The sequence below is a fragment of the Sceloporus occidentalis genome, unplaced genomic scaffold (assembly GCF_023333645.1).
Source record: "Sceloporus occidentalis isolate IW3139 unplaced genomic scaffold, rSceOcc1.0.p SCAF_8, whole genome shotgun sequence".
Taxonomy (NCBI): domain Eukaryota; kingdom Metazoa; phylum Chordata; class Lepidosauria; order Squamata; family Phrynosomatidae; genus Sceloporus; species Sceloporus occidentalis.
In genome coordinates this window covers 29,577,919-29,720,208 of record NW_028316988.1, presented here as the reverse complement: position 1 = coordinate 29,720,208, position 142,290 = coordinate 29,577,919, and the positions used below count along the sequence as shown (strand labels likewise).

The following is a 142,290-nucleotide window of genomic DNA, read 5'->3' as shown; positions in this document are numbered from 1 at the left end:
GTTGTCTTCTTCAGTTCCAGTTTTCCTTACGAACCAACAAATTCTCTCCATTAAATCAATACAATACCACCATATCTCCATATATTATGTATACCATGAAACAAAATTACTTTCTGTACAAAAATTCCAGGTTTGTCATCTCTGCATGATCTTTTCTGCATTTCTCCTTATGATCTGAAAGGGATCTAGGAGTCCAAGTAGACCACAAGTTGAACATGAGTCGACAGTGCGATGCAGCAGCTAACAAGGCCAATGCGATTTTAGGCTGCATCAATAGAAGTATAGTGTCTAGATCAAGGGAAGTCATAGTGCCACTCTATTCTGCTCTGGTCAGGCCTCACCTGGAATACTGTGTCCAGTTCTGGGCACCACAATTTTAAAAGGATGTGGAGAAACTGGAAAGTGTCCAAAGTGAGTACTGAGGTGGAAATGATGCTCAGCATTCCCCAGCTTCTTGCAAGCCCTTTTGAGCCAAGCAAATTCCCCCAAGATCTAAAAGAGAAGCCGAAACATTCGGTGGGAATCCCCCAGGCTCCTCCACTTTTAGTCCTCCAGGTGTTTTAGACTTCAGCTCCCAGAAGGCCTAACCAGTTGGGCCAACAACCAGGAATTCTGGTAAACATCTGGAAGACCAAAGTTTGGGAAACGGTGACCTAGGCCATCCGCTTCCAGAGCCATCTCTGGGTTTTGGGAGTCCCAGTGCCTTTCCTGAGTAGTACAGTGTTTAAGAATTAAGTACATTTGTTCAGAGTCAAACTTAGAAGCCAGTGTGGTACAACGGTTAGAGCATTCAACTTGGGAAACAGAAGATGGTTGGTTTGCTTGTTTTCATTTGTATGTCGCCTGTCTCCCAGAAAGGGACCCAAGCCAGATCACACATACATTGCATAAATATAAATTTGAATTGTGCCAGAAGCTGACTCAACAAAGGAATTATAGGCTCCCTATAACTGACCCCAGTCAATATTCCGGCTGCAGCATTCTGAACCCACTGAAGTTTCCAAACAAGTTTACTTACTAAGCCATTCAATTTACTGAGTGAGTAATGACTATTCTTATTCTGATACATATCTCCTCTTCCCACACTTTATCCTCCTAACAATCCCTGAGAAAGGTCAGGCAGAGAGAAAGAATGATTGGGTGAAAGTATAGGACTACAACTCTGGAGACCAGGGTTCAATTCCCTGCTTGGCCATGGAAACCCACTCAGTGATCTTGGCCAAGTCACACTCTCTCAGCCTCGGGAAGGCAATGGCAAACCTTCTCTGAACAAATCTTGCCATGATAGGTTCACCTTTGGATCGTCATAAGTCTGAAACTATTTGAAGCCACACAACTTCTCCCTTGCTTGGTTGCTCCATCTGGCTAGGGTTGCCATAAGTCAGGACCTCCGAACTGGGACAAATGTAGGACAAACGTAGGACAAAATTTTCAAATGGAGGACACATTTTTTAAAAAATGGAGGACACGCAAAAATGATTTTTTTTTTAAAAAAAAATTCATATAAATGCATGATTCTTAGGCATGATAAAAATGGAGGACATTTGGCATTATTCCTAGACAGGTGGCAGAAATGTGCTTCCCTTTCTGGTCAAAACCAGAAGAGGAGGAAGAGTGGAAGAAGCAGAGGAGGAGGAAGAGGAGAAGAAGAAAAGGAGGAAGAAGAGGAGGAGGAAGAGGGGGAAAGGAGGAGGAGGAAGAAGAGGAAGTAGAGAGGAAGAAAAAGGGGAGGAAGAGGGGAAGGATGAGGTGGAAAAGAAGAGGAGGAGGAAGAAGAAGAAGGGGAGGAAGCGGAGGAGGAGGAGCAGAGGAGGAAGAAGAGGAGGAGGAGAGGAGACAGAAGAAGAGGAGGAGGAGAAAGAAGAGGAGCAAGCTGCAAGGCAGGGAGGGAAGGGTCTCCCTTCGAGGAGAGGCCCTTCCTCCCTGCCCTGAAGCCTGCCTGGCCGGCGGGGGAAGCCCCAAGGCAGGGAGGGAAGGGTCTCCCTTCGAGGAGAGGCCCTTCCTCCCTGCCCTGAAGCCTGCCTGGCCGGCGGGGGAAGCCCCAAGGCAGGGAGGGAAGGGTCTCCCTTCGAGGAGAGGCCCTTCCTCCCTGCCCTGAAGCCTGCAGGCGCCCCTCCAGGGCGAGGGCTTGAATGCCGCCCAGGCCTCAGTAGGGGCCAGTGGCAGCGCGCACGCCTGCCCCACTTCCTTCCCCGCGCGCGCACGCCGAGGGAAGTGGGGCAGGCGTGCGCGCTGCCACTGGCCCCTACTGAGGCCTGGGCGGCATTCAAGCCCTCGCCCTGGAGGGGAGGAAGAGGAGGAAGGCGGAGCTGGAGGAGGAGGTGGGTTGGCGCCGCAGCAGTCGCATTAGCGGCAGCGGCAATGGCCAGAGCGGGGCCCCCAAACAGGGGACCAGGCACGGGTGGGGGCCCAAACCGGACCGTGACCGGGAGGGGCCCCCCAAAAGCGTGCTGGTCACGGGGGGCGGGGTGGGTTATGGCAACCCTACATCTGGCTGACCTCCTTTACAGGGTGGTTGGGAGGCTAAAGAGGGAAAGAAGGGCTTCCCTTTTATCTCATTGAAGGAAAGAAAGGATTTCAATTAAATGAATCAATATTTCCTGAGGCTGCCTGATACAACGAGTGAGTCACAACCGCCTCTTTGACTAAGAACACAAAGAAACAAAAGTATTTTGTGAGCAACATACTCTTCAGAATGCGTGCCAGGACGGACGCAATGCTATGTTGTTCATGTGCACTTCCCATGCTGGCTGGGATGGAGGATTTTTAGGGTGCTCTAGCCCTCAAAAGTAATCTCCCCAGACTGCACATAAGAACATCAATGGCCACACTGGCTGAGGGTGTGTACAAGAAAGGCGTATTCCAAAAAAGTAACTTCCCCAAGCTCTGCCTTCTTTTCCCAGAAACAAAGACAAGCTGCATGGTGTCTCCCCCTCCCTCTCTGTGCATTCCCCCAGTAAGATTTATGGCCCTGATTTTTTAACGCAGATGCTGGGAAGCCCCCACCCTGTTTGCCAAAAAGAACCCTGTCCCACTCCCCACCTGCACCCACCATTTGCTGCCCCTCCACGCCTTCCCTCCTCACTTTCCCTTTAATCTCCCTCCCACAGTGGATACCGGCCTTTCGACACCAATGCTCATTACGGTAATTTATGGCCATTCTGCCCCCTTCCAAGTGTGCCGACAGTTTAATGGGGAACACATGAGGGTTAAGAAGAATCCAGACTGATGGAATGGCTGAAGGGGAAACGGGGTGAGTTGGGGGTTTCACTGTTCATATGCAGAGTCTGGGAGAGGTACTTTGTGCGGAATGCAACTCCCAGTATCCTCCAGGTAACATGCCTTGTTCTTTGGAGCAGCACAAAACAAGCTTGCTTCATCTTCCATCTGACAGCTCTTCAGGAATTTAACTGTGACTACCCTTTTCTTTTCTCCAAGCTATATATACACAACTCCACCCTTCCTTGTAGCCACATACTCTGCACCTGCCCTGGTTTGGCAGAGACAATATTGAGGTCCTCCCTCCATTCCAAGTGCCATCACCTTGGCCTCAGAGGGAGAGAAGATCCAGCAGGCCCAGCTCCACGATACCTGGCCCAGAGGATATATTATTATTATTATTATTATTATTATTATTATTATTATATATCTAATTATTACTACATCTGAAGAACTGCAGAGTCGTGATGTGAGTGTGTAATGTGTGACAAGGTCAGGACATCTGGTGACAATGTCCTTGGAAGAAGCCAGATCACCAATGTGTATCAGACTGCATCTGTAACTGTATTGAGTAACGTGCAGCTTCATGATGTAATGCATGAGCAACCCTGGACAGAGGTTGCATCAGCCAAGAGTATAAATGTCACAACTCAGAGTAGTAAGAAAATGTGGTCATTGGGAGTTTTGGGTCATAGTTGTGGAGTTGTTGATGTGGAGAGTCAGTACAGTGAGTTGGTCTGTGTTCATGTATTGCTCTGTGTTGCTGAGAGCTGCATTTGCTTTCATCCTGGAACTCTGCTCTGCATCTGTATATAGTCATCTCAATAAAACCTTCACCTTGAACAGCCCGGTTCTGCTTCCTTCTTTGGAGAGTATCTCGATGTCCTGCTGTGATACTGTTGTAGATACACTGCGCTTCTACCTTGCCTTGGTCAGAGACAGATGAAGGGCCCTCCCTCCATTCCTACTGCCATCGCCTTGGCCTCAGAGGGAGAGAAAAACCGGCAACCAACAAAGAACAAAGAGTAAACCATGCATGAACTTTCCCTAAAAGCCAAGATGACTGTCATACTTTCACCATATAATGAGGACACATGACTCACTGGAAAATACAATTATGTTTGGCAAGTAGTAGTTGGAAAAGAGGAAGACCATATTATAGGTGGATAGGCTACATCAAGGAACCCATGGCCCTGAGTTTGCAAAACCTGAACAGGGCTGTCGGTAACAGGGTGACTTGCAGTTGTTTCACTCATAAGGTCGCCATAAGTATATTCGACTTGACGGCAGTTAACAGCAAGACTAGGGAGTTTATCAGACAAGGTGAATTGGAAGTATAATCCAATGGCAATCTGAAGGCAATCATGGGGTTTAATGTTATTGCGTGATAACCCACTACACACAAATTCGGACAATGGGAAGTCAGTCCGAGCGCCGTCATAGGGTTTCATGTTATTGCATGATAGACTGCCACATGCAAATTCGGGCAACGGCATGCTATTTTTGGGCAATGGAGAGCCAGTTCGAATGCAATATTCACGTAATTGCGCGAAACTAGTGACTAAGTGAATGCGTTCTGGCCCCACTTTCTTTTCATTCAAATTTAAAAGAAATTCCTCCTGTTTGATAAACTCCATACCTAAAAGTTTGCTTTGCATGCCTGTAAATGGTAGGACCAGGATTTATATCTGAGAACACACTTTCCAAAGGAAGCTTTGTCCTGCATGCCTGAAAACTGTGGCACTGGGGCTTAAGTCTAAAGAGGCTTGCTAGGAGCGAGTTGTCCTTTGCATGACTGAAAGTCATTGGACTGGGGCTTATGCCCAAATAGATAGGCATAGACCTGAGCTGTGTTTTGCATGCTAGGTAAAGGGGGGGAAATTCAGATTGGTAACAACTGTGGCCTATTTAATCGCCCCCAGAAGGCTGCTGTGCATGGAGCCAAGCTGTGGCAATTGAGGAAGGGAAGGGGAGAGACCTGCAGATTTACACATGCTGGCAGAAGAATTCTTTGTGTGCACCTGCTGACAATCTGTGAGAGCTTTCATATATGCACCCCTTGACTCCAAAAGCACTAAATCCACTTTGGTTTTAATAGGAAAAACCTTCCTGACAGTGTCTCTTCCTCCCACCTATTCCACACATTCGGCCTGGTTTTTGCTTTTTCTTTTGGGAACGTTCTTTAAGAGGGATGTTCGCTTTTGGTATTTCCCTTGTGCAAATAATTCGGTCTGGATTCTGGAATTCTGAATTAACCCGCTCTTGTTTCCAAAGTGGGGTCCCTGAACTACTTTAATAAAAAAATATCCAAGGATATCCTAAACAAGCAACAGAGAGCACAGAGTGGCAGTTTAAGTGTTGGGAAAGAACCTGGGTTGAAATCTCAACCCTGCCATTGAATTCACTGAATGATCTTGGGCCCTTTGTCCCTCTTTGCTCAACCTGCCTTTCAGGGTAATACCCTCTGAATTGGTTTGGCAGGAACAGCCCCGATTAATCGTCCGCTGTTCCACTTTTGCAGCTGCTTTTAAAATGTCCTGGTGTTTTACTCCTTCTCCCTTATTTTAGCTGATTTCAGTTGCTGCAAACTGAGTTCAAACTGTAAAAGTAATTTGCACTTACTTAACTCAGCAGGCAGAAGAAGAGAGGACAGAGCCAAATCTTGTCCTTCTCAGTAGACTCATAGAATCATAGAATCGTGGAGTTGGAAGAGATCCCAAGGGCCATCCAGTCCAACCCCATTCTGCCATGCAGGAAATCCAAATCAAAGCATCCCCGACAGATAGCCATCCAGCCTCTGTTTAAAGACATCCAAGGAAGGAGACTCCACTACACTCCAAGGAAAGAGTGTGTTCCACTGTCAAATAGCCCTTACTCTCAGGAAGTTCCTCCTAATAATGTTGAGCTGGAATCTCTTTTCCTCACGCTTGCATCCATTGCTCCATTGGGTCCTAGTCTCCAGAGCAGCAGAAAACAAGCTTGCTCCCTCCTCAATATGGCATCCCTTCAAGTATTTAAACAGGGCTATCATCATATCACCTCTAAACCTTCTCTTCTCCAGGCTAAACATCCCCAGATCCCTGAGTCTCTCCTCATAGGGCTTCATGGTTTCCAGACCCTTCACCATTTTAGTTGCTCTCTCCTTTGGACACATGGCTCCAGTTTCTCAATGTCCTTTTTGAAATGTGGTGCCCAGAACTGGACACAATGTTCCAGGTGGGGCCTGACCAGAGCAGAATAGAGTGGCACTATTACTTCCCTTGATCTAGACACTATACTTTTATTGATGCAGCCTAAAATCGCATTGGCCTTGTTAGCTGCCGCATCACACTGTTGACTCGTGTTCAACTTGTGGTCACTTGGACTCCTAGATCCCTTTCATTCAGCCAGGTGTCCCGCATCTTATATCTGTGCATTTCATTTTTCTGCCCTAAGTGCAGTACCTTACATTTCTTCGTGTTGAATTTCATTTTGTTAGCTTTGGCCCAGCTTGGAGGGTTTGCTGAAGTGAGGATAAAGTAGATGAAGGTCATGCATGCAGGTCACTGGAAGGAAGGCAAGCTATAAGTGCAACAAATAACATGAAAATATTGTGATCCCCTCCACATTCACTGGGGTTAAGGGTGAATGTAGCAAAACTGCAAATAAAGAAACACAATTATTTTTACCTAAGAGATCCCCTCTTTAGGAATCCCCAGGTCCTCCAATGCAACTCTATGGTCAACATCTGCCAGAAGTGGATAATATATTCATGCTGGAGGACCTACAAATGCTTAGAGAAGTATTTTCTCTGGGAACGTCTTGGTTCTCCAGCACAAATCTATGTTCAACTTCTGGCAGAGTTGCGTTGGAGGATCTAGAGATTCCTAGAGAGAACATATAGGTCAAAACGAATAGTGGTTTTTTATTTGCGGATTTGCTACATTCACCCTTAACATTATGTGTGAAATGTAACTAGGAGTCCTAGTAGACCACAAGTTGAACATGAGTCAATGGTGTGATGCAACAGCTTAAAAAACCAATGCAATTCTAGGCTGCATCAATAGAAGTATAGTGTCTAGAAGTCATAGTGCTACTCTGTTATGCTTTGGTGAGTATTCCTTACTGGGAATCCTGTGTCCAGTTCCGGGAACCACAATTCAAGAACAATGTGGACAGGCTGGAGCATATCCAGGGGAAGGTGACCAAAGGTGAAGGGTCTGGAAACCATGTCATATGAGGAGAGACATAGGGAGCTGGGTATGTTTAGCCTGGAGAAGAAGCCGTAAAGAGGTGATATAGCCCTGTTTAAGTATTTGAAGGGGGGGGGGTCACATTGAGGATGCAGCAAGCTTGTTTTATGCTGCTCCAGAGAATAGGACATTGAACAATGGATTGAAACTATAGGTAAAGTGACTCCATCTATTCTAAACATTAGGAGGAACCTCCGGATAGTAAGAGCTATTCGACAGTGAGAGATGCTCCCTTGGAGAGTGGTGGAGTCCCCTTCATGGGGGGGGGGCGGGGGCGTTAACTGAGGCTGGATGGCTATCTTTTGGCGGTGCTTTGATTGTGAGTTCCTGCATGGCAGAATGGGGCTGGACTGGATGGCCCTTGAGGTCTCTTCAAACTCTATGGTTCTGTGAAACCCTGCTTCTCTTTCTGGCCACCCTCCAAACCCCAACTGTCTGCACCCCTCAAATGCATGTCGCTTTGGTTGAGGCAAGGCTGGAAAACTGCTTTTGCTGCCAGTTTAAGGAGAAAGATAACAAAGGGCCCGCACAGACAGGCCAAAATAAAGCTGCTTCAGGTCACTTTGGAGGTAAGCTGTTTAAATTATGCATGCGTTCTAAGAGTCCAAAAGCCGCGCCAAAGCCATGCTCCGGTACTAAGGATTGGAGCGTGGCTTTGGCATGGCTTCTGGACTCTTAGGACATATGCATCATTTAAACAGCATACCTCCAAAGTGACCCAAAGCAGTTTTATTTTGGCCTGTCTGTATGGGGCCATAGCTCTTGAAAGGTCTTGAAACCGCGAAGGTATTTCTCTTTCTCCCTCTTTCTCCTTGATGCCTCTGAGCCGAGAAGCCTAGCAAACCAAGGCCACCCTCCCCGCAGGCCAGCCACTGATTTCCTGGGAGGTTTCTTGCTGTAACATGGAAAACTGGCTTTTAATGTTTTAATCCTTTTGCAGGACCAGCAGTGCCTTGAGGAAGAAGTCAGGCAGGTGCCTCAGGCCACAGATTTCGGAGAAGGGCAGCAAAGTGGTTGTTTATTATTATTATTGTTGTTGTTATTGTTATTATTATTATATGTTTACTGCCCAGAATTGCAGTGTGCATGGGGTTGAAAGCTTTTCCTGGTTCAAAAAAAATTTGGCTGATTTTGTGTACTCAGCTGTTTATTCTTTTGCCTTAGAGTTTTGCTTCAGACATACATACTTCTTCTGGTCAGTGATCTTCAGGATAGACTGCTTTTAAAGCAGGAAGTTCCATTTAGCGGAATAGCTACTGACAGATCTGTTCCTCCATGTTGTTGTTGTTGTTGTTGTTTGCCTTGGAAGAGACCACTAGGGCCATCCAGTCCAACCCCCTGCCATGCAGGAAATCCAAATCAAAGCATCCCTGACAGATGGCCATCTAGCCTCCGTTTGAAAACGTAGTTTCATTCAGCCAGGTGTCACCCATCCTATATCTGTGCATTTTATTTTTCCGCCCTAAGTGCAGTACCTTACATTTCTCTGTGTTGAATTTCATTTTGTTAGCTTTGGCCCAGCTTTCTAGTCTATTCAGGTCATTTTGAATCTTGATCCTGTCCTCTGGAGTATTAGCTATTCCTCCTAATTTGGTGTCATCTGCAAATTTGATAAGTATGCTCCCAATTCTGTCATCCAGGTCATTGATAAAGATGTTGAATAACACTGGGCCCAGGACAGAGCCCTGTGGGACCCCACTGGTCACTTCTCTCCAGGATGAAAAAGAGCTATTGTTGAGCACCCTTTGGGTTCGGCCGGTCAACCAGTTACAGATCCATTTAACAGTTACTTTGTCTACTTGTTTGCAAGAATATCATGGCAAACCACTAGACCACACTAGTCGAAAACACACTGCAGAAATTCTTCCATGCAGAGTTTGAGACCGCTTTAACTTTAAATTTGCAACTTAATACAAATTAATTACATGAACCTGGGTTGGATCCAGGTTCAGTAACACTAAGGAGTTTATCACACAGGAGGAATTTTTCTTAATTTCTAATGAAAAGAAAGTGGGGCCAGATGCATTCACGTAAAGTCACTAGTTTAGCGAAATTATGTGAATGCTCATTGCATTCGAACTGGCTTCGCATTGCCCCAAAATAGCTTCCCATTGCCCGAAATTGCATGTGGTAGTCTATCACACAATAACCTGAAACCCCATGATTGCGTTCGGTTTGCCATTGGATTATACTTCCAATTTCCCTTGTCTGATTTCCCTTCCAGGACTAAAATCCTAGGATTCTCTGTTGCATTTTGCATGGAGCCTCTGATTGGAAAGAAAGGAGTTAAAAAAGAAAGAGTGTGGAATGATGAAGGTTAATAAAATACTTATTGAACTGGCCATGTCTGTAAAAAAAAAGAAAGAAGAAGATTAAAATGAAATAAATAAATAAAGAGCCCTGACTTTGGGATTCTTAGCATTTCTAGGCCGTTTTTATTTTCCCCAGCAGTCCTTTTAAAGGAAGGATGCAGACTAGAACAGGGGGAGAGTCACGCCATACTCAGATGCTACTTTCTCTCTTGGAGATGTTTGGATAGCTCAGAAACTGGGGAGTCGAGCAAAGGTTGTGATCTAGCACTTTGCTAACAGGCAGAGAATAGGCCTGGGCTTAAAAGAGGCTTACTTCTGAGTATGGATACATGGAAGAATGCCACATCATGGACTAAGAGAGACAAATCCACCAGGGTTTGAATCTACTCTAGATTTCCCAGGTGCTAACTTTGGCCCTGCAGGAGTTTCCCAGCTGTCTGTTCCATTTTCTCCGTGAATCATAGGATCTTAAAGTTGGAAGGATCCTCAAGATCTTCTTGTCCAGCCCTCCAGCATTTCACTGATGAAAACTGGGACATGTGTGGCCATAGAATATTTCAGTGCGGCCAAGATGGCAAAAGTTATAAATGAGGAAGAACAGCCAGGAGAGACTGCAGCAGTTTGCTGTTCATAGAGTCATAGAGTTGGAAGGGACCTCAAGGGCCATCCAGTCCAACCCCTTGCCATGCAGGATTACACAGTCAAAGTTATTCCAACAGATCATCCAGCTACTCTGAAGATGCCAGCCACAGATGCCGGCGAAACGTCAGGAATAAACTCTTCTAGAACATGGCCACATAGCCCCCCAAACCCACCAAAAACTATGGATGCCGGCCATGAAAGCCTTCGACTTCACATCCAGCTTGTGTTTAAAACCCAGAGGAGACTCCACTGAGGCAACATACTCCACTCTCAAACAGCTCTTATTGTCAGGGATTTTTCATACTGAGGTGGAATCTCTTTTCCCATAGTTTGAATCCATTGACTTAGTCTCTGGAGCATCAGAAGACAAGTTTGCTCCATTCCCAGTATGATGTTGTTGTTGTTGTATGCCTTTAAGTCGAACCTATCACCCAAAGGCAAACTTATCACAGGATTTTCTTGACAAATTTCTTCAGAGGGAGTTTGCCATGGCCATCCTCTGAGGCTGAGAGAGTGTGACTTGCCCAAGGGGGGTTTCCATGGCCAAGCTGGGATTTGAACCCTAGTCTCCAACATTGTAGTCCAATGCTCAAACCATGCCATGACATCCTTTCAAATATTTAAACGTGGAAATGATATCGCCTCTTAACTTTTTCTTCTCTAGGCTAAATATACTCAGCTCTCTAAGCGACTCTTCATAGGGCATGGTTTTCAGACATTTTACCATTTTGGTCTCCCTCTTCTGGACATTTGCCATCTTGTCAATGTCCCTCCTGAACTGTGACATCCAGAACTGGGCACGGTATTCCAGCTGAGATCTGACCAGAGCAGAATTGAGCAATGCTATTGCTTCCTTTGACCTGAGACATTATACACTTGTCCCTCCATATTCACTAGGGTTAGGGGCACAAGACCCCCATGAATCTGGAAAAACTGCACATAACAAAAACACCATGTATTTACATGAGAGGACACCTCTCTAGGAATCTCTAGGTCCTCCAGTGCAACTCTGTGGTCAATGTCCAACAGACTCTGACCATAGAACTGCGTTGGAGGAGCTACAAAGGCCTAGTAGAGCATTCTCTCTAGGAATCTCTAGGACTTTAAGTGCAACTTTTAGTTAAAGTTCACCATAGAGTTGCATTGGGGGACCTAGATATTCCTAGAGAGAACATATATAATCAGATCCATGAATAAAGCCACAAATGTCAAAGCCGCAGATATGGAGGGATGAGTGTCTCCTATTGATGCACCGTAGAATTGCTTAGCTTTTTCACACTGTTGGCTTATGTTCGGTGTATGAACTACGGTGACTCCTACATCACTTTTGCATGTACTCTTGGTCCTGTCTTCACTTGCCAGAATTGTGGCCCAAATTCCTCCCACACCTGCTGCTTTTTTTGCAGTGGGTTTTTGTGATGACTGGTCCTCCAGTCACCTGAGGCTTCTCCTGAACTTCAAATGGTTAATCTGGGAGGAGGTACATACTAATGAGAGCTGACATCACATGCTAATGAGCTGTGGCATCATAGCTGATGTAAGGTCTAACTGACCAATCAGAGAGTAGGACCGCGAGATTCAAGAACTTTCTATGGAAAATCTTTTAAAAGGCTTGTGCAGTCATGCGGGTCTTTGTCTCTCCCTTGATCCTCTCCTGAGGGGGAACCAGATGAGGTCTCTTGGAGTCTGGGGGACACAGACTCAGGAATGCAGGTAGAGTTGGCAAGGAGCCAGCTCCCTGATTCCAAGAACTCAAAAGGACTACAAATCCCATCAATCCGTGAGTAGTTAGGAATGTGTTAGCTAGTGCGTTTAGGCCTTTTGTTATTTTCAACAATGGCTTGTGTGGAATGAACTCTATAACTATGATCTTTGGACCTGCAAGGCAAGGAGGCTTTGCAAGCGTGATATAAATTCTTTCTATCCTATTCTATCCCTTTTTAAAATAAACTTCTTTCTTAAAAAGCATCTGCTATCTCTCTGCTCCTATACATGCGCCTTAACTCGGCTATTGATTGCTCTGGGTTAGCAAGAAAGGAAACTAGATCTCTCTCTCTCTCTATTCCTCACAAGTCCCAGTGTGTGTGAGGAAGGGGTAGCTGTGGAGCTACGTATAATTATAGTTCATTCACTGGGTGGTGGCAGCGAAAAGTTCTTTTTTTTAAAGGGATCCCCTGAGAGTAATAGCCACGCACAGGGCTTTGCCCGCAGGGATCATCACAGTTTTGGATCCCGCAGTGAACGACAGTGGCTGCCTTCCTACACAGTCCCCATTTAGTGCCACTGCTGAGGTACGAAGAAGTTGCCCTGTAGCAAACTGAGGGGTCGCCGAAACCCACAAGCCCTAAGGCTGGTGGCCCGCCGCTGGAAGAAGGAGTCAGGAAACCGAAAATCAAGAGAAACAAAACACCATTTATTACTGCAGGGCTGCAGCACACTCAGAGAGTGTTACCAAGACTGCAGCGCCCCCTATCGGGCTTATCTATCTTTTATACCTTCTCCCTACATCACCCCATGTAATGCAAGCCAATCACAGAAGCCAAAGAACATTTTTACCTTATATGGTAACATCACCTCATGTAATGCAAGCCAATCACAGAAGCCAAAGAACCTTGTTACCTTATATGGTAACATCACCTCATGTAATGCAAGCCAATCGCAGAAGCCAAAGAACCTTATTACCTTATATGGTAACATCTTTCTAAATACCAACTCATCTGATTCTGCTAGCGTCTTGACTGCCCCTATTCACCCAAACTAAACCAGAGCCAGCGCCATTTTTAGGGTGTGGTCCTCTCATTTCCCCCCTTTTTCTTGTTACTGCAAATATCTATTTTGCAGTGACATCATCATACTTCTCACAATCCTCTAAGGAAATTTTCTGATATGCTTGGAGCATCATAACTTTTTCACCCAACATTCCATCTATCATTTTATGCATCATTCTCTGCAAGCATTGCATTATGCAAGGTAAACACATACATAGAACCAATCCTATTATCACAATTAAAAATATTGTATAAACTATGCCTCTCATCCATCCTAAATTTGGTAGCCAAGATGTCAGCCACGACCACCAATCTCCAGTTGGTTGATATGTTTTTTTTACATTCTCAGCTATTTTATGCAATTTCTCCACATTTGTTTCAATTATTCCACTTTCGTTAATATAATGACAGCAGGTAGTATTCAGCCACATACACAATCCTCCCTCTCGGCTTAACAGATAGTCTAATGCGATTTTATGTTGTACTAAAACCTCTGCCAAAGAGTTTACCTCTCTTTGTAGGGTCTCTAACCCCTCTGCCGATTGATTGGCTAAACTTTCCATTTGATATGATAAGATCCTAATCTGTTTTACATTCCATGCCACTCCTGTTCTGGGGCTAAGGATGGTCCAGAATCTCTCTCCTTTTGTCAAATATGTGTTATCAGGGTCATATCCGTATTTTTCATCGTACACTCGTTTTTTTAATCTGTGCCTATGCCAGCCAAATTGCCGATCCCAGGCCGCTGGGGGTTGATCCTGTGGGTGAAATCTTAATTCACCTGCCATAAGAGTCCCAACTGTACAGGTACCATTCCATGCATGAGGTAATATCTTTCCTGCCCATTGTCCACAGATCCAATACATCCCCGGGGGTAACCCTCCTATCCAATTGCCTGGGCCAGCCAACGGTCTTGTCTGTCTATTTAAGGCCCCTAAAAGTGTACGACTTCCTATTTGTCCAAATAAAGTTGGTCTACTTTGGTTATCACAGCCTAAGGGATAGAATAATTCTGAACACTTTTTACTATCGTTCAAATGTACAGTGAAATTGCAATTATTATAATCCCCTACATTCATACACTTTACCATCTCACTGTGACCATATCCCTGGCTTGCATTTCCCTTCCATGCTGTTTTCTCTATCAATTCCAATCTCTGAAAGTAATGAACACATAATACTGCCAGGGGCCTTTTGCTTTGTTCTAATAAAAATTGGGCCTTATCGGGGATTGCAGGGTCTCCCACCCCGAAATATACCCTGGTCATATTCCATCCTGTCAAGCTCAAAGTTGCGGAAACTGTAATTGGCCAACCCTGGCCATGGTGTGAAGGGCCATGGGAGCATATCCAGCAACTGCTTTGATTAAATTCCTTGGAAATATTATTTACCATTTGGTGAAACCTATTTTGTCCCCATTCTCCATCACACCCCATGGGAAATATAAACATCATCACTATACATCCTAACAATAACATGTATCCCATAAGGTTCAATGTAACACCTCGCAAATGCGAGCTAAGAGGGCAAATTGAAGGGTCTAAGGAAAAGGGGTTGTCAGGGATCTCTATTTCCAAACAATCCCTTTCAAATGTCTCTGTGTTTTTATTAACCAAATGTCCCTTCTTTCTTTCAGAACTGCTCTCGGGTAGCAGTCCCTCCTGTTCTTCAGGGTGGAGCTTGGTCTCCTGACCCTGGAGAGGGGGCTCCTGTTGCGACGCTGCCCTCTCCTCCATCTGGAACCCTTTTCCTGGTAAGTTTTACCTTAAGCGGATTATCCTTGTTTGGTTGTGCTATCCACTTGTCAGGGGAGCTGGTGTGGTCTTTCTTTATGCGTGTGTAGTGGATCCAGGACTTCACACCTGCCAATTTCACTGCAGTTGGCGTTGTCAACAATACAATGTACGGTCCTTTCCACTTTGGTCCCAATGGTGTTATTTTCCAATCTTTTAGCCACACCGAATCCCCTGGAGAGAAAGAATGTAGAGCAGTAAAGGGGAACGGATACCTCACAATGCTCACATATTTGTGCAGTTTGTCCAATACTGAGCCAAGAGCTATAACTTCTTTGGCCAATCCTTTTGTTCCCAAAGCTCCTGGATTTTGGGAATTGTAGGTAGTGATTGGACTGACCATAGGTGGTCGTCCAAACACCAACTCGTATGGAGACAATTTTAAATGTTTAATGGGTGTACATCTTATCTTTAACAAAGCCATAGGTAACAATTGGACCCAATTCATTTCCGTTTCTTGATGCAATTTTCCCAAAATGTCTTTCAGAGTTCTATTCATCCTTTCAGTAACTCCTGATGATTGGGGGCGGTATGCACAGTGCAATTTCCATTTTATTCCCAAAAGGTCAGCCAGTGTTTGAATCACTTTGTGTACAAAGGCCGGCCCATTATCACTTCCAATTGTAAAGGGTATCCCTCCTCTAGGGATAACATCCCTCATCAGAATTTTAGATACTTGTTCAGCTTTTTCATTTGCTGTGGGCCATGCATCGACCCAACCAGAATAAGTGCATACAGACACCAGCATGTATTTAAACTTTCCCACCCTTGGCATTTCAGTGAAATCCACCACAATGTTTTCCCAAGGGCTCCTTCCCACATATTGTACTCCTGGGGGTAAGAGGGGTCCAGTACGGGGGTTGTTCATGGCACATACCTGACACTTCATAGTTACTCTCCTAACTATAGCTGTAACCCCATTTATGTAAAACTGTCTATTTAATAATTCTAACATAGCTATGGCACCACTGTGTGTCTGTTCGTGTACCCTCTGTATGAAAGCCTCAGCTAGGAAACTAGGTATAAAGACTCTATTTCCTGGAAATATGAAAAGCCCATTTAATCTTTTTGCTCCCTCTATTCTAGCCCATTGTTTTTCTTCTGGGGTGTAAATAATTTCTTTCGGTAATTCAGTGACTGTATTCAAAGTAAGAATCTGTGTATTTCCATTCCTGGCTGCCTCCTTTGCTGTTTGATCAGCTAAGCGGTTTCCTTTTTCAATTAGTCCATCTCCTGTTTGATGACCTCTGCAATGCATCACAGATACCGTCTTAGGCTTCCACACTGCTTCCAATAGCCTTAAAATTTCTTCCCGATTTCTAATCATTTGTCCTGCGGAATTTAAAAGTCCTCTTTCCTTGTACAATGCTCCATGGGCTTGTAAAGTGAGGAAGGCATATTTTGAATCTGTGTAAATGTTCACCTTCTTTCCCTTTGACAGTTCTAGGGCTCGATATAACGCAATCAATTCTGCCTTCTGGGCTGAAGTCCCTGCTGGTAGAGGTTCAGCTTCCCAAACTTCTCCTTCTTCAGTGACCACAGCGTAGCCTGCATATCGGATCCCATTTTCTACAAAGCTGCTTCCATCTGTGAAGAGGGTTGCGTCTACTTTGGACCTCGGTGTATCACGTAAGTCTGGTCTACTTGAGTAAACTTCTTCCATCACCTGTAAGCAATCATGTTCCTGTTCTTCCTTTGTCTCTATAGGTAGCAAGGTAGCAGGATTTAAAGTGTTGCATGTAGCCAAACTGATACTTGGGTTGTCTACCAAAATGCTTTCGTACTTTAGTAATTTTGCATTTGTCATCCAATGGTGTCCTCTATGTTCCATCAGAGTCACAACAGCATGGGGTGTTTTCAAGGTTGTTGGTTGTCCCAATGTCAATTTATTAGCCTCTTCGGCCATAGTGGCTGCAGCCGCTACTGCTCGCAGGCACGGAGGCCATCCTTTTACTACTGGTCCCATTTGTTTTGAAAAGTATGCCACTGGTCTAGGCCAATTGCCAATGACTTGTGTAAGAACTCCAACTGCAATACCTTCCCTTTCTCCTACATATAGAGTAAAGGGCTTAGTCAGATCGGGTAGTCCCAAGGCAGGGGCTTCCATAAGGGCCCTTTTTAATTTCACAAAGGCCTGTTCTCTTTCTTCTGTCCATTCGAAGGGGTCTTCTTTACCTCCTCTGGTGGCTTCATGTAATGGCCTTGACATGACGGCAAAATTAGGAATCCAGAGCCAGCAGAATCCAGCTGCTCCCAGAAACTCTCGCACCTGTTTCCGCGTCCTTGGACTTGGAATAGAACACACAGCCTCCTTCCGCTCGACTCCCAGCCTTCTCATACCATCCTTGAGAATGAAGCCCAAGTATCTGACGTCTTGTTGTATCAATTGTGCTTTCTTCTTAGAAACCTTATATCCTTTGTATTCTAGGTGTAACAAAACCTTTTCTGTGGCCTCTATACATGACTCTCGGGTTGTCGTTGCTATCAAGATGTCATCTACGTATTGGAGGATGCCATATGGGTTTCCTGCTTGGGTGAGTGGAACTAAATCCTGGGCGAGTGCCTGTCCAAAAATAGTCGGGGAATTGCAAAACCCTTGTGGCAAACGAGTCCAACTGACATGCAGTTTCTGGCCTGTATCCGGCTGTTCCCATTGAAATGCAAAAATGGGAATACTCTGGGGGTGTAATCGAATGCAGAAAAAGGCATCCTTTAAATCTAATACTGAAAACCACTTTGCCTCCGGAGATACCAAACTAAGTAGGGTGTAAGGGTTAGGTACCACAGGGTGCAGGGGTTCAACTCTTTTATTAACTGCTCTTGCACAGGCCTGTAACTTCCATCCTCTTTTTCTACTGGCAATAAGGGGGTGTTCCAGGCCGACTGGCATGGCCTAATTATTCCATAATTTTCTAGTCTCTTAAGGTGAATGTGTATGCCGTTTACAGCCTGTCTAGACAAAGGGTACTGTGGTACTATAACAGGAGTTGTTGATGCCCGAAGTTGAATGATTACCGGTGGTACATCTTTGGCCATCCCCGGAGGATTGTCCTCTGCCCAAATACCAGGTATATTAAAGGACATCCAATCTACTCTCTCTGTCAAGGCAGCAAACAACCTCCACTCCTCTTCTTGGGGTAGAATCAACATCAATCTATTCTCAGATTTCTCCTTCGGGCCTCTAAAAGTTACTTCTAATTTTCCATCATCCTCAAACATTAATTGTGCTCTCATTTTGCAAAGTAGGTCTCTTCCCATCAAAGAAACTGGACATTCAGGGATATAAATGAATTTGTGTTTAACCTCATAGGTGGATAAATTACAACTTCTGTCGGTCAGAATAGGGCGTATTTGTCTTCTGCCCATGGCTCCTATTATGGCAGTTGATTCCTTACTAAGAGGGGCATATTGTTTATTTACTACAGATTTAGTTGCTCCCGAATCGATTAAAAATGTTGCTTCCTGGCCACCAATTTTCATCTTGACCAATGGCTCCTGGTGGCCATTTACAATCACCCTACATCCTTGTGGAGCCGGTCTGTCTCAGTCTTCATTTCCATCCATGGCAGCCATCCCATATAGGTCTTGTCCCAAGGCCTGTCCTACCGCCGCTCCCATCCATGGTTCTGCTCGCGGATTCAATCCTCCTTGTCCACATCCTTGTCTTCTACTTCCTTCACCCTTCTGGTTGGTCCCTTTCTTAGGACACTCCCGCTTCCAATGACCTTCTTCTCTACAGATGGCGCACTGGTTACGTCCCAAGGAGGGACCTCCTCTACCTCGACCCCTTGATGCTCCGCGTCCTCGTCTGGCTGTGTTTCCCTGGAACACAGCTGCCACCAAATGGGTCCTCTTATTAAACTTTTCTTCCTCTTTCTTCTGCGCTTCACTTTCTCTTCCCACATATACTCGTGTCGCTATCTCCAAAATCCTTCCCATTGTCATTCCAGGTAACCCTGTATCCTTCTGTAGCCTTCGCCTAATGTCTGGAGCACATTGGGCAATGAAGTTATTTTTCAAAAGTGTTTGGCTCTGTCCGTCCTCTGCCTCATCGTCCATGTTATAGGGGGAATATTTCCTGTAACCTTCCCTCAGTCTTTCCAGAAACTTCGCCGGTGGCTCATCTCTTTCTTGAACAATATCTGCAATCTTCTTCAGGTTTATTGCCTTAGGGGGCCCTTTCTTCAATCCCTTGATTATGTACTGATGATACTGTTGTAACTGAGTTCTACCTTCTGATGTCGTATAGTCCCAGTTAGGGGTTTGTGTGGGCACTTTTAACTCTGTTTCTGCCAATCTCTGTGCCTCCTGTCCTCCTGTGTCCATATAGTCTCTCCCTGCCTCCTCTCGTGCCTGATTGAGAACTATGTTTTTTTCTTCGGGAGACAGGAGTGTGTCCATGAGTTGTTGTACATCTTGCCAGGTAGGCAGATGGGTTCCGAAAACTCCCTCTATCAATAAGGTCATAGACCTAGGGTCCTCCGACCAGGCGGACTTGCTAGCCTTCCAATTCAGCAAATCGCTACTGGTGAAGGGAACATGTTGATATGCTGTAACTGTTGCATAAGCGGGTCGTCCTGTAGCGGGGTCTTCTGTTGGCACAATTTGGGGAACTTGCCGTAAAGGCAATGTCTTTACTGGACTGGTCACTGGCAATCCTATTGGATTCATAACTCCAGTTGTTTCATTGGTCCTTTGTTCTAATGGCTGAGGCACCAATTGGGGTTTTGGAACTTCAGGATATAATGGCACATATGGAGGTGGTTGCACCAGGCCATCTTCCCCTGAGTCAGGTAGAACTTTGAGTTCCTGTATCTTCCCTTCCTCTTTGGGTGCCTCTAACTTTCCTGCATTTTCCCTTTCCTCTTTTGCCTTTAACGTATTTGATTTCATCATGCATAATTTGGAACACTCACATTTTTTGAGCCATTCTGGTTGATCCAAAACTATATCATACCATGCCGAAATGTAATACCATTCATTCGGTTTGTGTCTAGCCACAAATTCTCCTATTCCGGCAACCACATGTAGATCTAAAGACCCTATTGCTGGCCATGGGTTTGGTACTGGGTATGTAGGCCAAGCTGTTTGACACAAGGTCCTAAGGGTACTTGATTTCTTAGTCCCTCCTTTTATGTATTTTTTGAATTCCTTCCAGTTTCCTAACATGCAATCTAAGGGCGTTGCCTGACTTGACTGGCCCTGTCCCATTGCGGATCTAGGTCTTGGGGCACCCTCACTAGTCCGACTTCCTGACAATTGTCTACCTCTTTTATATTCCCTTTAGGTACCTTCTATGTTTCTTATTCTTCGTCTAGACTGTATTCCAACCCACACAACATCACAACATTCATTCAGGGATAACAGGGAAACAATCACTTGTAGAGGATGGGGGAAGTGATTGTTGGGTTTTGAGGCGGCAAAACCTCTGGAACCGATTCACACAATACACACAAAAGCCACCCACAGTTTTCTCCCAAGAATCCCAATCAATACTTGCCTCCTCCTCCTCCGGTGCACCGGTCCCCCCGAGGTGGTTGTTTCTCTCGTTCCCGTAGGGTTTCGGCACTTGCGTCGCAATGTCCTGTCCGAACGACAGAAGCCACGCCAACGGTCTTTAGTAGGGGCCCCTCTTGTCGCACGTCGGTTGCGCCGTCCGGCCAGGAAATGTCAACGAAGTGGGGACAATGGCCCTATCCCAATCCGTCCTCCAAAACGGCAGCGGCGATCCCGGACGAGCCCCCAGAAATATGTAGCAAACTGAGGGGTCGCCGAAACCCACAAGCCCTAAGGCTGGTGGCCCGCCGCTGGAAGAAGGAGTCAGGAAACCGAAAGTCAAGAGAAACAAAACACCATTTATTACTGCGCAGGGCTGCAGCACACTCAGAGAGTGTTACCAAGACTGCAGCGCCCTCTATTGGGCTTATCTATCTTTTATACTTTCTCCCTACATCACCCCATGTAATGCAAACCAATCGCAGAAGCCAAAGAACATTATTACCTTATATGGTAACATCTTCCTAAATACCAACTCATCTGATTCTGCTAGCGTCTTGACTGCCCCTATTCACCCAAACTAAACCAGAGCCAGCGCCATTTTTAGGGTGTGGTCCTCTCAGCCCAGCCTTTGTTATTGACACCGGGCAACTTGCTCTGACCTTAGAGTGACTCATGGCCACTTTTGCGGCGCCAGGCATCTCGCAGGTACTGTAAGTGAATGCAATTGCTGTTGGCACAACCTGTGAAAGGTGAGTTACCAGTATTTAATTGTGGGTTATGGGGAGGAAGCCCTGAATTGGGTGCAGGCATGGTGAAGACGGTCAGACTTAATTTTGGATTTTGGCCCTGCATCATGTAAACACAAGACAGCAAGTCGAAGGCTTTCATTGCTGGAATCCATAGTTTTTTTTGTGGGTTTTTTGGGCTATATGGCCATGTTCTAGAAGAGTTTCTTCTTGTCGTTTCACCAGCATCTAAGCTTTGGCATCTTCAGCAAGTTCAGGGGGAATGTGTGGTAAATTGTGGCAGACAATTCCCAAGTCAAGCCATGTGTCGACTGTACTATATTTGTGCGTTTCATTTTTTTCTGTCCCGTTGTAGTACAGTACCTTGCATTTTTCCTTGCTGAAATTCATTTTGTTAATTGTGGCCCAGCACTTTAATCTGTTAAGAGTTCTGATCTTGTCCTCTGGGGCAGCTTTTAAATAAAACAAACAAAATTGGGGGGTTGTTTAGAGAGGTGAAGAGGTTGAGGGCCACAGAAAGGACCCTGGAAGCTGGAGGATTCTGGAAAGTGTACCACAAAAAAGGAACTTTTCTGAGCTCTGACTTACTGTATATACTCCTGTGTAAGTCTAGAAGTCATAACATTGACCCAAAAAACCTGAGTGGTGTATCCATGGGTTAGTGTACATACTATACTTTAACTCTTATTTAAAAAGGAATCATCCCCTGCTGAAAGGAAAGAGTGTCATCTGTCCTGGAAGCACCGATCCTCCTCTACTTTCTTATCCATCCATGAATTTCTTATCCAACTTTCTAAATTCATTGGCATTGTTTTCCTTTGCTTCACCCTTTAGATCCTTTGCCATGTGCACCTAAGTTTTACCCTCAACTTATCCACAGGTCATATCAAAATCCATAATTTTGACCCCAGAACCTACCCTCAACTTATACATGACGTTGACTTATAGCCGCGTATATACGGGTAATACGAGTTACACTTCAGCTTCTCCCCAGGGTTTCTGACAGGCCATTTACTTAGCCTTACCTGGTTAGTACTTGGATGGGAGACTGCCAACAAATACTGGGCACCTTGACTGATCTATTTCAGAGGAAGGAACTGGCAAAGCCACCTCTGACTATTCCTTGCCTAAGAAAACCCTCTGAAATGTATGGTGTTGCCCTAACAGGCAACTTGATAGCACACAGACACATATCTAGAAATACCAGAGGTTAAACTGGGGCTCTTTTGCATATAGTTTGCATACTGTGCTGCTGAGGCAATGCCTTTCCCACTGATTCTACTCAAGTTCTTGAGAAAAGCAAGCAAACAAACCCTGAATGATGGATGTCAAGAGAATAATTCTGATTTATTTCAAATCCTTTTGGTTCAGAGGACTCTCGCAGAGGCTTGGCTGTACTCCAGCACCATCCTGGTGTCCGGGAGATGATACTTTGCCTTGTGAAGTCGAAGGCTTTCATGGCCGGCATCCATAGCTTTTTGTGGGTTTTTGGGGCTATGTGGCCATGTTCTAGAAGAGTTTCTTCCTGACGTTTCGCCAGCATCTGTGGCTTTGCCTTGTTGACTCAGTGCTGCCCAAGAAAGGGCAGGCTGCCCCATCAATGCCTATTGTCTTTGTTGTTTTCTTATTTTTGCATCCATGTGGGTTGGAGAAGTTGAGTTCACACAGCATTATTATCCCCTCTTGGGTGGAAACTGGTAGGTCTATAGGTCACTGAAAAACAGAGGCCAAAGCCTGGATGAGGTTTTCAGGTCTCAGGACCCAGGCTCTCTTCTCTGGTCTGCAAGCCAAGTTTCCACTACACAATAGTGAGTGCATGTGCTTTAAGTCTCCTATGGTGGCCAACCAACCTATGCCTTCTTCTTCTTATTATTATTATTACAGTTTGTTTTTATTGCGCTGTAAATGTACACAGCGCTGTACATACAAAGGATCAAATCCATAAAAATGACACCTGCCAACTAAGGTTTGTACAATTGTACAATCTACAAAATACGCATAAAACAATAGGTAATGCTATAAGATAGAATTGGTTAAAATAAGCAGGCAACAATTAAAAACATCAGCATCAACTATCCAATCAAATATCAGATAGATCGTCACACTTATCAGATAGATAATCTTCTTAGTCAAGGAATTCCCAGCGATGGTTTTGCCAGTTACCTCATCTGGAATATAGGCTACAGTACAGTATCTGGTATTTGTCGAACGTCTCCCATCCGAGTGCAGTCGGCTCTCCGTATCTGCGGATTCAAGCATCCACAGCTTTAAAATATTAAACATATATATTCCAAAACAAAAAACAAACAAACCTTGATTTTGCCATTTTATCTAAGGGACACCATTTTACTATGCCGTTGTTTTTAATGGGACTAGAGCACCCACAGACTTTGGGATCCATGGGGGGGGGCCCTGGAACCAAACCCCAGCGAATACCAAGGGCCCGCCGTACTAACCTGGGCTGACCTTGCGTAGCTTTGAAGATCAGACCGGATCTTTAGACCTGTCCTTTATAAAGATTACTCACAGTGAATCCAAAACAGTCAGCCAAGAGAGAAGTCTAACTTGTATTGGCCAAAACCTAAGTGTGTGTAACAATACTGGCACCGTCATCAGTGCATGGTCTCCGGGCAAAAAGACTTTGGATAAAATACTTTGCAATCGCATCTTGGAAAAAATAGAGAAACCTTTTTTCTCTATATTTGCAATTGAGTGATGAGACTTTGCAGCATTGCTTTGGGTGCGTTGTTGAAAGCAGGGAAAGGGAGAAAGAAATGGTTCTCTCATACAAAGAGTGGATTAAACAGATTGGCCACTTTCCTTGTCTCGGGAAAGATTTTTCTTTCGTCTTTATGGGTAAATTTACCATTTTGGGAACTTTAAAAACAAACCTACTAAACTCAGAACTGACGTTGCTTTCACCTGATACTGTTTCAGACTTTGGGTCCAAGTCTCCGCACTCTTCCTTTCTTTCCAAGCCAGAGTTCCCCTTAAAGTTAACAAGATTTTGTTTCCTTTTTAAAGAGACTCAGAGATATGATTGATTTTGGTCCAATTCTTGACTTCTCGTAGCCCTAATCTCCGCCACCGCAATCTCTATAATCCTCAAAATCTTCGCTCATTAATTCCTAAATCCTGTGCCAGTCTGAGCATGCTGTGGGAAAGCAATTTTTGCAAGTGCTTTCGGCCCCATGAGACCCAAGGCATTGAGGATGTGCGGTGTAGTGCGCTGAAAGGATTTGGGAGATCTAGTTCTGAGGTGTGCAGGTTTTGGAGCCATCTTTTGGGACTTGGGTTATCAAAGTTCTAGTTCTCACTGAATCTTGGAACTTGATCTTTTAGGCCAGCCTAACCTCCTGTACCTTGCTCTCCCAGCCTGACCTACCTTGCAGGGCTGTTCTGAGAATCAAGTGGCATGGAAGAGAGTCATGTAGCTCAGTGGAGAAAAATGTGGAATAAATTGTCGTATCTCTGAGTAATGTTCTAGATTTCGTCCTCCAATTAGCCTCCATGGGGTGGTGGGTAGTGGTTCCATCACATATTTACACGAGGTGTATAGCTTTATTCTCTGAAGGTTTCAAAGTACAGCGGTCCCTCCACATTCACTGGGGTTTGGGGTGAAGGATTCTCATGAATGTGGGAAGGCCACAAATAAAAAAACCGCTATTTTTTTTATCCAAGAGAACACCTCTTTTGGAATCTCCTGGTCATCCAGCGCAACTCTATGGTCAACATTGGCCTGAAGGTGAACACAGAATCATGCTGGAGGACCTACAAATGCCTAGAGAAGTGTTTTCTCCACTACACTCCGAGGGAGTGTGTTCCACTGTTGGAACAGCCCTTACTGTTAGGAAGTTCTTCCTAATGTGGAGCTGGAATCTCTTTTCCTGGAGCTTCCATCCATTGCTCCATTGGGTCCTAGTCTCTGGAGCAGCAGAAAACAAGCTTGCTCCCTCCTCAATATGGCATCCCTTCAAGTATTTAAACAAGGCTATCATATCACCTCTTAACCTTCTCTTCAAATCTGCAAAAGTCAAAGCCACAGATGTGGAGGGCCAACTGTATTCTCCGATAGAGGAGGTTGCATGGTGTATATCTGTAAGAGCCCCATTGTCACCATTACTCTTCCCAGCCATCTTCTTCTGGGTCAGTGAAGGTCCTGGCTTCCTCTCTGCGTGGGATACAACTAGCCAACTCAATTACTCTTGAGATAGATTTGTGCTACAAAGGAGGCAGCCTTCTCTGTATTGGTTATTGATCTGAATTTAGCTCCTTCTTTTCAGTAGCATCCATTGTTTCTTTAGAGTTGATGTGGTCTGTTATGATTTCTTATTCAAACTCCATGCTGTGCATATAGATAGTGTCATAGGAGAAACTGAATGAAAATAAAATACATAGATATAGGATGGGAAACACCTGGCTTGAAAAGACTTCATGTGAAAGGGATCTAGGAGTCCAAGTAGACCACAAGATGAACATGTGTCAACAGTGCAATGCGGCAGCTAACAAGGCCTATGTGATTCTAGGCTGCATCGATAGAAAGGAAAAGGAGTGTGAAAAACAGGCTGATATGAAAGCTGTTAACACAAAACCCTTTGGCAATTGTCGCAGAACCCAGTGTAACTCCGAAAGTGGCACAGCCGCTAATAAAAAAGGTGTTGAAGTACAGATATGAAACGTTATCAAGTCCATAAAGCATCTTTGAACTGAATTGGTTCGGGAGTGAGGCCTGGTCCAAAGGGGTGGTAATGTGGGGATGGCTAGGATTGCTATATTCTGCTTTATTATTGTTTATAAGAGAATTGTATTGGTACCACTTTTAAAAAGAGCATCGTCCCAACAGTGAGATGGAAAAGAAAGCAAAGTAAAGAAAGAGAGACGGAGAGTAAAAAACAGAAAAGAAGAAAGAAAAGGGGGAAATGTTTAAGGATGGGGAAGAAAGAAAGTACGTTGAAGGAGAAAAGGAAGAAAAAATTTAAAAGTAAAGGAAGAGATGAGAGGGGAAGAGAAGAAAGAAAAATAAGGAATGTTTAAGAATAAGAAAGGAAGGAAGGAAAAGAATGAAAACTGGGAGTGAGAAGAAAAAAAGAAAGAAAGGACTGTTTAAGAATGAAAAGGGTAGGAAGGAAAGAAAGGGAAAGAGACAAAAAAAGAAAGAAATTAAAAAGGAAAAAGCGAAGAGAAGAGAAGAAAGAAAAATAAGGAATGTTAAGAACAAGAAAGAAGGAAGGAAAAGAAACAAAAAGGAGTGGGAAGAAGAAAGAGGAAAAGGAAAGAACTGTTCAAGTATGGAAAAGGAAGGAAGGAAAGAAAGGGAAAGAGAAAGAAAGGAGAGAGAGAGAAAAAATAAAGGGCTATTTACAAGCAGGAAGGAAGCAAACCAAGAAGGAAGGGAAGGGAGGAAAAAAGAAGAAAAATAGAGGATGGGAATAAAAGAAAAGAGAGAAGAAGAAGAAGAAAGGAAAAGTAAAGATTATTTAAGAAGGAGAAAGAAGAGGAGGAAGGAAGAGAGAGAGAGAGAAACAAAGGATGGGATAAGGAAGAAAGAGAAGAAGAAGAAAAGGACCATTTAAGAAGGAGAAAGAAGAAGAGGCAAAGAGAGAGAGAAAGAGAGAAAGGATGGGATAAAGAAGAAAGAGAAGAAGAAGAAAGGAAAAGTAAAGGACTATTTAAGATGGAGAAAGAAGAAGAAGAGGAAGGAAGGGAGAAAGGGAGAATGGGATAAGGAAGAGAGAGAGAGGAAGAAGAAAGGGGAAAAAGAGGAGAAGAAAAAAGGAAAAGTAAAGGACCATTTAAGAAGGAGTAAGAAGAAGAAGAGGAAGAAAGGGAGAGAGAGAAAGGAAGCAAGAAATAAGAAGAAAGGAAAAGTAAAGGGTCATTTAAGAAGTAAGAAGAAGAAGAGAAAGGAAAAGTAAAGATTATTTAAGAAGGAGAAAGAAGAGGAGGAAGGAAGAGAGAGAGAGAGAGAGAAACAAAGGATGGGATAAGGAAGAAAGAGAAGAAGAAGAAAAGAAAATGACCATTTAAGAAGGAAAAAGAAGAAGAGGCAAAGAGAGAGAGAAAGAGAGAGAATGGGATAAGGAAGAGAGAGAGGAAGAAAGGAAAAATAAAGGACTATTTAAGAAGGAGAAAAAGGAAGAAGAGGAAGAAGGAGAGAAAGGAAGAGAGAGAAGAAGAAAGGAAAAGTAAAGGACCATTTAAGGAGGAAGAAGATGAAGAGGGAGAGAGAGAAAAAGGAAGAGAGAAGAAGAAGAAAGTAAAAGTAAAAGATCATTTAAGAAGGAGAAAGAAAAAACAGAAGAAGAAGAAGAGAGAGAGAGAGAAAGGATGGGATAAGGAAGAGAGAAGGAGAAGAAAGGAAAAGTAAAGGAAAACTTAAAAAGAAGATAAAGAGGAAGGAAGAGAGAGAGAGAGAAAGAAAGGATGGGATAAATAAGGAAGAGAGAAGAAGAAGTAAAGGACCATTTAAGAAGGAGAAAGAAGAAGAGAAGGGAGATAGAGACTGGAAAGGAAGAAAGGAAGACATTGGGTGGGTGGAAGGAAAGAGAACTATATAAAGGACCATTGAAGAAAGAGAAGGAAGGAAGAGAGGATAAACCCACAGACAGAGGCACACACACACATAGAATACACAAAAGAGGCCAGAGCCAAGGAGTGGAGTAGGTATTTACTCCAGTGAGTCAGAAGTGATCTTTGCAGCCTGGGAATTGAGTAACAGGCAAAAGGAGGTCAGAAGAAGGAAGAGATGAAAGAAAGAAAGAAAGAAAGAAAGAAAGAAAGAAAGAAAGAAAGAAAGAGTAGAAGGAGGGGTGGGGTGGGGTGGGGGGAGAGCTGCCAAAATTGGTGTGTGTGTCTGTGTGGTTTCCAGCCAGGGCTTGTTAATTCCAACTTCATTTCTCCCTGTTGTAAAAGAGGGGGGCAGAATAGGGGCGGAGAAGGGCGGGGAGTAAAGGCAGATTAAGGGACTTGTCAAGTCTGAGCTGCTCAGACTTGCTTAGGAAATCCCTTGGTTGTCTCTTCCTATTTGGCTAAAGGAGGAGTGCAGAGCAGTGGGAAGGAGGCATAGGGTTGGGGATAGACAGAAGGGGGGATCAAGAAAGGGATCTGTCAATGATCCCCTGTTGGGATCAGCCTGGGAGGAAGGATCCTTGGGGCCGGGGTTAACCTTGGGGTCACAAGGGATCCTTGGAAGAAGAGAAAGTGACCTGTATTGAAAGATAATCCTCTATTTCGGTATTAGATCAGACCCACTTTGGCCCCTTCTTCCTCACTATGATGAAGTTACTGCTTCTCTGGCTCTGTCTTTTCCAGGCGGACTTTCTGATGTGTAAGTAGAATTTTTCCATTTCCATTTTATATCTCGGATTCTCCAAGTTCCTATGAATTAAACAAAAAGTATAAAATTAGTGGAGAAAGGTGGCAGGCAGATGTTGCCTACATTATATATATATATATATATATATATATATATATATATACTATATATATATATATATATATATATATATATAGTGGGATAGGAAGAAATAGCAGACGGAGGGGAGTTTTTATTAGGTGGGAGCTTCATGGGTGCCAAGAAAAGATCCAATTCTGTTGAAATTCCTTTTCTTGCTTTTTTTTTTGGTCCTTTCTCGTTCCTTTCGCTTAAAATTTGGCGGAGGCGCTTGGTTGGTTTTTGGAACTGGGAAAGAACTGGAAAGAGCAATGTAACCCTGGCATATGGAACAGATGATGATGATGATCATGGGATAAAAAAGTATTTCTTGAATGACCATGATGACTGAATGGAAGCATTTCTCCATAGAAAGCCTGAAGCATCATAAAAACCATCCAAGGAATAGAGAGAAAGTTGGAGGGCGGTGGAGGACGGCCCTGTGTTTGGTCTCTTTCAAACACACAAATTGCAATTCTTAAAACTAGAGACCCCAATATATCCTCCAGCTTTAAAACTAGGGGTTTGGCGGTGATGGAGTCAAATGAAATTCAGGCCGAGTTTCTCTGTCCCTTTGCACTTTATATTTGATTTTTCCTCCCTGCCCTCCTTGCATAAAAATGGAATAAAAATTGACATTTGTTACTTCCGCGGGCAAAGTTTCAACCCATTAAGTTCAATCCCAAGACTGGCTGGGGTCCAGTGCTTTTGGACTTGGCATCCAAATTCCTCCACCCATTTCAAGAAAGAAAGAAAGAAAGAAAGAAAGAAAATCTAATTATGGCAAGGGTTGGAAAAAGCAGGCAGCAGAATTTTTGCCTATTGTACCCCCGTCTTTAAGAAATGTGCAGATCGTCTGAACAAAAAGAGGGGGAAACGTTTTCTTAAAACAGCCCGGCATGATGTCTGTGGGTTTTTTGAGAGTGTTTCTTTTCAATCATTTGGGGAAAGGATGAAAGCAGAGAATCCCAAAACGTTACACAGAGAGACAGATGTGTGTGCGATCCTGAAGGGGAAACAGAAGGAACAAAATACAGTGGAGCCTTGTTATCCGCTGGGGTTTGGTTCCAAGATCCCTCCGTGGATCACAAAATCCGTGGATGCTCAATTCTCATTAAATATAATGGCAGAGCAAAATGGTGTCCCTTATAAAAAATGGAAAATCAAGGTTTGATATTTGAAATTTATACTTTTTTGGAACATTTTCAAACCGTGGATGCATGAATCCATGTATAAAAAATCTGTTTATAAAAAGGGCGGCCTGTAGGAGTCCTGAAAGCAATGAAACCCCAGCTGTCCCCCATTAATAGGATATGAAAAAGATGGCACTAACTCCTAAACAAATATGTGTTTTATTTACTGAACAAAGGCATTCACCCTCCTGTACAAATTGTAGATCCGTACCAGTTTTCCTTCTGTAGTTCCTTTTTGAGGGGAGAGGCTGGACTGTCCCAAATACTAAATGCTGTCCCATTGCATTACAATCCAGAAATGTTTCAGTCCACAGAGAGATCTCAAGTGTATCTCAATGGCTGATTTTTAAGCAAGCTCTGTTCCTTTCTGAGTGGTTTTGTTCCAATCCGAACTGATCTGCCCCAGTTTAACCCAATCCATCCTTTTTCCAAATTATAACAGACCCAGAGCTTCCACCAACACAACCCTTTGCAAAATGGATGCCACAAAACTGCCCTTCTGTGTGTATATGAGAGGGAGACTATATGTTAAAATGCAGTATTTCGTTCCTCATATACTGGAGGAATCTTGTAGTGACAAATGAGGAGGTACACCCATTTATAACCTGAATTGTTACGTGTGTGTGTGTGTGTTTGTGTGTGTGTGTGTGTGTGTGTGTGCACATATACATACACACACACCTTTCCTGGGACAGTCACCAGAAATATAACAATTCAGATTATACAGTAAATTATAATAGGAAAACAGCACTATCCCCAAATGAATAGACTAGAATCTTTATTATGGTCCTAGACCAGCACAGATAAAAAGGAATAAAAGAAGGTAGAAACACAGTTTAAAAACAGTATGTAAAGTATTCCCCAATGAATTTCTAGCCATTGATGAATAATGTCCACCTAAGATTGGGAAATTCGCCAAAGCCATTCACCAAAGAAAGAGACGGCAGATCAATTTTTCTATGTGAACCGAGGCAATGCTTGAAAATTGTAATGGTCACCTATAACAGAACAGCATATTAAATCTCTTTCTGCAACAATTTACCTTTTGAATATGATTCTATGATTCTATAAATAGGTTGACGGATTTCCTTGTGCTATTTAAATCTGGAAAAAAAATGCCTTTTTTTCCTCCCAAAACCAGTACTTCTATTCATTGTATGTTTTTTCTGGGGTGTGTTAGAGTAATCCTTGTAGTCCCAGATGGTCGAAGGAGAGAAAAATTGCCCCCCAGATGCCCTGAAGCTGCCCATTTTCATCTTGAAGTGCAGGTTTTAAAGGAAAATAGAGTAATTATCCTCATAGATCTTCGGAGACAAAAAAAGGAGAGTTAAAAAAAAGCAGATGTAGCATTTGTGATTTAAAAAGTAAAAAAGAAAGAAAGTTTAAATCTTGTATATATATCTTTGTATAGAAGAGAATCCACACTGCGTTCCTTTGGATGTACAGTTGCAAAGAATTTTGCTCTTTGAGGGCAATCTTAAGTGGCTTTCAAAATAACAGATCAATAATTGGACTTGGAGATCCTTCCTTTGGATTGAAATGAAATTCTTTATTACGGTCAAAGACCAGCATCAATATAAAATATAGCAAGGAAACAAAATAATACACATAAAAAGATTGCTTCCTTTGGATTAGATTGGATAGCCCTTGGGGTCCCTTCCAGCCCACCAATGCTATGATTCTAATATGTAGGTATGTATGCAGAAAGCAGAGGATTCGCACCCCATCCTTCTCGATAAAAGGCAATACAGATGATCTCCTTGGAGGGCAATAGATAACTTACTCCATTAGGCTTAACAGATAAAAGACAAGAGGGAATCCTAGATAATCTACCCCAAATCCTTGCAGATAGAATATACCAGAGAATCCAACCATTCTTGCCCATAAAAGAGTGCCATCATTTCAAACTGCACATCCTTCATGATTTACAATAAACACTGCGATCCCCTTTCGTCACAAAAGAATTAATTGATTTCATCTTGTAGCCAGCTTTGCTGCAAAGGTTAAAAAACCAGGTTTGTTCACATGGTGTTATCAGTGCGCACTATGTTTTACAGCTGTGAAGTCTCTGCCCCCGAAGAGGTTGCAGTCTATGACTGTGGGGACTGGACTCGGGACTGTGCCCAAAACTGGGCACCGCAGTTCAAAAAGGATTGAAAAGGATGCGATTTTAGACTGCATCAATAGAAGTATAGTGTCTAGATCAAGGGAAGTAATAGTACCACTATATTCTGCTCTGGTCAGGCCCCACCTGGAATATTGTGTCCAGTTCTGGGCGCCACAATTCAAAAAGGACATTGAGAAACTGGAGCGTGTCCAAAGGAGGGCGACTAAAATGGTGAAGGGTCTAGAAACCAAGCCCTATGAGGAACACCTTAGGGAGCTGGGTATGTTTAGCTTGGAGAAGAGAAGGTTAAGAGGTGATATGATAGCCCTGTTTAAGTATTTGAAGGGGGGTCACATTGAGAATGGAGCAAGCTTGTTTTCTGCTGCTCCAGAGAATAGGACCTGGAGCAATGGATTTAATCTACAGGAAAAGAGATTCCAGCTCAACATTAGGCTGGATAGCCTGATAGTAAGGGCTGTTTGACAGTCAGAGAGTGATGGAGTTACCTCCTTTGGAGATCTTTAAACAGAGGCTGGATGGCCATCTGTCAGGATGCTTTGATTGGGATTTCCTGCATGGCAGAATGGGGTTGGACTGGATGGCCCTTGGGGTCTCTTCCAACTCTACAATTCTATTATTGGTCAAGCAACAGGTTAAACTGATTATTGATTACTGATTGATTGGATTGTTTCTGCCATGGGAAAGGAGAAAGATAATGCTTGGCTTTCCTGCCTCAGGTCTCAAAATATCTCTAGGGCACAATAAACTCTGGCTGGGGGGCAAAATTTGTGACAGCAAACCGTCTTGAAGCGGCACTGCAGAGAACACAGACTTTCTTATGGCTGGGAGTGAAGTGTGTGTATGTGTGTGCATGCCTTCAAGTCACCTGTTGACTTATGGCAACCCCGTGAATTTCGTAGTCACATCTAGTGTAAGCGCACTGAATCAATGAGTTGACCTCCATGTTGATTTGCCACTCAACAGTGGTGCAATGCATCTCCGGCACATGAGGCCAAGCAACGTCAGAGTGCGTCCAAGAAGGCAAAAGTTATGAACTACGAAGATCAAAGATGCTAGGAGAGACTGAGCCTTCTGAGAAGGGCAAGATTCCTCCTTCACTCCCCCATTAAACAAACTCCATTTGCATTTTGAACACAGTTTGCAGCAATTGAAGTAATCTGAGCGCCAAAGGGGAAGTTGGGATGAGGAGGATGGAGAAACTGGGACATTTTAAAAGCAGTTGAAGAAGCAGGATGGCAGAGGATTAATCAGGACAGTCCCTGCTAAACTTTTGGGGCTACTCAAAAGTCTCCATGCTTAGTTCTTCCCTTCCTAACATTCTCAAATAATGTTAGAACATGGAGCAAAGAATCAATTCTTTGTATTTCTTCTTCTTCTGAGCTTAGGCCTTTGCCAGGTACTCTTCCACCTCAACATTTTTTTTTTTTAATGTGGGAAATAGTTTTGGTTGAAATAGACAAATAGTTGTCGTTTTTAGCCAGGTCACACGCTTGCATAATTTTTTATCAGACGTCTTGAAAATTTATTTCCTCATTCACCTCAAGTCGCGTTTTGTCTGATTGCGGAAGTGAAGGGCGAACATCTTGAGCTGAAAGTGGACATGCGCCGGCGTGCATTTCTGAACAAGTGAATTTTCCACTTTCCTCCTCCACCCTTCTTTCCTTCAAGTGTTGTAAACACAAAATAAGGCTTCGTTCCTGGAGCGCACTTTGGCCATTCCCTGAAGATGTGAGATGATGGTTGTGAGGGAAAAGCATTGCACACATGCACACACACACACACACACACACACACACACACACACACACACAGAGCTGTTCCACTCCTGGAACAGGAAGTTTACACTTCCTCTTCAGAGTGAGAAATTTGTTCAAGGAGGCGATGTTTTTGGAGAGCGCATGATGCACAGACCGGGCCAAGAACAACTTCGGTAACCATTGGGAGGGCTGCAGACACTCCTAGGCGGAACATTGTGTTCCTGGGATCACTGTTTCCCTTCACACTTCACTGCAGCAATGTGGCGAGAAACCTGATAATGCCCAGAGAGGGTAGGGTCCAGGGCACACTACATCCATGAGGTGCCAAGGGCCACTCTGAGAAATCTTTCCACTGAATTAAACACTTATAGATTCTTCATAAGAGGTGATATGAAAGCCCTGTTTAAGTATTTGAAGGGATGTTCTATTGAGGATGGAGCAAGCTTGTTTTCTGCTACTTCAGGGAATAGGACCTGGAACATTGGATCCAAAGTAGAGGAATAGCGATTTCACCTAAACATTAGGAGGAACTTCTTGACATTAAGGGCTGTTCAACAGTGGAACACACTACCTTGGAGGTCTTTAAACAGAGACGGGATGGCCACCTTTTGGGGCTTCTTTGAATGTGATTTCCTGCATGGCAGAATGGGGTTGGACTGGATGGCCTTTGTGGTCTCTTCCAACTCTACGATTCTATGAGCAAGAGCTATTCGACAGTGGAAGACACTCTCTCAGAGAGTGCTGGAGTCTCCTTCTTTGGCGATTTTTAGACAGAGGTTGGATGGCCATTGATGCTTTGATTGAGAGTTCCTGCATGGCAGAATGGGTTTGGACTGGATGGCCCTTGCGGTCTCTTCCAACTCTATGATTCTATGATTTCTACATGATTTTCAGTTTTTGTTGTTTCTTTCCTTTTAGCAATATCTGCGTCTCCCCAACACCAGTTCCCAAGACTGTTAAGTTTATTCTAACTTAAATAAAACAGACATTTATGTCTAGCAGAAAGTAATCTTGTTGTAGGACTGGACTGACTAAATATGGCATATGCTGGTGACATTTTAACATATAAATACCAACCTGCCAGTGGCAGTTTGGGTTGGGAATTTTTTCCTCTTGGAAAATACAAGCCAGGTTGATTTAGCAAGGGAGTTGCCCATGTTAGTTAATTGGGGTCTTTTGACCTCAGTAAGTGGAAGGACAGGTTACTCACCTGTAACGGTATTTCTTCGAGTGGTCATCTGCGAATTCATACAAATGGGTTTTACTGCGCCTGCGCAGTGCTGTTCGGAAACTTCTAGCATCACTGGGCAAAGTACACTTTGCAACACTTAGAAACTTTTTGGCGGTAACCCCGCCCCCCTCCTATAAAGCCCCGGTTCCCGCTCTTTTCCCCAGTTCCAAATTTTTCCGCCAAGTAGGCGATGTAAGACAGAGCCAATGTGAGCAGGACACCGAGGGGAGGATGGGCGGGATTTGTATGAATTCGCAGATGACCACTCGAAGAAATACCGTTACAGGTGAGTAACCTGTCCTTCTTCTTCGTGGTCTCTGCGAATCATACAAATGGGTTTAGACTGACAAGCTTAGGTACAAGGAGGAGGGAGTGTCCTGAGACCAGAGCATAAGGTAAACCAAGGTGTATTTATTGCAACAATAAAAAACCTTTGAACCAAAAAACAGGAGTCAGCCTTTATCAGTGTATAAACCTCAATAAAGCAATAATATTGCAAGACCTGAGGAGAAGATGTAAGGTCATGTACGACCCAACCAATTCATCATGTACAAACAGGCAACATATTACAGAACCTGACAGGGAACGCAAGGTCATGCGAGACCAATCCCAACACATACAACAGAATGGAAAAAGTGTATTAATTATATCACACTATAACCAACCACCTCAGAAAGACAATCAATGCAACCCTGAAACCAGCACAGCCCTCCCAAAGGCTGCATCCCTTTTGGCCCTGGTGTCCAACCTATAATGCTTTATAAACGTCAATGGCTGGGACCAGACAGCAGCCTTGCAAATCTCCCCCAAGGGGATGCCCGCAAGGAAGGCAGAAGACGCCGCAACCACCCTAGTCGCATGCGAGCGTATTCTGGTAGGTGCCGGTCTGCCTGACAGTTCATAACAGAGATGGATGGTGCTTGCCACCCATTCGGACAGTCTCTGGGCCGACACTGGTAGCCCCTTCCTCGGTTCCGAGTAACATTGAAAGAGTCTTTCGGAACGGCTCGAAACCGAAGTTCTGTCTAGATAGAACGCCAAAGCCCTGCGAACGTCTAACATATGTAAGCTACGTTCCTCAGCAGTGGATGGGTTTGGGGCTAGGGAGGGCAAAACAATGTCCTGACACATATGAAAAAATGACACTACCTTAGGGAGGAAGGTAATGTCAGTCTGGAGCACCACCTTGTCCTTATGGAACCGAAGGAAGGGTTCATCCCTCCGTAAGGCACAAAGTTCACCTGCCCGGTGGGCAGAAGTTATGGCCACAAGGAAGGCTGTTTTCCAAGTGAGTAGCCTTAAGTCTGTTGTGGCCAAGGGTTCAAAGGGTTCAGACTGGAGGGCGGGCAGTACAACGTCCAGGCTCCATGCAGGTGTCGGGGGAGAAACCTGTGGGTGGAGATTGTTACACCCTTTTAGAAAGTTCTTAACAAGGGGTTCCCTGAAAAAAGAAGGCAAACCATCATATTGAAAAAAGGAACAAATGGCAGACAAATAACATTTCACAGACGCGAGGCACAAGCCCGCGTCTACTAATGTCATCAGGAACTCCAGCACCACCGGTACCGTAACCTGGTTTGGGGAAAGGTGCTTGTCATCAAGGAAATGCAGGAACCTTCTCCACTTGGAGGCGTAGGATTTCTGCGTCGCCGGTTTCTGTGCAGCCTGGATCACCGTCCGTACCGACTGCGGGAGCGAAGTCAATGGAGTCTCCATGCCACCATCGAGAGCGAGTCGATGTCTGGGTGTCGGACTCTCCCGCCCTGGACAGTGAGAAGGTCCGGTCGCGGTTCGAGCCGGAGAAACTCGTCGTTGGAGAGATGGAGCAACAACGGGAACCACGGCTGCCTCGGCCACCACGGCGTGATGAGGATCGCGTCGATGCGGTCCCGCAGCATCTTGGAAACCACTCTGGTGATCAGTGGGAACGGGGGGAAGGCGTAGATCATTTCCCCGGACCAATCGAGAGCGAACGCGTCTCCGAGGGATCTCTCGTGCCGCATTCGGGAACAGAACTGGGGACAATGGCTGTTGGAGGCCGTTGCGAAGAGGTCGATCAGGGGATTGCCCCACCGACAAAATAGGTCGCAGACAGTCTCCAGATGGAGTCTCCACTCGTGGCAGGTTGAGACAGTCCTGCTGAGGCGGTCTGCCAAGGTGTTTTCGTCTCCCGGTAGGTGAATTGCTTGGAGAAGGATGCCCCTCGGGATACACCAATCCCAGATTCTCAACGTGATGTCCAGGAGAGTCGTTGACTTGGTGCCTCCCTGCTTGTTGAGATAGTACATCACAGTTGTGTTGTCTGTCCTGATAAGGACCACCTTGTCTGTGATGCTGGATTCGAAGGCCCTGAGAGCTTTTTCCACAGCCAGCATTTCCAATGCATTGATGTGAAAGGTAGTCTCTAGACGGGACCACCTCTCTCTTACACAAAGGTCCAAGAGGTGAGCGCCCCAGCCCTCCATCGACGCATCCGTCGTTAAAGTCAACTGTGGCTGAGGTTGGGTGAAGGGCATGCCGCCGCAGACGTTGTGGGAGTCCAACCACCACAGTAGGGAAGCGGCTACGGGTCTCAGTACGGTGAGCCATGTGTGTGGAGGGTCCGACATGGGGTCGAAGACCGACAGGAACCACGACTGCAGGGGCCTCAGGCGCAACCTTGCCCATGGGGTGACAAACGTAGTAGAAGCCATGTGTCCCAGGGCTACCTGGACGTCCCTGGCCCTCACTCTCCTGTGGGCCCAAACGGCTTGCACCGCGACTATCAAAGCTTGAAAGTGGTCCCAAGGAAGATATGCGGTGCATGTAACGGAGTCGAGGATGGAGCCTATGAACCGGACCTGCTTGGCTGGGACCAGGTGAGACTTTTCCAGGTTGACGACCAGTCCCAAGTTCGACAGAAGGTCCAGTGTGAAGCTGATGGCGTCCTGAAGCTCTTCCTGCGAGGGGGCTGCCAACAGCCAGTCGTCCAGGTATGGAAAAACTCTGTAGCCTCTTTGGTGAAGGTAGGCGACCACCGGGGCCATGCACTTCGTGAAGACCCTCGGAGCCGTGGCCAGTCTGAACGGAAGGACGTTGTATTGGTACGCGGCAGAGCCGATGGCGAAGGCGAGAAATCTTCGGTGGGACTCCCGAATTCCCACATGGAAGTAAGCGTCTTTCAAGTCCACCGTTGCAAACCAAAGGTCCTGGTGAAGCAAAGGCATAATAGAAGCTAGAGTCACCATACGGAAGCGTCGGTATCGTAAAAAGGAATTGAGTCCCCTTAAGTCCAGTATGGGTCTAGTTCCACCATCTGATTTAGGTACCGTGAAGTACCTGGAAAAAAAGGCCTTGGACAGCAGTTCTGGTGGCAAAGGTGATGTGGCCCCTTTTTGAAGGAGAGAGCGCACTTCGTCGAGAAGGGTGTCCGAGGGGGAAGTGGTAAGAAACGCTCTGGTGGGAGGGAGGTCTTCGAACTCGAGGGTGTAGCCCCTTCGGACGATGGTTAGGACCCAAGAGTCGGAAGTGATGGAAGCCCACACGGTGACATAGGGCCTGAGGATGTTCAAAAAATACGGGCAAGGCAAGACGAAGTGCGCGAGGGGACTTCATGCCCTCTTTTTAGGCTGGTCAGCATCCTGCCTTCGGGCCTTGCGATATTTGGGAGGGTAAGGCCGACGACCAGAAGAGGAAGAGGACTGGGACGGGTACCTCTGCCGCTGGGAGCCCTGCTGATTGAACTGGCGGTCTTGATAGAATGGTCTCTGGGACTGACCTTGTTGGTGGTGCCAGGGGCGGAGCCGCTTTCGAAACAGAGCAGAGTCTGGAGCCGACATGCCGTGCTTCCTAGCTGCCGCCTTCATTCTAAACTTCCTGTTTAGCTTGTCGTCAGTGTCGGTATGAAAGAGACCTGAGTCGTCAATGGGCATTTCCTCGATCGCGGACCGAACACCCTGATTAAGGTCCGATCCGCGGAGCCAGGCATGACGTCGCAGGGCGATGGAGGCTGCCATGGCTCTGCCAGTGCACTCTGCCATGTTTCTGGAAGCTGTAATTAGCCAGCTTCCGATTGAGTGTGCCTCATCCCTGATCTCCGCCAAGGTGCGCTGAGCCTCATCCGGGACATCTGGAATGATAGGGGAGATTCCCTCCTTGAGGGTCTGTACATAAGCCCCCATACAGGCGGTGTAATTCACAGCCTTGACAGTCAACGCCGAAGCCGTGTATGCCTTCCTCGCGAGGGCATCTATCTTTTTGGCCTCCTTGTCCAACGGGAGTGAAGATTGACGTTGGGAAGAGGTGCGTTGGGCTCCTTCAACAATAGCGGAGTTGAGGCAAGGGTGGGAAGCCAGCCAGGGGGCATTGGGGGATGACACCCTATAGAGGGACTCTATCTTGCGAGACGGTCCCAGGAGAGAAGCAGGAGCATCCCAAGAGCGTTTGACAAGAGACTCCAAGGATGGCAAGAACGTTATCGACGGCGGGGTCTGCACTCGGCCTTGCACCCACGCTCGATTGGCCGCTTCCTCGGGGTAGGCCAGCTCGATGTCCAGGGCGTGGGACGTTTTAATAACGTGTTCAGCAAAGGAGCGCACGTCATCAGTCGGCGAAGCGGGATCAGGTTGATGTAGGCTCAAGGAGATGTCATCAGCCCCATCGTCATCATCCGAAGGAACCTCGGGTTCAGGAGGAAAATCAGGCTCCGAATCAGAAGGGATGGTATGCACCACCGTTTCTGATCTGGGATGAGTAGAAGCACGGCGCGGAGGAGAGCTAGGGCGCATTGAGGTGCGAGATGCCTTGTCTTCACGACCCCGAAGGTCTCTAGAAGGGAACTTCAACATAGCCACGTCCCTGGGAACAGCCATGTAAAATCTGTCAGACTCTGAGTCGTAGAAGTATTCGTCAGGGTCGAGGTCCCTCACTGGCGAGGGGGTCGGAGATCTTCTCCTGTGGGGATGGGTCTCCTCCTCATCAAAGTCAGCATCGAAAGCGGTAGCTGACGTCGATGGTTCAGCGACTGGGGGATGGCTCACCACAGCAGTGGGGATATCCACAGCGGCGGACTTCTTGTGTGGGGAGCGTCCCCTGGTGCTTTGTCGGTCAGAGGACGCCGGCCGGCGGTCCTTAGATCGCGGAGACCGGGATCGAGAGCGTGGGCGGCCCCGGGCGTCCTCCTTGTCGGTCCCGCCCTCGGAGCGGGGCTTAGGATGGCCCCGGGTGTCTTCCTTGCCGGTCCCGACCTCGGAGCGGGGTTTGGGATGGTCCCGGGACTTAGTCTTCTTCGGAGCTGGGACCTCCGGAGTAGAGCTGATCGTGGACGAAGTCCTCTTCTTGGAGGAAACCGAGCCCCGTGGAGCGTCAGGAGGGAAGAACGGGATCGGGCTATCAGTGACCCTTGCACCCGTCTTGGCTTGGACGCTGGTATCGGGAGTCGCAGTGGACGGCCCCGAGCCGCTCGCCTTGGTGGTCGAAGAGCGCTCCTTAGGCAATTTGCCCTCCTTGGCGGGTTTGTCACCGCCCTTGAGCCTGTTGGGGCTCGCATCCAGAGAAGCGGCCGCTCCGCGGGACTTATGGCTAGTGGTCGCCCGCTTAGAAGACATCGCCTCCTCTTGGGCAGACCTTTCCGGGCAATGGGCAGACTTGGAAGCAGCACTTGACTTAGAGGCGCCCTGGGCCACCGAGGGGGCATGTTCGGACCTCCTGATCTCCTGGGCGGGCAGGGCTGGTGGAGCGCTAGCCGGACTGGCCTGGGCAGGAGGCAGGGGAGCCGCGGTGGATGCAGAGGGAGCAGACGAAGGACGGGGGTCCCCCTCCCGGATCTTCCCTTGGGCAATAGCGGAGGTCAGGCGGGACTCCCGATTTTTCCTGGCCTGGGAGGACATGGACTTACATAACTGGCAAGCCTTGGCATCATGATCTCTCCCTAAGCAAAGAAGACAGGACGAATGAGGGTCTTGGACAGGGACTTTACCCCCACAAACGTCACACTTCTTGAAGGGTGGCGACATATCCGAAGACGACGAGCCAAAAACAGAGTCCAAATGCGTAGTCGACAGTCCGATTGGTCAAGTAGGGGGGGGGGGAATCCAAAAAGACGAAGTCCAAGACAGTCTGAGTCAAAAACCAAGCAGTGATTCCGAAAAAGCTACGAGAGCGAAGTTCCAAACAACAGCCAAGCGCGGCGGAAAAATGGAACTGGGGAAAAGAGCGGGAACTGGGGCTTTATAGGAGGGGGGCGGGGTTACCGCCAAAAAGTTTCTAAGTGTTGCAAAGTGTACTTTGCCCAGTGATTCTAGAAGTTTCCGAACGGCACTGCGCAGGCGCAGTAAAACCCATTTGTATGATTCGCAGAGACCACGAAGAAGAAGGAATTCTCCCCAGTGAAACCCAGGTGTTTGGCGGTCAAATCTGAGTTTTCGTCAGAACCTGATTTAATGATGGCTTGGAACTAAGGACAGGCGGGAGAAAATGTTCCTTGTTGTACCAGCCACTGAAAAACTGTTGTAGCTACAACAGTGTTTTTTGTTTCTGTCAGGCTAGCCAAAGACAACGCAACAAGAGTAGCCATTTTAAAGCAGCCACCTTGAAAGAGGTATTCCGACACTCCATGCGAGGAAGATGTGCATCTCATTTGAAGTTACCCGTCACAGTCACACATGTGGATGATCTCCCCTCCATGCACACACCATAAGAATATTTCCCTTACATTTTAAAATGATTGCTTCCTTCCTTAATTTGTTAAGGTTTTTCATTGGTGCTGAAGAAATTATCTTCTGAAGAATTGATGTAGATTCCTCGAATTTGCCAACAATATTTGGAATCTCCTAGCATTGGTCCAAGCAGGAGTATGTCCAAAGGAGGGCGACCAAAATGGTGAAGGGTCTGGGAACTATGACTTATGAGGAGCATCTTACAGAGTTGGGTATGTTTAGCCTGGAACAGAGACACTTTGGAGGTGATATGATAGCCCTGTTTGAGTATTTGAAGGGATGTCATATTGAGGATGGAGCAAGCTTGTTTTCTGCTGCTCCAGAGAATAGGACCTGGAGCAATGGATGCAAGTTACAGGAAATGAGATTCCACCTCAACATTAGGAGGAACTTCTTGACAGTAAGATCTGTTCGAAAGTGGAAGACACTCCTTCCTCAGAGTGAAGTGGAGTCTCCTTCCTTGGAGGTCTTTAAGCAGAGGCTGGATGGCCATCTGTCAATGGGGATGCTTTGATTTAGATTTCCTGCATGGCAGAATGGGGTTGGACTGGATCAGGGCCCTTGGGGTCTCTTCCAACTCTGTGATTCTATGATATTTTGTCACCTTAAGTGAAGAACAAGTTGGTGCTCCTTTTCCCTTCCTGATGTATCTTTGGGCAGGACATGGATGACGCACAGCTCTCTCTTCCAACACCTTTCTGCCAACTCTCATAATCTGCTACCTGAGTAGCATTGCCAGCACTCAGAGTCTGGCCTCGAGTCTCCAGTTTTTAGGGGTTATGCCCTGGCAGGACAAGAGGATGCAGTTGGTCTGGTTTTGTTGAGCTTAGCTCTGAGCCAGAGGCTCAGCTTTCCACCTCACCTGTGAGAACACCAGCTTGCTACAATTTACAAGACTTCATTATTTTGTTGATGCAACTTGCAGACACTCTCCCAGGGATCTTTGTATTTACTTGACTAGCCCACCCTCCCCTCTTCTCTGCATCCACCTTCTGAATAAAAGCAAGGTGGCTAAATTAAATACTATATATACTCATGTATAAGTCAGAAATTTTAGTCTTATCCATGGGTCAGTGTAGCTACTGCACTTTAACTCTTGTAAAAAAGAAAAGGGAATCATGCGTTGGTGAATGGCAAGAGCATAATCTGTCATGGAAGCACTGACCCCCCCTTTATTTTCTCATCCATCCAGCCTTTAGCACAGTTATGCCTGCTGAAATATTGTCAATTTTTTCTCATTGTTTTCCTTTGGTTCGTCCTTTAGATCCTTTGTGACATTCTTCTAAATTTTGCCCTCGACTTATCCACAGGTCACATCAAAATCCATAATTTTGGCCCCCATACCTACCCTCGACTTGTACGTGAAGGCGACTTACAGTCAAGTATATACGGTAATCCTTATCCCATCTGCTAAAGTAAGTGGGAAGGTATCATAGGCCCGGTTCAGATGGACGCGAAAGGACGCCCTCGTCACGTCTGAGGGGCAGCGCTTCTAGACGCCCTTCACCCCTTGCACGTGATGAAGGCGTCAAAATGGCGGCGCCCTGTACAGATGGGTGCCGCCATTGTTACGTGCTGGACACATAGCGTCCGCATGTTGCGGCGCCATTATGATGTTGCGAGTGCGCCATTGGTGCACTGTGATGTCATAATGGCATCGCAAGAAGAACCTGCTTTTCGCAGCTTCCTTTTGGTCCGTGGGGAAGTCCTGCGGTCTGGAGGCTGTGGCTTTCCCGCGGACCAAAACTAGGGGCCGGGAAACCGTCCTTTTTGGACGGTCTGTCCCACACCATACCCTCCTTTCACCTTGATCTGGGAATAGCCATCTTTAGCTAAGATATTTCTCTTAGTATGGAAATGTCATGGGAGGGTGTCTGAATGGAGCAAACGTGTTTGGTATTTAATGCGTCACACTTAATGACATCACTAGGGATCACTGTCCCTAGTTCTCAGGTTTCTCAGGGCCTGGAATTGCCCTGAACTGGCAATTGTATGCCTGAAGTGACTTCCTCACACTGCTGAATAGTAGTGTTTATGTATCAAAAACGCCCATCTGAAATAATGGGATTAAAGGTGTGGAAACTCTCAATTAATTCTTTAAACCTCATCTCCTGATTCTTCCCAACTGAAATCAAATTATGGTGTTCCTGAAACATTCCTTTAAAAAGAATCATAGAGTTGCAAGAGACCACAAGGGCCATCCAGTCCAACCCACTGCCATGCAGGAACTCCCAGTCAAAGCATCCAGCTGAGGGACAATGAGAAAAGGAAGGAGGCTGGCCTCCTACACCTAGAAGACCTTTCCAACTCTGATTCTATAAGCTGGAAGGCTACTGATTCGAATCAGATACTAATCTAACCCTAATCCTTACCCTGTCTGCAGAGTGAATAGAGTTTGGGATTACTTATAGTTCAAGGGTTCCAAATGTGGTTAGTTGCCGTTGTAGGTACACATGAACAACAGTAACTGCTTTAGTTTCTCATTTCTTAAAATGTACTATAAGTTACTTTTGATTTTTAAAACACATTATCTGAAGCCACATGAAGCCACTGACCTCTCATCCAAAACGTCTCCTTCTAAAGGAGCGAAGTTGTTCTCAGTTATGTTACAGTCATAATATAAATTAGTGCTCCCTTAGTTATCACAAAAAAGAGGGATTCATTGCAAGTTATTCACTATTTGTAACACATCCTTTCCAGACTGACCGAACAACAGATCATCCACTCTGATTCATTCTGTCTGCCATCTCTGCACAGGGCTTAATTCCATAAATGTTACATCCATCCTTAAATAAAGGCTCAGTAAACCGAATAAACATTTAAAAAATGCAAACAACTAGTCGATATGAATTGAAGCCAATTGCAATCTTCGTTTTTACCACCCACTCATTCACTCGTCACATTTATGTTTTCTCCTTCCTTTCTTCCTCTTCCAAAACTTATATTTGTTGATATTAAACCAGGCTTTTCTTTTCTTAAAAGGCTACTCAAGTCTAATAATACCTGACCTAATAGGGGGATGTCCGTCATGTTTTATGGAACTGTAAATGTCTGGAGATTAGGGGACGTTACCATTTTAAATAAACACGGGGTTAAATCTGTATTTATTATGACTAGGGAACGCCACAGCCCACATGTCCACATGGCCGCTCTTTCTCAGATTCATTCATCTAAAAGATCTCTCCCCTTTTACATCCGCAATGTGCGAGGCAGCTTCTAAAATATGGAAATTTATAGCAGCGATGACTGGGAGAAAGGGAAGGAAGGAAGAAGGAACAGAAAGAAGCGAGCTTGTAAAATCAATGTTTTGACTGCAGTTCTTCGGATAGTCACAGCTGAAATGGTTCGATGTAGTGCTTGCAGAGTACTGGGTTAGGGAGATCCAATTCAATAAAACCTCACTGGATGACAGTGTGACAAAGCACTGTTAGAGTATTGGAGTGGGACGGGGACCCTTTTACACTACAGAATTATAGCACTATGATTCCACTTCAAGTGCCATGGCTGTATGCTGTGGAATCGTGGGGCTTGTAATTTTGGGGAAACATTAGAGCTCCTTGGTTGGCATGTCTAAGGGCCCAAACATACAGGCCAAAATAAAGCTGCTTCAGGTCACTTTGGAGGTAGGCTATTTAAATGATGCATGCGTCCTAAGAGGCCAGAAGCTGTTGCCAAAGCTACGCTCCAGTGCTAAGGACCGGAGCGCAGCTTCAGACCTCTTAAGTTGTGTGTGTCATTTAAACAGCATACCTCCAAAGTGACCTGAAGCAGCTTTATTTTGGCCTGTCCAGTCGGACCCTTTATTCCCTAATCTGCAAAACCCAGGATTCTGTACTATGGAACCATAGCAGTTAGAGTAGAAACTAAGGACATTACCGCACCAGGGTGCTTACCATTGCCTTCGTGCCATTTCTTTAACGTGACTAAAACAATAGCAGTAATTCTATGACAACACTTATCTCTGCATTACCTTTTAATAGCAAGATAGCTTTGTGACTAACATTTCTGGTCTCAGTTTTCCACCCAACATACATTACCCACTTCTATCCCCTTTTCCCTCCTGTTTTGCACATGCATTTTTGAAAAAATTTCATCCGAAATATCGCAATGACGAGATCAGACCGATAATCACGACATTCTTTGGACAATTCTTTTCTGATGATTCAGGATCCTAGAGTTCTGTGTTGTTTCATGTTTTACACTTTGTGGTTCTATAGATAGCCAACATCAATGGATCCTTTAATAATCTTCTTCATTAAACCGGATGCTTCATGACATAACAGAAGCAGGGAGAATGGCGCATGGCGTGCCCACTCACTTGGCGTTGACTTCACAATTTCCATACTAAATTGCTAAAGCAATTTGCACTTGCGCAGTTGTGTGAAAGTAGCGATATTGGCGGTTACTGGTTTTATTTTAATCATTTCAAAGATTCATATCCCACCTTTCTCCCACAATGGGATTCAAGGTGAGTTACGATAATTTTAAAAGATAGAAGTAAAAACGTTAATGATGAGAGTTTAAAAAAATAATTACATATTATTAATATTAAAACATAAATTGATGGGTTTCTCTTGTTAAAGCAAAGTTGTGCGCTAATGATAGGACAACTGGTCACCAACAGATGAGTGCCAATGTTGTGGGAAAGGGGAAAGAGTCACATATTGTACTTCCACTCCAGTTCCATCACTAGTGCTTTGTATGGTAATGTCCTTAGTGATGTGATTCTGTAGTTTATAAGGCCCTTGGGACATCCAGGTTCCAGTCTCTAGTGAGCCATAAAACTCACTGGATGACGGATTTCTGCCAGATACTCTTTCGGCCTGGACAACTTTGGAAGGCTTCTTTGTGAGGATGAGGAAGAGAGGAGAAGAGGCAGGAAAGATATGCATGCTACAGTTGGCCCTCCACATTTGTGGCTTTGACTTTTGTGGCTTTGATCGTTTGTGGTTTTGATGAATATGTTCTCTCTAGGAACCTCTAAGTCCTCCAGTGCAACGCTGCTAGAAGTTGACCATAGAGATGTGCTGGAGAACCTACAAGTTCCTACAGAAAACACTTCTCTAGGCATTTGTAGATCCTCTGGCATGATTCTGTGATCAGTTTCTGGCAGATGCTGACCATAGGGTTGCAAGGGAGACCTGGGAATTCCTAGAGAGGTATTCTCTTAGTAAAAGAAATAGGGTTTTTTAGTCCCCCCCCCCCCCCCCAATTCATGGAGATCTTTCAACCCTAACGCCAGCAAATGTGGAGGGACCACATTGATCTTACCTTGATCCTACTTAGAGTTGACTCATTGTGAGATGGGAAACAGGGTTGTTTCAAGCTATGCCTCTGAGGATGATGGAATTCGTGGTTTAGACTTAGAGCATGTTCCTCTCACTGCAAGCTTATTGGATATTTTTACACATCCCCATAATGTTTAGTACATTACCATCTAGTATTTCACCAATAAAGACTGGGATACGTGTGACCAAGCAACAAAAGTGATCAAGATGCAAAAGTTATTAACAAGGAAAACCAGAAAATCTAACCGTAGGATTCAGACCTATGGTCAGTCCTTCCTTTTATTTGCTGAAGTCAAACCTATTTGTTTGTCTCTCTCTTTATTTGGCATTGCCCCCAAATTAATATTATTAGATTTATTGTAAGATTGGATTTATTGTTAGATTCTGAAGGGTCAAAAACCTCATCATTTTAGTGGCTGTTATTGGGCTTTCCTCCCAGCCTCTTCCTCACGTCTTTCCCTTCCTCCAGCTGTTTAAAACGCCAATAAGAGCAGAGCAATAAAACCCAGGCGTTCAAAAGAAAAGAATAAATGTTTCCGACACCTTGGAAATGTGGTTTCACTTTCCAATATTACTTAACACCTGACCAGTAAATGGTGCTTTCTTTAAAAATAAAAAACACCTCCAAGAAATGAGAATGCAATAAAATCTCGCAGGTATACTGGGACGAAGGGAGGCATTCCACATCCTCGGCCATCTCTCCCTCTCCACTTTTCCACTGCAATGGGGTGAAGGGAATCACACCTTTCTCTTTTAAAACATGTGTTTGGGGCTGGGAAGAAGGGGAGAAGGAAAGAGAAAAAGACAAATGGAAACTCTTGCTGAAAATACAACCGGTTTCTTCCTGAGTGCCAGGCGGCCAGGGCTTAATAAGTTACTCTTTTGGACTACAGTTTGCATACCCTCAACTATCCCGATTTGTCAGGGACAGTCCTGTTGAAGCCTCTGCTGTCCAGATTTTTCTGCTTCAAAAAAATATGTCCCAATTTCCCTTCTCCTCGCACTTTTCTCCTTTCTCCTCAGCTTCCTTCAGTTGCTGCAAACTATGTTTGTCCCTCCGTATTTGCTAGGGTTAGGGGCACAAGACCCCCATGAATATGGAAAAACTGAAAATAACAAAGACACCACGTTTTTACATGAGAGGACACCTCTCTAGGAATCTCTAGGTCCTCCAGGGCAGCTCTGTGGTCAACGTCCGACAGACACTGACCATAGAACTGTGCTGGAAAAGCTACAAAAGACTAGTAGAGTATTCTCTCTAGGAATCTCTAGGTCCTCCAAGGCAACTCTGTGGTCAACGTCCGAGAGACACTGGCCATAGAACTGCGCTGGAGGAGCTACAAAGGCCTAGTAGAGTATTCTCTCTAGGAATCTCTAGGTCCTCCAGGGCAACTCTGTGGCCAACATCCAACAGACGCTGGCCATAGAACTGCGCTGGAGGAGCTACAAAGGCCTAGTAGAGTGTTCTCTCTAGGAATCTCTAGGTCCTCCAGGGCAACTCTGTGGCCAACATCCAACAGACGCTGGCCATAGAACTGCGCTGGAGGAGCTACAAAGGCCTAGTAGAGTGTTCTCTCTAGGAATCTCTAGGTCCTCCAGGGCAACTCTGTGGTCAACGTCCGACAGACACTGACCATAGAACTGCACTGGAGAAGCTACAAAGGCCTAGTAGAGTGTTCTCTCTAGGAATCTCTAGGTCCTCCAGGACAACTCTGAGGTCAATGTCCGACAGACATTGACCATAGAACTGCGTTGGAGGAGCTAAAAACAGCATTTAAAAAAAGCCTAGCAGAGTATTCTCTCCAGGAATGTCTAGGACTTTCGGTGCAACTTTTAGTTAAAGTTGACCACAGAGCTGCACTGGAGGACCTAGCTATTCCTAGAGAGATCATATTAATCAAATCCATGAATAATCAAAGCCGCAAATATCAAAGCCACTAATATGGAGGGATGAGTGCAAGTTCAAAAGTGCAAAAATAGTTTGTACTCCATTAACTAGGGTCGGCAAGGATCTTGCCAGTTGGCTGAGGCAAAAGCAAACTGTTGCATCTTTTCCTAGCTTGTCTTTTCATCCTCGTTAATGGCTTTTGTCATCTTGACCACACACTGAGATTGTTTGGCCACATGTACCCCAGTTTTCACCTGTGAATGTTGGAGAGTATGCATGGGAAGCAAGGGAGGGAAGAGGGCAGCAATGAAAGAGAAAGGAGAGCAATAGAGGGAGAGTTATATTGGGAAGGGGATTGGAAGGGGAAGGGAAGAAGGGGAACTGGAGTGAATCCTAAGGCAGTTGGATGGTAGACAACTACTGAGCAGCAGCAGTAGTGATGGGTGACACTGGTGGAAGTCTTACAGACATCATAGTGGTGACACCAAAGCTGTTGCATGTTAGTACAGTGGGCCCTTGTTGTCTGCTGGGGTTTGGTTCCAGGATCCCCTGTGGATAACAAAATCCGTGGATGCTCAAGTACCATTAAATATAATGGCATAGCAAAATGGCGTCCCTTATATAAAATGGAAAATCAAGGTTTGATATTTGGAATTTATACTTTTTAAAAAGCATTTTCAAGCCGTGGATGCTTGAATCCATGAATTAAAAAAATCAGTGGATTAAAAAATCCATGGATAAGGAGGGCTGACTATACTGTGCAGAAGGAGACAAAGGTGAACCACCTTGCAGCAACTGGACATGAAAGTTAGAATTGTACAAGCCATTGTATTCCCCTTCACCATGTACTTATGTGAGAGATGGACAGTAAAGACAACAGACAGAAAGAAAATCGACTCATTTGAGATGTGGTGCTGGAAAAGAGTGCTGAGGATCCCATGGATAGGTAAAAGGACAAACAAATGGGTGGGTCCTAGAACAGACAAAGCCCGAACTCTCCCTGAAAACCAGGATGACTAAATTGAGGTTGTTGTATTTGAACGCACCACGAGAAGGAAAGACTCATTAGACAAGGTAGATGCTAGGAAAAGTGGAAGGTAGCAGAAAGAGAAAAAGGACTTTATCACACATGGGGAATTTCTCTTAATTTCAAATGAAAAGAAAGTGGGGCCAGAACACATTCATGTGAATTCTCTAGTTCAGCGAATTTATGTGAATTAAAATTGCGTTCGAACTGACTTCCCATTGCCCGAAAATAGCATGCCATTTGCGTGTGGTAGTCTATCACACAACGTTAAACCCCATGATTGCGCTCGGACTGACTTCCCATTGCCTGAATTTGCATGTAGTGGGTTATCATGCAATAACGTTAAATCCCATGATTGTGTTCAGATTGCCATTGGATTATACTTCCAGTTCCCCTTGTCTGATAAACTCCAAAGACTAGACTCAGGGAGTAGGGAGGCAGAGGATAGGAGGTCTTGGAGATGTCTCATCTACAGCGTCACCATGACTTGAGGACAACTCAAGGGTAGCTAACAACAACAACAACAAATGCATAGGAAGAGTGGATTCACTGCAGTTTAAAAAGGATGTGGAGAAACTGGAGTGTGTCCAAAGGAGGGTGACCAAAATGGCGGTCTGGAAACAATGAAGCCCTGTGAGGAATGACTCAGGGAGCTGGGGATGTTTAGCCTGGAGAAAAGAAGGTTAAGGGGTAATATAATAGCTCTGTTTAAATACTGAGGAGGGAGCAAGCTTGTTTTCTGCTGCTCCAGAGGCTAGGATCCAGAGCAATGGATGCAAACTCCAGGAAAAGAGATTCCAGCTGATAGTAAGGGCTGTTTGACAGTGGAACACACTTCTTCCTTGGAGATTGTGGTGGAGTCTCCTTCTTTGGAGGTGTTTAAACAGAGGCTGGATGGCCATCTGTCAATGGGGATGCTTTGATTGAGAGCTCCTGCATGGCAGAATGGGGTTGGACTGGATGGCCCTTGCAGTCTCTTCCAACTCTGTGATTCTAATTCTATGGTCCTTAATTCAGGGGGCCTAGTTGTAGGACAAACATAACTGCGACCCTTTGCCAGCGTAAGAATTGGGTTGGCTGGTTTGCACTGTTGCAATTTTAAAGTTTGACTGTAGTTCTCGTATCTGTTGTGATAGCTTTTATACATCATACCCAAAGTTCAAAAGCATGTAAAAGTGCAAGTAGATAAATAGTACCATTTTGGTGGGAAGGTAACAGCGTTCTATGCAGTCATGCTGGCCACGTCTACGGATAACGCTGGCTCATCGGCTTAGAAACGGAGATGAGCACCGCTCCTTATAGTCGGAAATGACTTGACAGCCCTGTCAAAGGGAAACCCTTTACCTTTAGTTTGCAGTATGGAGTTACCCCCATTGCCTTTCAGCATGAAAAATAGTTTTTTAAATACAAAAGTCAGATATTTTGCACCAAGAAACTCCATTCCATATTTGCAGATAGATGGCTGCAAATGCAAGGCAGAAATAACACACGGTGTGCCATTTTACTGCCTCTCCCAGGGCGATATGCACTCATATGCTCTCTTTTTAAAAAATATTAAATAAGTGTTTAGCAATTAACTAATGCAGAAGAGGAATCGGTGTTATTTATTTGCTGGCTGAAAAATGGGGACTGGGAAGAATAACACAACTTTTAATTGTCCTGATTTGGCAGGGGAACTACGCTTCCGTTTTGAAGTCAGTTTACAGCAGGGGCCACCAAAGCAATATGATGTTGTGTCTGGTCACCCTAAATAGTGATTGAGATGTATGTAGAGAGATCTTGTGGCACCTTTGACACTCACCGAAAGAAAGAAATTGGCAGCATGAGCTTTCGTAGACTTAGGTCTTCTTCCTCAGACGCATTTAGTGGAGTGACTGGGATGAAATGTTACAGCCCTTGGGAGCTCCAAAGGAGTATAAGATGTGGTGTGGCACGGCCCTCCGCACATCTGGATTTGTGGCAAAGTCAACTTTGCCAACACATCTACTTGGGAATTGTCATCACAGGACCTAATCGCATAACCCACAATGTTAGAGGCATTTTCATTTGCTCATTCCCTTGCTCATCTTTCTTGGCTGTAAGAGCTGTTTGAGAGTGGAAAAGACTGCTATTGAGAGTGGTAGATGCTCCTTCTTTAGAGATCTTGAAATGGAGATTGGATGGATACCTTTCAGGAGTGCTTTAGTTTAGTGGTGTTTTGCAGCTTGGCAGAAAGTTGGACTTTAGGATCTCTTCTAGGTTTATGATTTTACAATGCTAAAACAAACATTCTCAAAGCCTGGTGTAGACCAAACTGAAGACTGAGAAAGTTTTCCAACTTAAGGACAAATCAAATTTTCAAGGGGAAGGTGGGAACTGAAAGAAACTAAAATGGTTAGGTTTTTTGTGGGTTTTTTGGGCTCTGTGGCCATATTCTAGAAGAGTTTATTCCTGATGTTTCACCAGCATCTGTGGCTGGTATCTGCAGAGCATTCTCTGAAGATGCCAAAGCCACAGATGCTGGTGAAGCATCTGGAATAAACTCTTCTAGAACATGGCCACAGCGTCCGAAAAACCCACAAAAACTATGGATGCCGTCCATGAAAGCCTTCGACTTCACATTAAAATGGGTAGATTTTTCCACTCTTCATCTCGCTCCCCGCAATGCAGTATGCTAATTTTATTCAGTGTTTTGTTGGTTTGCGTGGCAGAATCTATAGAATCTGGAAAATAGAAACAAAAGAGGTAAGAAAGCCAGCCGGCACCTACCCTGTCCCTCTTGACCAAACTGCCCTGTGTTGAATTAATCTTAGACCTCTGTCCTTGGATATCTCAGCAGGCCAAATGAATTACTTTAGTCTTTGGTTGGCCTTTGGCTGAGTGAGACCAGATGTTCAAGATCTGGCTCTTGTTCCTTTCCCATTGAAGGATCAGTTAGCTGCCAGCGGCGGAAAGCGGAAAGATTAATTGAAAAAGAAAGAGGATGCTAGAGGGCTTGGCAGAGGAGGAAAACCGAGAAGACTGTCATTAAGGTGCTCCAATTAGGCATTTCCAAGGAACAGGAAAAGAGGAAATGGCTTGTTTGGGAAGACGAGGGCAATTCATGTTAATTGGTATTAAAAAGTGGACTGTGCAGATATAGAGGTCCAGGGAGTTTGTCACAAGGGAGGGATCCCCTGCAAAAACAGGATTTAAAGGGGGGGGGGAACCCCACAAAAGCAGATTTATTATCAGACGATTAACCCGGACAGAAAGTAGAAAGGACAAGCCAAAGCGCAATTGAATTTCAGACGACGTCGCAGTTAAGGTGCGTTAACCCGACATAAACCCGGCTAGAAAACAGACACAATGCCATTTTTGTTTTAATTCCGGAAAATCTTGGAAGTAAAAAAGAATCGCGGTTTGTTGACTTTCTAGACGGTTTAATGTTGTGTTAACCTCGACGTGTCTGAAAATCAATTGCACTTTTGCATGTCTTAGGTTATTTTGGGGTTTTAAATCCCGTTTTAAATCCCGTTTCTGCGCAGGATGCCTCCTGTGTGATAAACTCCTAGGTAAGGATAAAGTGTGGCCTGTGGGGTCCCACATTTCTTGCTCCAGGAGTCGACTCCATTCTCCCAAAGCTCCCCCTCCGCAATGTCAAAATTTGCACCCAGACCACAAAGAAAACCCCCCAAGTGCACAAAAACACACAAAAATGCTCATGCTCCCATCCCACAAACACTCCAGAACCCAGTTTTAGTTCCAGATACCTCCATTTTTCTCTGCTCAGTCCCAAATAATCTCGGATAGTCTCGTTTTTTCAGCTGCTTTTAACATGACCTGGTTTCTCTCTTTTCCTCCCGCCTTTCCTCCCTTTCCACTGCTGCAAACTGACTTCAGAATGGAAGCGTAGTTTGTACTCCATTCAATCAGCAGGAGGCAGAGGAGTGGGTAGGGTCTTGCCCTTCCCAGTAGGCTAAGTCAAAAGCAACCCACTGCAGTCTTTTCTCGTTTGTTCATTCTTCCTCATTGATAACATCGTTTGTCATGTTGACCACATTCTGATGTTGCTTGGCCACATATAGCCTAGTTTTCATCTGCGGAAAGCAGGACAATTGGTCCCGCAGCTGTCTTGATCTATGAATTCTCAACGATGGCGGGCTTCTCCCATCTTTTATGCCAGTGTTTCATTTTCAGATAGTCCTTAGCTTTGGATAGTGTTGCCGTAATAGAAGCTGGACTCTGTCTGCTTCCAAATTTGGGGATGCCAACCCCTGCCTCTGCTTGCCTCAAAGATTTATGGTTTCCCTATAGTGACCCATTCCCCCTACAATGCCAGTAGGGCCACAAAATCTGCCCATAGAGAAAGAATGTCTTACACTGCCACCTTGTGGCACAAGATTGGATTATACCATCAAAACCCTCATGACAGTGGCTATGTGACTTATTTGCAGGTCCTCATGGGCTCATATTATGGGCTTTTGAAGAGAAGAGGGACCTTTTCTCCAACAATGTTTTACTTATTGACTCCTGGCACTACAACTTGGAACAGCTATTTTTTGGACTGTAACTTCCAAGGCAGTGCCCAGCATTTTGACATGTGCTTGCACAGGTCTAACGTAAAAGTTCAGGGGCCGAAATCTCCTCTCCTTGCTTCAGTCCCCCAGTTTCAGAATGTGCTTTTGGTGCTGGGGAGAACTTAGTTGGGGAGGGGCATCCACATTAGATGCGTAGAACCATAGAATCGAACAATTAGGAGGGGCAACGAGGGCCATCGTGTCCAGCCCCCTGCTACGCAGAAATACAGAACTAAAGCACTTCCGACTGAGTCTCATCCAACCTGTTTAAAGACCTTCACCACCCTTCAAGGCAGTCCATTCCAGTGGACGTTGGAAGAGACCACAAGGGCCATCCAGTCCAACCCCATTCTCCCATGCAGGAACTCTCAATCAAAGCATCCTCATCGACAGATGGCCATCCAGCCTCTGTTTAAAGACCTCCAAAGAAGGAGACTCCACTACACTCCGAGGAAGGAGTGTGTTCCACTGTCAAACAGCCCTTACTGTCAGGAAGATCCTCATAATGTTGAGCTGGAATCTCTTTTCCTGGAGCTTGCATTCATTGTTCTGGGTCCTATTCTCTGGAGCATCAGAAAACAAGCTTGCTCCCTCATCAATATGGCATCCCTTCAAATATTTAAACAGGGCTATCATATCACCTCTTAACCTACTCTTCTCCAGGCTAAACATCCCCAGCTCCCTAAGTCCTTCCTCATAGGACATGTTTTCTTATAATCAAGAAGGCTTTCAACAAGGTGGAGCGTGTCCAGAGAAGGGCAACTAAGAGGACCAAAGGTCCAGAAACCAAGCTTATGAGAAATAACTTAGAGAGCTGGGTATGTTTAGCTTGGAGAAGAGAAGACTGAGAGGTCTGAAGGAATGTCATGTGGATGTCAGTGGTTCTCAAATTGTTGTGCCCAGAAACAGGCGCAGGATTCCAGGTGAAATCATGACCAAAGCAGAACAGAGTGGCACTACTACTCCCCTTGAGCCTTTTGATGCAGCCTAGAATTGCATTGGACTTTTTGGCCACCATATCACACTGTTGACTTGCACTTAGCTGAACTTCTAGACCAGTGATGTCCAAACTCTGGCCCTCCAGGTGTTTTGGACTTCAGCTCTCAGAAGCCTCAGCCATCTTGGCTAATGGTCTGGGAATCTGGGAGCTGAAGTCCAAAACACCTGGAGGGCCAGAGTTTGGACATCACCTCTCTAGACACTTTTTGCATGTATCATTTTAAATCTGGGTGTCACTCATCCTATATTTTCACATTTTTTTCTGGCAAAAATGCAAATGAGAAATGAAATGAATATTAAAATATTACTGTCTTGTTACTGTGAGCATCACATTGGATTTAAGCCTTCAAATTCTAGAGGCTTTTGCAAGCCTGCGTTTGCAGTTATCATATGGGATAGGACCTTCGGTGTGTTTTCTTTTAAAAGACAAATCTTGTGCACAGCACCCCATCTGACTCCCCATGCAGATTAGGAGATTCTGGCATTTATAACCTCTAGAAAATAATTATTCCTGGTTTGGTGCTAAATCTACCCTTGCTGTAGAAACAGTAAAATGGGTCTGGTCCAAAACACACTTCAAAAATAATCCAGTTTGAGACCACTCTAACTGCCATGGCTCAGTGCTAGGAAATCCTGGGGATTGTAATTTATTGTGGCACCAGAGCTCTCTGATAGAGAAGGCTAAATGTCTCACAAAACTACAGTTTCCAGAATCCCTTAGCATTGAGCCAGGGGCAGTTAAAGCGGTCTGAAACTGGATTATTTCTGCAGTGTGTTTTGGACCTCTGTTTTATTATTTTATTGATTCACAATATTTGTAGGCGGCTTTTTGGGATGAAAAACCTAAGGCATCTTGAAACATACAGGTGTAAAATACATGCATACCTCCATTAACAAAGCCTCTGACAAAGAAGCTGGAATGTTTTTCAGCAGCATCAGCATTGGGAAGATGCTGACTCTGATCCAGCCCGCTTTGGTGAAGGAGGGCTGGAGAAACAGACTTTCCGTGTCAGGTTGCAGAACTACATGCCTTGTAGTAAACAGTACAACAAAGCTTGAGCTGGAAAAGAATGGAATTTTGTCTTAGTTGATCCTATTGTATCTGAGTGTGTCTGCCTACAACAGGCATAAGTCAACAGCAGCTGCCTCCAGAATCCTTTATTGAACATGCATGAACTGCATATCTAAAGCAAAAGATTCAAAATGCAAGACTTAACTGATCTGACTGCCTCATTTCACATTTGCAATGTATTCGTTTCAGAGAAGAAGAAAAAATTCTCCTCCTCCTCTTCTTCTTTTTCGTGGTTTAGGAAGCTATCTCTATTCTTCCCATTTTATTTTTTGCCTCTGATACCACCTTTTCTGCTAAAGAAGACATGAACAGGAAAGCATCAACTTCTTTAACTGAGATATACCCACATATAAGCGACAGCACATTTTAAAAATCATCAGACATTGCAATAGTAAAAAAGAGAGGGAAAAGTATGATAAACAGTGATGACACTTGGAAGCATATCACCCTCATAGAAGCAGAGTCAATAAAACTGAAGAACTAGCAACTGCTAAAACCATAGCGATATGGCAAATCCTTGTTTAAGAGCGAGTGGTAGTAAATCAGTCGGCTTGTCTAGAGGGTCTAAATTAGAACAATATGGCCTGAATTACTACAACTGGGACTGGATTCCACTAACACAGGCCTGCTGTTAAAAAGGGTTACTCCCTTGTTCCTAGCAACTTCGAGGTCCTCACAGAAGTCATGAACATAGGACCCCAAACAGACGCTGATCCCAGAATGTGGGCAAGGTGTCAAAATGTAAAGGGCTGGTGCAGCCCAAGACTGGTTTAAAGATAAAATCATCACAGAAAGGAACTATTAGTTGCAGTTATACTTCTAATCAGAACCAATGTGGTGTAGTGGTTTGAGTGCTGGACTGGGATTCTGGGAGACCAGGGTTCGAATCCCTGCTCAGCAATGGAAACCGGGCTGGGTAAATCACACTCTCACAGCTTCAGAGGAAGGCAGAGACAAGCTCCTTGGAACAAACCTTGCCAAGAAAACATTGTTTTTTAAAGAAGTGACATAGTATAATGGTTTAGGTCTTGAACTAGAACTGCAGGAACCCAGTTTGGAATCTCTGCTGTAGAGGAAGGCAGTGGTGAAAAATGTAGGGTAATTTAAAGGGATCTAGGGGTCCAAGTAGACCACAAGTTGAACATGAGTCAACAGTGTGATGCAACAGCTAAAAAGGCCAATGCAATTTTGGGCTGCATCAATAAAAGTATAGCGTCTAGTTCAAGGGAAGTAATAATGCCACTATATTCTGCTTTGGTCAGGCCACACCTGGAATATTGTGTCCAGTTCTGGACATTCAAAAAGGATGTTGAGAAACTGGAGCCATGTGTCCAAAGGAGGGCGACTAAAATGGTGAAGGGTCTGGAAACCATGAAGCCCTTTGAGGAGAGACTTAGAGAGGTGGGGATGGTTAGCCTAGAGAAGAGAAGGTTAAGAGGTGATATGATAGCCTTGTTTAAATATTTGAAGGGATGCCATATTGAGGAGGGAGCGAGCTTGTTTTCTGATGCTCCAGAGAACAGGACCCAGAACAGGAAAAGAGATTCCACCTCAACATTCGGAGGAACTTCCTGAGAGTAAGGGCTGTTCGACAGTGGAACACACTCATCCCTCGGAGATTTTGGTGGAGTCTCCTTCTTTGGAGGTCTTTAAGCAGAGGCTGGATGGCCATCTGTCAGGGATGCTTTGATTGGGATTTCCTGCATGGCAGAATAGGGTTGGACTGGATCAGGGCCCTTGCGGTCTCTTCCAATTCTATGATACTATGATTCTATGTTTCCTAAGGCTTCAGCCTTTGATAAGGAAAATAATAATTTAAAAACATAAAAAATGTCAAAGCCAAGTCTGTTAGGGTCTAGCTTTAAATTTGCAAAGTAGCAGAAAGGTGCCTTTATCTAACTATGCTTCCTTAAGAACTGAGAGTAGCTCTAAAAACAACACAAGTAGCTTGTAGTTTAAACAAAAGTTTTCTAATGGTTTTAATCTATATTTACATAAAAGGCTATATCCTCATCTAGCTAGTGAATAGTACAGGTAAAAAGAAATCTTTGGGGGCCAGAAGCTGCCCCAAAGCTGCGCTCCAGTCTTTAGGATTGGGGAGTGGCTTTGGTGTGGCTTCCGGACTCTTAAGACGCATGCATCATTTAAACAGCATACCTCCAAAGTTACACGAAGCAGCTTTATTTTGGCCTATCTTTATGGGGCCATTGTCACCAACATTTTAGTTTTAGCCTATTAATTCCAAACACTTAGAAGGATCAAGATGGCATCCTACCAACGATGCTTTGGGGACGTAGCGGACAGGCAAAGCAAGAGACTGATCTTGTCTTCCTTCTTTTGTCTTTTTTGCTGCAGACCCGGCAGTCATATCTCCCCAAGACCCAAGCCTCCTTATTGGCTCTACGCTCACAGTCAACTGTTCAGTCAGCGCTGACTCGAACCTGAAGGCTGAAGACCTTTACTGGACCCTGAACGGCTGGCGGCTCCTGGTGGAGACGTACAGAGTCCTTGGGCCCGGCACCCTTAGCGTAACCCTCTCCGATCTGAATGGATCCCAGCAGCAGTCAGGGGACAACCTGGTCTGCCATAGCAAGGAAGGTGGAAGCATCTTGGCTGGGACCTGCCTCTACGTAGGATGTAGGTCACCTGGAGCACTTTCTGTCCCTAGTCCCTTAGTCCCTCGGGCCATATCTGGCCCTCCTGGTTTCCCCCAGATGGCTGCACCCCATGATACCGCCGTTTGACATTTCCCAGCTATTGTGCAAGTTTTATGGTGTGGCAGCTAAAAAGGGCAATGCAATTCTAGGCTGCATCAGTCGAAGTATAGTGTCTAGATCAGTGATTCCCAAACTCTGGTCCTCCAGAGGTTTTGGACTTCAGCTCCCAGAAGCCTTTTTAAAATAGTATTTGGTCCTAAGGCATAAAGTGGGACCTGAAGGGGCTGTTCGACAGTGGAACACACTCCTTTGGAGTGTAGTGGAGTCTCCTTCCTTGGAGGTCTTTAAATGGAGGCTGGATGGCCATCTGTCAGTGGGGATGCTTTGATTGAAAGTTTCTGCATGGCAGAATGGGGTTGGACTGGATGGCCCTTGCGGTCTCTTCCAACTCTACGATTCTATGATTCTATGAAACAAAAATGAACCCTGATCTCCAAAGTCCTAGTCCAACGCTCAAACCATTATACCAAGCTGGCTGTCACTGGAGGAGATTATCTCCCGGTTTATGGAGTGTAAATTAGCGTGATGATTGGAGAAAGAAACAGGAACATCTAGTAGTGAAGTGGACTTATTACAGTAAGGAAAGGGGAATGACAGTTGGCACCACAAATATAATGGAGGCAGGGGCTAGGCTCCCTGGAAGGCTCCTCAAGCTTGTGATGTGGGGGGCTGCTGTATTGTTTTTATCTGCTGTATGTTATGTAGGTAGCATTTAGTGTGTAGATGGAGTTGTGTAGATGCTGTATTCCCCCCATATATGTTGTTTTATGTTACTAAAATTTATGTTTCAATGTTAACAAAAATTAAAAGAAAAGCCTCGGAGTTTGTTTCTCTTCTTTCAGATTTTTTACTGGGTTAAAATAAACCCACCTGGGAAGTTGGTATAAAACATTTCTGATCACTCAGGGAGCTGTAAGAAAATATTCTGGGATAAAGAAAGTATGCATTAATCGCCAAAATATAACTGGAAAAAATAACTTACACAATTCAGATCCCAAACTGTAACAAAATATTTTCTTTTCATCATTACTTACAAACTTCACAGGCATGCCTTTTCATTGCAGTCTCAGAGCTTTTTGCCAGTTAAACACACACAAACACACACACACACACAAAATTTTACTGTTGGCAGTTTCTTATGAGACACACCGTTGTCATCGAAGGGGACTTGTACCCAATGGAGAGAGAAAAGTTATTTTGGCAACACTCCCTGTGTACAATTACAGTTGTCCAAATCAATAATCATAAGATATTTAATGCAGGGCTATTTTTATGACCCTCCGACTGAGACGTGCCCAAAAGGATGACAACTTCAGCTGGGAACGGCAACACTTTCCCCAGATTCCCTATGCTGCAAAGCACAACTTCAGGGCAAAATTTATGCATCTCAGAGGTACCAGAGGAGAAAGCGTTGTTGTTATTTTAAATGAAAGTTAACTCTTCCTTTCTCAAGGCTTTGGACATTTCTTGTTTCTCTGTTACTTAGACTTTTTAGGCTTACTAATACATTTCTTTTTCTTCACCTTTTATAGTGCCTCCAGCAAAACCAACCAATATTTCATGCTGGTCTAAGAATCTGAAGGATCTCACCTGTCGATGGGCGCCTGGAACAGAAGGCGAGACTTACCTGCATACCAATTACACCCTAAAGTACAAACTGAGGTAGTAGTTGGGTGGGGTGAAGGAGGGAATATGAGATATGATTTAATATATTAATTTATCCAAACCAATATTCATAAGATATTTAATGCAGGGCTATTTTTATGATCCTCCAAGTGAGACATGCCCAGAAGAATGAGAACTTGTGCTGGGAATGGCAACACTTTTCCTACAACAGATTCCCTATGCTGCAAAGCACAACTGCAGGGTAAAATTTATGCATCTCAGAAGTAGTTTTTGTGGGGTTTTCAGGCTCTGTGGCCATGTTCTAAAAGAGTTTCTTCCTGACGTTTAGCCAACATCTGTGGCTGGCATCTTCAGAGAATGCAGGCATGAAAGAAAGGTGAGTGTGTGTGTGTGTGTATGTGTGTACACACACACACACACACACACACACATATATATATATATATATATATATATACACACACTGTTGGTTAAGAGGAAATTGACCAACAGTATATATACCCAATTCTCTTCCATGCCAGCCTTCTCTGAGGATGCCAGCCACAGATGCTGGCAAAACGTCAGGAAGAAACTCTTCTAGAACATGGCCACAGAGCCTGAAAACCCCACAAAAAACTATGGATGCTGGCCATAAAAGCCTTCGACTCCACATCTCAGAAGTCTTTAGACAATAACTCTCAGACTCTTCCAGCAGGTTGGGGGATTCTGGGAGTTGTTGTTCAAAAATGTCCCCCAAGCACTGCATGGCATGTTAAATATGTCAAGGGATGTCATGTAGAAGATGGAGACAGCTTGTTTTCTACTGCTCCAGAGACTAGAACCCAAACCAACGGATTCAAATGACAAGAAAAGAGATTCCACCTAAACATTAGGAAGAACATAGGAAGATTGTAAGAGCTGTTTTTCTGTATATGTTCTGCCTCGGAGGGGGCATGTGTAGATGCTCCATTTTTGGAGATCTTCAGAGGTTGGATGGATGTCTTTCAGGAGAACTTTAGTTGTGTCTTTTTGCATGGCATTGGGATCCCTTTCAAATCTAATCTGATTCCACCATACTACCTCTTAATAATTTATTGCAATGGTCATTAGGCACTGAAGAAGGAGGAGAAGGTAGAATGATCGGACACCAAATAGGGTTATTGTGGGACTAATGGACACAATAAAGTACTTTTTCTGGGGGAAATTGAGTAGGACTTTCTTCTGAGCAGACATATATAGGATTACATTGTTCAGTTTCAATCTGTTGGTTAATTAATTGGTTATATTTCTATTCCTTCATTTCCTCCACTGAAGTTAAGGTGAAGTGCATGGCTCTCCTCCTCCTCCTCCACACATTATTCTCACATCAACCATGCAAAGTAGACAAAATTCAGAGAGAGGAATGGGCCTAGAGTCTCTCAGTGAGTTTTCCCTGCTTAGTGAGAGCAATAGAAACCTGGAAGAGTCCCAGGGCTCTATAACAATACACAGTTATAATGCGATTATTCCTCTTCAACTGTCATGGCAACATCACATGGAATTCTGGAATTTGTAGTTTAAATGCCCTAAATGAATCAGATCCTGTCTGATCTTGGAAGCTAAGCAGAGTGAGCACTGGTTAGTACTGGAGACTTCCAATGAATACCAGGTTGTTGTTGCCGCTGTGCAACTTCAAGTCCTTTCTGACTTACTGCGGCCTTAAAACAAACATATCACTGTGTTTTCTGTGTGACTTGCCCAAAGTTTCCATGGCTGAGGGGGACCCAAACCCTGATCTCCAGAGTTGTAGCCTAATACTCAAATCTCAGTGTCACACTGGTTCACAAATACCAGATGCTATAGGTTACACTTTAGAAGAAGTAACTGCCTTGTCTAAGAGAATCTTGTGAAATTCATGGGGTTGCCATACGTCAATAGCGAACTTGAAGGAACATACATACACACACTAGAATTCTTGGCCACAGAAGTCTAGTGCTACAACCAGGCCAGGTTTACACAGGATGAAACCATGGCAACCAGAGTGGAATCATGGTTTTATTGCTGCAATGTGAAAGGACCTCCAGTGTCACACACTAACTGCTACTCCATACTGCCTCACAGTATGTGGTGGAGAGCAGGGACAGCAAATAGGGGGCTAATGAGCAGAACAGAATTCTTCCTTTCTAGGTGGTACGGCCGGGATAATACTTGCCAAAACTATCACACTGCTGGACCTTATTCTTGCCATATTCCTAAAGACCTCGCACTTTTCACGCCGTATGAGATCTGGGTGGAGGCTTCCAATCGCCTTGGGGTGGCCATCTCCGAAGTGGTCATGCTGGATATCGTCGATGTGGGTAAGCAAGATTTTGTGCCCTTTCTCTTTCTGTGAGATATGGGTGTCTGTCATTCTACACATGAGTAGCAAATTATTCACCATAGAACCACAGATGTAGAGTGCGCCTGTACCAAGCGTGGGCTTACCATGTGCAGTTTGAGCTTCCACTGATGGCAAGCCCCGGCTTTTTGAATGGGCGTGCATGAACACGGCGGCGCAATTGGGAGTGCCTGCCCATTCAAAAGAACAGGACTTAAGGTCCCACATTTTTTGCTGTCTGCAGGTGGGGTGGTGGTGGTCCAGAACACATCCCAAATGGATATAGAGGGTCCACTGTATTCTGCTGGCAATGGCAGAAGCTGAGGTGTACATACAGCAATGGGGATTGATTGAAAAGTTTAATCGTGGATTGCAGATTGCAGTTGCAATTTGTGGTTACAGATTTCAGATTGAGGTTGCAGATTGTGGTTGGACATTGTACATTGCACAAAGTCATTGACCTCTATTGTGCAATGATGCTGCGTTTATATAAGCCATGCACCAAAAACCCAGTCCCCGATCCACCATTGGGAGACCTGGAGAAAGGAACGGTATGAAGAAGGCAGACAGGTTGTGTGAGTTCAAAGATGACCACTTGGAAAACCAGAGTTGCAGGTAGGCATCTTTTCATGGATAGCCATGTTGACCAGGCAGCAAAATGCAACAAAATCTACAAAACAATGATATCACAAAATACATCATGCAAGCTTTCAAAGCCCCACTGTTAAAAATCATACAGGAGAAGAAAAGTGATGACATTACCTACATTTTGACCCACTGCTACTTCTGTTGGCAGTTAAGATGGTCTGGGTGGGATATAAATGCAGCCAGAGGTGGCTCTTCTTCACGGCCATCATTGTGAAACTTTGGGCTTTTCTCAATGTGTGTTAGAGGAAACTTGGAATTCTCTTCCTTGTGATGAAAGGCACTTTTGAAAAATTGCAAAGAAAGGTACAGGCATATCTCGCTTTAAGGTGCTTCACTTTAAATTCACTTTGCTAATATGGCAATTTTGAATTGTACATTACAGCACTATTTTATTATCTGCACTTAAGTCAGTTGATGGTATTTGCGCACTTCATGTCTCAGTGTCATATTCTGACAATTTTTCTTTATTATTTTTACTTTTGCATCTTTTTTTAGTCTTAGCACTATCATGCCCTTAATAAAGGATAGTGCAAATATGTTTTTAAGCACCGGTGAGAGGAAGAAAGGCTGCAATTCGCTTTAAGGTGATATTTGCTTTAGGGTGGTTATCTGGAACCTATCATGCCATATTAGCGAGGTATGCTAAGGTCTTACAAAAACGAATATGTGTGAGACACACACACAAACATACATAAACTGAGCAGGAAAAGAGATTCAGAACACGCAATTCAACCACCCTGTCATTTTGACATTAGCCGCTGGAGCTGAAGACCTCAAATGCGTACCCTCTGACATTTCACAGATGAAAACCAGGGCGCATGTGGCTAAGCACAGTGTGTGGTCAACTTGGCAAACATGACTGATGCATGGGTAAAGACAAGCAAAGGCAAGTTGCTGCAGGTTGCTTTCGCCTGAGCCTCTAGGGAAAGGCAAGATCCCGCTCTCCTCTTTTTGCTGGGTTAACTGAATGCAAACTACTTTGCAATCTGAGCTCAATTTGCAGCAATGGAAGGATGCTGAGGACAAAGGGGTAAGAGGACGAGAGAGATACCTGACATTTTAAAAGCAGCTGAAAAAAGCCTGGCCATAACCTTTTTTCAGGATTGTTGGAGGGAATGCAAATGTTGGTTAGGTGTGATGGTCCCTCCCCACATCACACATATGTGATGTGACAGTCAGATTCTGTGACATCACATACATGGGGGACCAGATGATTTCACATGCCAAACCAGCCTGAAAAGTCTGACTTGAGAAGCAGGAGAAACTGGGATGTCTGTTTGCATCCTAGAGATCTGGGAGAGAAAGGAAGAGAGAGCAAGCAGGAAATGGCTCATAAGTGAGTGGAATTGCTCTTAATCTAATTAGGATATTTCTCCAGGTCTGTTGTTTCACTTTTCTTTTTCTTTTTCTTTCCTCCTCTCAGACATCTGCTCCTTCTTAACCCTTTCCCTTTCAGCCTGGCCTCCTGCCGAGGTCAGATCTCGCACGTGGGGGCCAAGAGGTAATGGCAAAGCAGGGAAAGGCCGGGCCCCTTAGGACAGAGAGAAAGGGATTTATTGGTCCCATGTTGGTAGGAAGAGGATCTTTCCCTTATAAGGGAAGGAAGATCCGCTCCAGTTTTCTCCTTTTAATGTTGTTATGTGCAATCCCTCGGCCAAGATCACAGCGGAACTCCAGTTAATTCTCCAAACTGTGGCAGGAGAAAAACATTTCAAGGATGATGGCGATAAGACCAAAGACTCTCGTCTACAAAAAGAGACAGCCTGAAGCATATCTTGTTGATTTACTGACTTTCTGTGACCTCCTTTTTAGCTAGCCATCACTGGAAGCAACAAAATGAAGCCATATCTTTCCATCAGTCGGGGAACAGGGAATCACTAGTGAGAGCAGGGGGTGCAGGTCGCAACAGGTGACACCAGATACCAAGCTGGTCCCAGGTGCCAAGAGAGAAGCACAGAGACAAATGAGGCAAGGTGAGGCTGGCCCAGGGCAGCAGCAGTGGCAATGATGCAAGAGGTGCCGGATGGAGAGGGGTGTCTCCACTTCTAAGGGAGGAAAGGTGGGAACAGGACACATTTCTCCTTCCATCATCGCCACTGCCGCCAACCTGACAAAGGAGGCAAGGTGACGATACACGGTTTCCAGTGGCTGAGCCAAGATTCAGACCTTGATTTCCCAGAGTCTGACTCCAACATTCAGAACCATGCTGCTAACTGAAAAAACTGGCAAGACAATTCAGTTTTCAGATTAGAGATGAGTTTCCTTTTCCGAATGCTCGCTGAGCAATTTCCAAGCCAGTTCTGAGCTCTCCGAAAAGAGATGAGTTTGCTTTCCTGAAACACTCACTTAGAAAATTAGCAATTTTGAGCTCCTAGAAAACAGGTAATAGGTTCTACTTTGAGCTCTTAGAAAACAGATGAGAGCTAGCTGTTTCCAAGCTAATTCTGAACACTCAGAAAAGAAAGGAGGGGTTTCTTTTCCCGAATGCTGGGGAAGCTAGCAATCCTCACACTGGTCCTGATCTCTTAGAAAACAAACGAGAGGCTTCCTTTGCTGAATATTCTCTGAGAAAATTAGCATTTCCTAAGCCAATGCTGAGCTTATTTTTAATACTGGTGTATAAAGAATAACGTTTTAAAAATATTCGGCTTCTTCTGCTTGTCCTACAGTCACAACCGACCCTCCGTCCGATGTCCACGTGAGCCGCGTTGGAGACCTGGAGGACCAGCTGAGCGTCCGGTGGAGTGCCCCTCCAGCCCTCAAAGACTTCCTATTCCAAGCCAAATATCAGATCCAGTACCGAGTTGAAGACAGTACAGAGTGGAAGGTGAACCACTTTTTCTTACTGTGCAAGTGTTAAGCACTTGAACATCTCATTCTGGTTTTTCTCTGTTTTTACATTCCCCGCTCCTTTTTTATTTTTAATTTGCAATTTTGGACCCCTTCTTTCTTAGTTCTAAGCTCAGCTTAGTTAAGGAGCTTTCATTAAAACTCAGTGATCGTCCTTTCCTTCAAATTTAGCCCTCTGCAGTCAGACGTAAGCAATCCTGACTTCAGTGGAGGTGTTTCCAAAGTGACTAGAAGAGGGATGTATTTTTATTTTATTTTATTGGCTAATTTTGTTCTCAAAACAAACGATCAGTAATTTAAGGCATTTTCTTCCCAATGTGTGAAAAATTTTTAAAACTGCAGATTTTGAAGGAACTTATTCAAAACTTCAAAACTGTTCCAAGTCTGTGATGTTTTCCACTAGTAAGTACAGATTTCTCATCAGTACAACCAAATGTAATGGCACTCCCATGTCTTTAAAAGCATTCCATAGCTTTTTGCGATCTATGCAGTCAAAGGCTTTGCTATAGTCCTGCTTCCTCTCCTCCTCAGGTTGTAGACAATGTGAGCAACCAAACCTCATGCCGGCTGGCTGGCCTGAGGCCTGGAACTGTGTACTTTGTCCAAGTCCGTTGCAATCCGTTTGGCATCTATGGTTCCAAAAAAGCTGGCATCTGGAGCAGCTGGAGCAACCCGACAGCAGCTTCCACACCTCGGAGTGGTGAGTAAACTAAATTCTGGGTTTCTCCCCCTGCATTTTTCACCTGTTTTGCAAGGAACGTTGTGACATTTTGAAAACCTTTAAAAAAAGGTTGGCTAGACTAGATGTCTCTTTTGCAGTCCATATTGTGTAACTACACATACAGTGGTGTCACTAGAGGGGTGCAGTGGTGCGAACCGCACTAGGTGACACCCTAAAGGGGTGTTACCTGGTGGGGTAGTACACTCCAGGAAGAACGGACAACTATGTTCCAGGTCTCTCGCGGCCATGGGCATGTGGGAGTCGGAAAGCCAAGAAGGGTGGGACCAGAAGGCTGAGGGGGCTGCTGCAAGGACCAAGTGCACCCCCATCTCAGTGCTGTGGCAAAGTTATATGCGCTGTGGCAGCAAGGTGGGGGGTGCCTTTTGGCCCCAACCCCAAAATACCCCCTCTCCAGAATCCCCGCCTCCCCATACTGGGTGACATAGTTTAAAATGGACTGGGAAGGCCTGCTGGAAGAGATAGGTCTTTAAATACGTTTTAAATTCAGACAGCATATTTAGCTGTCAAATCTCTCCCGGCAGGTCATTCCAGTGTAGGAGCAGCAGATGAAAAAGTCCTCTGGGTGACAGTTGCCGGTCTATATGAAGCGCCAGTCTAGTGAGCAAGATGTAAAGGTAATGACAACCCATTGTGTTTTACTCCTGACAGCCGATTTTCAAACCATGCTTTTGGATTGTCCTGATTTTGTAGGGGAAGTCTTTATTAATTCTCTACCGTCCCACTTTTTCAGCTGCTTTTAAAATATCCCTGTTTCCTTCTGCTTCTCCCTCCTTCCCCCTTTGTCCTCAACTTACTTCAGTTGCTGCAAACTCAGCTCAAAGTACAAAAGTAGTTTGCATTCAGTCAATTCAGCAACAGAGAGAGGAGAGGAATAGGCAGAATCTTGCACTTCCCAGTAGGCTCAGGCAAAAGCAAATTGCTGCAGTTCTTTCTCCTTAATGACTTTTGCCATCTTGACCACACTTTGATGTTACTTGGCCACATGGGCTCCAGTTTTCATCTGCGAAATATAGGAGGGTGTGCTGGTTTTGTACATGAATCTTGTAGGACAATATTCTCTTGACACTCCTCTACCATCCTTTTCTTTCTCTTTTAGGACGGACACAGGGTGTCTGTGAGCCCAAAAGCGGGGAACACAACAATACTCTCCGCCGGGAACTCAAGCAGTTCTTTGGGTGGATGCGCAAACACGGGAGCTCTTATCATTGTGCCAACCTGAGCATCAAAATGTATGACCAGTGGCGGGTTTCACTGCAGAAATCTCACAAAACACGGAATCAGGTAGGTAAGGACTTCCAAGTTCTCCTCATTGAAAGGGCCAAGGGAGGGTGCTAGTGGTTAGTCCAGGTTTGTAAATAGGAGCCACCCAGATGCTTAGTATTTCCAGGAGACCACATAGCTCCAGTGAACAAACAAGACTTTGTTATTTCTTGGTTGTTGCTTGTAAACTGAAAGGGAACCTCCATTTTTCTCATTCAGGCTGTATTAAATACTGACTTGCATTTAACTGGCTATTCTAACAGGAATTGATGAGGACCTATAATGGGAATTTGCAAAGTTGAGCCCATTTCTAAAAAGAGAAAAGGAACAACTTAGGGAGCTAGCTATGTTTAGCTTGAAGACTGAGAGGGGACACGATAACCATTTTTATAGAGATGAAGGAATGTCATGTCAAGGAGGGGGAAAAAAATCATAGTTAGAAGGGAGTGTGGGGCTTATTCCAATCCCCTCAATGTGCAAGAATCCACTGTCCAAGTTCTCCTGGATCTACCCTAAGTAAAAGAGTCCACCACCTTAGTAGACCACAACAGTGTGATGTAGCAACTAACAAAACCAATGCAATTCTGGACTGCTTCGACAGGAGTAGTGTGTCCTGACTGAAGGAACTAGTAGTGGTCCTTTATTCTGCTTTGGTCAGACCTCGCCTGGAATCCTCTGTCCAGTTCTGGGCACCACAGTTCAAGCAAGATATTGACAGGTTGGAAGGTATTAAGAGAAGGGTGACCAATATGAGCTTTTTTTCTAGAACATAAACCAATTGATTCAAATGACAAGAAAAGATATTATCTATAAACATTAGAAAGATTTAAGTGACTGTTAGAGCTGTTTGTCATTGGAATAGGTTACCTTAAAGAGTGGTGGACTCTCCTTTGGAGGTCTTTAAACAGACGTTGGATGGTCATCTTTCGGGAGTTCTCATCTATTCCTGCATTGCAGGGGACGTGGCCTAGAAGACCCTTATGGGTTTTCCAACCCTTCCAACTTCTTTAAGATTTTACAATTGTGGCAGGAAGGAGTCAATGAATCGTGGTTGAAGCCAAGCTGGAGACCATGAAGTAGGGCCCTAAAGTGTTTGAATTCAGAGTCTGAATTATCATAGAATCTAGAAGTGGGAGAGGCCAGTGAAATCTTTAGCTTCTTCAATTATATTTTTGGTTGTTTGATTAAATGGTTTCTGTGTCTTGTGGATTTATTAAAGGCTCCTTATTGTTCCCCATTTCCCCAGTTCATGGACTGCCTAAAATTTCTGTTGAAATGTGCAACAGGCAATCGATGTATTCTCAGAGTTGTTCTTGTTTCACATTCCTTGTTGCACATGTTCTGATGGAGCATTCTGAACATCTGCAGTTCAATCCTGACTTGGATTAAATTCATGTTATAAGAAACAACTGCTCGTGGCCAGCTTTATATGTTGCTGGCTTTGCATAGTTTGAGGGAAAAGTTCCAACTGTGCTGCAATTCAACTACAACCTAAGCGTGGTCCCATTTAGGCAGTGGATTAGGATTATTTTCACATTTAAGAAGGAAATGTCAGTGCCGCTGTAACTGACTCAGTACCAGGGCAACAAGGCTCCTCTTATAATCGTAACAAATGCCAGGCCTTGAGCTCACAACACAAAGACCTGAGTTTACTGGCTTGAACCCAGTGAGTCACTATGGTCCTGAGGCTGTATCCTCATTTGCTTCAGGCCTTGGAAAAGTTACTTTTTTAAGATGGTAGGTTTCTGAGATGTACAGCCAGCTTCATGCTGGCCATGCTAGCTGGGGGACTCTGGAAGCTGTTAGTCAAAAAGCAAAAACTATAAGCTCTGGTCTGGCAGGCCTAAAAAACTACACAAGATGAAGTCGGGCCTACCATTGTAAGCCTCCATTAGGGTTTATTCTCCACTTTTGGGAGGCTCTGCTGCAACCAAAAGGAAATCTTGATACAGTTTGCAAGAGTTAATTTGTTGCTGCAACTTGCAAAGACTGGATCTATGTAATTACTTAGTTGATCATCTGTTTCCCTACCACTCATTGTGGACCAGGTGTCACCCTCTACTCTTCTCTGGCTAGAAGTAGTCTAGATAAACTGTTCCTTAACCCATATCCCTAAATAAGAGAATGGATAATCCCCTCATTTCATCTTCATCTGAGAACAGCTGAGAATTTAGCTAAGTCTTTATTTCCAAACAGGAAAATTGGTTCTGTGTTGTCTGAATTGCAAGCTGTGAATGATTGTTGGTATTTAATGCACAACACTTGATAGCATGACCAGAGGCCATCTCTGAATTTCAGGTTTTGGCTCATAAACCTCAGGGGCGATCTTGTACTGGAAACCCTAAATGCAACCCAATTTAAATCTTCTCCAGGTCCTATCCGGCAATAAATCTTAGCAAGTTTTGAAGGTGGAATGAAGAGTTTCCCAAAAGCCAATGCAGTCGCTGTGGGCTGGTTTGGACAGGCTGAGGAAGCAAGTAAATCAGCTGCAAAGATGGTGATGGACCTAGGAGAATGTGATGACCCTAGGAGCCTTGTGTGACACAGCCATGGCCGTCATATCACTTCCATTTCACTATCTACAAATCGACATGGAGTCTGTCCACCACCAACATTCCCACCTCTTCTGTTATCAGATAAATCTTTGCTCTCATTTCCTTCTGGAGTCCTAGGACAACAGCCGTAGACAGCTTACCATCTTTTTGCTCATACATACACATACATTTAAAAGTATTGATATATGTGCAAGCCACAAGATGTTTCAGCTTCTACCAAGTGTATATAGATCCCCCTGCTCACATTTTCCATCAAAGGTTGGAGACCATGTCCCATTGCAAAGCGGAAGCAGATGTGAGAACCGTGGTTATCAATGTGCACCCCACAATTTGGGGAGGGGAGAAGGAAAGGGCCAAATGGGTCCTGAAGCTTTACAATAATCTTGTATGTGCACATGTTATTTTAAAAATAAAATTACAATTCCTGTTATTGCTTGTCTGAATCTTTCATATAACGTGTGGGCAGCATTCACACATCTACTGATCTTGGTAGCCCCTACTGCTTCCATCCCATCATAATTTACCATTGAAATTTGGCAATGGTTCAGTATTTTTAAAAAAGGTCAGCTGAAATTCAGTTTTGCAATGCAATGCATGTGTGTGTATCCATTCATTTATTGTTATCCCCTGCACTTCAGAGGTATATGGCAGTCTAGTGCAGGGGTAGGCAACCTTTTTGAGCCGGGGGCCGGGTTGCTGTCCCTCAGACAACTGGGGGGCCGAAGCTGGGGGGTGGAGCTTCCACCCTCTGGGGGCGGAGCCGCACACCAGGGGTGGAGCTTCCACCCTCTGGGGGTGGAGCCGCATGCTGGGGCGGAGCTTCCTCCCTCTGGGGGCGGAGCCACATGTCGGGGCGGAGCTTCCATCGATGTCCCGCAAGGAGAAGTAGGCATGTGCCTGGCCTCTCCTCCTCGGTCCCATCCTTCGGCCAAAGCCCAAAAATTAATAATTAAATAATTTTTAAATAAATAAATAAATAAATAAAAATGAATAATTCCTACACACACTGCAAACATTATATGAAGTAAAAAACAAAATGGGAACATATACAATATTCAAAATGAAGAACAAGAACAAGTAAAGTTAAATAAAAATTAGGAAATCCAGATCAAATGCATGCACACTGTCTCAATCCAGAAAGGAGCAAGCCAGCCCATGTGGAGGGATTTTGCAAAGAGAATACCAAGGGATATAAGCATAAGAACAACAATATTTCCAGCATGCAAGCTACCTGAAAGTCAGAAAGCAGAGGGAAAGCATAGAGTTGGAAGAGACTGCAAGGGCCATCCAGTCCAACCCCCTGCCATGCAGGAAATCCAGATCAAATGTGTGCACAATGTCTCAACCCAAACAGCCAGCCCATGTGGAGGGATTTTGCAAAGAGAATACCAAGGGATGTAAGCATAAGAATAACAATATTTGCAGCATGCAAGTAGGGTTGCCATAAGGCAGGACCTCCAAACTGGGACAAATGTAGGACAAATGTAGGGCCACATTTTCAAATGTAGGACACATTTTTTTAAAAAAAAATGGAGGACACATGAAAAAATTGATAATTTTTTTAAAAATGTTAATATAAATGCATGTTTCTTAGGCATGCTCAAAATGGAGTACATTTTGGCATTATTCCTAGACAGAAGGCTGAAATGTACTTCTCTTTCTGGCCAAACACCCCCCCCCCCAATTCTACAAGAACATTTCCCACTCCCAAGCAGGCATAGCATTTGCAAGATCACAGGCAGTCCCTTGTGCCACTGCAAACTACGATGTTTATCACACTATGCTCTTAAAGAGGTACTATTCCGGTGTGACTCCTCTAGCAGCCTCCTGTTGCATGCTGGGATTGGCAGTTTTAAGGAGCTGAACTTCTCTGCCTGAGAATTCTAAATACCCCTCCTTAAAACTGCCAATCCCAGCATGCAACAGGAGGCAGCTAGAAGAGTCACACTGGAATAGTACCTCTTTAAGAGCATAGTGTGATAAACATCTACATTTCGCACTTCCAAGCAGGCATAGCATTTGCAAGATCACAGGCAGTCCCTTGTGCCACTGAAAACTACATTTCCCACTCCCAACCAGGCATAGAATTTGCAAAATCACAGGCAGTCCCTTGTGCCACTGAAAACTACATTTCCCACTCCTAAGCAGCCATAGCATTTGCAAAATCACAGGCAGTCCCTTGTGCCACTGCAAACTACATTTCCCACTCCCAAGCAGGCATAGCATTTGCAAGATCACAGGCAGTCCCTTGTGCCACTGCAAACTACATTTCCCACTCCCAAGCCTTCTTAGCAATTCCCCCCTTCCTCCTTTTCCTTGCCCCCTCCAACCCCCCCAAACCCCTCGCCCCCTCTTTTTCCCAGGTATGTCTCAACTTAGGAGGGATTTATGGGACAGATCCAAAGCCTTTTTTCTTTTCTAATGGGGGCAAAGCCTTGAGAAGCCCTGGACCCCTGAGAAGAAGAGGAGGGGGGCTTAGAGAGAGGAAGAAAGAGAAAAAGAAGATGTGGAGGGGGGAAGAAAGGAAGAAAAAGGAGAGGAGGAAGAGGAGGGGAAGAGGAGGAGAAGAAAAAAAACGGAGTAACAAGAAGGAGAGAAGGAGGGGAAAGAGAAAGGGGGAAGCAGCTTGCCTGAGTGTAAATTCCTCCCTGCTTGGATGTTGCCCAAATAAGGAAGCAGAGGGCTGGCCAATAGAGGCAGGGCAGTGCAGCAGACCCCGCCCCTGCTGGTTTCAGTCCTCCTGCTGCTGCTCCAGGCATGCTTCACAGGCAGCACTCTATAGAAGGCAGGCAGCAGCCCTGGGAGCTCAGAGTTGGGCAGCCACCCGGGGGCGGGGGCGGGACGGGACCGGGCACGCCCCCCAGGGGATGGGAAAGTCCCGCCCACCACCGTGAAATGGCAACCCTACATGCAAGCTACCTGAAAGTCAGAAAGCAGAGGGAAAGCATAGAGTTGGAAGAGACTGCAAGGGCCATCCAGTCCAACCCCCTGCCATGCAGGAAATCCAGATCAAATGCATGCACAATGTCTCAACCCAAACAGCCAGCCCATGTGGAGGGATTTTGCAAAGAGAATACCAAGGGATGTAAGCATAAGAATAACAATATTTGCAGCATGCAAGCTACCTGAAAGTCAGAAAGCAAAGGGAAAGCATAGAGTTGGAAGAGACTGCAAGGGCCATCCAGTCCAACCCCCTGCCATGCAGGAAATCCAGATCAAATGCATGCACAATGTCTCAACCCAAACAGCCAGCCCATGTGGAGGGATTTTGCAAAGGGAATACCAAGGGATGTAAGCATAAGAATAACAATATTTGTTAGCACGTGGAAGCTACCTGAAGGCCACAGAACAGGGGAAAATGCATGCACACTGTGTCCCAAACCACAAAGGCACAGGTAGTAGGTTTAGCTTCCGATAACCCCCCTCCCCCAATGAACCAACCTCTTCTCTTGCGTGGTAGTGGCTCTGACTCTTTCTTTCTTTCTTTCTTTCTTTCTTTCTTTCTTTCTTTCTCTTTCGTTCTGTGCCTCCTCCTCCTCCTTCCCCCCTCCCCGCTCTTCCATGGGGGGAGGGCTGAGGGCAGAGCCAGGAGAGCCAGGAGAGCGGAGCCAGAAGGTGAAGGGCAGGGCCAGGAGGGCAGAGAGAGAAGGGAGGAGGAGAGAGCCAGGAGAGCGGAGCCTGAAGGGCAAAGGGCGGGGCCAGGAGGGTGGAGGGCAAAGGAGGAGGAGGGAGGAGGGCGTCGCCCATTCAGAGGCCTGGCACGGCCCTGGAGCCCTCCAACAGGGCTCCAGGGAGCACACCGGGCCTCCTAGATGGGCGCTGCCATTTTAAAAAACAAAATGGCGGCCGGAGCGGCGGCAATCGGCAGCGCAATCGGCGGCAGGAGCGAGCGGGGGCCGGTTCTGGCGCCTCCGGGGGCCGGATGTGGCCCGCGGGCCGCAGGTTGCCAACCCATGGTCTAGTGCATGAAATATAGTAATTCCAAGTTGAGTCTTTACACATCCACTGCCCGGCTGATGTATATAATGCTCACATAGATTTGAGCTTAGGGGTGTAAAGGAAAACATCTTGTATGACCACTGTAGCAAAGAATGAAACTTGTAAAGGACACATTCTTAGTTATTGCAGAAAAACGAAGGAAATCATTTTTCAGGTTCAGTCTCCCTTATCCAAAATGCCTGGGGCCAGAAGTGTTTTGGGTTTCAGTTTTTTGGGGGATTTTAGAATATTTGCATAATAAGATATCATGGAGATGGGACCCAGGTCTAAACACGAAACTCATTTATGTTCCATATGCCCCCTGAAGCCTGGAGGCAATTTTATTTTATACAATTTAAAGAATTTTGTGCATGAAACAATGTTTGTGTACATTGAACCATCCAAAGGCAAATGTGTCGCCGTCTCAGTGAAAAATGTTATGGCTTTTGGAGTATTCCAGAATTCTGGATAAGGGAAACAATCTATATTCCAGAATGGGGAAAAAGGAAACTATTTCTCTCATTACTGCTTCTAACCCACAAGCTAGACCTGGTGGGGAGAAACCTTTTACTGGAATTGTCTCATGGGGTGGGGGCTGTCTGTCTCTTTGGTGGGCCTATAGCCAGGTAGTCAGGGCCCGTCACCTTGGCATCTGGCCTGTGTGCATGGCAGGGCCAAGGCAAGAGGAAAAGAAGCAAGGATGGGGCAAGGGGAGAATCAAACCTCGCCGCTCTCATCCCCACCCCACAAACTGCCTTACCCCCCACTTGCAAATCTCCATCTTCCTTCAAACCTTTTCCCCCCACGGGACGTCCAGTCAACCGGTTTCTTCGGAATCGTACTTGAAATCCTGGAGCGTTTTGCTGATTGCCTCAATGGTTTGAATTAGCCTGCGTGAGCCGGATGGAAACGATAAATAAAACTGCATCTGGAGCCAATTAGCCGCCCTCGCCCTGCCCCACTTCCCATGCGCAGTCCCAACCCTTGTTTATGAAATGCTAGGAGAGAGAAAAGTGCAAGACAGCCCCAGCGGCGGGGCTGGCTAGGGAGAAGCCAAGTGCGTAAAAAGAACCAACACCAAACCCTTGGAATGGCGGGGGACTGGAGGGAAGGGGGCCTTTGAAGACCACTTGTGAAGCCTCTTTCCTAGGGGAAATCAAGAGGAGGGCACCAGTGAATATTACTTGGTTCAAACTGGTATGCACCCCTTTCTAAATTCCTAAACCATGAAGGAGTCTCTGTTCTGTTAAGGTAGGTGGTGTACAGGACTAAAATTTGCAGACATGAAGCCAGCATCCATAAGAAATTCTCCATTGCTAATGTTACAGCACCACAGAACTTCCCAGAATGGCCTTCTGCCCAAACATCGTAGGAAATACAGCCAAAAGGGAATTATTGAAAACTTAAAATCCCTTGCTTGAATTCACCTTCATTGGGGGTAAAACATGGGTTCCAAATGATGCATCATCTCCCCCTGTATAGGTTGGTGCATTTTGTGAATACACGTTTATGTATGTATCACTTTCTAGGGCAGCCAAGATCAATTTCTTGATGCATGTAGGAGTTTTATAGTGCTTTAACTGCCATGTCTCCTTCTGATGGAATCGTGGGGTTTGTAGTTTGGTGAGGTACCCTGATAGTAAGAGCTGTTCAACAGTGTGACACACTCCCTCGGAGGGTGGTGGAATCTCCTTCTTTGGAGATCTTTAAACAGAGATCGGATTGACATCTTTCAAGGATGCTGTAGTTCTGTATTTCTGCCTGGCAGGGGACAGGACTTGCTGGCTAGCAGACTAGCAGAGAAAAGGAGAGACACCGGGTTTGTTCAGAGAAAAGGTAGGCAATGAATTTTAACCCATGAGCAAAATAAAACCACAGCCTCTTCACCTACTTGTGTTTCAGCTCCCGAACCTCTTGAGCATGTGCTTCCACTTCAGGGTGATCCTGAACATTTTGCCTGGCAAGTTGAATCTGTGCAGTCTGGAAAAGAAGAGAAGGAAAAATATGTGTGAAAAAGAAAGATGGAGAGTCACTATCTCAGGGACAATACCATCCAGTCCAGGAAGGAATACAGTGCGGTGCAATAGGAGTTTCAGGCTAGGAGACTTCAGTTTCAAATCTCAGTTCAGAGGTCAAAAATACTTCTAGGTGATTCCAAGCTAGTTACTATCTATTGGCCCAGCCTACCTTACAGGCAGGGATGTAGCCATGGGGGATGTTAGGCGTTAGGCCATCGCTTCCTAAATAAGAATTCTGCCCCCATTAATTTTTCCTTCACTCCCAAATTTCTAGCTTTGCAATTTCATTTGGGGCACATAATTCTCATTTAAAGGGGGCAATTCTCATAGCTACACCGCTGGAGAAAAAAGGAGAGGGGTGCTTCAGTTTTTGTAGAATCATAGAAAGGACTCCAAGGTCCATCTCATCCAAATAATTGCCTGTGCAGGAATCCATCTCTGCAGCTCACCTGTTTAAAAGCCACCAGTTGAAAGAGTCTACAAACCAGACATGAGTCAGTAGTCTGACACAGTGGCAAAAAAGCCAATACAATTCTGGGCTGCATCAACAGTATAGTGTCCCAATGGAGAGAAGCAGTCATATAAACTATGCAATTGAGTAGGCTACTCTGTTCTGTTTGGAGACCTGTCTCCAGCTCAAGAAGGATATCGACAAACTGGGACAGGTCCAGAAAAGGGCAACCAAGACAGTCAAAGGTCTGGAAACCAAGCCTCCTGAGGAGTGACTGGGGGAGCTGGGGATGTTTAGCATGGAGAAAAGAAGATTAAAGGTGACATGATAGCCATCTTTAAACATCTGAAGAGACAGAACCATAGATTATTAGAGTTAGAAGGGACCACAAGAGCCACTAATGCAGGGCCATGCAGGAATATACAACTACAGCAATCCTGAGAGTTACCCATCCAACCTCTGTTTGAAGATCTCTAAAGAAGGAAAGTTCACTACCTTTCTTGATTGTCTATTCCATTGTGAACAGCTCTCCCAGTCAAGGTCTTCCTTACATTTAGGTGGAATCACTTTTCTTGCAATGTGAATCTATTGACTGGTTCAAGCTTGCTCTGTCTTCTCAATCACATCCTTTCACATATTTAAAGACAGCATGTTTTCTCCTGACTAGAACACACCGATTATTTCAAATAACAAGATGTTCCTGTACTGAGCAGGAGCTTGGATTCAGTGGCAAGGAGGCCCATTCAACTCTAGGCCTTTAGGATTTTATGTTTCCCTGCCAAGCCAAGAAATTCACGGAGACATCCTTAACTTGTATCCATGATTTTTCTCTTATATCCTTATCACACTACATGTTATAATGCTGCTATGGCAACATCCTATAGAATCCTAAGATTTGCAATTTATAGATGTGTATTTAGAATTTTGGGGCCTTGCTAAACTACAAAACCCAGAATTCCATAGGATGTCATGGCAATTAAAAGAGAATATAGCACTACAGTATAATAATATAGTATGGTCAGGAAATCAGTCTGTCCTATCTCACAGGGCTGTTGTGCAGATAAAATGGGGAGAAAGAGATACACAGAGAGGGAAAAGATGAGACTGAAAGGCTGTCACCTTTCCAAGGCAAGAAAGGATAAACCAAGGATAAACAAAGGCAAGAAAGATGCAGGCCTCCTCTTTCTCTCACCAGCTGAAGTTTCTCTTTCTCCTTCTCCTGGATACGTCCCAGGTGCTGGGCAAGATCCGGGTGTCCATGGGATCCCTCTAGTTGCTCCTTGATCTGCAAGATCTCCCGCGACATGCCACTGAAAGCCAATGTGATCTCATGTACCAGCTGGCGATATCGGGGAAAGTCATAATCTGGTCCGCTTCTGAGATATGCTTGGAAGCCCCTGCAAGGATAGGGTTATGGCAGTGGTAACAGGTTCAAAAGGAATGGGGAATGAGTTGTTGTTAGATGCCTTCAAGTCAGTGCCAGCTTAGGGCAACCCTACTTTAGGGTTTTCTTGGCAAAGATTATTCAGAGGAGGTTTGCCACTATTCCTTTTCTCTGAGTGTGAGAGTGACTTGTCCAAAGATTAGCCACTGCCTTCTTTTGAAGCTGAGAGTGTAACTTAACCAAGTGGGTTTCCATGACCAAGCAGGTATTCAAAGCCTGTTCTCCTGGAGTCCAAAAATGAGAATTCTGTGTAAATGTCAGTGCCTTACCTTTTAGAAAGGAATAGGGAACTGGCGACCCTCCAGATGTTGTTAAACTGTCAGGAAAGCCCTAGAGATTCCATTATGGAATCCTCTCCGTTTCTGAGTGGCTCCATCCCACATGTTGCTTGATGGTCCGACAACTTGTGTTTCTTTCAAAGGGCTTTAAAAAAAATTAAACGTTTTGAGCCATCACACAGCAGGTGAGACTTTGTTTCCCTTCATTCGTCTACTGCAAATATGTGCTTTCCAGTTTTTTGTTCTCTCTCTCTAAAAGACTTTACTTCTGCCAGTCCTTTCCCCCTTAAGAACAATGCAACCTCATCCAAAGTATAAAAAGCCCAAAGTTGCCCTTCAGCTACAATTAAGAGTTTAGTGGGGAAGCCCCATTTGTACACAGGTTTAGCTTCCCTCTGTGATTAGGTGGAAAGGTTTATGATTCTGCACAGTCTAGTGGCTTAATTCTTGCAAAAACTAGAGAGATTCATTACTGAATGTAAGATTCCCTTTGTTTTTAACTTCACTCATTATAGCATCTCTAGTTTTTTGGTTTTTAAAATATTTGGCCTTAGGGGTTGTGCAGCCATCCCTTTTACAGTTCCGGGGCCATGGCAACCACATGCAGGGTGCAAAAAGCAGCGTTCCTTCAGTGCTGCATTGTCCGGCACCATGCCAGAGGAGCACCGTGACGCCATGTCCTGTGTGGAGCAGCACATGGCGTCATGCCACCTAGGGGCATAGTCGGGGCATGCATCACGTGGATGGCACACCCCACTCTGCCCCCAAGCTGGCCTTTAAGGTCATCTGCACAGGGCCTCAGAGGGAGCCATCAGGCAGACCAGCAACATCTTGGACTGCCTGAAGGAAGAGGCCCCTCCCTCCTCAACTGTCATCTCGGCCTCAGAGGGAGCCATCAGGCAGACCCAGCAACATCGGGGACTGCCTGAAGGAAGAGGCCCCTCCCTCTTCAACTGTCATCTCGGCCTCAGAGGGAGCCATCAGGCAGACACAGCAACATCAGGGACTGCCTGAAGGAAGAGGCCCCTCCCTCCTCAACTGTCATCTTGGCCTCAGAGGGAGCCATCAGGCAGACCCAGCAACATCTTGGACTGCCTGAAGGAAGAGGCCCCTCCCTCCTCAACTGTCATCTCGGCCTCAGAGGGAGCCAGCAGGCAGACCCAGCAACATCTTGGACTGCCTGAAGGAAGAGGCCTCTCCCTCCTCAACTGTCATCTCGGCCTCAGAGGGAGCCATCAGGCAGACCCAGCAACATCTTGGACTGCCTGAAGGAAGAGGCCTCTCCCTCCTCAACTGTCATCTCGGCCTCAGAGGGAGCCATCAGGCAGACCCAGCAACATCTTGGACTGCCTGAAGGAAGAGGCCCCTCCCTCCTTAACTGTCATCTCGGCCTCAGAGGGAGCCATCAGGCAGACCCAGCAACATCTTGGACTGCCTGAAGGAAGAGGCCCCTCCCTCCTCAACTGTCATCTCGGTCTCAGAGGGAGCCATCAGGCAGACCAGCAACATCTTGGACTGCCTGAAGGAAGAGGCCTCTCCCTCCTCAACTGTCATCTCGGCCTCAGAGGGAGCCATCAGGCAGACCCAGCAACATCTTGGACTGCCTGAAGGAAGAGGCCCCTCCCTCCTCAACTGTCATCTCGGCCTCAGAGGGAGCCATCAGGCAGACCAGCAACATCTTGGACTGCCTGAAGGAAGAGGCCTCTCCCTCCTCAACTGTCATCTCGGCCTCAGAGGGAGCCATCAGGCAGACCAGCAACATCTTGGACTGCCTGAAGGAAGAGGCCCCTCCCTCCTCAACTGTCATCTCGGCCTCAGAGGGAGCCATCAGGCAGACCCAGCAACATCTTGGACTGCCTGAAGGAAGAGGCCCCTCCCTCCTCAACTGTCATCTCGGCCTCAGAGGGAGCCATCAGGCAGACCAGCAACATCTTGGACTGCCTGAAGGAAGAGGCCCCTCCCTCCTCAACTGTCATCTCGGCCTCAGAGGGAGCCATCAGGCAGACCAGCAACATCTTGGACTGCCTGAAGGAAGAGGCCCCTCCCTCCTCAACTGTCATCTCGGCCTCAGAGGGAGCGATCAGGCAGACCCAGCAACATCTTGGACTGCCTGAAGGAAGAGGCCCCTCCCTCCTCAACTGTCATCTCGGCCTCAGAGGGAGCCATCAGGCAGACCAGCAACATCTTGGACTGCCTGAAGGAAGAGGCCTCTCCCTCCTCAACTGTCATCTCGGCCTCAGAGGGAGCCATCAGGCAGACCCAGCAACATCTTGGACTGCCTGAAGGAAGAGGCCCCTCCCTCCTCAACTGTCATCTCGGCCTCAGAGGGAGCCATCAGGCAGACCAGCAACATCTTGGACTGCCTGAAGGAAGAGGCCCCTCCCTCCTCAACTGTCATCTCGGCCTCAGAGGGAGCCATCAGGCAGACCAGCAACATCTTGGACTGCCTGAAGGAAGAGGCCCCTCCCTCCTCAACTGTCATCTCGGCCTCAGAGGGAGCCATCAGGCAGACCAGCAACATCTTGGACTGCCTGAAGGAAGAGGCCCCTCCCTCCTCAACTGTCATCTCGGCCTCAGAGGGAGCCATCAGGCAGACCAGCAACATCTTGGACTGCCTGAAGGAAGAGGCCCCTCCCTCCTCAACTGTCATCTCGGCCTCAGAGGGAGCCATCAGGCAGACCAGCAACATCTTGGACTGCCTGAAGGAAGAGGCCCCTCCCTCCTCAACTGTCATCTCGGCCTCAGAGGGAGCCATCAGGCAGACCAGCAACATCTTGGACTGCCTGAAGGATGAGACTTCTCCCTCCTTTAACTGTGTTTTTTATTGTATTATGATTTTACTGTACACCGCTATGATCATCGCGGAATAGCGGTATATAAATAAAACATATTATTATTATTATTATTATTATTATTATAGTGCACTGGGTTGAGTGTTGGACCAGGTGAGCTGGGTTTGAATCCCTGCTCAGAAGTCCACTGGATAACCTTAGGCAAATTGCTTTCTCTCAGCCTTAGAGGAAGGCAAACGCTTCTGAAGAGATCTGGCCAAGAAAACCCTAGGACAGGGTTGCTGTAAATCAGTGCTAAGTTGAATGATGAAGACTGTAGTATGAAGGTTGGTAGCATGCATAGTTTGGAGTTTGAGACCTGATTTGTGGTTTGAAGCCTGTATAAGGTTCAACACTACACGCTATTGTTAGGTATGCGTAAGGAGTCTGCATGGTATAGTGATTTGATTCCAGGATCAGTCTTGGAAACTCACTGAGGTGAACCTGATTAAATTCCACTCTCTCAGCATACTAGATTATGCCCCTGTGACTGGCCAAATAGAGACAACAGACCATGTATTACTCCAGTGCTCATACTACAGGGACATCTGCCTCAACCTTATTTCAACTCTGTCGTATAAACATGAAGGGCACTCGAGCCAATTCTATACTTCTTTGTTGCTTTCGGACACCAACCCTGATATAACATATAATGTTGCCAGATTCTGTGCAGCTGCGGTTAAAATCCGTCAGGCAATGACATCCGCGGTAGGCTGGCATCAGTTCTGCCCTGTCACACTGGATTTTAAAAGGATATTTTAAATACTGTTTTGCCTATTTTTAATTTGCTTTTGCCTTCTTTTACACTGTATCCTTTTAATTTTTTTACCTGTGCTAGTCTATGAACAGGAACAGGTCTCAGCATACCTCCTCTGAAGAAGTGTAGCCAAAACCCTGCAATATATTTGCTTTATGGTTGCCATAGGTCAGAAATAAGTTGAAGGAACACAACAAAGACCATGACGAATTCAGCTGCAAAGACCAGCTGTCGGGCTCAGCCCTTGACAGACGCAGACCCCTATGAAGGGGTCTCATTATCCAGGTAAAGGAGAGAAAGGTCTCTTTTTCTCTCTTGGCATGACCTCAGAGAGGATTTTTTCCAGGCCTGGGCTTTTGGAAACACATTACTGAATTAGCAACGGTCCTGTGTTCCTGGAGGCACTGAGGCATCCTTGGAAGAGGGGGGCACCACTAGTCCCCTGGAGCGCCAAAGGCCTTCCTTCAGTGGGAGTCGAGGGGAACTGCCTGGGGTCGAGCATTCTGATGCTCAATCCACAGAAGTAAATTATTCCACACACACACACACACACACACACACACTCCAGCGTTTGCGCTACAAATAGAAGACAGGTGTCTGGAGTTGTGCACTTCCTTCTTTTTTCATTCTCTCCCTCTCCCTCTCTCATCTGGAGTTCATCAGGCACCCAAGGAAAAAAGGCCTGGGTGGGGTAGAGAAAGTTGGAGGAGAGAGAAGCCTTCAGCTGGGCCTCTTGCTCAGTTGGACAAAGCAGAAGGGGAAGAAAGTGGGTTGGGTGGGACAGGTGGGATGCCAGAAATGGCCAACCAAGCGGGCTCAGTCCCACCATCTGCAGAGCGTAGCCAGGGGGAAAAGCAACAAACACCACTGTTTTGGTTTTGGTTGCTATTGTTGTTCTTCATTAAGAGCAAATTTAAGCTGGAATGCAGTAGGGGACTTATATGTCTTTGTAAGTGGGTTTATGTGTAGGGGAGACAGACCTGAGTAGTTTCCAATGTCTGCGCTAAGGCCTGCCATGATCATAGAATCATAGAGTTGGAAGAGACCTCAAGAGCCATGCAGTCCAACCCTGTGCCACGCAGGAACTCATAATCAAAACACCCCCCAGAGATGGCCATCCAGCATCTGCTTAAAAACCTCCAAAGGAGACTCCACTACTCTCTGAGGGAGTGTGTCCCACTATCAAACAGCTCTTACTGTCAGGACGTTCCTAATGTTGAGCTGGAATCTCTTTTCCTGTAGCTTCCATCCACTGTTTCATGTCCTATTGTCTGGAGCAGCAGAAAACAAGCTTGCTCCATCTTCAGTGTGACACCCTTCAAATACTTGAACAGGGCTTTCATATCACCTCTCAATCTTCTCTTCTTCAGGCTAAACATACCCATCTCTGTAAGTCTCTCCACACAGGGCATGGTTTCCAGACCCTTGACCATTTTAGTCACACTCCTCTGGATGCACTCCTGCTTATCAATATCCTTCTTGAACTGTGGTGCCCCAGAACTGGATACAGTATTCCAGGTGAGGCCTGACCAAAACAGAATAGAGTGGCACTATTACTTTCCTTGATCTAGACACTATACTTCTATTGATGCAGCCTAGAATTGCATTCACCTTTTTAGCTGCCGTATTACACTGTTGACTAACATTCAACTTGTGGTCTATTAGGACTCCTAGATCCCTTTCACATGTACTGTTGTCAAGCCAGGTGTCCCCATCCTATATCTATGCATTTCATATTTTTCCCTGCCTAAATGCAGTATCTTACATTACTCCCTGCTGTAGTTCATTTTGTTAGTTTTGGCCCAGCTTTCCAGTCTATTCAGGTCATTTTGAATTTTGATCCTATCCTCTGGGGTATTAGCTACTACTCCTAATTTGGTGTCATCTGCAAATTTGATAAGCTGAAGATGCCAGCCACAGATGCTGGCAAAACATCAGGAACAAACTCTTCTTAGAACATGGCCACATAGCCTGAAAAGCCCACAAAAAAGGAGAGGGATTGTCAGTGATAAAATAAATCCACAGAAACTCACTCTTCGAAAAGGTGATAAGCTTCCACACGCTCCCTTTGCAAGGCATAGAAATGACGCACCAGGGCCTGCATGTCCTCTTCCAGCTAAAAACAAGGGAAGAAAATTGGAAAAAGATTAGTAAAGGTGAGCAACTAAGGACCCTTCCAGGCTATAGATTATATTGTGTCATGATTCTGTATGTAGAATATGGAGTCAGCTTGTTTTCTGCTGCTCCAGAGACTAGAACACAAACCAATTGATCCAAAATTACAAGAATGGATCTAAATTACAAGATTCCACCTAAATATTAGGAAGGACTTACAGAGGGTGACTGACTCTCCTTCTTTGGAGGTCTTTGAACCGAAGTTGGATGGGCATCTTTCAGAAGTGCTTCTGCGGTGTGTTCCTGCATGGCAGGGAGTTGAACTAGATTGCCCTTACAACTCTTAAGATTTTATGGTTCTAAATACCCTGGTTGTGCCCTATGGAATCTTGAGATTTGTAGGGCCCATACAGACAGGCCAAAATAAAGCTGCTTCAGGTCACTTTGGAGCTATGCTGTTTAAGTGATGCACGCGTCCTAACAGTCTGGAAGCCACACCAAAGCCACGCTCCAGTCCTTAGGACTAGAACGTGGCTTTGGCACAGCTTGCAGACTGTTAGGATGCATGCATCACTTAAATAGCATAGTTCCAAAGTGACCCGAAGCAGCTTTATTTTGGCCTGTCTGTACTGGGCCAAAGTTTAGTGAGGCACTGGAGCTGTCTGGCTGAGAATTCAGAATTTTCCTCCCTAAAACTGCAAATCCCAGGATTCCATAGGATGTTACCATGAAGTTGAACCACAGTGCCAGAACTTGCAGTTTAAAGAGTGACATTTTGAATTCTCAGCCATAGTGCTCTAGTGCCTCATCCAACTACAAATCCCAGGATTCCACAGGATGCAGCCAAGGCAGTCAGAACCAAAGAATCATAAAATATTAAGAGTTTAGGGAGAGAAACTTGGAATTCTCAGCTAGAAAGCTCTACTGCCTCACCAAACTACAAATCCCAGGATTTCATAGGCTGCAACCGAGGCTATAGTCCAAACGTTTGGGTCCTATTCACACTATGATTCCACTTTAACTGTCATGGTAGCATTCTTTGAAATCCTGGGAACTGCAGTTTAGGGAGGGAAATTCTGAATTCTGGAAGCTGTGGTCCACAAAAAGGAACTTTTCCATATAATAATAATAAATTTTATGTATATACCGCCTTTCTAAAGTACATATTGCCCCCACTTCCACAGTTACACATGTGCCTAGCTATATTTACCCTTGAATGGTTTTCTGGAAAAAGAGACCGACTCCATTCCATGGAGGAAGGGAGATCCACCGCAAAACACACTGTCTTTTTGACTTGGCCCATTGGAAACATGCAACACTGTACTTTACATTTTTGGGATCCATTTCCACACTTATTGTTCTTCTGCTTCTTTCTTTCATTATTCTGGGAACTGAAAGCGGTTCTTCCAAATTGGACTGTTCTTTGCTCCAGTGAAGTCTTTATCCGATCACTACCACCATCACCCCCCAAAAAACGAAAAAAGAAAACCACACACAACAAAACCAGCAATTTGGAAATGTTCCCGGCAACGGCTCAACCATCAAGAACAGTACCGAGGCCAGGCTTGTCTCTTTGCTTCCAGGCCTGCGTGCAAGTGTGTTTGTGTTAAATTTTGATGGGTTTTTCGGGTCCGCTCCCCGTGCCGCTGACGGTTGCCAATTCCACAATTCCATGTCTCCACAAAAAACATGCACACACACAAGCCCCCAGCACTGGGCTTGGAATGAGGAGCGTCCGGTTTGGCTTGCCTCCCCTCAACTTTGGGTCTTGGCCAAAATCCCATTTCTCTCACACTCCATAAGAAAATGTTCATCACGAGGGGGCTTTGGCTCACAATCCCCCCCCCCAACCCTGGCAGTGCTGTGGCATATGAACCACGGTCCGTTTCATGTAAACGACGCACACACAAACACACATATATGGAACAGCTGCATCTTTTAATGGGGCACCTCGGCAAAGACGTTGCCAAAGCCACAAACTGGTTTTGTGCCAAAGCAAAACAGCCACCTTGGCAAACAAGGCCCCAATGTCCCGGCCCCGCTCTCTACCTCCGTGTGAAGGAGAGCCTTCCCTCCATCAGTGCAGCGACCCCCTGACCCTGCAACAGACGGGACCTTTTCCAAAATGCGCAAACAATTCTGGCACACACCTCGGTTGTGTTCCAAAGCAGGAACTGAGAGGAGCTGGTTGTGAGTGTGTGTGTGTGGCTGAGACTCTCCTGTAATCTGGGCTAAACCTTTTCCAGGAGTGTGGGGAACATTGCAGGGGCGGTTTCCCAATATATATTTCACCCCATTAAACCTGATGATCTCCATGTGGTCCCCAGGCCTGGTCCGTGGGCCTGGGATTCGAAACCGTCTGCTGGAGTCTGCACATCCGAGTGAAGGTGGCTGCTTTCACTGCAGCCCATAACACACACCACACATAATTTTGCTGTTATGTGCCTTCACGTAGCGTGTCAATGTGTGGGTTTTCTCGGACAAGGCTTGCTGCTGTTGTCATGTGCCTTCAAGTCATTTCCGACTTATGACAACCTTAAGGCAATCCTCAATATGACATCCCTTCAAATATTTAAACAAGGCTATCATATTGCCCCTTAGCCTTCTCTTCCCCAGGCTAAACATACCCAGCTCCCTAAATTGCTCTTCCTAAAGTTTAAGTGGAATCTCTTTCCCTGTAGCTTAACTCCATTGCTCTGGGTCCTATTCTCTGGAGCAGCAGAAAACAAGCTTGCTCCATCCTCAACATGACAGTCCTTCAAATACCTAAACAGGGCTGTCATATCACCTCTTAACCTATTCTTCTCCAGGCTAAACATGCCCAGTTCCCTAAGTCTCTCCTAATAGGACATGGTTTCCAGACCCTTCACAGTTTCGGTCTCTTATCTCCAGCTTCTGAACATCCTTTTTGAATTGTGGTACCCAGAACTGGACCCTGTATTCCAACTGAGGCTTGACCAGAGCAGAATAGTGGCACTATTACTTCTCTCAATCTGGACACTATACTTCTATTAGCGCAGCCTAGAATCACATTGGCCTTTTTAGCTGCCGCATCACACTGTTGACTCATGTTCAACTAGTTGTTTACTCGGATCTTTCACATGTATTGCTGTCAAGCCAGGTGTCCCCCATGCTATATTTTTTTTCTGCCTACATTTCTCCGTGTTGAAATTCATTTTGTTAGTTTTGGCCCAGCTATCTAATCCATGAAGGTCATAAAGTCAGATGTTGAATAGCCCTGGGCCCAGGACAGAACCCTGTGGCACCCCAATGGTCACTTCTCTTCAGGATGAAGAGGAGCCATTGCTGAGCACCCTTTGGACTGCATCTCCCACCAGTTCAGGAAAGCTCCCTCATGGGAGTTGCAATTCAATCACTACAAAGTGTCCAGTTTTCTCATAGAGGAATGGACCAGTATAGTGCTGGCACAAGAATGCTATCAAATCATTTCTCTCTCTTTTCACTCTGCCTACCTCCAAACAAAAATTATTTATATAGAAGCCATTTCTTAGCATTGTTGCATTGCTAGTGTGATCAAGGAATAGGAGTCATGTTCTAATCTCTGGAGCTGCAGAAAACAAGCTTGCTCCCTCCTCAATATGACATCCCTTCAAATATTTAAACAGAGCTATCCTTTCACCTCTTAACCTTCTCTTCTCCAGGCTAAACATCCCCAGCTCCCTGAGTCTTTCCTCATAGGGCTTCATGGTTGCCAGGCTCTTCACCATTTTGGTCACCTTCCCCTGGACATAACTGTAAAGGGGAGAATGAACTGAGCAGAGACTGGACTAGATGGCCTCTGAGGCCCCTTCATTCACTCATACAATGTATTTATATCCCGCTTTTCTGCCACAAAGGCTCTTGGAGCAGCTTACAGATTGTTGATGAAATCGTCCAGTTTCCAACTCTATCTTTCCTGAGAACAAAGGGGAACTAGTTTGACACTTTGCACTGGGCAGCACTTGTCCATAGGGAAACCACACTTGCCCATAGGCAAACATAGGGCAATGTTCCCCAATGACTCCCTATGGGCCAGTATTCCCCAATGACTCCCTATGGGCCAGTATTCCCCAATGACTCCCTATGGGCCAGTATTCCCCAATGACTCCCTATGGGCCAGTATTCCCCAATGACTCCCTATGGGCCAGTATTCCCCAATGACTCCCTATGGGCCAGTATTCCCCAATGATTCCCTATGGGCCAGTATTCCCCAATGGTTCCTTATGGGACAGTATTCCCCAATGATTCCCTATGGGCAAGTGTTCTCCTATATTTCCCTATGGGCAAGTATTTCCTAATGTCTCCAATGTTTCCCTATGGGCAAATATTCCCAATGATTCCCTATGGGCTTAGCCCAGTGCTCCCCAAACTGTGCCCCTTTAAGAGAATTTTGGACTTCAGCTCCCAGAAGCCTCAGCCATGTTGGCCAATAGCCTGGGGTTCTGGGAGATGAAGCCCAAAACCCTTAAAAGGGCTGTTTGGGGGACCCACTGCTTTAGCCTGACAGAGATAAAGCCGCATTCACACGTAACACGTGTCCGCGTACATTTACAGACTGCGACATGAGGGCTGGATCCTCTGCTCTCGTTGCGCCGCTTCCCTCAGTCTTCCGTCGCCCTCTGCTTCAAAAAGGGCGGGACTTCCGGGCCATGGAGACGCAAACGCCTAGAGCGGCCCCAATGACGACCGGAAGTTGGGATAAACCATTGAAAAAGGCGGAGGGCGGTGACCAAAGTTTGAGGCCTATCCTTTCCTGAGGCGCAACCAACGCCTTGAGTGGAAACCAGTGTTTCCATAAGAGGAATTATCCCTCCTGAGGCGGCCACGAACTGCCTTCCTTTGTCTTCCTCTCACACAATACACTCTTAATCCCACTTTTACTGCTCAGGCTGCTTCCTGTTGCATTCTGGGATTTGTAGTTCAGTGAGGGGCTTTTGGAATATTCAGCCTAAGCTCTTAGGCCTCGCTGGACTACAAAGCCCAGAATGCAACAGGAGGCAGCTAAGGCTGCATCCACACTGGAGAAATAACCTGGTTTGGCACTGCTTTAACTGTCTTGGCTCAAGGCTATGGAATTCTGGGAGCTGGAGTTTGTTGTGGGCCCAGAGCGGAGCTTTGCTCCGCTCTGGGCCCACAACAAACTCCAACTCCCAGAATTCCATAGCCTTGAGCCAGAAAAAGAGTTAAAGCGGTGCCAAACCAGGTTATTTCTCCAGTGTGGATCTGGGCACCACAATTCAAAAAGTATATTGAGATTATTACAGCCAATGCAGCTACACAGGCATTCTAACATTTGTTGCGAGTGTGATGCGGCAGCTAACAAGGCCAATGCGATTCTAGGCTGCATCAATAGAAGTAAAGTGTCTAGATCAAGGGAAGTAATAGTGCCACTCTATTCTGCTCTGGTCAGGATCCACTTGGAATATTGTGTCCAGTTCTTAGCACCACAGTTCAGAAAGGATGTTGAGAAGCTGGAACTGTGTCCGGAGGCAGGAAACCAAAATGGTGAAAGGTCTGAAAACCATAAGAGCCTTATGAGGAGAAATTTAGGGAGCTGGGGATGTTTAGCCTGGAGAAGAGAAGGTTAAGGAATGGTATGACAGACCTGTTTAAACATTTGAAGGGATGTCTTCTTGAGGATGGAGCAAGCTTGTTTTCTGCTGCTTCAGAGAATAGGACACAGAACAATGGATTCAAACTACAGGAAAAGAGATTCTACTTAAACATTAGGAAGAGCAACTTTGGGAGCTGGTTATCTCTAGAATGGGAAGAGAAGGTGAAGAGGTGATATGAGAGCCCTGTTTAAGTAGTTGAAGGGATGTCATATTGAGGATGGAGCAAACTTGTTTTCTGCTGCTCCGGAGGCTAAGAGACAGAGCAATGGGTCGCAACTAGCGGAAAAGAGATTCCAGCTCAACATTAGGGGGAACTTCCCAACAGTAAGAGCTGTTCGACAGTGGAACAAACTCCCTCGGAGTGTAGTGGAGTCTCCTTCCCTGGAGGTCTTTAAACAGAGGCTGGATGGCCATCAGTAAGGGATCCTTTAATTGTGAGTTCCTGCATGGCAGGGGGTTGGGTTGGATGGCCCTTGAGTTCCAACTCTATGAGTCTATGAATTAGTATCCACACTATAATCTGTCATTGGTCCTACACTGGCACTAAAGGCAATATATCAAAATACATATTAAACCTGAATTTAGAACTGGACACAATCATCTGGCCTATAATAATAATAATAATAATAATAATAATAATTTATATACCGCTTTTCCAAATTAGATCAAAGCGGTGTACAACAGGAATTACAATACAAAGTAAAACAAACAAACAAACAAACATAACAGGCCTCTCTCCCCCTCAAGATGGTGGTCAGAAGAGGGCTCTTAGTCTTTCAGGCAGGCAATATCTTCAAGAGCTGTGTAGCTTCTCCACCTTCACCCATGCCCAAAATCCTACATAGCAGTTCCATTGTTATAAGGTACTTAAATCCACACTTGTCTGTCTTAACTTAGAACTAAGCCCTCCTGTAGTCTTCCCCAAACGGATGCTCTTCAGTGACTAAACATTACATCTTCCGTCACCCCAGCCAAACATTCAGTAAATTGTTTTCAGTGATTAACTGGTTTTTAAGTGGAGGTGCTCATGGCAAACCATTCCTCCCATTAACATGCTCAAGGAAAGCCCCAAAACTGATGCCACCATGTTGATTCTTATATACATACATGGTTTTCACAACCCTTTTCTTTCGCTCCCTCTCAAAAATGCAGAAACTCTTGTTCCTGTCTTTCCAGGAAGGGGTCGATTGACATCCTGCTGCATCTTAGATTTCCCCATTAAATGTTACGATCATTCTCATTTGTGAAAGGTGGGCAAGATTAAAAAGATCTCTTGAAAGTGACAACCACCAGTCTTTAGGCAATAAAAGTAGTTCACACAGCCAGCCACAAATGTCTGAGAACAAAGCCACCAAGTTCTGCTCTCCCTTGTAAAGTGGACACTACAACAGATACACAATTAAGAAGCAAACAAGACCTACTAGGTGCAACTGTTCAGTTTTATTTTAACAGTGAAGGGAGGAAACGTTCCCTTGGGAGATTAGGAGGCTGAGTGATTCACCGGAACAGTGCCAAAGCCAGGCAAGGTGGGGAAAGTGGACTAAGATCCCACCATTTTTACTTGACCTTCTTCTTTGGACGCAGGTTGTTGGTGTGGCCGCACTTCTTTTTGCGACAGTTCACGGCACGGGGGTGCAGGCGGGCATAGCACCTGGAAGAAATGGACAGATGAGAGATGAGTTCCACTTGTTCTGCCACGGTGCCGTCTCACCTGCCCCAAGGGATTTTGGGGCATGCTACGCTAGTCCTCTTGCTTTGGTGCCTTCTGAAAGCTGGAACACAGAGAGATTCTGCCACTGGGAAGGGGAGGCAACTCAACAAATTGTCTAGAAATATGGCAGTAAAGTCAGCAAGATGCAGTGGTTTGAATGTTGGGCTATGAATCTGGAGACCAGGGTTCGAATCCTGGCTTGGCCATGTAAGGTGACCCTGGGCAAGTCACACACCCTCAGCCTCAGAGGATGGCAATGGCAAAGCCTCTCTGAAGAAACTTGCCTGGAAAACCCCATGATAGGCCTTAGGGTCACCAAAGGTTGGAAACGACTTGAAAGTACACAACAACAGCAAGAGCAACAAATCCTCATGAATTAATAAACAAAACAGGGCCTTCTCTGTAGCAGACCCTAAACTGTGTGCAACTCCCTCCCAAGGGAGATAAGGCCAGCTCCATCCTTGCTGGACTTCAAACAGGCAGTCAGAACTGGTGATCTTCAGAGCCTTGTTCCACCTGGCCTGTTTTTAAAAAGGATTTGTTTAATATGTTTAACTGTTTGTTGGTTTTGTACACACGGAAGTGATTCGTAAGTACTATTAAGAACTAAAAAAATGAAGTAACTAGTCTAGTCCAGTCTCCTCGTCTCTGACTGCCTTCAAAATCTTGCAGGGGAAGACGTCTTTCCCTTATTACATTTTGTTCCAAACATTTCAGCCTAGGATCTCATACAGCTCCCTAACAGAGCCATGGAGGCTGCTAACAAACATTGACTAACCTGTATAAATAAAATGACATTTTTGTCTCTTGCCACATCAGGCAAACACAGCTGGGTGGACTTTCACCAGATTTGGAGGTTATGTTTGGGATGATGTGACTTAAAACACAAGCTACACAGCAGACTTGAAGTTTGATTTGGCATCTTGGAGCACCACAATTATTATTGTTCTTTTTATTCCTAGAGAGCAGTGTGCCTGATACCTGACTGGGAGAAGCCTGATCTTTCAAGGGGAATTGAGACTGGCGTGTAACTAAAGGAATGTTGGCTAGACAATAATCCTCCAGAGCAGTTAAAACTGAATGATCTTCAATTCAGTTAACAATGATCAATGAACCTTCTGAGCAATGCAGGGTCTACTGTCCATTCTTTGTACCACAAAAAATCTTTAAAGTGGAGATGCTAAGAACTGAACATGGGGATCTACTACATGAAACATGCTCCAGATATATGTAGATAAAGCTATGTTGGCTGGGGACGATGGCAGCTATAGCCAATAACATTTCAGGGGAAAAGTTGCGATAACTCTGCAGTACACAAAACTGAAACCTAACTACATCTTTTCCTAAACTGGGGGATCCCCATATGCTTTAATGCAGTCTTCTTGCCACTATGAGATATCTGCCATGAACTGCACTGTTCCAGTCATTTTGATTCCGACAACAACACTGTTTTGGCAGCCTTGAATTCTCTTTGCCTCAAAGCCTGCTTCACAGTTTATCTTTGAAGGGGCATCATGAAGAAGATGGAAGCAAGCTTGTTTTCTGCTGCTCCGGAGACTACGACACTAAACAGTGGATTCAAATTATAAGCAAAGAGATTCCACCTGAACATTAGAAGAACTTATTGACTGACAGCAGAATAGACAGCACCAGAGGATGGTGGACTCTCCATCTTTGGCGATCTTTAAACAGAGGTTGGATGAGCATGTTTCAGGAAGGCAATAGCTGTGGACTCATTCTTGGCAAGGGGGCTGAACTAAATGGCCCCTGGGGTCCTTTCCAGCCATATAATTCTATAATCCAAGATTACAGGGCAACAATTCTGGTTCCAAAGCATCCTGCCTTCATATCCACTGGGAGTCTACAGTAACATGTAACTTACTTGCGGCAAATCATCTTGTCACAGTTGTACTTCTGGGCCAGCTGGCGCAGAGAAGGCTCAATGATTCCTCCACGGAGACGGAGCACCAAGTGGAGAGTGGACTCTTTATGTGGGAGAGACAAAAGGAAAGGAGAAGATGAGACATGGCTTGGATGTTTTAAACACCTCTGCCAGACAGGAGGCTTCAAGCAGCCAAGCTACCAAATGTTAGCTCTTCACCAGCATTTTCACCAGGCCATATCAGCAGGGTTCCCTCTGGAGCTTACTTGTTACTCTTAAGCAAATAAAATGCATTCCATGTAATTTGGTTTGGCATTAAATCATCACATTTTGTATCTAAAAGTATATTTTATTCAGGCAGTTATTGTACTTCAAGCAGCTTATTCTTTTACTTTTTTGTTTTGTTACAAATGAAACTAGAAGTCCGGAACTCTAAGAAACCTCTTCGGTTTTGCGTTTATATGGAGCAGGCCAAAAAGGAAAGAAAAACAAAAATGCACCAACAGTAGTAAAACAAAGACAATGATTTTGTCATCAGCCTCTAGTCCTCCAGCGTAAAGCTGATATAAAGCCACTAGAAATGAATAAAATGAACTGAGAAAAGAAATCCACGTTAAAGGATATCTAGAGGATTTTTTTTTATCCAGTAATGAGAGCCGGCATGAGGTAGTGGTTTCAGCGTTGGACTCTAACTGTAGAGACCAGGGTTCAAATCTCCACTTAGCCATGTAAACCCACTTGCGGTGACCTTGAACAAGTCACACTCTCTCAGTCTCAGAGGATGAAAAAGGCAAACGCTCTCTAAAAAGAACTTGCCAAGAAAATCCTGTCATAGGTTGGCCTTAGGGTCACCGCAAGTTGGAAAGGACATGAAGGCAAACACCATCACACCACCAGGGCTAAATATATTTTAAATAAAATTAAAAACGGAAGACATATTTCTCTGGATGCCTTGTTTAAAAAGGTCTATAGGCAAGTTGTAGCAGGTTCAGAGCAGGGCAACAAGGACAAAAGTCATGGAGAACAAAGCCATGAGGGAAGTTTGGGAGTCTCCCATGTTCAGCCTAATGAAGAGAAGACTGAGAGGTGGAAAGACTGTCATCTTTAAATATCTCGAGGGCTGTCACAAAGAGGAGGAGGCAGGTTTGTGCTCTGCTGCCACAGACAGTAGGACCAAGTCTAATGATTTCAGGAGGGCAGATTTCCATTAAACATCACAATAAAGTTCTTGACAGTGAGAGCGGTTGGGCATTGGAACCAACTGCCTAAAGAGGTAATGGGGTCTTTCTCTGGACATCTTCCAAAAGACACTAGACAGCTTCCTGCGAGAGCTGCTCCGAGTTGCTGCACTAAGCAGGATGCTGGACTTGGCCTGTAGGGCCTCTTCCTAGTCTAGAATTCTGTAATTCTATACTTTCTGCCTCTAGGAGAGGTAACAGAAACCAACTGGCTTTTTCTCAAGCGACACTTCTGGTTTGTATGCACAGACAGCATGATGTAGTGCAGCACTTCTTAATACTATCTGTCATAGGCCACTGGTAGGGTTTTCCCCACAATGTGGCAAGGATTGGTCCCATATTTGTGCCTGTTGGCAACAACTGCTTCTCTTCTGAAACACGATGCGGACCAGCAGCCAACAGCCCGTGTTCCACGGACCATGACTTTGAGTCGTGCTGCTCCAAAGAAAGCAAGTCTGGCAGGTCTTTTAGACAATTTGGATTTCACTTCAGCATTGTAGGGAGAGGAGTGTCACCTTGTGTTAGAACCATACCTTTCTGGATGTTGTAGTCTGAGAGTGTGCGCCCATCCTCCAGCTGCTTTCCCGCAAAGATCAGACGCTGCTGGTCAGGAGGGATCCCTGAAAAAACAGACAAATTATGAGCCTTCGTGATGGATGACAGATGAAACCGAAAGAGTCAGCATGGTACAATGAGTTGAGCATTGGACTAGGACTCTGGCGACCAGGTTCTAATCCCGGTTTAGCCATGTAAACCCACTGGGTGACCTTGGGCAAGTCATACTCTCTCAGTCTCAGAGGATGACAATGGCAAACCATTGTAGAAACTTTAAAACCCCATGATAACAGGTAGCGTGATAACAAGACCTCTGTTACTCACAGCAGCTGCTGCCTGATAAATCCAGAATGGGAGATCTTTCACAACCCGTTTTCCACATTTTATTGAATATATAGGGATTGTGAATACAAACGGGTCACGAATGCATAACTCTAGGTTGCACATTTGTAACTGGGTGAATTCCAGACTGTGAACTTAATTTGTACTTCCAGACTTATAGCGGATCTCAGCCTATTGCTATCCAGACATTTCGAACGCCATTCCCCATCATTCCCAGCCAACATGGCCAAAGCTCAGGTATGATTTCAGCTGTGGTGATTTCAGTTGTAGTGTGGGTGTTGGATACAGTCTTTCCCACATTGTTGTGTGCCTTCGATTCATTTCCAACTTATGGCAACCCTGTCGCAGGGAGTTCTCCCAGAGAGTATCAAAAAGGGAAATAAATGGGTCCTAGAGCAAATCATGCCTGTACTCTTCCAATAAGCCAAGAGCACTAAACTGTTGTACTTCAGGCATATTATGAGAAGACATGACTCATTAGAAAAGGTAGAATGTAGTAGGAAGAGGCCATATTATAGATGGATAGATGCAAATAAGGAAGCCATGGCTGTCCTGAGCTTGCAAGATCTGAGCCGCAGCGTCAATAACAGGGTCTCCATAACTTGACAGCAATTAGCAATAACATTTTGTGTTGGTAGTGCCAGCATCCTGAAGCAGCTGCTGTCTGTTTCTCACTCTTTTGACACATCAAATTAAACCTCAGGTTGCCCACTCACCTTCTTTGTCCTGGATCTTGGCCTTGACATTTTCAATGGTGTCACTGGGCTCCACCTCAAGGGTGATGGTTTTGCCCGTCAGGGTTTTCACGAAGATCTGCATTGTGGCAGCTAAGTGTCACCTGGGAAAAGGGAGAGAGGACATAACTGTTAAACCAATGAAAATGATTACAGTGGACCCTTGTTATACTCTGGGGTTTGGTTCCAAGATCTCCCGTGTATAACAAAATCTGTGTATGCTCAAGTCCCATTACATATAATGACATAGCAAAATGGTGTCCCTTATAAAAATGGAAAATCAAGGTAAATTTATACTTTTTGGGAACATTTTCAAACCGTGTATGCTTAAATCCGTGTATAAAAAATCTGTGTATAAGAAGGGCCGACTGTACATCCATGCTGTGGAGACCTGAGAGAACCCCTCTCTAGGAATCTCTGGGTCCTCCAGGGCAACTCTGTGGCCAACGTCCGACAGACACTGGCCATAGAAACTGCACTGGAGGAGCTACAAAGGCCTAGTAGAGCGTCTTCTCTAGGTCCTCCAGGGCAACTCTATCGTCAACGTCCAACAGACACTGGCCACAGAACTGTAATGGAGGAGCTACAAAGGCCTAGTAGAGTGTTCTCTCTAGGAATAATCTCTAGGTCTTTCAGGGCAACCTTTGGTTAAAGTTGACCATAGAGTTGCGCTGGAGGACCCAGATGTTCCTAGAGAGAACATATTAACAAAATCCGTGAATAATCAAATCTGCAAAAGCCGAAGCCGCAAATATGGAGGGACGAGCGTCCCATTAAAAGCATGCAAAAGGCGTACATTAAAACAGAACCGGATTACTACAATATTAAAGCAACTGCACCCTTCCCTTCTCCGTTTGTGTGGAGCCTTTAGGGCCAAAGGGCATAAATAACAATGATAATAAAGAGGTTGTCAGCAAGAGCTTCTGCAGCCTTTCTTCCTTTGAAAGATACAGTCTGTAGAACCAGCAGAGTCGCCAAATGCATCTGAGGAAGTGGCTCGAAGCCTAGGAAAGCCCATGCTGCCAACTTCTTTCTCCCAAAGGTGCTCCAAGGCCTCATGGAGCCATTATAGCTAGAGCAAGCGACAACAACCGGGGTTCAGAATGCAGCTGCGACAGAAGGCTAAGCCACCCACCGGCCACGCGGCTCCTGCGGCCTCTCCTCGCCGAACGGAAAGGGAGAGTAAGAAAAGCACCCCGCCGGAAGCGGAAACAGTTCACACTTCCGCCCTTCTCAGCTCCTCCCCCGCGCGCGGCGGCCCACCAATCCCCGTCCTCCTTCCGACCAACGTCATACACGTCGCCGCGGCAACGGCATCTCCCCCGCCTTCCGCGTGACGTCACCAGTCACCAAGCCCCGCCCCCTCGAAAACTGCCTCGATGAGAAAGTAGAGATACGAAAACTAGAGAGTGACGCATTGTTTCGGCGTTCTCGCGGTGGTTCCCCCAAAGAGTGCCCTTGAAAGAGGTGTAGGACTTCAGCTCCCAGAAGCCTCAGCCGTGTTGGCCAATATAGTGGAATTCTGGGAGATGAAGTCCAAAAGCCTGTGAGAGAAAAGCAGTAGTGGTCCCCAAACTGTGCTCTTGAAGGGATGTTGGACTTCAGCCCCCAGAAGCCACAGCCATGTTGGCCAATAGCCTGGGATTCTGGGAGTTGAAGTCCAAAAGCTTGTGAGGGAAAAGCAGGAACAGTGGTCCCCAACTGTGCCCTCCCAGAAGCCTCAGCCATGTTAGCCAACAGAGTGGAATTCTGGGAGTTGAAGTCCAAATCTTATGAGGGAAAAGTAGGAGTAGTGGTCCTCAAACTCTACCCTTGAAGAGATTTTTGAACTTCAGCTCCCAGAAGCCTCAATCATCATGGCCAATAGAGTAGGATTCTGGGAGTTGAAGTCCAAAACTCTGTGAGGGAAAAGCAGGAGGAGGAAAAAGGCAGGCAGCATCAAGCAATAGCCTCCTCAGGGTTGGGCCTCACATCATTAACCTCCTCCTCCCATTTCACACCCTCCAGCAGTGGTCCCCAAACTCTGCCCTTTAAGGCATTTTGGACTCCAGCTCCCAGAATCCCACACTATTGCCCAACATGGTATGGCAGTTAAAAGTGGTATCAAACTGCTATAACTATGAAGTAGTGTGAAAAAGAGATTTTCTCTCCATTCCCTATGGGTGCATTCCTGACCCTTATGCCTCGCTGTTGTGTGTCTTCAAGTCATTTCTGACCCTAAGGATGCATCCACATTGGAGAAATAACCTGGTTTGGCACCACTTTAACTTGTTGTCTGGCTCAAGACTATGGAATTCTGGGAGTTGGAGTTTGTTGTGGGCCCAGAGCGGAGCTTTGCTCTGCTCTGGGCCCCACAACAAACTCCAACTCCCAGAATTCCATAGCCTTGAGCCAGACAACAAGTTAAAGTGGTGCCAAACCGGGTTATTTCTCCAATGTGGATGCAACCTCTGGTTTTCTTGGCAAGATTTGCTCAGAGGGGGTTTACCATTGCCATCCTCTGAGGCTGAGAGAGTGTGACTTGCCTAAGGTCACCCAGTGGGTTTACATGGCCGAGTCGGGTTTCGAACCCTGGTCTCCAGCGTCATAGTCCAACAGTCAAACCAATCACATTCTGCTTATTCCCAGTGTAGACTCTGAGAGCTGTAGTCCACAAAGCAACTTTTCCAAGCTCTGTTCACTCCCTATGGCCATTTGCCACATTACTGAAAGGCTTCTCCAGATGTTGTTGGGACTGCAACACCCAGCATTCCTCATTAGGAGTTGTTTGGCTGATGGGAGCCGATCCTCACTAACATCTGGAGGGCTCCATGATGTTCTCCCACTATTGGCCCAGGTGCGATGGCTCATTCATGCGACAGTCCCAGTATGGATGTATCCAAATAGTGTAATGGGGCATTGCTCCCTTCTGTCCCCTTCCCTATCCCTTAAACATCTGTTTTGTCACACTATGATCCATTGTGGCTGAATAGCGGGGTATAAATACTCAAAATAAAAAGAGACGAATGTCACTCAGTTTCCAGAACAGAGGAAGTTCAAACTCAAAAACATGGAGTTGAAAGAGAAGCCAAGGGCCATCCAGTTCAACCTCCTGCCATGCAGGAATACACAAGACACATACGGTCAGCATTCCTACCTTTTCCAGCATGTTTTTGTTTGTTTGAATAAATAACTTTGGAATCACACATTGATAGTTAATGTAACACGGTTACCTATGTATGGGGGCTTCCTAATCCATTCCCTTTAGGGTTCATAGAATCCTAGAGTTGGAAGAGACCGCAAGGGCCATCCAGTCCAACCCCATTCTGCCATGCAGGAACTCACACTCCAAGCATCCCTGACAGATGGCCATCCAGCTTCTGTTTAAAAAACCTCTTTAAAAAGAAACTCCATCACCCTTCAATGGAGCATTTTCCATTGTCGAACAGCTCTTATTTTCCGAATGTTGAGGTGGAATCTCGTTTCCTGTAGTTGCATCCATTGTTTCGGATCCTATTTTCTGGAGTAGCAGAAAACAAGCTTGCTCCATCCTCAATGTGACACCCCTTCAAATACTTAAACAGGGCTATCATATCACCTCTTAACCGTCTCTTCTCCAGACTAAACATACCCAGCTCCTTAAGTCTCTCCTCATAAGGCATGGTTTCCAGACCTTTCATCATTTTAGTCCCCCTCATTTGGACACACTCCAGTTTCTCAACATCCTTTTTGAATTGTGATGCCCAGAACTGGATGCAGTATTCCAGGATAGATTTCTACAGTTGGATTCTACATAACATTTTTAAAATGTCTTAACCACTGTTACAGGAACTGGGGCGCTCTCTACTGGAGACTCTTTTGCTGAAGAAGATAGCATTGCATGCTTGCAGAAAACGGCTGGCTTGCTTGACCACCTTTCCTGGTAAGGTTTTGTATATGTGTGTGTTTTTCACACTAATCTCAGATTCTTTCATCGGTAGATAGCTAATTTTGCTCACTTGCATGTGTGTGTGGGTGTCCTAAAGCATTCCTGCAGGAAAAGATAGACCACTAATGTTTTTTTCCCTACAGACACAATTTAAAAATGTTTTAATCACTAGCCGGAGCTCTTTCTATGGGAAAACGTAATTTTTAAAATCTATTTCCAAACCTAGGAACTCATGGGACAGGAGGTATCAGTCACCCCTAGCTTTACCTCTGCTATCATCCATAAATTCACCCCTGCTTAGAATACAAAAGGTTGTTGGATGCTGGAACTCTAGTGAAACTTTGGTTAATCCTGAAAGTTAAAGTAGCGTGTAAGAAAAGATCAGGACACAAACATACAAAAATACAAAATAGGCTTTTTAAACATATAAAGAGAGCAATACTTTTCAAAGACTACACTCATCAGAGAAAGGGCGCTGTTTGATACAGCTCACAACAGTACGCTCAGTGGTGAATTTACATTATGTACGTATTTAAATTATATACGTATAGTTATACATGCTAAAAATTAGCAATTGTTTGCAGAAGAGCACATCTCCAGTCTCTCCACTGTCATCTATTTGCTGGACTCCTGCAGTGTCCTGGGATATTTGAACCTACTAACTTCTAGGGGTGTGGGACTGAGTAGCAGCTACAAAATGTTAAGAAATGGTTTAACTTGGGGGAGGGAGATGAATATTGGATTTGACAGGGAGAAGACCCTCAGGCCTAGAGACAGGAGGCATGTTTTTAGAATGATGGTTAAGTGACGGCAAGTGTGATGGCTTGCAAGCTGGCTGTCTACCTGAATGGACGGAATAAGGGCGAGTCAGGTAACACGCATTGAAGCTACAATCAGCCCTCTTTGTCCATGGATTTTTTATCCATGAATTCAAGCATCCACAGCTTGAATATATATATATATTTAAATGTATACATTCCAAATAACAAACCTTACCTTTCCATTTTATATAAGGGACACCATTTTGCTATGCCGTATTTAATGGGATTTGAGCATCCACGGATTTTGTTATCCACGGGGGATCCTGGAACCAAACCCCAGTGGATAAGAAGGACCCACTGTATGTGAAATCTGAAGGGGGAAACAACAGAGTGAAAAGCAGGGGCAAGTAACAAGAAAGCAGAGCAGGGAGGAAACATTTCCCACATGGTCTGAGGTTAAAATTAAGATACCAGGGAGGAAATATCTCAGATAGAGATGAGAAAAGGGATAGGGAAGAAAGCTAAAACAGGGTTGAGACTAACAAAAGGGGCAGGAAGAAAACAGCCCAGGGATGAGAGAGGTTATGGGAAAGAAACATCTCACACAAACATCTCACACAAGAGAGAAGAGGCAGAAAGGGAGCACCTCATACAGAGCCCATTGATGAGAGACGGCACAAGAAGGAAACACCTCCTAATTTCACTCCAGAATTAAGAAGCAAGTTTCACAGAAGTTATTCTGTTGATGGAATAAGCTAACCTGCTGGGCCTCTAGAACTGCAACCTCCGTTTCCATTTTCCACCCTCTCCATCATTTTCGACAAGAAATTCTATAATTCAAAGGAGAGTTTGGAGGGGAACAACAACTGGGAAAACTGGGATACATCTAGATTACTTTGGCTGTCCTTCTAGATCTATTTATATAAATAAGGTTTGTTTGTTTTTCTTCTGTTCTTTTGGTCTCAATAAATACCAGCAATATACGGACTGTCCATTATTGCAATTAATGCCCCTGCAGGCTAGGATTTTGGACAAAGAAAGCAAAAATGGGCTTAGATATAATTTTCTTCAGCTTCATCTGTGTCCAGTGAGTACTTGTTGAAGGCTAGAGGGAAAGAAAGAAAGACACAAATGTCAATACTTTGGTTCTTTTATCCCAAAAGGAACCACTTGTTGGTCCCAAGAATTTAAAATGGTAGAATCAGAGTTGGAGGGGAAACCAAAGGCGCCTAATCCTACCTCTTTCCATTCAGGAATACACAGCTAAAGCAACCAGAAAACTGGGCATCTAAGGAAGGAGAGAGTTGTGTCACCCATTTCTGACACATTTCTTGTGTGTCTTCTAGTTGGCCCTGATTTATGGTGACCCTGTTATAGGGTTTCCTGGCAAGATTTTCGGTGTGTGTGTGTGTGTGTGTGTGTGTGTGTGTGTGATTACTTTCCATTGAGATTGACAGAGTGTGGTTTGCCCAGTTTAATTCACTGGGTTTCAAGGGTTGAGTGGGAATTTGAACCCTGGTCTTCTGGAGACCTACTCCAGCACTCTAACCACAGTACTATGGAAGGGCACACTGGCTCAGTTTTCTTGGCCACACTGATCCAGAGGTTTGCCACTATGGTTTTCCTGTTAGGCTGCAAAAAACGCAACTTGTCCAAAGCCACAGTGAGGTTTCTGTGGCTGACTGGGGATTTGAACCCTTGTCTCCCAGAATCCTAGTTCCACCCTCAAACCACTATACCCTGCTGGCTCTCAGTGTTGTCAAGTAGACGCCAACTAATAGCAATGATATCCTAGGTTTTCTAGGCCAGGTTTGTTTAGATAAATAAATAAAAAAATTAAAAAAAATAGATGAAGTTTGTAGGGATGAGAGATTGGGACTTGCCCAGATCCACACATTGGGCTTACATTGGCTTAACAGGGATTCGAACTCTGGTTTCTCACAGTCCTAGTCGAGCACTGCAACTACTACACTATACGAGCACTACAGACATATCTTCAGTGATGCAAATGTGTGCAATGCAAGCAGGGGAAAATGAATAGAAGCAGGAGTTCTGTTAGGTAATTTAAGACCAGGGTGGACCTTTTAAAACTCCAAAGGCCAAATTCTAATCTGGTCATTTCCTTGGCCTGCTTTATCTGCTCTATTACAGATGGAAGAAGGAGCATGGCCAGCATAACAGTGGTTCAGTGAGAGCAATTGCTTCAGAGACCCTGTACTGGACAGAGGCCAAGTGCAGAACAGAAAGAGCTAAGCGTGCTGCTTTGCTGATATCCTCCAACTGTCCAGATTTGGCAGGGACAGTCCCGATTAATCCTCTGCCATCCCAATTTTCCCAGCTACTTTAAAAGTGTTCCAGTTTCTCTTTCCTCCTCTTACTTCCCCCTTTCCCATCAGCTTACTTCCATTGCTACAAACTGCTCTCAAAATGTAAAAGTAGCGTGCAGTTCAGCAGAGAAGCAGAGAAAGGAGAGGGCAGAGTCTTGACTTTCCCAAGAGGCTCAGACAAAAATAAAGTGTTGCAGCTAGTTTGTCCTTTCTCATTATTATTATTTGCCATTTTGATCACACCCTGAGGTTGCTTGGCTATTAGTTTTCATCCATGAAATGTTGGAAGGCATGGGCTTCGGAGATCCAGTAGTACCTCACCGAGCCACAAAATTCACTGTGGCTGTGAATTTTGTGGCTTAATGTAAGCCTCTCCCTTCCGCCTTCTCTTCTACCTCGCTTTCTGGTCTACTTTGTAGGTCAGTTGTGACTTGACAGGAGGGAAGAGGGGGGCATTTTCACTGTCTTCAGCACATTGGAGGAAAGATGGGATAGAAATATAATCATAGTAAAAGAGATTACAGTCAGCCCTCTGTAGCCATAGGGTTTTTTTTATCTCTTTGATCGAAGTGGTGTGTGTGTGTGTGTGTGTGTGTGTGTATTCCAAATAGCAAACCTTGATTTTGCCATTTTATATAAGGAACACCATTTTGATATGCCATTGTATTTAATGGGACTTGAACATCTATGGATTTTGGTATCCATAGGAGTTCCTGGATCCAAACCCCAGCAGATACAAAGGCCCCACTGTATTCTTATCTGGTTGCTCTTTTTTTCTTTTCTTTTAAGTGTCAGAAATTGAACTCAAGGCCTTCCAATGGTGGCTAGTAGTTTCTTAGGCACAGGGATACTCTGGATTTAACCTGAACTGTAAAGATGATTTCTAAAGTGCTGAACCCTTTCCCCCAAACAGGTATGGGACCTTGGATAGCTCCTTTAAAGTTTGAACTGGAACCCCGAGTGCATATTCCCATGGCCACTAGGATTTTCTACACACAAAATGAACATTCAAAGTTACAGCTTCCTACCTGCACAGCTTCCATAATGCTGGACTCCGATGGATTGCCCCAAGAAGCATGTGGCTCGCCGTAGGTGGCAAGTGGAAGGGTAAGTGATGTTGTTGTTCCCACAGATGGCATGGTTCAAACTGGTGGGATCCGGGCAAGGGGCAGCCCTGCACATGACACAGTGGGAACTGCCTGTCTGATCTACAACACATGTGTGGGTTCCAGGACACACGACAGCAGAGCAAGATTCTTTGGTGGGGATGAAGGAGGAGAGTGGACACCGGAAAGAGAAAAACAAAATCAGGTGAAAATCAGAAAATTCTCTCCATCAGGATAGGTACAAATAGAATTTACATTTCAATGCAACTTCATAGTGAACTCAGTACTCTCTAAGCAGTTTAAAATCTGTAAGCCAATTGCCCCCAACAAGCTGGGTACTCATTTTACTGACCTACGAAAGGATGGAAGGCTGAGTCAACCTTGGAATTCTGGGATCAAACTCAAATGCATGCCATCCTTACACAACCCAGGGTTCTTCCACACTGTACAATTATAGCAGTGTGATTCCACCACTTTAGAGGTAGAATATCATCGAGTGTGGAAGTTCTAAGACAGTGTGACTCCTAACCACAAGAATATCCCATGCTCTTGCCACCTTCTAAGGTTCTGTGGCAGTAGGTTCTGTAGATGAATTAACTGATTAGTGACTATATGAATCTAAAAAAGACCTTGCTGGAGTCTAGACCAATTATTCCAGCATTCTGATCTCATGGTGGTCAAACAGACATCCTAACAGGGATTCCACGAGCAGAATACAAGCACAACTGCACTTTCCCATCCTATGGAATCCTGGAATTTGTTTAGGAAGGGGTATTTAGAATTCTAGGCCAGGGAGCTCTAGTGCTTCATCAGACTATGAACCCCAGGATTTTATAGGATGCAGCCATGGACATTAAAATGTATGGGAGTGCATTGCAAAATGGTAGCCGGTGGAGTGACTGATGCACCATGGCCTGTTGCACAAAAGGCTATAATGTGCATCAGTATGCTCACTGCTGCACATCTAGACATCAGTTGTGAAGTATGGGAAGAAAATGTGCATTGAAAGTGCCTGATGCGCTCCAGGAGTGCTGAGTGCACATTTGAGCACTCTTGCCAATGCCTGTTTGTGAATTTTCTCTATTGATTAACATGCTTTGTTGCATTTCTGCAACATAGCTAAGTACTGTATAACATTACAAAATATAGACTGTTGACTTAGGATCTTAGTAGTCATTATGTCTGTTGTGAGACTGTCATGATGAGTTTCAGGTTTTAACTAGTGTTTAACTACTGTCTACACTTGTTCTTTTAAATTGCTTTTAAATTAACTGTATGCTTTGTTTCATTTTGTTTTAATGTGATAACCTTTTAATTAAAAAAAAATCCCGTGCCTGTTTGTCATCTTCCTTTAAGAACCTATATCTATTTGAAGTTCATTGTATGGAATATTGTATCATAGTTCTGAGGAAAAGACAATCTATAAATAAGTAGCAAGAGGATGGAAAGGAAAGAGGACAAATCATGATAGTTGAAGGTGGGAGAGAAAGAATCTCTGCCTGGTAAAGTCCAGCATGGAGTTTACCAGATTTGGAAACTCCAGCATGGGAACAGAAGTGTCACAAAAGCATCTGGTTTGGGTTGTTGAATTACAGAGGGGCCTACAAAAGTGGAGAGGGTCACCTACTTTTGCATCGCCCTTGGTACATCACTTCCAGGTCCGGGTGGCCTCGGCACTTGGCGGTCAAGAGATCACACTCATCCCGGTAGGTGAAGCCATCTGACCCGCACACTTGAAGCTTCCTAGGGAGGTTGGAGCAATCTGGAGCACATGTGCAGTGCGGCCGCCCGTATTTCATTTTGCAGACTTTTCCTGGCCCACAGTCCACTCCATCACAGGTTTCTGGCAAGAGAAAGAATAAAGCAAAGAGTAAGTAATAATCAATACAGAGTAAAAGAACAAGCTAAACATGAGTCAACAGTGTGATGCAGCAGCCAGAAAAAGTCAGTGCAATTCTGGTTTGCATCAACAGTGTCCAGACTCAGGGAAGTAGTAGTGCCACTCGACTCTGCTTTGGTCACCTGGAATCCTATGTCCAGTTCTGGGCACCACAGTTCAGGAAGGTTATAGAGAAGCAAACATGTCTAGAGCAAGGTGATCAAAGGTCTGGAAACCAAGCCTTATCAGGAACATGTTCGGGAACTGAGTATGTTTAGCTTGGAGAAGAGAAGACAAAAATATATAATACAGTCATCACTACATATGTGAAGAGATGAGGTGTGGAAAATGGAATAAGTTTGTTTTCTGTGACTCCAGATAATAGGGTTTAGGCTCTAAAATAGGATTTTATGGCATGGTTTCTTTACAGGGGATTTTCACTGTCTTCCTTTGAGGCTGAGAGAGTGTGACAGGCCTGAGGTCCAGGCTGAGCAGGAATTCATTCCTTGCTATGTTGGGATATCGATTCCAAATCTCAAGACGATGCTGGCTCTCCTCCAGACTACAGTGACCACTGTGCCTTCAGGTAAACTGTGACTTATGCTAATACTCTCTTAGAGATTTCTGGAGAGATTTATTCAGAGAAGATTTGCCATTGCTTTCCTCCAATGGTGAGACAGTATGATGATTCACCTAGAGTCACCAAGTGGGGGCTTGAACCCTAGTCTCCCAAAATCAGACTCCAACTCTCAAACCACTGAACTATACTGGCTCTTTGGTGTGAATACTTTGCTTTTCTGTGCCTTCATACCATTTCTGACTTATGGCAACCTACTCTTTCACAAGACACCTCCCCAAAGGTGGCTGACAATGAAGGTGGCCATTTTCAGTATCATGTCTTTGAAAAATTTTGGATCATACTTCATCATCATCCCAACCAGCGTGACTCACTGGAGACATTTTTGAGTTGTAGCTTACAAGATCTAGAAGGGACCAGGTGTACACAGTTAAACAATGCATCTAAATATTGGTTGCTATTGTGTTAACCTATGGCTATAATCAGTACATTTTGGCTGTATATGTTAGAATAACAAAGCAAACTGGTATCTTCTCTTTCAGGGGTGGGAAATGTCTTCCATGCAACCCTCACTCCCATGGGATAAATTCTTAGAAGGCCACATTCTGGTGAAAGGTAGGGCCAAAGGGAAAAAGGAGGCAGAACAGAGATACCAGCAGAATTCAGCTTCAGGTTTTCACTGTCAGTCACTTTAAAAAATACCTTTCGACTACAGAATGTAAGAGCTGGCCCTACATAGTATCCTTATTTTTTTATGACAGTGATCAAGCTCCAAAGGCAAAAAGCATTCCTGTTATGTGCCTTCATGAGCAATGTGGAGGGAAATAAATTTGCAGGAAAAGGGCAGCCAGAGAATGAGATTCCAGCAGAGAAAAGCCTTTTATCAGACAATGGGCTGTACTGTTTCGGCTTCCATGACATGAAAACAAGAACCAGCAACATGTCAGTGGAAGATCTGTCTGGAAAAAAGGTGGGGGGGATGTAGGGGGAATTCTCTCCCCCATTATTTTGCCTGGAGGGAAAGGAGAGAGCTAGTGAGAGACAGACACAAGCATTGTGTCCATGGGTCACCCCAGGGCAAGAAAATGTCTGGTAGGGTTCACACAAAGGGATGTGTGTTGGGTGAGGTGGGCGCAAACTAATTTCCCCCAAAGCTGTCTCATCAGCTGTCTGGCCTTTTTTGTTTTTAGAAAAAGAGGAATATTTTGTTCCCAATGGTTTCCTGGCAGCATGACGAACTGATAAAGGTGCCCATCTCATCTGGCATTATATTTTCCAAATCATTTCTTTTTTGGAAGGAAGGTCTCCCAAAGAGACAAAGTTGAGTTGGAAGGGAGCGCATGGGTCATCTAGTCCCAGACAACAAAAATATACCTTCCAGCATTTCTCAAATGGAAGCCAGGACACACGCAGCAGAGTGACATAAGTGAGTGGTCAAGAAGGCAAAAATTATTAATGAGGAACAGCAGAAAAGCTGGGAGAAGCTGCAACGGTTTGATTTTGCCTGATCCTCCTGGGAAGGACAAAATTCTTTTGCCTCCTCTCTTCTCCCTCCTTAAATGAGTGCGAACTACTTTTGCCCTTTGCACCTGCGTAGAGGATGAAGGGGAAAGTGGCAAGAGGGGAGAGAAACTCAGACATTTTAAAAACAGCTGGGAAAAGTGGGCTTTCCATGCCAAATTGGGACAGTTCCTCGACAGAACTCTTAAAAGTGGACTTCCATTGCCCTGTCTGCAGAGGTTGTGTGTAATACCAATAGTGTTCAATGGATTGAGGCTCCTGTGTTTGGCAGGCTTCATTCACAATGCTGGGCTGGAGTTGAAGAAATAAACTATAGCCCTGCTGCCTTTGGAATCTTATCAGCTTGTAAGTCTGTCTGCCATTAATCGGAACAGCAGACGTTACACAACTCTCTCCAAGGCCAGGGCAGGGGTTCCAGCATCAGCTTTACTGCAAGTTGGGGGGATTTTTAAGCTGATGATACAGATGCCTGTGGGATTCCACCTTCTCTTGAATTGCAAGATAACTTGGCTGAGAACTGGAGGCGTTGGGAGGAAGCTTTCAAATTATATCTCAGTGCATCTGAACTTGAAAATGTTGCAAAGTGATGACAAATAGTTGTCTTGTTATATCATTTGGTGGAGGAAGGAATATATATAATACTTTTGTTTCCCCTGAAGAAGATGCAAGAGATGTCTCATAGGTTATAGAAAAATTTAGAAGCCATTTTCTAACTTGTAAGGACATTTTTGCACCCCCCAGAACCATGTGTAGAGTCCAGGAGTCATCACTGAGCAATCTGTTGCTGAATTTAGTTGTGAGTTGTAGAGCCAACGTGATGTGGTGGTTTGAGTGATGGACTAAGACTCTGGAGACCAGGATTCAAATCCCGACTCAGCCATGTAAACCCACTGGTGATCTTGAACAAGTCACACACTCTCAGCCTCAGAGGATGACAGTGGCAAAACCCCTCTCTGAAGAAACTTGCCAAGAAAACCCCAAAATAGATTCACCTTAGGGTTGCCATAAGTTGGAAATGACTCAAAGACACGCAACAACAAGAAGTTGTGAATTTGGTACTGCAAGCAGTGGTATATTGAGAGATAAAATTGTGTTCATCACAAAGGAGACTGAAAGAAAGACTTCTGGCCTAGGCTTCTTTGTGAGATGTATTGTTAATAATAATAATAATAATAATAATAATAATAATAATAAGTTTTAATTATATCCTGCCTCTCCAAAGGGATCGAGGCGGGTTAACTAAAGTATGCCTACTTAAAAGGAAACAAACCATGTGCCAACTTATGTGTATCCTTTTCCAGCCTTTGAGTTTTATCTTCAAGTGTAATATAATAATAAGTGTAGTCAGATTCTGATTAATTTGAGCAAATTCCAAAGACATACCTTCTAATGATTGTCTGATGTAGTTTTCTGTGGGTTTTTTGGGGCATGTGGCTGCATTCTGGAATTATTTTTCATTGTTCCTGACATTTTACCCGCATCTGTGGCTGGCATCTTCAGAGGCTGATGGCATGTGTGGAGTATATATACCTGTGGGACCCTTGTTTGGGACGAAGTGGGTTTTTTTTACATGTTAATGGTGGAGTTAGTTTGTGTGTTGTACTGTGTGGAATGGCACAGCCTGGAGGTGTGTTGGGGGGGGGATACGCGAGGAGGATTTGTGTCTATTTAATTGGTAATCCATTGTCTGTGGGGAAACCTCTTGAGCCTGGGTGGTCTTCATTTGCTTGTCTTGAGTCTTGACTTTGGTGTTTTTCAGGACTGGTAGCCAAACAAATTCCACTTGCATAGCCCCCCAACAACACACCTCCAGGTTGCGCCATTCAACACCGTACAACACACAAATTAACTCCACCACTAACATGCAAACCACTTCCTCCCAAACAAGGGTCCCACAGGTATATATACCCCACACACTTCCATGCCACCAATCTCTGAAGATGCCAGCCACAGATGCAGGTGAAATGTCAGGAATAAATTCTTCCAGGACATAACCGCACAGCCCGAAAAAAACGCAGAAAATTATGGATGCGGGCCGTGAAAGCCTTCGACTTCATATTGTCTGATATCTTTATATTAATATGAAATTCCTCCATTTTCTCACTATCTACTGATCATGTTTCTCCTTCCAATGGTTCATTTTCTGCATTTCTGCAAGGAGTTGTCTATTTGTATCAGCCACTTTTCCTGGCTGTTACGGTAATTTGAGGGTCGTCTTCTTCTTCCCAGTTTCAGCTGAGCCGCAGTCCTTGACAGCTGTCAGATTTTGAAAAGAAGACCTTTCCTATGCAATCGTTGTTCTTAACTTCTAGATGCCCTTAAATTAAATTAATATGAATTTAAAGATATCAGACAAAGTACAGTTCCTCTCATCTGTAAAACTCTCTCATTTTGCAGGGGCTGCTGGAACCTTGAGTTTATTCTGGCTTTCGCTTCCTGGCCCAGAGTCACCAGCCATCATCCTTGACTTTATCAGCTGAAAGGTAAGCAAAGCCTTCTCTTCCCAGCCAGTAAGTCTTTCCTTCATTCTTAAGACAAATCAGTTCAAATCAAAATAACCTCTTGTTCTCTTGCTCTAATTTTAAGTTGCTTCTTCAACATTTCTAATGGGGCTTTTTCTTTAATTTTCTTTAGAAACCCCCAGGAAATGTCTCTTTAAGTCCTTATAAAAGTTTAAACATTTTACTACATTTAACAAATGTGTAGAAGGTATTGGTGCGTGGAGTCAGTTGCAGCCTCTTGGTCCTTACGTTGTGTGTTGTGTGCCTTCAAGTCCTTTCCGACTTATGGCGACCCTATCCTGGGTTTTTTTGTGGCAAGATTTGTTCAGAGGAGGTTTGACTTTGCCTTCCCCTGTGGCTGAGTGTATGTGACTTGGTCACCTAATGGGTTTCATGGCCAAGCAGGAATTGAACCCTGATCTCCAGAGTCCAGTGCTCAAACCACTATGCCAAGCTGGCTCCTATGTTAATTGATGATATATATATATATATATATATATATATTCGGGTGCATCGCACTGACAAGCGGCTCAGGGTCTGAGTCTCGTCCTCTCTGTCTTTCCTGCCGTCCCGCAGGTGCATTCCATGGTTCAGCTCCCAGACAGATTTCTGGGCACCTGTAGGCTCCATCCAAGTCACCCCACACCCAGGGAACGATTTCTGTCAATATGAGTGTTGCTAGACCTACAACTGTCATCTCAACAGCTTTGCTGAGACTGTGCATTGGAAGTCCAGAAGACATGCCCTGGGCCAGCCTGATTCGTGCCACAAGTGTGGCCAGCAGGGCAGTCTGCTGGCAGAGGTGGCCTTACTGTTGAAGGGCATGTGTGTTTACCTGTCTTGTGCACTCCACCTCTCTCTCCCTTAATGCCTGTTTGTGATGCACCTTCCTCCATCGTTCATCTGCCTCCCTCTCCCTGAACTCAAAGGTGCGCTCCCACTTCCACTCCAGATGTGCCAATAGGTGTGTGCTCCTTGAGGCAATCAACCACAATGAAGAAAGCCAGTAAGAAAATAATCTTATTTGAGATGTGGCTGGAGATACCATGCACAACCAAGAAGACAAACAAATGGGTTCTAGAATAGATCATGCCTGAACTCTCCCTGGAAGCCACAATGACTAAATTGAGACTGTTGTAATTTAGCCATATCATGAGAAGGCAGGACTCATTAGAAAAGACAATATTAGGCGAGGTAAGAAAGGAAAGAAAAAGAGGGAGACCACACACGGACCTGGATGTGCAAGAATTAAGCAGTGCAGTGGAGGACAGGGGCTCTCATCCACAGGGTTGCCATGAGTCGGGATCGACTCGAGGGCCCTTAACAGCAAATGCTATTCTAAAAGCATTTTGGTCTTTAAAATTGATTTTAAAATGGGCTTTTAAACTGGTTTTAAATCTGTTTTTAGAGAATTTGTTTTTTTAATAGCTAGAATCTGTTTTGAAGAAAAGATACAATTGGTCTCCTGCTGCTAAAGCGATGGCGAATCTTTCGCATACATCAGTCTGACCCAATAGTGCCAATGCTCAGAGAGCATGGGAACTATGGTCCAAAAACACCTAGAGGGACCATGTTATTTCCACCTATCTTTGTCATAATGGTGTTTACCTTTGCAAGGGTGACAGGTTACCAGGCCAAGGATTCTGAGGAGGCTGATTTTGTTGTCTGGATGTGAAGAGTTTGACCATGCCATGTCTGTGTTGCCATTTGCACAACACTCTTCCCAGGTAACGCTGGTTCGGATGATCATGGTACACTTGGCTTCCCGTCCTTCTTGTAACCAGCAGATCCCTCCTGTTGACAGAAAGAGAGAAATTAGATAAATAGTGGTAAGGTAACTGATGGAACTCACTGCTTCAGGATAGCTATACGCTTAGAAGTGACTCCATCCTAGTGAATGTTGGGGGATTGTAGTTTGGTGAGGGACTAGTTCTTCCTGGCTGAGATATTGACACTAATACAAATCTGAACAAGCAAATCAAAATGCTACAAATAGCACGGGTTAAAGGAGAGGATGGGGATTTCGCTTTTGCAGTTGCCTGAGGCAAAAGCAAACTGCTGCATTCTTTTCTACCTTGTATGCCCTTCCTCATTGATAACTTTCCCCCTATTATTCATCTGTGAAGTTTTGTAGGGGATGGAGAGAATGGGAGTTGAAATCTGGAAGGCTGCACATTGGCCACCTCTTTGTTGTATTTCCAGATCAGTCTGTAAAGAGACTGAGAGGGGTTAGAGTAAGGGAAGGACTAGGGAAGGAATATGTGATGGGAGAGGCGGGGCGGGGTTGGGGGAGTATGGGACTCCATGAGATCTTGTCTGGGACTTTTTGAAATCCATTTTCTATAGCCACCTACCCCAAACTTATCCTCCTCCTTTTCTGGTATGGAGTGAAACATAACTTTCCACCACCCCAACCAAAGGCTCCCAGCCAGCTGGCAACCAAATCAAAAGACTGTTTGTTCCTTCATCTCATGAATTAATCTCTAAGAGAGGGAAACCTCAAATTCCAGAAGCATGTATACATGTATACAGTCTCACAAGGACGCCTGACAAACCTATTTTGATCAGTCGCTTTGCCCAACTCACCATCCAACAGGATGGGCCTCTGTGACCCCTGCTATGCCAGCCTCAAAGGGAGGCAGACAGCCAGGCTACTGCAAAAATAAATAAATAACATGTTTTCTCTCCCCCCATAATATCATTATATGTAATAGTTTGCTCTAAGGACCGAAGAGCACGCATGGAGTGTTATGAACATTTGAGACCAGAGTTTGATCCCTGGCCATGGAAATCCACTGGGTGGGCATTGCACTCTTCGCTCTCAACCTCATTCTCGGAAAAAGGCAAAGACTCTCTGAACAAATTTTGCAACGAAAACCCCATAGTAAGGGTCATCATAAGTTGGAAATTACTTAAAGGTACACAACGACAACTAGAAGTTAACTGTCAACACTGGGGGGGGGGATTAAAATACACATACACACATGCCTTAGGTGGAAGGAAAGCCCCTAAAACATCCTTTAGTGACTATTTATGGGGAGAATTTTTGAAAGAAATTTGCAGGTTGGGAATGGACCTCCAGGCCCTGGAGGGCTAACATACGTCTCTCCCAGTTGCTCCCTTCTGCCCTAAAATAAGATTTCAGTTGTGTCAATGGATGTGAGACGTGTAAACCTGCCTTTGCACTTTCTCCCTTTGACTTTCCACAATCGTATTTTCACATACTGGTCAAGACTATAGGTTACCAATCAAGGTAGTCAAGTTTTGTGGTGGGGAAACGACTGTGTTCTTCCTAATTGGTGCCAGAAAATATGTCTTTCACTACAAATTTCATAATCCCCCAGCCATCATAATTATATTGGTCTGCTTTATCACAAGTATATGGGGGACAGATGGACAATGGGTTTCTCCTAACAGGGCCAGTGTTCCAGAATGGGTTAATGTAGTTCTTTCTATTAATGCAGTGTTTGTATCATTCCATATTATGTATTACGCATCCTGGCAGTTTTCAACACAGCTACAGCAGTTTATTCCTACCTTTCAATTCTTTTTAATTTGGGACATATTATAATTGTCCGGTTTTATTTATTTTTCTTATGGTTGTGGTGCTATAGATTTAGAACATAAGTGTATCAGCACATCTGTGCATTGGTAAGGTATGTAGAATGCTGTATTCCGCTCCCCTGAGCTAGAGTGTTATCTATAGAGAGAGAATAATAAGAGTTGGAAGAGACCCCAACCAACCCTCTGACATGCAGGAATACACAAAACACTCCCGACAGATAGCTGTCCAGCCTCCATTTGAAAACATCCAAAGAAGGAGACTGTCACTTTCCAAGGCTGCTTCTTCCACTGTCTAACAGCTCTTACTGCCAAGAAGTTCTTCCTAGTGTTTAAATGGAATCGCTTTTCCTGTAGTTTGGATCCATTGCTCTGTGCCCTAGTCCCTGGAGCTCCAAGTCCATCCTCAATACGGTTAGTCCTTTGTAATAAATAAATACATTTAAAAATCAAAGGATTCCATAGGACAGAGCTGCAGTGATTCGTGGTATCAGAATGCTATAATTGCATAAAGTGAGATTTTTAGTTTCATTACCCAGCCTTTTAATATATATATATATATATATATATATTAGATTGTAAGCCTTAGGGCAGGGAACAGTCTGAATAACTATCTGTAAGCTGCTCTGGGAGCCTTTAGGGCTGAGGAACGAGGTATAAATACAGTAAATAAATGAATAAAAAATTATATAATTTTAATGAAAAATTAAGCTGGGACCATTTTGGTGCAAAATCCTCATGGGCTTCAAAAAGAAGAATTAGGATATTCTCACCAGCGGGCCCACTAAAAGCCTTAGGGGTTTCTCTTTTTGCATGCCCCCAATTTCACACCATCAAACATGTGGCCAGGATGACAAAAGTTGTTAACAATTAAGAATACGCAAGCGAGGAGACACTACAACAGTTTGCTTTTGCCTGAGCCTTCTTTGAAAGGTGAACGTCTCCTTTCCTCTCCCTTTGCTCAGTGCAAAATACTTTGGATTCAGTTTACATCAGTTGAAGGAAGCTGAGGGCCAAGGGGGAAACTCAGGTGAGAAAGTGGGACATTTTTAATCAGGTGAAACGTGGGAAAGAAGCGTCTTTCTGTTCTGCACTTTCTGTTCTCTCCAGCACCGTGCCACTGTTAAACTGGCCATGAGACTATCTTTATTGAGGAATAAACATAAAACAAGATTCCACTTGAGGTTGCCTCTTTGGTCTCCTATGGAATGTGTGCCTGATTTCTTATGGTGACCCAAAGGCGAACCGTTGTTGTTGAGTGCCTTTGAGTGTAGTGTGACCCTAAAGAGAAACCTATCATAGGGTTTTCTTGGCAAGATTAGTTCAGAGGAGTTTTGCCATTGCCATCCTCTGAGGTTGTGACTGGTCCAAGGCCGCCCAGTGGGTTTCTATGGCTGAACTGGGATTTGAACCCTGTTCTCCAGAGTCGTAGCCAAACATCCAATTACAGGGTTTTCGTGTCAAGATTTGTTCAGAAGGGCTTTGCCAATGCCATCCTCTGAGGCTGAGAGTCACCCAGTGGGTTTTCATGGCTGAGCTGGGATTCAAACTCTTGCCTCCAGAGTTATAGTCCAGTGTTCAAACCACTACATTGCACAGGCTCTCTTTTAAACAAATTTACCGTATATGAAATAGAAGAAAGGCAGAGCCTGGCTCAAAATATTCGGATGGAAGCCCTCTCTACCACGGGAATTGTACATCATCAGAGCCAAGTGCAGTTTGTAACCAGAATAACTGGCAGGAATGGCATGTGGAGGCTCTCTCTTTCTGGCTTGCCTTTCCTTTCCAAGAGGCACACTTGTACAAAAGGATCCCCTTCAGCTCTCACACTAAACTATGCAGAAAGATTAACTCAACCTCCCCCTTCAAAGGGGAGATTGCCTTTTGAAGACTGCACCTGGGTTGTGCGCTTGAACTCCATCCCAGGCATTTTTGTGTTGTGTTGTGATGAATACTCAGAACACCCCAAATGGCGAACGTTTCTGCAGTGCCAAATTGCCACACTTCTCTTCGCCCTCATTATCTTAATTATAATTAAATTGCTGGCAGCTTCAGAAAGCAAAATAGCGCAATCTCTCTGATTCGCGGCATGTGCTGAAAAGCCAAACCGTGGCGAAATTTGCTTGCACACATAAAACGGAAGCAAAGGATGGGTTGTCGGATCTCAGGGTCTCTGGTATTCATGGTTCATCTCCAGGTGACAGATTAGGGCACAAATTCTCCAGTTTGGGGCAGCTCATCTTGAGGCAAGAAAGGAAAGGAAAAAGTGCACATGTGTATACAGTCAGCCCTCCACATTTGTGGCTTTGACTTTTGCGGATTTGATTATTTGCCGATTTGATTCATATGTTCTCTCTAGGGATGTCTAGCTCCTCCAGATAAATTCTGCAGGAAGTCAACCATAGAGTTGCCCTGGAGGATCTAGAAATTCCTAGGGAAAGCATTTCTCTAGGCATTTGTAGGTCTTCCAGCACATGTGTGTAAATTTTGATGTTGTTTGTTGTTTTTCTGAGCATTTGTTTCTGAAAGGGCAACACTAACATGACTATAACATGAAGTTTCTTGGCTAGATTTCTTAAGTACCCCCCTTCCGCAAACCAGGACCCCATTCACACAATGAAAATAATCCGGGATGAATCCGGGTTATTTCCTTAGTGTTCACACTCGCCCTGAATGCACTCAGTGCATTTTTCAAGGGGAGCTACCAAAAACCCTGCTTAACCTGAGATACTCGATACCGGGCTTTTTCTGCCTTGATCCGCATCTTCAGTGGTGTGAATACGCTTTCGAATTGATTCAGATCGCCCTGTATCATTCAAAGGAATGATAACACAAGGGTTAAAATGACTTGGAGAGATTTGCGAACCCAAAACGTAATGGGAACAATGATTCTGATATGCATTGGCGTGGCTTCTGCTTCTCCTTGGGACAAAAAAACTTGAGTGTGAATTCCTCCCAAGAGTACATAAAAGTGCTTTCTTTGCTTTTAGAACCATGGCAGGTAGCATATGCTAAAGAAAATTGATATTAGCAGGATATTAATGCTGAACACCTGCATTTCTTGCTGGAATTTTTGTTTCAGTAGGAATCCCCGCTTTAAAAACTGGAGCGTCTTGGGAACAGTTCCTTTTCTGTTTGAGATATAGTGGTATGTAAAGTAAAAGTCAAACGATTTCAGCTTTGCCTGGAGTCTTACTTTGGCTGAAAAAGGTGGATGATGGATAGACATTGGAACTGATTCTATATCGAAGTCTACATTGTGTAACTATTAATGCTTAGCTACATTGCTCCAGCACAACAAAACTTCTGATGTACGCTGAGCAATGGCCAAATGGGGATTCTTTTATCTCTCTGGGTATGAACACGTTTATCAGAATTTTGTTCCATCAAACCCGGTTGGACTGAATACAGGAATCGGGTTATTTTTTTGTATACAGTACAAATCTGCGAAAAGGTGAGATTACATCATTACTAAGCCCACATCACACTTTTTTGTGGATTTTTTGGGCTATGTGGCCATGTTCTAGAAGAGTTTATTCCTGATGTTCCGCCTGCATCTGTGGCTGGCATCTTCAGCTTATCAGATTTGCAGATGACACCAAATTAGGAGTAGCAGCTAATACTCCAGTGGAGAGGATCAAAATTCAAAATGACTTGAATAGATTAGAAAGCTGGAATAAACGCTTCTAGAACATGGCCCCATAGCCCGAAAAATCCACAAAAAACTATGGATGCCGGCCATGAAAGCCTTTGACTTCACATCACACTACATATACTTAGACCTCCTCTTTTCCCCTCATTGACCACAACCAACATTGACCACACAACCAACAATGAGACCACAGCCAACATTGCAAGAATAACTTATTTCCACTGGGATACTGATGACAACAGATTCTTTTTATACCTTTTTGTTTTGTTTTACCACGAACGTGGGAATACCCATCTTGGTTTTCCCAGGGATTCCCAAAAATGGGAAAGGGCATTACATTTAATCTGTCCCTATAACCCCCACTTACTTGAAAGAGCGTCTCCTCCGGACGACCATAGCATGCTCAACAGCAGAAGGCAGATCTTCATGGCGAGAAGGAGGGAGATGGGAAAAGCCAACAAGAAGGAAGTGTAGGAGAAAGTTTGGGCCTCTTTTACCTTCTCAGCATTGGGTGACCCGTCTCAGCCGTGGAAAAAGAAGCCAAGGGGACTTGTCTAAGTCAGACTAAGCTGGCATGCCTTGTTCTTTTTGACCGTCTGGGCTCCACGGGAAGAGTAGTGGGTTCTTTCCACCCCTCCTAAAGCCTCAGTTTCACCCTTTCTCTATAGCGCATTTGTGTCTGTATTTCTCTGTCTGTGAGTGTAAGTCTGCTGCTCTGAATCATAACTCTGGGGGAAGGCGGTGTCAACAGCAGCCAGTAATATGTCTGGGAAGGGTATTGTGTCTCTTTTTCACTCTCTGGGGCCCGCTTGGATGTGGCTACATACAAATCCTTGTCGGGTTCATCAATATTGCAGACATACTTTTGCGGTTTTGGAGTTGGCTTCCCCTCCTCTTTCTTTCTTCTGGTTTTGCTCTAAAGCTGAAGTGTGGCTGAGTCCAGAAATTAGACTAAGCCACTTTTTCTTTTGTTTTCTCCTCCCATCTATGCCTAATTTTTATTTCGATCTTTCATTCACACACACACACACACACACACACACACACACACACACGGTTTAGAAAATGATCTTTTCCTCCGCTTCCACAGCCTCATTCCAATGACATGCTTCACACCTTCAGGGGAAATTCCTACTAGAGATTGCTTTCAAGAGTTTCACAATTTATATGCTAGATCTTTGAACACGACTGAAGTGGCAAATTAGAGAGAAAAGATGACTAATGGCAATATACCCTAGATCTATAATGATATAATCAATAATCATCTCCAGTGTAACGCAATCTGATAATTTAATCTTACGTAAACTACTTGTATCGTTTATGCAACCTTTCTATTTTACATGGTTTTGAGTTACAACATGTCTCGCCGGGTCTATTGACTGTATATAAAGACTGACTTGACTTGATATCTTATTTCAATTCCATTACATATTTGGTGTATATTCTCTCTTTCCTATAGAAGCTATCCTTAGTACAGTTTTTTTGTAAAAGGTTAATTGTGTTGGAGCCTCATTTACGGAGAGTAGGTATGAAGTGAAAGAGGCAGTTTGACATGCATGGAGCCAGGGAAGGCCATCACATATTGTGTGGACTTTTATATGTTAAGGTTTACCTTGAATTAAAGCAGGGATTCCCAAAGTGGGTTGTAACCCCCCCAGGGGGCATTGGAAAGGTCCAAGGGGGTATTGAGAGGAAATGGGGGTAGCAGGGGGCTTTCAGTCAAAGTATTAGTGCTCAAGAAAGACAAGGGGAACCAGGGGCCTTAAGGGCCACGAAGAGGGTGGAAGCTATATGAAACATCTTTTCAGGGTCCCTTAAAATCACAGCACAGCCTTGCAGATCACTTGTGTGATAGGTGCCACAACAGTGAGGTCTGGAGGGACCAACTGACTGACTGACAGCGAGGTTCGAAGGGCTGCACTGCCGGGCCACTGCAACACTGAGGTCTGGAAGGACGGACAGTGAGTTCTGGAGGGCTGCACTGCCACGCTGCCACAACACTGAGGTTTGGAATGACTGACTGACAGTGAGTTCTAGAAGTCGCACTGCTGTGACAGCGAAGTCTGGAAGGATAGACTGACAGCAAGGTCCAGAGGGCGGCTCTGCCGCAGCACCACAACAGCGAGGTCCGGAGTGACTGACAACAAGGTCCAGAGGCACCACAACAGCAAGGGCTGGAGGGACCGATAGACAGCAAGGGATGGAGGGCTGTGCTGCTGCAGTGCCGCAACAGTGATGTCTGGAGGGACAGACTGATTGGCAGCGAGGTCCAGAGTGCTATGCTGCCACGCAGCCACAACACCACGGTCTGGAGGGATAGACTGACAGCAAGGTCTGGAGGGCTGCTCTGCCACAGCATTGCAACAGTGAGGTCCAGAGGGACAAACCGATTGACAGCGAGATCAAGAGGACTGTGCTGCTGTGCCATCGCAACACCCAAGTCTGGAGGTTGCACTGCTGCAGTGCTGCAACAGTGAGGTCTGGAGAGACAGTGACTGACAGCAAGGTCCAGAGGGTCGTACTGCCAAAGTGCCATGAGAGAGCGGTCTGGAAGACTGTGCTGTCATGGCATCACAACGAGGTCCGAAGGGACAGACTGACAATGATGTCTGGAGGGCCGTAGTGCTGTGACAGCAAGGTCTGGAGGTTGCCTGCTGCAGCCCTGCCTTCCTCCTGAGGGGAACAAGGGCCTAGCAGTGAAAGAAAGGGCTGGGTGTGGCTGTCTGGGCCTTGTTGTCGTGGTGCCATGGCAGTGTGACCCTCCAGACCTCTCCTTCATTGCCCCAGCACCATTCCTCTCAAGATGAAAGCGATGTTGCAGCAGTGCAGCCCAGCCCTCTCCTTTACTGCCGTGCTGCCATTCCCATCAGGGGGAAAGGGGCACCACACCAGCGAGGTCTAGACAGCCGTGCCGAATCCTCTCCACTTTCGTGGTGCCGTTCTCAGGAGGAAAGCAGCGCCATGGCAGTGAGGTCCAGAGGGGTGCAGTGGAGGCACCCACTGTAGCGGTTCTGACCCTGCAACTTGGGGAGGGCCCAACTGGGTGTCACGCCTCCTCTGGGGTGTCACCCAGTGTGGTCTGCACCTCTTAGTGAAACCACTGCTGCTGCTCCTGCTTTCTTTCATCAGAGGCAGCAGCAGAAACCATGTTGGTGGGGTTGCCAACACTCAAAGCTGTGGGGAGAAGGCATGTCTCTGGGGAAGGAGCTGGAGAAGTCAATTCTTGGAAAGAGTCCTTTGCCATGGAGTGGCTCCTGTAATTAAAATCTCTCTCTTTCCCAGCCATGCCAATCTCCACTCCAGAGCATGTGGCCTCTGCAAATCCCCTCCATACGCACTGGCTGCACCCTCTCCAACAGGACAAAGGATTGAGAATTGCTCCTCGATAAGGAGAGCCTTTCCCTTTGCACCTGGGCGCCTTGAGAGCAGCGACCGAGAGACCTCTTGCGCACCCTGCCCTTTCTCACAAGGCCAGCATGGGCACACCTAGCTGCTCGGTTGCTGCTCCCAGAGTGACTGGGAGGCAAAGGGAGCAGCCACCAAGATTGGCTGTTTTTAATTTGCAGTAGAACAAAAAACCTAATATCCAGAGATGTGGGGAGGTGCTAGGGTTGTCACCAAAGAGGAAAGGGGATGGTAGCCCAAAAAGGTTTGGGGACCACTGCACTAAATATTGCACCTTCTCTTTTATGAAGATGCCGTTACTTGGAGATCATTAAGTACAGATGTCTTGTCAGATAACAAAGCTATTAAGACCAGCTTGGCTCTCTTTCCCTTTTCTTCTTTCTCCTTCTGTGCCTCTACCTCCTTTTCCTACTTGGAGAGAGAAGTCAAAACAGACATGGATGAAATTCCTTACATTTTGCTAGCCTTGCCATTGATGCTAAGCGTCTTTGCCAAGGCTGTGGGACACTGGCATTCCCCAGCAATGCTTGTGTGTGTGAGATGGAAGGAAGGAAAGCAATTTATGTCAAATATGGAATTCAGCACTCAGAGTGCAGAACAGGACATAGTTCTACAATAAGAAAAAAAGGCAGGGAGTGGGATTTGAGGAACTAAATAAATATCACTCTTGCATTCATATGCCACACTTGGGTCACAAGATCCCATGTGCGCTCTTGAATACTGGCTTGGCATGCTCAAAGTCTTTTGACCTTAGCTAGAGTCAAAGAGCAGACATTTGAAAACCAGCTTGCCTTCATTGTAATATCCTCAAAGTCATTTAAAAAAACTTTTATGTGTTCAAGATTCACAAATATGCGCAACAAAACAAATTAACATGTAATAATGTAGTTTGTAGATGTAAGTCATGGATTATTATCCAATAAAATCTTACTGTCAGTTAATTTTGTAGGTTTCCATCACACACTGTGGGTCCTTCCAGAGGAACAACTGGCAGTGTTGACAATTAATATAGTAAATAAAGATGGTCCAGGCTTCATAAAATGTCTTTCTTGTGTCCTTTACAAACTTTATATATAGAGTACAAAATATAGAGTACATAAGTTTTCCTAGCTGCCAGGTTTTCCAAATTCTTTACCACCAATTGTCTCTTTTAAGGTCCTGTGTCTTCTAGCATTGATCCACTTCCAGTGTTGTTGCTGCTAGACGAAGCAATATTCACTTCCTATGTTTGAATTGGCTCTTGATGTAAAGGGACGATGGGATGAGAGCAGGACAGAAGGTAATAGTCTGTCTGGTAATCTCCAATATTTGGTATAAAACTGCAAACCAGAAGTGTCTGACTTTTGGACAGTAAAGCCACCCGTGTTTATATGAGCCCAAATCTTGACATCCCCTCCAGCATCTTGCCATTATCATCCTGGACATCTGAGATCATTATATAAGTGTTCAGTACCATTTGTGTGTTATTTTCCCAAATCACATTTTCTATGGTGATAGCTGGACAAGATGTGTACAGTTGGTTATTCCCCCCAGATGTGAGACCAGTTGGAATCAGACATTGTGACATCCAAATCTGATTGCCATAATATTCATAGATTTGCCCGTTTCTATATGTTATTTCAGTTATGTATTTATATATATTTGGTACTCTATGCCTATCCTCAGTACATGGTTTTTCATAAAAGGTTAATTGTATTGGAGCCTCATTTATATTATATGGCGCCTCAAGGGCTGTCTCAGAGAGAAGGGGCAGGTTTATTCTCCGCTGCCCCAGAGGGTAGAATCAGATACAATTGTTGTAACCTACAGAGTAGATTTTCATTAAACACTAGAAGGAACATTTTGAGAGTTAAGGGAAGTTGGAGAATGGTGAGGGTCGCTAGATGTCTCCCAAAAGAGGCTGATGAGCGCACATGCTTTTGCACTTTTAACTCAGTTTAGGTGTAGATTCTTAACTGAGCAGGAGGTTGGACTTTATGGCCTCAGGCACCCTTTCCAACTCTACTATTAATATTAGTAATACTACTATTACTAATATTAGTATTACTAATACAAGTATCTAGTATTGTAATAAATATAATTTCCATGGATGCCCATTTGAATCCAGGATTCAATCCAGGATTTGAATACAGGCTCCTGTAATATAGCTGAGCTTTTAGCAGGATGAGGAACTGTGTCTCCGGTGACAGGAATAAAGCGGGACATTTGTCTGCTCCTGGAATGCCTGCAGGAAAAACGACTGAGTCTTGTGGCACCTGAAAAATACTATAATGTTTTATTTGGCAAAACACTTTACCAACTATCCCAGCTCCATTTTACATCTTTATTGTGAACTATCATTTCAAAGGAACTGTGTGACTCCAATATAGCTCTTTCCGAGACCTCTGATTAAAATGTCTCCAAGATGTGACGGACCCAGGGGGTGTATTTGGAGATCTGAGTGTAGACATCAGGGTACTTGCCAGATCCACATCTCTTCCCATTGAAGGAGACGATACCATGTACTCTAGTCCCACAAACCAGAGGTCCTCCAGAGTCTCCCTGGAAAATCAGTAAGTGCTGTGAGTACCAGACCATGGAAAACCTGAGCCATGGAGGCTACTGGGATATAGTAGAGGTCATAAATTACATTCTGCACACACTTCTGTCTTTGTGAGGCCTTCCACCCTTCAAATAGGGGACACTCCTTATAATGAGGGACAAGCTTTCCAACCCTCAACTTAAGGACATCCTTTATCATAAGGGATAGTTGGCAACCCTGACTCAAACCAACAACCCTAGATAAGGAGAGGGCAGTGGCAATGGAGGGATTGATTTATTTACTTTTAATTTTGATTGATATCCAAAGACTTGCCGAACAGAAGCTTCGCATACCTGGACTGGGGTGGGAGGCACAGATCATCCCATCAGGTGGATTATTGCCAAGTTTATCTAAAATGTTTTACTTAGGGAACAGTTTGTGTGTGTGTGGGGGGGGGGAACTGAGTAGTAGCAGCAGTAGTAATCATGGTAAAAACAAACAAACAGCTTCATTTATATACTGCTCCATACTGAACTAACAGTGTCTAAGCAGTTTACAACAGTTAGCTAATTGCCCCCAACAATCTGGGGACTCATTTTAGCGACCTCCTTGGAAGGATGCAAGCCTGAGTCAAGCTTGAGCCCTTTCGCTGGTATTGAACTCGCAACCTTATGGTTTTGAGGGAGTGGTTGCAGTATAGGCATTTAACCGCTGTGCCACCAGGGCTTCTAATCCCCATGTTAGTGGGGATTAGAAATGAAAGACAGCCACTGTGAAGTCGAAGGCTTTCATGGCTGGCACCCATAGATTTTCATGGGTTTTTCGGGCTATGTGGCCATGTTCTAGAAGAGTTTATTCCTGACATTTCACCAGCATCTGTGACTGGCATTTCTAAAGATGCCAGCTACAGATGCTGGCAAAACGTCAGAAATAAATTCTCAGTTAAATGTGGCCACATAGCCTGGGAAACCCACAGAAAACAATTTTGCCCTATACAGTTTGGGACCAGCCTATCTGAAGGTAAGCCATCTGTAAGTCCTTGCCTACATCTCAATCCTATTTCTTTCTTTTTTGCTTAGAACTCTGATTACTGTGCAGTAAAACCTAGCATGGATGAGAACTATTTTTCTCCATGAGGAAGTCTTTCAGGCGTTCTCCAGATACAAGATCTCCATTGATGGAACAACCATTTCAAGAAGATTACGTTGTATTTCCCACTGCCAAAATGCATACAGAACATCTGGTTGGTGAAGGCAGTGTTGAAAACACAAGTAGCAACAGAAAGATGGCAATGGAAGTTCAAGGTGATGGAGAAGGTGAACAAATCCTTACAACTCAGTTATCATGTCAAGACGTAACTGCAGACTATATCGAAGACTTGGGCATTGGAGAACATAACAATCAAATGGACGTTCAAGATGTTGAAACTAGCAATGGAGAAAGTGCTATGATAGACATTGTCCCATCTTCATCACATGAATATGCAGATGTTATCGAAGACTAATGGTGGCCACAGGATCTCCCCATGGTTCTCTCACTCCTATTTCTTTCTTTTTTGCTTAGAACTCTGATTACTGTGCGGCAAAACCTAGCATGGATGAGAACTATTTTTCTCCATGGGGAAGTCTTTCAGGCATTCTCCAGATACATGATCTCCATTGGTGGAACAACCATTTCACGTACTTCCCAGCACACAAATGCATATAGAACATCTGGTGGACTTTATTTTGATTTTAGGGGCCCATTCCCACTGGGCATATAAATCAACGAATCTCGCTGCGAGTCTGTCTCAGATTGCGTATCTGAGTCTTATTCGAATCACATCCATCGTTCCCATTGCAAAAGGGAGCAAACAGACTCAGTTTTTCTTGACCCATGTTCTCATTCCCATTGATATTTCTCCATTGTATTTTGATGCAGACTTTTTTGTTCCCCATTCCCATTGCCTTTCTGTAACAGGTTTTTTTTAAAAAAGCTGTCAATAAAGCGCTTTGGCGATTAGACGTCACAGTGACGCCAATTCCTTCAATGCATTTTGACGCAGGCTATTTTTGTTCCCCGTTCCCATTTGCGTCTTTCAAAACTGTTTTTCTGTTGATCAATCGCTTAAGCACTTAGGCGTCTTGTTCCCAAAGAATTGGCCACCAGAAATGAAAACCCAGGTCATGGACATAAAGGGTTGCAAAGCCCATCATCCTGGTAGCTTATCACATAAATTTTGGCTATTATCCCCCCTTTCCCCCTTAGTAGATTAGGGCCCCCATGATTTGCTAGTCTGTTCTGTTGTTATGTGTGATTGTTTTGGCACTACTAAGACAACCTTAGTGTGATCCAGGTTGTAAGCAAAAGACCTAACATTTTGTTAAATTAAAAAGCTGTACTTGGTTAAACTACAGATCTTTTTTACCGCCCGGACATCCACATGTGACAGCTAGTCTTGCTTGGATGAAGGAGAGCCTTTGTTTCCCCTCTAGGAGAATAGATTCCTGCAGATCAGCAGATCCATGGTTTGAGAGATGCGAGTTTCTAGTAATTTGGATGTTAAGGTTAAATGTCCTCTTCAGGATTTACAAGGGAGAGAAAAAGAGCTTTAATGTTCCTCTCCCTTGTGAGCTATGGTAGAGACCCTCGGTCTGTTCCTTTCTGTGTGCAAATGTTACAAAACCTGAAAATCCAGTACCCTCCCCACCAGATAGCCATTATAGCCCTGTCTGTTTTAAAGAGAGCTCTATCTTGATTCGGATTTGAAAGACTTCCATTTCCCCCCATAGACCTCAATCTACAAACGATCCTGTTTAGCTGGTCCTTTGAGCCGGCAAGGAAGCAAAGAACACCTTTAGAGTCTTCCACAGGAGAATAATAGTTTAAAGTGTTGTTTTGCTCCCCAGTCCTTGTGTTGAGGCTACTGGGATAGAGGTCATAAATTACATTCTGCACACACTTCTGTCTTTGTGGGGCCTTCCACCCTTCAAACAGGGAACACTTCTTATAGTGAAGGACAAGCTTTCCAACCCTCAAGGACATCCTTTATCATAAGGGATAGTTGGCAACCCTGACTCAAACCAACAACCCTAGATAAGGAGAGGGCAGTGGCGATGGAGGGATTGATTTGCTTACTTTGTTATTTTGATTGATATCCCAAGACTTACCGAACAGAAGCCACGCAGACCTGGACTGGGGTGGGAGGTACAGATCATCCCATCATAGACATGGCCAGCCCATGATGCATTATATGCATTCCTGTCCACCACAGTCACTGTGGCTTCCATCAGCTTTGTGGGAATGGTCCCATAATTCGAGATGTCCCCCCAGCCACCAACTTTGCAGGTGACACCGGGGAGGAGGTGGCTGTTTTCATTGGGGAGCCGGATTCTCTTGACCTCCGGGCTGAAATTTACTGACTGATTCAACTGGAAAAAGAACGGGGTGGAAAGAAGAGAAATACCTGTACTGGTAATGCTGAGCTTTGTTTCCTTCTTGTGGTAGAACTGCGTATTTAGAAAACAATGCAAAAATCTGAGAGCTGCTCTGTTGTGAAAGAGGCAGGGGAGCCATTTCATCCAGAGGTTGGGAATGAATGCCACTTTTTGGGAATGACAAATAATTCCAAAAGAAAAGCAAGCAACACTCTCAAGATGAGATTAATATAATGGACTGTGAAACAGCAAGCCCTTCGACAGTTCACAAATAATATTAGTCCATGAAGAGAAACACTATGATTTTGAAAGAAAGCATACCCCAGTTTGGCAAGAACGGTCAGCATAAATCTGGTATTGATATCAAGATAAATAACTTCTTGTTTTATTACCTGTCTTTGGTTTGTAGCCACTGAAAACATTTAAATCCCTCAACATCTCAGAATTTAGGCCTGTGACTCTAATGTAATCATTTTTATTCTCCTGTATGGTTTTTAACATATTGCCCTGAGAAAGAAGCAATGAAGCTTTGAAAGTTTACATCATTTATTTTATGCTTTTGAGTTGGCCTGAGGAAGGTAGAACTGCTCATGGATTTTGGATTTTGGTGTGCTTTGCTACACAGCCAACATGGCTATTCCTGAATATTTTTTCATGAACAGTTCAAAAACGATATTGATGTGACATGTCCAGAAGGCAGCCAAGATGGTCAGTTTATATTATAGGCATCTTCAAGGGTGTGCTGCAAATTTGTTTTGCATGGACCAGTGAGTTAACCAGAATATGGGGTGGATTTGCTATCTTTAAACTGAGGTTGGATTAATAGCTTTCAGGAATGTATGCTGAGTGTTTGGAGTTCTTTCTCACTAGATTTGATTCTACAATTGCCCTGTCTCTCAACAGTAGAATCACAGAGTTGGAAGAGACCACAAGGGCCATCCAGTCCAACTCACTTCAGCCATGCAGGATCTCACAAAGCACCCCCAACAGATGCCCAGCCTCTGTTTAAAGACCTCCAAAGGAGGAGACTCCACTACTCTCCAAGGGAGTAGGTTCCACTGTCAAACAGCCCTTACTGTCAGGAAGTCCCTCCTAATGTTGAGGTGGAATCTTTACCTGTAGTTTGCATCCATTGCTCCAGATCCTATTCTCTGGAGCAGCAGAAAACAAGCTTGCTCCATCCTCATTATGACACCCTTCCAAATACTTAAAGAGAGCTATCATATCTCCTCTTAACCATCTCTTCTCCAGGTTAAAACACACCCAGCTCCCTAAGTTACTCCTCCTAAGGCATGATTTCCAGTAGGCTCCAGCTTGTGGGACATTAGTGTTCTATGGGGCACCTCCATTTTGGAATGCCCTCACTTTTGAAGCCTTGATATTGGCCTCATTTCAGCACCAATTCAAACAGGGCTTATAATACAACAAAATCCAAAATCCACAAGCAGCAGCACCTTTATCTCAGCCCTGCAGCTTTGGAACTCTCTTCCCGGTTAGGGATGCCATATCCCGGCGGCCCCCGGGACAATCCCGCTTTTGGAGGACCCCGCCCCGCCCTGGCCCGGTTTGGCCAAAATCCCGGCTTTGTGCCATTGCCGCGACCGCTAATGCGTGCGGCCATTGCCGCGACCGCTAATGTGTGCGGCTGGCAGCCACCCACCTCCTCCTCCTCGGCAGCGTCACCCTCCTCTGCCTGACAGTGCCACGTGGCACTTGCCTGGGCTGGCAACAACGTGCGCTCGCCCCGCTAGCGCGCCTGTGCGCGGGGCTAGAAAAGAGGAGCTAGTCCTCTTTGGCCAGCCAGCCAGTCAGCCAAAGGGGACAAGCTCCTCTTTTCTAGCCCCGCGCGGCTGCAACAGCACACGCTTCCCTGCTAGCGCGCCCGCACAAGGGGCTGAAAACAGGGAGCTCGTCCCCTTTGGCTGGCTGGCCAATGGCTGAAGAGCAGGGGCGGGGCTGTTTCCAGCCCCATTGGCCAGTGCCAAAGAGCTTTGGAGGAGGAGGACTAGGAGGAGGAGGAGGAGGCAGAGAGGAGGACCAATGAGGGTAGGCCTCTGGGCCAGGGGGAGGGGAGAGCGCCATTTCCAAATGGCGCTGGGGAGGAGGAAGTGGAGAGGTGAGTGGCCACTTCGGCTCTGCCTTATTTCTTTTATTTTTTAATTATTTTTTATTCTTAAAAATAAACAACCCTTCCTTTATATTTTATATTTATTTTTATTATTAAAAATAACCTTTTTTATTTTATATTATTTTTATCTGTCTAGAAATAATGCCAAAATGTCCTCCATTTTGATCATGCCTAAGAAACATGCATTTATATTAACATTTTTTTAAAATCATCAATTTTTTTCATGTGTCCTCCAATTTTAAAAAATGTGTCCTACATTTGAAAATGTTTTCCTACATTTGTCCCGGTTTGGAGGTCCTGACTTATGGCAACCCTATTCCCGGTGAGCTCCGCTCGGCTACCTCCCTTGACCTATTTAGGAAGAGGTTAAAAACCTTCCTCTTCCAACAGGCTTTCCCCCAGATGTTGTAAGATCTGCTCTCTCCCCGCTGCACTCGTTGCACCAGCACTTTAAACTAGTTTTTGTATGGTTTTAATCTTGTAATTTTAATATTGTTTCTAATAGTTTATATATCAACTTGAATGCTTATGTGATTACTGTTTGTAAAGTGTATATTTGTGTACTTCTGTATAACCCGCTTTGATCTGCCAAGGAAAAGCAGGCTATAAATAAACAGTTTATTATTATTATTATTTATTGGCCCAACTCTAAAGCACAGAATACTTTACGCAAGCTTAGATTCTTAATCAGAAAAAGGTATCAAAAGTAATTATTAAATCATTTCACCTATGAAATGTTGGAAAGATATACTGTACTAGAACACTGGGGCCTCATAGCTGCAACACAGTCGTTGTTTCAAACATTTTAGTGCTGTGGATTTTCTGTGCACATTCTTTTGTTGGTCACTTAGGGTGAAAAAATGAAATGAAGAGATATAGGATTATGGGGGACACCTGGCTTAAGGAGGCAACATGTGAAAGGGATCTAGGAGTCATTTTTTCCAAGACTGAAGACACAACAAAGCGATCTATCGTTTAATATTATTGTTACCAGGTTGGCAGCAACATCATAGAATCATAGAATCATAGAGTTGGAAGAGAACGCAAGGGCCATCCAGTCCAACCCCCTGCCATGCAGGAAATCCAGATCAAAGCATCCCCGACAGATGACTATCCAGCCTCCGTTTGAAGACCTCCAAGGATGGAGACTCCACTACACTCCTAGGAAGTGTGTTCCACTGTCAAACAGCCCTTACTGTCAGGAAGTTCCTCCTAATGTTGAGGTGGAATCTCTTTTCCTGCAGCTTGGATCCATTGTTCCTGGTCCTGTTCTCTGGAGCAGCAGAAAACAAGCTTGCTCCCTCCTCAGTATGACATCCCTTCAAATATTTAAACAGAGCTATCATATAACCTCTTAACCTTCTTTTCTCCAGGCTAAACATACCCAGCTCCCTAAGGTGTTCCTCATAGGGCTTGGTTTCTAGACCCTTCACCATTTTAGTCGCCCTCCTTTGGACACGCTCCAGTTTCTCAATGTCCTTTTTGAATTGTGGCGCCCAGAACTGGACACAATATTCCAGGTGGGGCCTGACCAGAGCAGAATATAGTGGTACTATTACTTCCCTTGATCTAGACACTATACTTCTATTGATGCAGTCTAAAATCGCATTGGCCTTGTTAGCTGCCGCATCACACTGTTGACTCATCTTCAAGTTGTGGTCTACTTGGACTCCTAGATCCCTTTCACATGTTGCCTCCTTAAGCCAGGTGTCCCCCATAATCCTATATCTCTTCATTTCATTTTTTCACCCTAAGTGCAGTACCTTTCATTTCTCCCTGTTGAAGTTCATTTTGTTAGCTGTGGCCCAGCTTTCTAGTCTATTCAGATCATTTTGAATTTTGATCCTGTCCTCTGGAGTCCTCCTAATTTGGTGTCATCTGTAAATTTGATAAATATGCTCCCAATTCTGTCCTCCAAGTCATTGATAAAGGTGTTGAATAGCACTGGGCCCAGGACAGAGCCCTGTGGGACCCCACTGGTCACTTCTCTCCAGGATGAAAATGAGCCATTGCTGAGCACCCTTTGGGTTCGTCCGGTCAACCAATTACAAATCCACGTAACAGTTGCCTTGTCTAGCCCACATTTTACAAGCTTGTTTGCAAGAATGTGTCCAACGAAATGACAGGAGTCCAGGAGAACTTAACCTATACATTTATTTATCCTCAGCCAGTGTCAGAGATGCTAGAGAATTAATCATATATTTTCTTGCTTCCTGGAAATTAATTTTTTGAGCTCTATCAGCACACATAAGTTGATTCAGTCCTGAGCAGGAAATCTTGGCCTGGACTACTCCTGCCCTGGTAACTCTATATAGTTATGTTAATCTTCTTCAGCATGAAAGCATATCAATAAATCCTATAGTATTTCTTAGACTGACTTAATGTAAGAACAGGATGGAACTGGAAAAATGACATAGGTGTTGGTTTTAGGGTCTCAGAATCCCCCAGCTAAGATGATCACTAGCCATGCTGGCTGTAGGTTTCTAGGGGTTATAGTGAAAAGAAGTAACATTTACCAGTTCTCTATCCAAAGCATATGCCAGTTTTGTCCTACTTTACCTACTCACTTTGAGTAAACGGATGTCATTCTTAACTCTCACGGGGTCATTATGCAGGTGTGCCACGGATTCCTGGATGCTGAAGATTTGCTGTGAAGCCTCAGGCGTCTTCAGGGAGTGGGCACCCAGCACAACGTGGATGTTGGGAAATCGTCTGCAGTTGCAAATCAAAAAAAGATCACAATAGCAATGGTTACTGGTTTTATTGTGATGTGCCTTTCCAACTTATGGTGATGCTGTCACAAAGCTATAAATAGGATTTTCTTAGCAAGCTTTGTTCAGAGAGAGTTTGCTTTCTTCTGAGGCTGAGCGAGTATGACTTTTGCAAGGTCGTTGCCAAGTGTCAATTTAGACTGTTCTCTAAAGTACAACACTTGAACCACCATTGTATTTGTGTTGCGTTGGCTCCTTGCCTTGTGTCCTGCTTGGCCATGACCTCATGTAAGTCATACTCTCTCAACCTCAGAAGAAAGTCAACTCCCTGCAACTCAAAATGTTCCATGCATCACCACCAAGGAGCTCAATACGCTTTCCCCCTGTGGAAACTCAGTATACAGTGTTAAACCGCTCTTACGTACCGAGGAATTATGCAGTGGGCAGCTGTCATGACCCATCGTTTCTGCACCAAGAACCCGCCACAGGTGCATCCCGTTCAGTTGGATAGAAGCCATAAAGGGCCACGAATGGGGTTTTGCTTCCTGACCCCCGATCACCCAGCTCCCCAAAGTGTTGGTGGGAAACCAAAGGCCTAGGAGATGAAAGAGAGAGTGTTATGAACTAGGGCTGTGGCTGAGCAACAGGCAAGTAACCCAAAACATTTTCAAAGCCAGGCACACATGGCATATCTTAACCATAGAACCATAGAGCTGGAAGAGACCCCCATATCCAACCCCTTGCCATGCAGGAAGACACAATCAAAGCTCTCCTGATAGATGGCCATCAAGGCTGTTTAAAAATCTCCAAAGAAGGAGACTCTGACGCCTTCTGGGGGAGTGTCTTCCACTGTCGATCAGCATTTACTGTCAAAGAAGTTCTTCCTAATGTTGAGCTGGAATCTAGAGCTTGCATCCATTGCTCCGGGTCCTAGTCTCTGGGGCAGCAGAATACAAGCTTGTTCCCTCCTCAATATGGCATCCCTTCAAGTATTTAAACAGGGCTGTCATATCACCTCCTAACCTTCTCTTCTCCAGGCTAAACATCCCCAGCTCCCTAAGTCATGGTTTCCAGACCCTTCACCATTTTAGTCGCCCTCCTTTGGACACACTCCAGTTTCTCAATGTCCTTTTTGAATTGTGGTGCCCAGAACTGGACACAACATTATTCCAGGTGGGGCCTGACCAGAGCAGAATAGAGTGGCACTATTACTTCCCTTGTTCTAGACACTATACTTTTATTGATGCAGCCTAAAATTGCATTGGCTTTTTTAGCTGTCACATCGCACTGTTGACTCATGTTCAACTTGTGGTCTACTTGGACTCCTAGATTCTCTGATATATGAGAGGCTGTCCCTTCAGCCTTTGGAAAGGAACACATATCAAAATATTTGGTATGCGATATTGCTGAGCTTAAAACAGGGATTAAAATAACGTACGGGATGAGAGTCTCCTTATATTTTACCACCGGCTAGGCTGACTATGGCTGAGGGCATTGGTAATACTGCAAAAGAGAGGAATGGAAGATTATGCCCGAAGAGCAACATGCTCATCTAGAGGATCACAGGATGCCCAGCACTGAGAGGGATCTTCATCATTCCCAACAGTTTTTGAACGGGAATTCAGAGACATAGCCGTGTTAGTTTGGAAAAGCAGTATGCAAAGGGATCTTGGAGCACCTTTGAGACTATAATAAAGACATCGTCACGCATATCAGAAGGCATTGGTGGTATTTGTAAAAGAAGCATTCCCTTATGCTCTCTGAAATTTGCATTAGGATGAACCAGAAGACACTGGTGTTGTCGAAGAGGCATTATATTCTCTGTCTGAGAGATGAAATTGCACTTCTTGCCATGCATTGTGCATGACAACTGAAACAGGCTTTCTCTGTTGTGGAACAGGCATTCCCTGTTCTCTTCTTTCTGTGTATTTGTAGGAACCTATCCCTAAATAAAATAAAATAAAATAAAAAATATTTCCATGTTATTTTGGCCTCTGGTGCTTCGTTTTCTGTTAAGGAAGTAACTGCCCAGAAATACACTGACCATGTTAACTGATATATGTGTGTTCCATTTTGGAGGAAGGAAAAAAACCAAGGGGTTGCCTCAGAATAAAGGGAAACAGTTGGGTGATGTAAGGTCATATGGGGAAACCTTCGATCTGGTCTGGCTGGAAGAGGAAGGAGGATGGGAGATTCAAGAGGCGTAAAATTTGACAGGGGTTTTACAGGGTAGGAAGAATTAATGCCATGCCATTGCAAGTCCTATATCTACATTATAACTGTATTAATATATGATAGGATGTACATTATAGGTATATTCACCTGCCGTTTCATTAGCAAATGAAGACCATTCCATTCTAGCCTGGGCACTGAATGCTTTTACATATAGAATCATAGAATCATAGAATCGTAGAGTTGGAAGAGACCACTAGGGCCATCCAGTCCAACCCCCTGCCATGCAGGAAATCCAAATCAAAGCATCCCTGACAGATGGCCATCCAGCCTCTGTTTAAAGACCTCTAAGGAAGGAGACTCTATCACCTTCCGAGGAAGTGCATTCCACTGTCGAACAGCCCTTACTGTCAGGAAGTTCCTCCTAATGTTCAAGTGGAATCTCTTTTCCTGTAGCTTGCATCCATTGTTCCGGGTCCTGTTCTCTGGAGCAGCAGAAAACAAGCTTGCTTCCTCCTCAATATGACATCCTTTCAAATATTTAAACAGGGCTATCATATCACCTCTTAACCTTCTTTTCTCCAGGCTAAACATCCCCAGCTCCCTAAGTCGTTCCTCATAGGGCATGGTCTCCAGACCCTTCACCATTTTTGTCGCTCTCCTTTGGACACGCTCCAGTTTCTCAATGTCTTTTCTGAATTGTGGCGCCCAGAACTGGACACAATATTCTAGGTGAGGCCTGACCAAAGCAGAATACAGTGGCACTATTACTTCTCTTGATCTAGACACTATACTTCTATTGATGCAGCCTAAAATAGCATTGGCCTTTTTAGCTGCCACATCACACTGTTCACTCATGTTCAACTTGTGGTCCACTTGGACTCCTAGATCCCTTTCACACGTAGTTTCATTCAGCCAGGTGTCACCCATCCTATATCTGTGCATTTTGTTTTTCCGCCCCAAGTGCAATACCTTACATTTCTCTGTGTTGAATTTCATTTTGTTAGCCTTGGCCCAGCTTTCTAGTCTATTCAGGTCATAATACCCCTCTGGGGTATTAGCTATTCCCCCTAATTTGGTGTCATCTGCAAATTTGATAAGTATGCTCCCAATTCTGTCATCCAGGTCATTGATAAAGATGTTGAATAGCACTGGGCCCAGGACAGAGCCCTGTGGGACCCCACTGGTCACTTCTCTCCAGGATGAAGGGCATATGTAAACCTTTGCCATGTTGACCATTCCTTAGCCACATAAGTCCTTCCCATGAGACTCAGGCAAAAGCAAACTTCTCTAGACTATGTTAGCTTGCCTATTCTTCCTCATTGATAACCTTTGCCACATTGACCACCTCCGATGTTCCTTGGCCACATAAGTCCCAGCTATTTATATGTCAGAGGGTATATTGTTTTCAGAGAGCAGAGCCCTCACCGGCACCCATCCCAATGAAAAAAGAAGTTATGTTTTACCTGTCTGGAGCCAAACAAGCAGCAGCACCCAAGAGAGCTTCATCTTCTTTCTGGCACGATGGCTGAGATCTCTTCTACCCAAAGAAAGCCACCATCCACAGAAGTTTGGCTGGTAGAGAAACAGGGCTGCCGCCTCCCACTGGTTATATATCCTCCTAACAGAGCGCAGATATCTTGGTCACATCCATTGAAATCCATTGTCACTTCCCTGCATTGCATAACCTTTCATTTAAAAACCTGTTTTTCCAAAACTAGAATGGGCATTTAACAACTTCCAGGTTTTTTTAAAGGACATTTTTGCTATCTGGGGTCTCCGAGGGCTGAAAATTGCCCACCTTTTGACAGGCCACGGTTGTCTATCCTTGCTATGTATGGAAGACATGCAGCTACGATAATCCCATCAGTAGTATAGGGACTCATTTTGAATCTGTAAACTTAAGGGGCTTATGTAATGGAAAGGCAACTTTGGTAATCGTACAATGCATGGTTTTGCGTATTTCAAAATGTAATAGGGCCTTCCACATGTTGAGATAGTTAGGCTTCAGTCTACAAGTTCCAGAATGTCCAAGAGTGAACGCTGGCCGATAGATTTTGGGAGTTGCAATCCAGAAAAGATAACTCTCGGGTTTTTCTCCCCTCCTAACCATGATGCTTCTGCCCACTCTGTCAATCTTGCTACACCCCTGACCCAAAAATAAACCCAGAGGCCATATAGACCGTCCTCTAAAATCAAAGTGGAGAATGGGTAGAAGGTAGGGAAGAAGTAGGGAAACTTGTGGCCTTCCAGAAACGGTTCAACTCCAATCATTATCAGCCCTCAATACAGTAAATGGAAATGCAAAAAGGTAATTGCTCCAAAAGTGCTGAACTGCAGACTGAACGGGTCAAGCCTCATTTGGAGAACTGCAAAGCACTGGAGTCTTGGTTAAAGGGGAGGAAGGAACATTTACCCTTCCATTTTTGTAGAGTCTTACGCAAATCATCACTAGAGTATATCACATTCTTTCATTCATTATCTTGTTCCCTAATCTAATTCTGTTCCTAAAATGCTAATCCCCCCCCCCATTTTTTTTGAAGATATACTACTGTATAATCTTCTCCCATTCTTCATTTCTCCAGGAAGACAGGTCCTCCATTTCTCCCTCCTGTCCAGGAGGACTTTCAAAACACTTTCTCTCTCTCTCTTCTCACATTTGCCAGGCTGCAAAGAGGAGGAGAGAGGCTGGGCCAGGGAACTGTGCGTTTGTGTATCCCTTGAAGAAGTCTCTCCCAGGGACAGACAGCAAGGCAGCTCAGGAAATCAGGAAAACGGATGCATCTGGAGCCTTGGTTTTCCACACAGCAGCCATTATGTGAGAGGAGTCCATTTGCAAGCAAGGTGGAAATGTAAATCCGATAGTTTTGCGAATTTACTCATTTCCTGATTGACCTCACATTCTCCCTGCATTCTCTTCTGATTGTCCTCAGCATCATGTGAAAAGCAGCTGCGAATTTGTCCCTAAGCCCTGGGTGGCCCTGCATTGTTCCCACTTTAAACTTCCATGTGATAACATGCTATGACTCTATGATTCTACAACCTTCGAGTCCCTGAGATCAAACTCACACAACTCTGTGGCTGTCAATGGCTGCAGTGCCACTGTGACACCAGGGCTCCCGCACAAGGCCACAAATGGGCAGGTCAGACTGTGTTGCGTGGCTTTGGCCGGCCACATTGCCATTGAGGGTGAGTAGGCTAGAGGCCAAGCTGAGCCTCCAGATTCTCAGTTGGTAGGAAAGCATGCCGGGTCTGCCAGCAGTGTTGCCTGCTCTGCATGTGCGAATCTGGGCCAAGAGGGTCCTGTCCCCTAAGATGTTACAATCCTAGCATTGGAAGAGACCTCAAGGGTCATCCAACCCAACCCCTTTGTGCTGTGCAAGAACACAGAATCAAAGCACCAGCAAAAGATGGCCATTCAGCCTCTGTTTAAAAACCTCCAAAGAAGGAGACTCCATCACCCTCCAAGGCTGTGTCCTCCAATGTCCAACAGCTTTGACCATCCTCTCTTTAAAAACCTCCAAAGAAGGAGCCTCCGTCGCCCTCCAAGGCTGTGTCCTCCAACGACCTACAGCTCTGACCATAATGAAGTTCCCCCTGAGATTTTGGTGGAATAATTTCTCCTGTAGTTTGTATCTGTTGCTCCTTGTCCTTGTCTCTGGAGCTATGGGAAACAAGCCTCTTCCCTCTTTGATGTGACATCCCTTTAGATATTTAAACATGACGATCATGTCCCCTCTAGACCTTCTTGTCATCAGGCTAAACACATGGATGGACTCTAGCTAGCATGGCGCAGGGATGCTGGGAGTCACAGTCTTCCTCTGAGGCATGGATAGCTGGGGCGCTCACTTCAGAACAGAATGGAAAGGCACTCAGGGAGGAAAAAATGCCCTCTATAATAGTAAATAGTAGAAGGATTGGGGGGAGGAGGTCAGTGGAAACAGAAGATCCGTCTGGGCAATGACTCCCTCCCTCCTGGTAGGCTATAGGTATGAGCAACATGGCCCCTGAGAGACGTTCCTTCTATGCCATTTGATCCATGGTGGGTTCTCCCCACATCTGTGTGACTCTAGGGCCAGAACACAAACACATGTAGGAATACTCTGAACTTAGTTACTGTGATACACTTATCAATCAGGTAGCCTTGTCTTAGAACAAGAACTGTTTTAATGCAAATTTATTACAATCTTGTCAGAGGATATAAAACAAAACAAAATAACAACAACAATAACAATGATAATAATAATAATAATAATAATAATAATAATAAAATTTTATTTATATCCCGCCCCTTTGAGGTCAATCGGGGCGGCTAACAATAATACAATACAATACAATATATATCAAAATCTACTTCCCTCCCCCCTTTAAAAAGTTATTAAATCAATTATAATTAAAACCAACAAATTAAAACAACATAACACATACACACCATTACAAAACAGACAAAAACAAAACAGCAAACTGTGGCACCATTCCACTCAAATTTCCAGAGAGGACCTTAGGGACTCTCATGAGAAGAGGGTTCCTGAGGCTGGGATTATCTATCCAGGAAAGGCCTGCTGGAAGAGATCCGTCTTGACAGCCTTTTTAAAGCTGTCTAAAGATGTCAGTTGACAGATCTCGTCCGGCAGGTCGTTCCATAATCTGGGGGCGACAAGAGAAAAAGCCCTCTGGCAGGTAGCCGAAAGCCTATATCTTTGAGGCTGCAGCAAATTCCTCCCAGAGGACCGGAGTGTGCGGGGAGGATTATATGGGAGGAGGCGGTCCCTGAGATAGTTTGGACCCAAGCCATTTAGGCCTTTAAAGGTGATAACCAACACCTTGTACTGGGCCCTGAAACTAATAGGCAGCCAGTGGAGGGACTTTAATAACGGAGTAATATGGTCCCTCCTCGATGTTCCTGACACTACTCTGGCCGCCATATTCTGCACTAATTGCAGTTTCCGAATCAAGTACAAGGGTAGCCCCATGTAGAGCGCATTACAGAAATCTAGACGTGAAGTTACCAGCGCTTGTACAATAGTCTCGAGATCCCTTGCTTCCAGAAAAGGGCACAGTTGGCGTATCAGCCAAAGCTGATAACAGGCGCTCCTGACTGTCGCATTTACCTGATTTGTCATCAGGAGTGACGAGTCAAGGAGCAACCCCAGACTGCGAACACAGTCACTGGAGGAGAGTGTGACTCCATCCAGGACTGGGGATTGCAACCCAATTCTGGGTTTCGGCGCTGCTACCATGAGCACCTCCGTCTTGTCCGCATGCAGTTTCAATCTGTTTTTCCTCATCCAGCCCATTACTGCCCGAAGACATTCATTGAGAGAAGAGACGCCATCAAAATTCGAGGCCGACGAACGAGACATGGAGAAATAGATCTGGGTGTCATCAGCGTACTGATAACACCCAGCTCCATAACTCCGAATAATCTCACCCAGCGGCTTCATATAGACGTTAAATAACATCGGGGACAGTATAGCACCCTGTGGAACCCCACAGGTGAGCTCCCTTTTACTGGAGCAGCTGTCCCTGAGCAGAACCCTCTGGGACCTGCCCGAGAGGAAGGACCGGAACCATTGCAATGCAGTGCCTCCGATACCTAACCCCTCAGGCGGTCCAAGAGGATGCCATGATCTATTGTGTCGAAAGCCCCTGAGAGGTCTAGGAGCACCAACAGGGTCACACTACCCCTGTCGATGCTCAGACGCAGATCGTTGGTCAAGGCAACCATGGCAGTCTCAACCCCAAAGCCTGTCCTGAAGCCAGTTTGAAATGGGTCTAGATAATCGGTTTCATCCAAGACAGCTTGGAGTTGAAGAGCAACCGCCCTCTCGATCGCCGTGCTCAAAAATGGTAGTAAAGAGACTGGCCTGTAATTATTCATATCCAGGGGGTCAAGGGAAGGTTTTTTCAGAAGCGGCCTAACAGCCGCGTCCTTCAAACAAGATGGAATATGTCCTTCCCTGAAGGACGCATTGATGATATCCATAAGGAACTTCCTCAATGCATCCCCCCCCCGGACGGCCAGCCATGATGGGCAAGGGTCGAGAGGGCAAGTTGTTTTCCTCACCCTCCCAAGGAGCTTGTCCACGTCATCAGTACTCACAGATTGTAGCTGATCCAGAATAACTTCATCGACGGAGTCGCTGGACACCTCGCCTATAGTTTCTCTTGAAATATTGGCGTCTAAGTCGGCTCTTATCTGAGAGATTTTATCTACAAAGAAGTTATTAAATGCGTCGCAGCAGGCCGTCGTTGGGTTAAGTAAAGGATTTGGCGCAGGGGATACCTGCGTCAGCTCCCTCACCACCCTAAACAGCTCTGCTGGATGAGACTCTGCAGACGCAATACGTGCAGAGAAGAAGGATCTCTTCGCTGCACGTATTGCCTCCCGATAGGACCAAAGAAAGTTCCTATGGCGAGTTCTGTCGGATAAGAGTCGAGTCTTCTGCCACTTGCGCTCTAGTCTTTGTCCAAGCCTCTTCATATTCCTAAGCTCTGGTGTATACCATGGCTTACGGTGTGAAGCGGAATGGCAAGGACGCTTGGGAGCGATCGTGTCAATAGCCCTGGGAAGATCGGTGTTCCAAGTATTAACCAAAGCATCAACAGGATCACCGGCATTCCCAACCATTAAACCCTCTAAGGCTTTCTGGAATCGGATTGGTTCCATTAGCCTTCGAGGGCAGACCATTCTAAAGGGCCCATCACCCCCGGAGGGGCGGATACAGGCTCTAAGTTCCATCTTGACCAGGAAGTGATCCGTCCATGACAATGTGGAGGTACTAGTAACCTCCGCCCACGGATCTTTCTGCTACGTACTAAAGACCGCATCGAGTGTATGACCTGCACAATGTGTGGGCCCAGCGACCAATTGGGATAGGCCCATGTTTGTCACGATCTCCATGAACTCCCGAGCCGCACCTGTTAAACTGGTCTCGAGAGGAATGTTGAAGTCTCCCAAAACTAAAAGTCTGGGGGACTCCAACAACAGCTCGGTTAGGGAG

At 45.0% G+C, this 142,290-nt stretch overlaps 4 protein-coding genes, 1 long non-coding RNA gene and 1 pseudogene across 11 annotated transcripts; 2 read left to right on the top strand and 4 right to left on the bottom strand.

The window, feature by feature from the left end:
• The first annotated feature begins 14,813 nt into the window (after positions 1 to 14,813).
• LOC149308485 (uncharacterized) lies at positions 14,814 to 17,478 on the top strand. Its single transcript, XR_016282155.1, has 3 exons — positions 14,814 to 14,926; positions 16,408 to 16,595; positions 17,395 to 17,478. It is a non-coding gene; the product is annotated as an uncharacterized LOC149308485 (long non-coding RNA).
• A 10,705-nt stretch (positions 17,479 to 28,183) lies between these two features.
• Positions 28,184 to 71,622, top strand: CRLF1 (cytokine receptor like factor 1). Of its 3 annotated transcripts, none has more exons than XM_089535827.1 (8): positions 28,184 to 28,538; positions 58,815 to 59,096; positions 60,709 to 60,838; positions 62,948 to 63,117; positions 66,455 to 66,612; positions 67,167 to 67,335; positions 67,899 to 67,991; positions 68,474 to 68,561. In XM_089535827.1, exons 1-7 carry the CDS (start codon positions 28,484 to 28,486, stop codon positions 67,973 to 67,975), a joined length of 1,041 nt encoding a protein of 346 aa, XP_089391953.1. In that variant the 5' UTR covers positions 28,184 to 28,483; the 3' UTR covers positions 67,976 to 67,991; positions 68,474 to 68,561. The 3 variants fall into 3 exon arrangements, with proteins under 3 accessions (XP_089391953.1, XP_089391952.1, XP_089391951.1); XM_089535826.1 differs by lacking the exon at positions 67,899 to 67,991 and adding an exon at positions 71,010 to 71,622 and having other exon boundaries at positions 28,185 to 28,538; positions 68,474 to 68,662; XM_089535825.1 differs by lacking the exon at positions 67,899 to 67,991 and adding an exon at positions 71,010 to 71,622 and having other exon boundaries at positions 28,186 to 28,538; positions 68,474 to 68,658.
• LOC149308483 (required for excision 1-B domain-containing protein-like) lies at positions 63,360 to 89,698 on the bottom strand. 3 transcript variants are annotated; one of them, XR_016282154.1, is made up of 6 exons: positions 89,611 to 89,698; positions 84,983 to 85,065; positions 78,832 to 79,036; positions 77,062 to 77,150; positions 75,931 to 76,060; positions 63,360 to 64,065 (listed from the first exon to the last, which is right to left on the bottom strand). XR_016282154.1 is itself a non-coding variant. In XM_089535828.1 (5 exons), the coding sequence occupies exons 1-5, from the start codon at positions 89,626 to 89,628 to the stop codon at positions 75,988 to 75,990; spliced, it is 468 nt and encodes a 155-aa protein (XP_089391954.1). In that variant the 5' UTR covers positions 89,629 to 89,698; the 3' UTR covers positions 75,474 to 75,987. The 3 variants fall into 3 exon arrangements, 2 of the variants coding, with proteins under 2 accessions (XP_089391954.1, XP_089391955.1); XM_089535828.1 differs by lacking the exon at positions 63,360 to 64,065 and having other exon boundaries at positions 75,474 to 76,060; XM_089535829.1 differs by lacking the exons at positions 63,360 to 64,065; positions 75,931 to 76,060 and adding an exon at positions 76,069 to 76,963.
• A 2,402-nt stretch (positions 89,699 to 92,100) lies between these two features.
• LOC149308482 (ubiquitin-ribosomal protein eL40 fusion protein) lies at positions 92,101 to 98,380 on the bottom strand. Its single transcript, XM_089535824.1, has 5 exons — positions 98,277 to 98,380; positions 97,124 to 97,245; positions 96,044 to 96,130; positions 94,273 to 94,375; positions 92,101 to 92,330 (listed from the first exon to the last, which is right to left on the bottom strand). Exons 2-5 carry the CDS (start codon positions 97,224 to 97,226, stop codon positions 92,237 to 92,239), a joined length of 387 nt encoding a protein of 128 aa, XP_089391950.1. The 5' UTR covers positions 97,227 to 97,245; positions 98,277 to 98,380; the 3' UTR covers positions 92,101 to 92,236.
• Positions 98,381 to 101,451: 3,071 nt separating this feature from the next.
• On the bottom strand, positions 101,452 to 119,724 carry LOC149308481 (follistatin-related protein 3-like). Of its 2 annotated transcripts, none has more exons than XM_089535822.1 (5): positions 119,301 to 119,724; positions 113,329 to 113,514; positions 106,870 to 107,085; positions 105,165 to 105,392; positions 101,452 to 102,914 (listed from the first exon to the last, which is right to left on the bottom strand). In XM_089535822.1, the coding sequence occupies exons 1-5, from the start codon at positions 119,359 to 119,361 to the stop codon at positions 102,862 to 102,864; spliced, it is 744 nt and encodes a 247-aa protein (XP_089391948.1). In that variant the 5' UTR covers positions 119,362 to 119,724; the 3' UTR covers positions 101,452 to 102,861. The 2 variants fall into 2 exon arrangements, with proteins under 2 accessions (XP_089391948.1, XP_089391949.1); XM_089535823.1 differs by having other exon boundaries at positions 119,431 to 119,724.
• Positions 119,725 to 124,599: 4,875 nt separating this feature from the next.
• Positions 124,600 to 138,531, bottom strand: LOC149308480 (serine protease 57-like; annotated as a pseudogene). Its single transcript, XR_016282206.1, has 6 exons — positions 138,356 to 138,531; positions 134,595 to 134,617; positions 133,540 to 133,709; positions 132,971 to 133,115; positions 128,009 to 128,269; positions 124,600 to 124,879 (listed from the first exon to the last, which is right to left on the bottom strand). The product of XR_016282206.1 is annotated as a serine protease 57-like (transcript).
• Between the last annotated feature and the right edge of the window lie 3,759 nt (positions 138,532 to 142,290).

Coding starts and splice junctions, on each gene's coding strand:
- CRLF1 (XM_089535825.1), top strand. CDS start 28,484: ATGATGAAGTTACTGCTTCTCTGGCTCTGTCTTTTCCAGGCGGACTTT. Junction 59,097..60,708: donor GACCTGCCTCTACGTAGGAT/GTAGGTCACCTG, acceptor CACCTTTTATAG/TGCCTCCAGCAAAACCAACC. Junction 60,839..62,947: donor ACCCTAAAGTACAAACTGAG/GTAGTAGTTGGG, acceptor CTTCCTTTCTAG/GTGGTACGGCCGGGATAATA.
- LOC149308483 (XM_089535828.1), bottom strand. Junction 77,151..78,831: donor AGAAAGAGAAACTTCAGCTG/GTGAGAGAAAGA, acceptor CTTCTTTTCCAG/ACTGCACAGATTCAACTTGC. Junction 76,061..77,061: donor GTTCGGGAGCTGAAACACAA/GTAGGTGAAGAG, acceptor CGGCTCACGCAG/GCTAATTCAAACCATTGAGG.
- LOC149308482 (XM_089535824.1), bottom strand. CDS start 97,226: ATGCAGATCTTCGTGAAAACCCTGACGGGCAAAACCATCACCCTTGAG. Junction 96,131..97,123: donor CAAGATCCAGGACAAAGAAG/GTGAGTGGGCAA, acceptor CTGTTTTTTCAG/GGATCCCTCCTGACCAGCAG. Junction 94,376..96,043: donor AGACTACAACATCCAGAAAG/GTATGGTTCTAA, acceptor TCCCACATAAAG/AGTCCACTCTCCACTTGGTG.
- LOC149308481 (XM_089535822.1), bottom strand. CDS start 119,361: ATGAAGATCTGCCTTCTGCTGTTGAGCATGCTATGGTCGTCCGGAGGA. Junction 107,086..113,328: donor AACCTGTCACCCTTGCAAAG/GTAAACACCATT, acceptor TTCTCTTGCCAG/AAACCTGTGATGGAGTGGAC. Junction 102,915..105,164: donor GCATTATGGAAGCTGTGCAG/GTAGGAAGCTGT, acceptor CTTTCCCTCTAG/CCTTCAACAAGTACTCACTG.